Here is a 144,179-nt window from a genome sequence, read left to right on the forward strand (position 1 = left end):
GCTTCACCGATGTAGAGAAGAAGTATTCTGAATGTGAGAAAGCTCTACTGTCAACTGTTTGGGCTCTTCAACATTTTCGGAGTTATATCCAAGGAGAAAAACTCATTGTAGAGACTTGTCATCAACCCATTAGTTTCTTGGGCAGTGACAAGATCAAAACTGGTCGTGTCTCCAATAGCCTAATAGTCTCATGGACTTTGGCTCTCCAAGGATGGCCATTACAGGTAAAGTATGCACTGAAACATCGTAACACAGTAGCCCAAGGGATAGCAGAATTGCATGATTGTACAGAACAAGATTCTCTTACAGGTATACCGGAACCTGATGTTCCACCAGAAGAGGAGAAACCCCATCGTCATCATCTTTACGATGAACAGCTATGTGCCAATATACCTCAGGTCTACGTAGATGGCTGTGCCTTTCACCAGACCTCGACCCATAATTTGGTCGCAGGAGTAGGTGTAGTGTGGAATGTCGACACACCTATGGAAACCTTGAAGTATAGATTGGGTGCTAAAACCAACCAATACGCAGAGATTGTAGCAGCCTTGGTCGCTGTACAGTCTGCGGTACAAAAGGGGATCCCAGAACTGATTATCTGTACAGATTCTGATTATGTGCGTCAAAACTTTGTGTCTCACTTACCCGTGTGGAAAAAGAAGGACATGTTAAATTCCAAAGGAAAGCCTGTCCATCATGGCGACTTGATTCTAGCCTTAGATCAATTGGTACGAGACAATGACATGAACATCTACTGGAAGAAAGTGAAAGGTCATGCTAAGGTTAATAGTTCTGACAAGATCGGAAATGACCTTGCGGATCAACTGGCCAAAGAAGGTGCTTTGTCAGGTGAACTATGGCAATGCCCTGAAGAGTTGTTCTCGATGGTACATGCTATTACTCGACGCCAAGCGAAACAGGTAGTTGAAACACCTGTAGTGCAGTGGGGTAATGATGTCCCTTCCTTTGATCTTGTAACCGCTCAGAAGACCGATCTTATCCTGGGAAAGTTCTATAACTTCATACAGAATCCACAGGATCATCCATTGTCTGAAGACGATCGGAAGGATGAAGAACTCAGGATACTCTACACCTCCAGAGAGAAATTTTCAATTCATCAGAACCTGCTCACTCGGACGAGTAAGCATGGTATTGTGCAGTGGGTTGTACCCCGTGCATATCGAGGAATCATGTTGCAACATGCCCATGATGAACCTTGTGCTGGACATAGAGGTGAAGAAGTTACCTATGAGACACTGAAGCAAGTGGCCTACTGGCCTCATATGCGGCAAGATGTGCAGTTATATACGAGAGGTTGCTTGACTTGTTGCCAATTTCAACCCTCTACACCACTTCACCGAGCACCCTTGAGAAAGAAGGGTTTGGTCATGCCCTGGTCCGACATCCAGATTGACTGAATTGGCCCAGTGGTCCGTTCCTCCCGAGGTAATAAGTATATGTTGACTGTCACTTGTTTGTTTACAAAGTGGATTGAGTGCTTGCCTGCACCCAATTGTACGGCATAGACTACCGCTACCTTGTTACTGAATCATGTGTTCAGTAGGTGGGGTTTGCCCATGAGAGTGGACTCAGACCAAGGATCACATTTCACTGCGGATGTGATGCGACACATGTGGAAGATGCTCGGAGTGATCTCTAGACCACTTAACAGAGACGTAACGTGTTTATAATACTGCTAAGTGAACCATAAATCCTTCTACATTTCTCATGCACAAGTGAGCCCTGAACCTGTGATCTTTGGGTTAGAATGCAGTCACTTTCAAGGAGGAGATGTTCTTCCCCTTAGAGAAGCATAATGGCTAAAGAAGGAAAGAGTTTCTGTGTGATGATACTCTGAGGAAAATGGATTGGCTGCACTTGATAAGTTCCTGCTAATAGCAGGCTGGGAAGAAGGAAAGAACACCATAGTGGTAAATAATAACGGAGGCAGTTCAGGTTAACACAGAGAAGTGATTGCAGAACAGATAGTGTTAATGTGTGGGGGAAGAGAGGAGAAGCTGAATCAGCTCAGAATAAATCATGATTTATTTTATGGGAATACTCAATCTTGCCTTTTCGCACCTCCCTTTGCTGAAAAAGCCCTGGAGCCCAGGAACAGCCCAGCTGGTATAACCAGTTCATATAACTGAGAAAAAGGAAAGAAAATTCACAGTTATACAAGTGGTATATTATTTTCATGTATTGTATTTTAAAAAGAAATTACTAAAAAGATAAAGAAACAAATTAATGTTATAAAATCAGTGGGAAGTAAAATTATATCAGCCAATATTCAGTTGGAGGTAGTCTGTTGCCAACTGTATCATGGATTTTCAGTTCTAAGCCATGACTGGGTAACTAGCATTGAATATCTGGTTATAGGTTGGCCACTAAAGTTTATGGCCCATATTCTCTAAACGGCACCTTAACTTAGTTACCGGTGCCTAATAAAATAATGCCAGAATCACACCTCCAGAGGTGCCTGCCGGGGCTTAATGCCACTATAGGCGTGGCTAACACCAGAAGTGGCAGAGGCATGATTCATGTCAAAGGTAGGTGCCGGAAATGTAGAAACATAGAAACATAGAAATAGACGGCAGATAAGGGCCACGGCCCATCTAGTCTGCCCACCCTAATGACCCTCCCCTACCTTTCTCTGTGAATAGATCCCAAGTGTCTATCCCATTTGGCCTTAAAATCAGGCACGCTGCTGGCCTCAATCACCTGTAGTGGAAGACTGTTCCAGCGATCAACCACTCTTTCAGTGAAAAAGAATTTCCTGGTGTCACCTCGCAGTTTCCCGCCCCTGATTTTCCACGGATGCCCTCTTGTTGTCGTGGGACCCTTGAAAAAGAAGATATCTTCCTCCGCCTCGATGCGGCCCGTAAGATACTTGAACATCTCGATCATGTCTCCCCTCTCTCTGCGCTCCTCGAGCGAGTATAGCTGTAATTTGTCAAGCCGTTCTTCGTATGGAAGATCCTTGAGTCCCGAGACCATCCGGGTGGCCATTCTCTGCACCGACTCCAGTCTCAGCACATCCTTGCGATAATGTGGCCTCCAAAATTGCACACAGTATTCCAGGTGGGGCCTCACCATGGATCTATACAATGGCATAATGACTTCCTCCTTACGGCTGACGAAACCCCTTCGTATGCAACCCATGATTTGTCTTGCCTTGGATGAAGCCTGCTCCACTTGATTGGCAGACTTCATGTCCTCACTGACGATTACCCCCAAGTCTCGTTCTGCTACCGTTTTTGCTAGGATCTCGCCATTAAGGGTATAAGACTTGCATGGATTTTGGCTGCCCAGGTGCATAATTTTGCATTTTTTGGCATTGAAGTATTGATGCCCCTGTATAAGACTTTGGAAGGACCTCATTTAGAATATTGTGTACAATTCTAGAGGCCGCATCTTCAAAAAGATATAAAAAGGATGGAGTCGGTCCAGAGGAAGGCTACTAAAATGGTGCGTGGTCTTTGTCATAAGGCATCCGGGCATATGGGGAGAGACTTAAAGATCTCAATCTCTATACTTTGGAGGAAAGGCGGGAGAGGGGAGATATGACTGAGACGTATGATATGATAGAGATGTGATGTAAATGTGCATGAGTCGAGTCTCATTTGAAAGGACGCTCTGGAATGAGAGGGCAATGGATGAAGTTAAGAAATGATAGGCTCAGGAGTAATCTAAGGAAATACGTTTTTTACTGAAAGGTGGTAGATGCATGAAACAGTCTCTCAGAAGAGGTGGTGGAGACAGAGACTGTGTCTGAATTCAAGAAAGCCTGGGATAGGCACATGGAATCTCTAAGAGCAGGGGTAGGGAACTCCGGTCCTCGAGAGCCGTATTCTGTAAGGTTTGTTAGTGGCCACCACAATATATGGTTGGTGGGGTCACTTGAGAGGCGCCCTTACAAACGCCAGGTCCCAGGTTCAGTTCCCTCACAGATGATTCACCAGGAGTAGAATCAAATACGAAACACAGCCAGAGGTGGTTGCATAAAGAATATATTATAGAAATAGGCTTACAGAAAAGTAGTATTCATAGGCATTACAACAATTAAGCATTACAATTAAGTAGAGAGCAAAGCAGTTTCCCTGCCTTACATAGTTCAGAGGCAAAGAGACCGAGAGTTTGAAGTTCTAGGGAGAACCAGAGAAAGAGAGATAGAGAGAAAGGGAGATGGGGTGATAGTCTAAGTTTCGGGTTCCAGAGATCGGCCAGAGAGAGAGAGAAAGAAAGAAAGAAAGAAGAAGAGAGCCAAGACCCAAGAGAAGAGAAGAGGGGTGATGCTGTGAGGGGGCTTTTATAGCTTGGAATCTTATTCTGAATATAGAAACTATTGAGCTTCAATAGAAGTTAAATCTCCCCCTCCTTAGTAAACTTGTGCTAGACAGCTGAAGAATAGGCTATGGTCAAATGTAATTTCCAGTATGCCTCTGACAATAGTTTCGGATTAACTTTAGTTATCTGTGCACCTGGACCCATTGTCCTAAGCACCCTCTTAATCAGACAGTAACACCTTTTAGCTAATCATGATTTAATCAGGGCTACTTAAAACCATCTTTTTGGGCGATATGAAACAGTGTGCCTTCACTCAGGGTCTATGTGCATTCACATGCCAGTCAGATTGATATAATTTCCCATAGGCCTTTGCTGACATCAGTTATGCCAACTGAAAATGCTGAATGCCAGCAATAGCTATGCTGACGTATTCCAATCGGGTTTTCAGGATTTCCCTAATGAATATGCATTGAAAGCAGTGTATGCAAATAGATCTCATGCATATTAATTGGGGAAATCCTGAAAACTCGACTGGAATACTGCTCTCGAGGACTGGAGTTCCCTACCCGTGTCTTAGAGAGAGGAAGAGATAATGTTGCTGTGGATAGGCAGACTGGATGGGCTATTTGGCCTTTATCTGCCATCATGTTTCTATGATTCTAGGTGTGTGCTACTGTGTTTCCCGCCTTGAATAAAGGCGACCTATAAATAATAAACATAAGTGGTTATCTTATGCAGTCAAGGGCTGAATATCAGCTCTTAACCGCATAAGTGCCAACTCTGTCCCCAGAACACCACAAATTAGTTAACTTAGTGTTTGGCTGAGAACCTTTCAGCAGTGCCTCATAAGGGACTAACTGTAACATAGTAACATAGTAGATGACGGCAGATAAAGACCCGAATGGTCCATCCAGTCTGCCCAACCTGTTCAATTTAAATTTTTTTTTTTTTTCTTCTTAGCTATTTCTGGGCGAGAATCCAAAGCTTTACCCGGTACTGTGCTTGGGTTCCAACTGCCGAAATCTCTGTTAAGACTTACTCCAGCCCATCTACACCCTCCCAGCCATTGAAGCCCTCCCCTGCCCATCCTCCTCCAAACGGCCATGCACAGACACAGACCGTACAAGTCTGCCCAGTAACTGGCCTAGTTCAATCTTTAATATTATTTTCTGATTCTAAATCTTCTATATTCATCCCACGCTTCTTTGAACTCAGTCACAGTTTTACTCTCCACCACCTCTCTCGGGAGCGCATTCCAGGCATCCACCACCCTCTCCGTAAAGTAGAATTTCCTAACATTGCCCCTGAATCTACCACCCCTCAGCCTCAAATTATGTCCTCTGGTTTTACCATTTTCCTTTCTCTGGAAAAGATTTTGTTCTACGTTAATACCCTTTAAGTATTTGAACGTCTGAATCATATCTCCCCTGTCTCTCCTTTCCTCTAGGGTATACATATTCAGGGCTTCCAGTCTCTCCTCATACGTCTTCTGGCGCAAGCCTCCTATCATTTTCGTCGCCCTCCTCTGGACCGCCTCAAGTCTTCTTACGTCTTTCGCCAGATACCATCTCCAAAACTGAACACAATACTCCAAGTGGGGCCTCACCAATAACCTGTACAGGGGCATCAACACCTTCTTCCTTCTACTGACTACGCCTCTCTTTATACAGCCCAGAATCCTTCTGGCAGCAGCCACTGCCTTGTCACACTGTTTTTTCGCCTTTAGATCTTCGGACACTATCACCCCAAGGTCCCTCTCCCCGTCCGTGCATGTCAGCTTCTCTCCTCCCAGCATATACGGTTCCTTCCTATTATTAATCCCCAAATGCATTACTCTGCATTTCTTTGCATTGAATTTTAGTTGCCAGGTATTAGACCATTCCTCTAACTTTTGCAGATCCTTTTTCATATTTTCCACTCCCTCTTCGGTGTCTACTCTGTTACAAATCTTGGTATCATCTGCAAAAAGGCACACTTTTCCTTCTAACCCTTCAGTAATGTCACTTACATACATATTGAACAGGATTGGCCCCAGCACCGAACCCTGAGGGACTCCACTAGTCACCTTTCCTTCCTTCGAGCGACTTCCATTAACCACCACCCTCTGGCGTCTGTCCGACATCCAGTTTCTGACCCAGTTCACCACTTTGGGTCCTAACTTCAGCCCTTCAAGTTTGTTCAACAGCCTCCTATGAGGAACTGTATCAAAGGCTTTGCTGAAATCCAAGTAAATTACATCTAGCATATGTCTTCAATCCAGCTCTCTGGTCACCCAATCAAAAAATTAAATCAGGTTCGTTTGGCACGATTTACCTTTTGTAAAGCCATGTTGCCTCGGATCCTGTAACCCATTAGATTCAAGGAAATACACTATCCTTTCTTTCAGCAACACTTCCATTATTTTTCCAACAACTGAATATTCAGTAGTGCTAACCAGTTGAGTTCTGCTGAATTTTGGTGGTTATGTGGCCCTAGGCAATTTAAGCTGGCTGGAACCTCTCTTGCTCCCTTAAATGGCTTTCAATATTGGCCAGATTTATGCTAGAATGATTAAATTATGTGCACTGCATCACAGGTCCTAGGCCAGTGATGGCAGATATGAGACTTCACCATGACATCTCTCTCGTTCTCTTCCTTTCTTCTGTTTATTTATATTATACTGAGTCCATCCATAAGGAATATTTATTAGTCAAAATTTTTTGAAGGAGCAAGTGAATGCGATCCTGCTTGAATCATAAACACACGATGCTGTGAAAACAGGAAAAGAAAACATAATTAACATTCTTGGCTTTTGTTCCTCATGAATGCAGGTTCTGTCCAGACACTGCCAGGAAGCTGACTCAAAATTATGCGAGGGCACCATAAAATTAATTTCCATAGTGGCTATAATGATTTACATTAATTGCCTACTTTCAGATGTTAATTGTCTCTTTTGTTTTGTGGATTTTTGTATTCATACTATAATGGCTATTTTAATTGGCCATAGGATGGCAATATTTAAACAAGACATTTTGCACAAGTAAATGGCTTTGAAAATGGTCCTCATAAAGTAATTTTAGAATATGCATGGCAGTTTTAAAAAATCTTTTAAACTTTTGTAATGATTAGACGCCTTTTTACACTGAAAGTATAATTATAATTATGGGAAGGGAGGTGGTTTATAGTTATATTATAGGTTCTATCAATATTTATGAATACAATTCATGTATGTTATTTTTAATTATAATATTGTGAAAAGGGTGGGTGGGGTAGGGAGATATTTTTATGTATTTATGATGATATATGGAAATTTTCAAGTAATGTATATGATTCAATTGATATAATATGGTGTACTTGATGTAAGATGAAAAAATGAATAAAGATTTGGAAAAAAAAATCTTTTAAACTTTTTTTAAAATAAATACATGTTCTTATGGTATGTGTACTTGGATATCGTTTAAAGTGCATAGGCACTTTACAATCAAGCACTTTAAGATTTTATCTGCTATGACTCTCTGCCTTCTGTTGAGTATCATCAGTAATGCAGTTTGTATGTTCACACTTTATATGCTATTTTAGTTTCTAAAAGTTTAGATATATATATTCCTTTGGGTACTCTTAAGATATCACAAGTTGTATATTATTTATTTATTTGCTTGCTTACTTATTCATTCATTCAATTTATTATATGTGAAATGGTGTGGTGGCCATGTTAGTCCACTTTCCAAGGTAGTATAAAGAAATAAGGCGATACCTTTTTTATTGGACTAAATCAGCACATTTTATGATGAGCTTCCGAAGGTAACCCTTCTTCTTCAGATGAAAAATAAGCAAATGTTGATAAATATCAGTTTACGTATATAAGGAAAACATGAAAGCATTTCAGGGATAGGAAAAGGGAGGGGTGGGTGGGTGCAGTGGCGTACTAAGGGGGGGGGCGGGAGGGGCGGTCCGCCCCGGGTGCCAGCCATGAGGGGGTGTTCCCGGCCTTGCCGTTCATTCCCCCCCACCCCCGAAGGACCGCTCGCCCCACTGACCTTCCTGCACCACCTGTGAAGCAGCCCGCAGCAGGATCGCGACTTCAGCGATACCTGAGCTGCTTGGGCGCTGCTTCCTGCGCCGCGGTCCCGCCCCTCCTCTGACGTCAGAGGAGGGGCGGGAACGTGGCGCAGGAAGCAGCGCTTAAGCAGCGCAGAGATCGCTGACGTCGGGATCCTGCTGCGGCTGCTTCATAGGTGGTGCAGGAAGGTCAGTGGGGCGAGCGGTCCTTCGGGGGTGGTGGTGGGGGGGACTGAACGGCAAGGCCGGGAGCATAGGTAGTGCTGCTTCATAGTGGTGCGGGGATGCCAGGGGCGAGCGGTCCTTCGGGGTGGGGCGGGCGGGCAGGCAGGCAGGCTTTCAAGGAGGAGGGGGGTGACAGACAGGCAGGAAGGCCTTCAAGGGGGGACAGGCCTTCAAGGGGGGGGGCAGGCAGGCCTTCAAGGGGGGGACAGGCCTTTGGGGGGGTGTGCAGACCTTCAAGGGGGAGGGACAGGCCTTCAAGGGGGGGCAGGCAGGCCTTCAAGGGGGGGACAGGTCTACAAGGGGGGAGGACAGGCCTTCGGGGGGGGTGCAGACCTTCAAGGGGGGGGACAGGCCTTCAAGGGGGGGACAGGCAGGCAGGCCTTCAAGGGGGGGACAGGCCTACAAGGGGGGACAGGCCTTCAAGGGGGGTGCAGGCCTTCAAGGGGGGACAGGCCTTTGGGGGGACCCTGGTTTAGAAGTACACGGAGGGAAGGGGGTGTTCAAAGAGACGTGCATATGCCAAACTTTGGGGGGGAGGAAGAAATAATGGGTCTGAAAATAGAGGAGAGGGAGAGAGATGATGGACCATGGGATTTAGGGAGGGAAGGAACAGAAAGGGAGAGAAATTGGACACAAGGGATGGTGTGGAGGAGGGATAGAGATACTGGATAGGAGGGTAATTGGGAAAAGAAAGGGAGAGATGGTGGACTCGGGTGGTGGGGAAGGAGGGAGAGATGCCGGATGAAAGGGTAGTTAAGAAAAGGTGGATCTGTGGAGGGAGATGAAAAAAAGGAAAGATACCAGACTTCCTGGGGAGGGAAGGGAAATGGAAAGGGAGGACAGAGTTGGCAGATGGATGGTTAGCATGCAGAAAGAATAAAGAAGGAGACCCCAAGTTATCAGAAGAAAACCAGAGCCTTGGACCAACAAGATTTGAAATATAACCAGACAACAAAAGGTAGAAAAATTAATTTTATTTTCTGTTTTGTGATTATAATATGTCAGATTTGAAATGTGTATCCTGCCAGAGCTGGTGTTGGACTGAAAACGTGAGCTAGGATTTAACAGAGAGAGGAAAAGTCCTTTTTGTTTCTTTATTTTATTTACACCACAGCGCCAGTGTGATTAGGAGAAGCCAAAGGGGGTGAAAAAGCTATAAAACCCACCAGGAGTTTTGAAAAAAATCACCCAACTGGGCAGGAAAATCGAATTGAAAAAACCAATTCAATAGGCTGAATCGAATCAAAATTTTTTTTCCTGAATCTGGCAGCATTAGTTTGCGCTACTGTCTTAGACTTTAGGACCTGGGATTGGGGAGAGATGGCATCCTCAGTACTTTATAATGCAAGTGAAACGAGGATTTGGTCAGACTTTTGAAGGGTCTGCAGAAAAAAAATATTGTATAGGCCGGGGACATGAGACAGCAGGAAATGGGAACTTTTCTTCCTTCTATTTTTGTGAATGGAAAGGCTGAGGATGTCAGAGAGTTCAGTTAAAATATGTGCTTTATAAGAAAATATAATAATGTGTTTTATAAAGTTTATAGCATAGCTGGCCTACCCAGTGAGGTGTTCCTAGTGGTGGTGGTGGCAGCGTGTCAATGTGTTGAGAGGAAGAGGTGGTCTGGGAAATTCTGCTGTGCAAACTCCGGGCCCATTTCCACCCCCCAGTTAGTCCACTCCACTCAACTGGTTCACACACTGAGTGGGTCTTTGGGTGTTGTTTTGGGATCTCTTCCAGTGGTTTATCAATATCTCCTTCTGGTCCAAGGAAGGAAACTTTGTTATCCTTAGCATTGACCTACAGAATATATTTGTAACAGCGCTGCTTGTGTGGCATTAGGCTATGTAGTGATCGAAAGAAAAAAACAGACCTTTGCACATTTTTGCACTATATGGTGGGTGTATGAGGAGATTCACATTTCCTGCACAGCTAAGTCCATGTGAAGTTACCTTGTGCTGTATTTGACATCTAGCAAGGTCTCTGTTTGAAAGGAAAGATCTAAACTTAAAAATGAAGTGGCCAGAAGTTATGGTAAAAGCAGATAGTGTAGCTGGTTTTAAGAAAGATCTGGACAAATTCCTGGAGGAAAAGTCCATAATCTGTTATTAAGACATGGGGGAAGTGTCTGCTTGTCCTGGATCGGTAGCATGGAATGTTGCTACTCTTTGGGTTTTGACCAGGTATTAGTGTCCTGGATTGGCTACCATGAGAATGGGCTACTGGGCATGATGGACCATTGGTCTGACCCAGTTAGGCTATTCTTATGTTATGTTCTCATCTGTAGGGGCCTTTGTTTTCACTTCTTATTTTAATGTATTTTTTTTCTGGGAACTTATCAGTGTTTTTTATAATGGGAACAAAAATGGAAGAGAATTAATGTGTGTGGGATGAGGGGGTAACTAATTTCTTCAGCTAAATAATTCAATCCACCTCAACCAGACATAGGAGAACTCACGCACCATTCACACACCCTCCAACCAAAAACGTCAAAAGAAAAAAACTGTTCGACAACCTCCTAGCCATTCGAGCTGCAACACTCGACCCCCAACTCTACAACCTATTGACCTCGACCACAGACTACAAAACCATCAAAAAAGAAATAAAAACCCTTCTATTCAAAAAACACATAAAACCGAACTAACACAATCAGAACTGTCCCAAGCATCACCTGCAACTACTCCATATGTACTTCTGATGTCATGACAATTCAGACATAATTTATGTTATGTTATGTTTGGAATATAAGAAAATTTTCACTGCCTGTTTCTATTCTGACCATTTATTCCGTTTCATGGTCATTACAAAAAAATATTTTTTTACATGGGGGGGTGTCAAAAAATGATGGGCCCCGGGTGCCACATACCCTAGGTACGCCACTGGGTAGGTGGCAGGAGGCAGAAAGATGGCAGAGCAGTTAAATGTCTTTATAATAATAATAATAACAGTTTATATACCGCAATACCATTAAGTTCTATGCGGTTTACAATAGATTAAGCGAGGTACAAATTGATTGAATTTAAGAGGGGGGAAGAGGAGAGTTAATAGGACCGGAAATGCGTTGTTGAGGAGAAAGAGATTAATAGGACAGAGGAATCACTATGGAGGAGAAAGAAGATGAGTGGGTTAGTTGTCTAGATACTTTAGGAACAGTTGAGTTTTTAGATGTTTTCTGAATTCCTCATAAGTAGTGGGCGAAAGCAGTTGATCTAGGTCTTTACCCCACAATGCTGCTTGATGTGAAAGAAGGTGTTCATGGTGTTTTTTCAGTTTACAACCTCTAACTGGGGGGGAAACGAAGTAGGAATGAGAGCTTCTCTTGTGTCTGTTGGCAGAGAAGGAGAAAAGGTCAATTATGTATTTAGGGGCAAGTCCGTTTAGCGCTTTAAAGCAGAAGCAGGCGAATTTAAACTTTATGCATGCTTCCATAGATAGCCAATGTAACTGCCGGTAGTAGGGTGATACATGATCGAATTTCTTTAGTTGGAAGATTATAGTGGGAAAGTAAGCCCAGATCTCTGTTAAGTCCTATCTGGTATATGTCAAAATATCTTATCATTTTGATTTCAAATATTTTACGTTCTCACTACCCTCAGGCTCACCAACATCACAACTTCACCAGTAAACTAAGCATGACTCGAGCAGGGACCCAGGGTTCGGCACAAGCTGGGATCAGCTGACAAGCAGGAAACACACCATCTACCAGGAAATCAAGCTGCTTAGTTTACTGGTGAAGTTGTGATGTTGGTGAGCCTTGCAAACACAGCTCCTGAAGACGCTAGGTGGCGAAACACAGTCTTGTGTTGAGCTGAATGCTTTATGAATTGAAGAACAGGACTATCGTGAGGACAGAGAGGCCTGCCGATTGTGTTTAAGAAACTGTGATTTTCATGTGCTAGACTGTTGTGCAATTCTCAGTTTGAAGCCTCTCTGACTAGATGATCATGGACTAATGAACTCATGAACTAACCAAGATCCAGTTTTGGATAAAAGTAATCACAATGACTGTAGTATGTGTGTGAAAATTGGGAAGTGAGTGTGAGTGATGGGGATTGGGTTCACTGACTAAATTATTCTGATATTTATTAATAAATTAAGTATTGATAAGTTGTAAAAGTACTGTAATGAAATGAACTGTGGGAGATAAGATTAAAATTGAATTGATTTCAGATAATACTTGTTTGTATTAAATATGTAATAGCTGGTTTTAAGAATTTGAGTTAATGAATATGCATGAAACAGATTTGCATTGTGAATAACCCCGGGACAGGTTTGGGAAGTCCTGCTTTTTTAAATAACCAAATTACCTAGAATAATTTGTCATTTGCATGTCATGGGTGTGGAGAGAAGTTGTTTTTCAATAATTGAAAACATTTTCTTCCCTCATACAGTTAAAGGAATGTTTTCTTTGACACGCGGCTCTACCCTCTCCTGACTCAGGAAGACAATTCCCTTCCTGGAGTAGCTAGAATCATAAATCCTGTTTTGTTTGTTTTACTGGGAAAGCCATGTGCTGTAGGAGTTATGAATGCGCACACCATAGGAATGTCTCCTTCATAACTCTTGCATTGTGATCAGTTACTTTTATATTTTGCATGATGATTACCGTACATGTGTGACGAAGTTGCTTTCAGCACTGCAGGAAAGATTCATGGGTTAGAATGAACAACAAACACAATACAAATCAACAATACTGTATAGTATAAACAGTAGTCTTCAAGATAAGACTCATGAACAAACATGTCACCAAAATTAATTTGTATTGTTTATTTATTTTATGGAAAAGGCATCCCCACCCTGGCTTCCTGTTTGTATGTCTTATCTTTTTAGATTGTAAGCTCTTTCGAGCAGGGACTGTCTCCTTTGTGACTCTGTACAGCGCAGCATACGTCTGGTAGCACTCTAGAAATAATTAATAGTCATAGTAATAGCATCTAAATCAAGGGGAGCAAATATATGACTTGGGAGCTTGGATCAGTGGCGTAGTAAGAGTGAGTGGCACCCAGGGAGGGGGCGCGTCTCCCCCGCCTTGCCACGCACATGCCCCCTTCCCTTTCCCCGTACCTTTCTAACTTCTCCAGGGTGAGCAGCATGTCCATGTCGGTACTGACTCTTCCTTTGACGTCACTTCTTAGGCACGGGTCCTGGATGCAACGTCGGAGAGAGCGCCGATGCTGACGTGAGCAGTAACCTCATGCCCGGAAAGTAAAAAAGTTTCGGGGAATGCAAGGGGCGCATACGTGTGGCAAGGAGAGGAGGGGGAGGAGGAGAAAGAGGAAGACCACGCCCGGGACAGACTGCCCCCCCCCAGCACCACCCTTACTATACCACTGGTTTGGATTAGCTTAAGGACACCATTAAGTAGTGAAGTTATCAACCTGGACTACTATTAAGGCATGTTATTGTAAACCCAAGTTATTAGTAACTAGGTCTCATTGTAGAGTAGAGTAGATTAGAATGGGTACAAGTTGATCGATTTTTCACTCCGTCAAAAATTACAAAGACGGTCCTCTTTGAGACAGTCAAAAGGGCTGGGGGGGCGAGGAGGGCTTAGCAAGATGGCGACGAGTAGCTGGAGTTAAGCACTCACGGAGGCGTTGGAGCTGTTGGTTCTTATTTCCACGATGGTAAAACGCAAGTCTAAGCTCTGGGTTTTCCCAGATGAATCTTCGGCAACAGCTGCGGGCCCAATGGATGTTTTCCTCCAGCACAGGGCTGGAACGAGTCATCCGGAGTTTTCTTCGGCTGGGAGAGACGCGCCGGCTGAAGCGTCAGTTCTCTCCCTCGAAGCAACATCGCTGTCTCCGGAGGAGCGGAGTCCTCTGAGTCACCCGGGGGCGTTAGACCAGCAGATGGAGGTCGGAGCATCCCAGGGTGTTCCCTCACCAGCACAAACGAGTTCGGGAGACGTCTCAGCAAGCGGAGAAGGGAAGCCAAACCAGTCATCTGTGCACCCGGAGAAATTGGAACGGCAAATTCCTCAAGATTTCCTGAAACTGAACATATCTCCAGCTGAGGCTTTAGGTAACTTATCTGTAACAGAGGGTCTGGGGTTTGAACTAACACCTATGCAGAGGCCCAAAGTTTTCACTAAAGAAACATTATGGGAAGCAATATCTACTTTACAACTCTCTTTAGGATCTCAAATGCAGCAACTTACTACACAATATACTACTGTTGTTTCTGAAAATTTGGAACTGAAAAATAGACTATCTAGTATGGAAACAAAAGTGGAGGGTCATGAGACCAGAATAAAATCTGTGGAATCCCACGCCTCGGTGTGGGTTAGGGACAATGGAAATCTTAATTTTAAGGTTGAAATGTTGGAAAACATGATCAGAAGAAGTAATCTTCGGATTATAAATTTTCCAAAATTACCACTTATTTCTCCACAAGATATATTTAAGAAATACCTGAAAGAGACTTTGAAAGTTCCCGAAACCTTTTATCCAACTCTCACTAAAATATATTATTTACCAACTAGATCATCATCTGTTCAGAAACCAGACCAGCAGAATTTGTCTGCTGATAGTTTGGACCTGACAAATTTCTTTGAGAGGTCAGATAATGAGCCACCGGCAACTGCAACGCTGCTAGTACAGTTCGCTATAGATTCTGACAGAAAATGGATGCTTAAGTTGTTTTTCAAGTTTAAAGATATACCATTTATGACTAAAACAGTGAGAATGTATCCTGATGTGTCAAGGACGACCCAAAAGAGAAGAAAACAGTTTCTCATTTTGAGACCAAGGGTCCTACAGTTGGGTGCTACATTCATACTCAGATACCCATGTAAATGTGTGATGGTCTATCAGTGGAATAGACATGTTTATTTTGAACCTCAGCAGCTGATAAAATTTATCTCTGCGAAAAAGCAAACTTAATATTCTTGAGAGAATTGCTGTTCCAATCTGCTTAGTTTAATTAGGTTCTTATCCCCACTTAACGTTATCTTTATTTTTTTAGTAATGTTTGATTGAGAATTCAGCGTATGTAGCTTTCTCCCCTCTTATCGAGGTCTAATTATTCAATCCAGTATACTTAGAATTGTAATTTTCCTATTGTATTTTTGTTCTGCCTTCTTTTATCATCTAAATTTACCTTTTTTTTATTATCTTGTTAAGTATTGTTGAGACTGGCATTGGAATATTTCTTTAATTGACTTTTTATTATGTCAAATTATAAAATTAAATAAAGAATTAAAAAAAAAAAAAAATTACAAAGACTAGGGGACACTCGATGAAGTTACAGAGAAATACTTTTAAAACCAATAGGAGAAAATTTTTTCACTCAGAGAATAGTTAAGCTCTAGAAACACATTGCCAGAGGATGTGGTAAGAGTGGATAGCTTGGACAAGTTCCTGGAGGAATAGTCCATAGTCTGTTATCGAGAAAGACATGGGGGAAGCCACGTTTCAGTAGTATGGAATATTGCTACTCCTTGGGTTTTGGCCAGGTACTAGTGACCTGGATTGGTCACCATGATAACGGGCTACTGGGCTTGATGGACCATTGGTCTGACTCAGTAAGGCTATTCTTATGATTCTTATGTTCGTATGTATAAAATGGGACCTGTGCTAAAACAGTATCAGTTAGTGGGAAAATAACACATCTTAACAATAGCCCATACTGACAACTTCTCCTCAAGATATGTAATTTAACTACTAACTTTTGCTATTTTAGGACAGGTCCCATCTTATGCAATGAGACTTTGTTACTAATAACTGGGGTTAACAATAAAATAGTGAAGGAATAAAAGGAACCAAATCTCCCACCAGAGCAGCCAAATAAACACAAAGAGTGGAGTCTCAGCAGTGCCCTATATGTCATGTCTGTCTGTCCAAGTTAAATTATAAGCTCTTCTGAGCAGGGACCATCTATAAATGTCAAAATGTACAGCGATGCGTACGCCTTTCATCACTATATAAGTGATAAGTAGTAGTACTTCTACCGGGAAGTGAAGGAAACTGAAAGTCACAACTTAGTAATAAAAAAGGAGTCTTTATTGATGCAAATCAACCTGACGTCTCCACCGAGCCTACATCAAGGGTAAATTAGTCAAGAACACCGCTAGACTTCTCCCTACCAACTTCAGAAAAATAAACATACCAGCAACAGTGTTTTCAATCAAGAACTCACCCAACCACTCTCTCAGCATGTGCAGTTTAAGGTCAGGGTCCACCCTTCAGAAATGTATTAACTGCTTCAGTAGAAACTGTATTTACGGTAGCTTGGGATTCCGCAGTTCTTTTCTGGGATAGGGCTGGGAGGTACAGAACACAGCAGAGTCAGTACTTGCCCTTTTTAGTTACCAGTTGCCTTCAAAATACATCAACTGGACTGGACTTAAAATTGTCTGGTAAGGAAATAAAGCCTACTTCCTCTACCACCTTAACATTGGTGCATACACGTTTACACCTCCTCCTTCGCTCCTATTTTTCTGAAATTGTTAGGGAGAAGTCTAGTGATGCTCTTGACTAATTGGCCCCTGATGTAGGCTCGGTGGAGCCAAAACATGGGCCTTGTCAAGTCAGATTTATTTGCATCAATAAAGTTTCATTTTTTATTAATACATTATGACTTTCAGTTTCCTTCACTTCCCTGGTTGAAGTACTGTTGAGACTCCACTCTTTGTGTTTCTTCTTTGTTAACAATAAAATAACATCTTAACCGTAGCCCACATCAATAGCTTCCCCACCCCCCACAATGCGTTGACACTCATTTTACAGAAAATCAATTACTTTTGACTACTGTAAATATTCAATTTTAAGTTGAGAAATTTGTGCTGAAAATGCTTGTGAAAAACTGGGGTCATCTTACCTATGGGTAACACCCAAAGAGGTAAGAAAATTAATCCCTCCTCACACCCTTATTGGCACCAGTCGCAGTTCAGCATCTCAACCCTTACACCCTCCTCTCCCCCTCCCCCCCCCACCGTGTACCTTCAAATCTCTCTTCCATACAGCACTGGCACTGCAGTGGTATACTTAGGCTGAAGTGGCGGTGCTGTATGGAAGAGAGATTTGAAGATACACTGGGGAAAACCCACTGAGAAAAAGGCATGCTTAAGGATGCAACAGAGAAGGGAGTTTTGGTCTATATGTGCGGAGGGGGCATTAGAGAAAGCATGCTGGATCTGATAGGGAGGGTCAAATTTGGCCTCAGCTTATACTGGGGTTTTCTACTTTTAGTCCCAAAACTGCTCTCAACTTATACACAGGATCTACTTATAGAAGAGCATATATGATAGTCAGTTTTGTTAATTGTTTAAGCATGTGTCTTGTAAGCTATTGAAGATTTGTTGGTTGAAGTTTCAGAGACATTATACAAATATGGATTTTTTTTTTTAATATGATCAATATATTCTTGATTGCCTATATTGAATAGCTTGAATAGGTGATAGCATTGTGTTTCAGAGGTCTTTTTTCTTCATAAAAAATCTTTTGTTTCTTTTGTGTGATAACTGAATATTATTAACTAGTCTTTAAGCCCATTACATTAACAGGTGCTAGAATAGATGTGTGCAGTGGCGTACCTAGGGTATGTGGCACTCGGGGCCCATCATTTTTTGACCCCACCCCCATGTAAAAAATATTTTTTGTAATAACCATGAAATGGTATAAATGGTCAGAATAGAAACAGGGAGTGAAATTATTCTTTTATTGAACCTCATATATGTAACCATTATTCCAAACATAACATAACATAAATTATATCTGAATTGTCATGACATGAGAAGTACATATGGAGTAGTTGCAGGTGATGCTTGGGACAGTTCTGATTGTGTTAGTTCGGTTTTATGTGTTTTTTGAATAGAAGGGTTTTTATTTCTTTTTGAAGGTTTTGTAGTCTGTGGTTGAGGTCAATAGGTTGTAGAGTTGGGGGTTGAGTGTTGCAGCTCGAATGGCTAGGAGGTTGTCGAACAGTTTTTTTCTTTTGACGTTTTTGGTTGGAGGGTGTGTAAATGGTGCGTGAGTTCTCCTATGTCTGGTTGAGGTGGATTGAATTATTTAGCTGAAGAAATTAGTTACCCCCTCATCTCACACACATTAATTCTCTTCCATTTTTGTTCCCATTCTAAAAAACACTGATAAGTTCCCAGAAAAAAAATACATTAAAATAAGAAGTGAAAACAAAGGCCCCTACAGATGAGAACATAACATAAGAATAGCCTAACTGGTCAGACCAATGGTCCATTATGCCCAGTAGCCCATTCTCATGGTAGCCAATCCAGGTCACTAGTACCTGGTCAAAACCCAAAGAGTAGCAGCATTCCATGCTACCGATCCAGGGCAGGCAGACACTTCCCCATGTCTTAATAACAGACTATGGACTTTTCCTCCAGGAATTTGTCCAAATCTTTCTTAAAACCAGCTAAGCTATCTGCTTTTACCATAACTTCTGGCCACTTCATTTTTAAGCTTAGATCTTTCCTTCCAAACAGAGACCTTGCTAGATGTCAAATACGGACTTAGCTGTGCAGGAAATGTGAATCTCCTCATACACCCACCTATAGTGCAAAAATGTGCAAAGGTCTGGTTTTTTCTTTCGATCACTACATAGCCTAATGCCACACAAGCAGCACTGTTACAAAAGGTCAATGCTAAGGTTAACAAAGTTTCCTTCCTTGGACCACAAGGAGATACTGACAAACCACTGGAAGAAATCCCTAAACAACTACCTAGGCACAATTCCCAAAGACCCACTCAGTGTGTGAACCAGTTGAGTGGAGTGGACTAACTGGGGGGTGGAAATGGGCCTGGAGTTTGCTCAGGAGAATTTCCCAGACCACCTCTTCCTCTCAACACATTGACACACTGCCGCCACCACCACCACCACCACCACCACTAGGAACACCTCACCGGGTAGGCCAGCAATGCTTATAAACTTTATAAAACACATTATTATATTTTTTTATAAAGCACAAATTTTAACTGAACTCTCTGACATCCTCAGCCTTTCCATTCACAAAAATAGAAGGAAGAAAAGTTCCCATTTCCTGCTGTCTCATGTCCCCGGTCTATACAATATTTTTCTTCTGCAGACCCTTCAAAAGTCTGACCAAATCCTCGTTTCACTTGCATTATAAAGTACTGAGGATGCCATCTCCCCCCAATCCCAGTAGCGCAAACTGCCCGATTCAGGAAGAAAAATTTTGATTCAGCCTATTTAATTGATTTTTCGATTCAATTTTCCTGCCCAGTTGGGTGATTTTTTTCAAAAATCCTGGTGGGTTTTATAGTTTTTTCACCCCCTTTGGCTTCTCCTAACCACACTGGCGCTGTGGTGTAAATAAAATAAAGAAACAAAAAGGACTTTTCCTCTCTCTGTTAAATCCTAGCTCACGTTTGCGGTCTAACACCAGCTCTGGCAGGATACACATTTCAAATCTGACATATTGTAATCACAGAAAATAAAATTAATTTTTCTACCTTTTGTTGTCTGGTTATTTTTCAAATCTTGTTGGTCCCAGGCTCTGGTTGTCTTCTGATAACTTGCTTGCCAGGGTCTCCTTCTTTCTTCCTGCTAACCATCCATCTACCATCTCTGTCCTCCTTTCCATTTCCCTTCCCTCCCCAGGAAGTCTGGTATCTTTCCTTTTTTTCATCTCCCTCCACAGATCCACCTTTTCTTAACTACCCTTTCATCCGGCATCTCTCCCTCCTTCCCCACCACCCCAGGGCCCACCATCTCTCCCTTTCTTTTCCCAATTACCCTCCTATCCAGTATCTCTATCTCTCCCCCACACCATCCCTTGTGTCCAATTTCTCTCCCTTTCTGTTCCTTCCCTCTCTAAATCCCATGGTCCATCATCTCTCTCCCTCTCCTCTATTTTCAGACCCATTATTTCTTCTCCCCCAAAGTCTGGCATATGCACGTCTCTTTGAACACCCCCTTCCCTCTGTGTACTTCTACACCAGGGTCCCCCCCAAAGGCCTGTCCCCCCCCTTAAAGGTCTGCATCTCACCCCTGAAGGCCTGTCCCCCCTTTGAAGGCCTGTCCCACCCCCTTGTAGGCCTGTCCCCCCCTTAAAGGCCTGCCTGCCTGTCCCCCCTTGAAGGCCTGCCTGCCTGTCCCCCCCCCGAAAGCCTGTCTCCCCCCATGAAGAGTTGTCCCCCCCTTTAAGGCCCGCATCTCCCCCTGAAGGCCTGTCCCATCCCTTGAAGGCCTGCACCCCCCTTAAAGGCCTGCACGCCCCCCGAAGGCCTGCACCCCCTTGAAGGCCTGTCCCCCCCCTTGAAGGCCTGTCCCACCCCCTTGTAGGCCTGTCCCTTCCTTAAAGGCCTGCCTGCCTGTCCCCCCCCCGAAAGCCTGTCTCCCCCCATGAAGGCTTGTCCCCCCCTTTAAGGCCTGCATCTCCCCCTGAAGGCCTGCCTGCCTGCCCCACCCCGAAGGACCGCTCGCCCCCCCCCCCCACCGACGTCCGGTTCTTCCCCTCTGGCCTCCCCGCACCATTTAGAATAGGGAAGCAGCCTGCAGCAAGATCGCGATGTCAGCGATCTTGAGCTGCTTGTGCTGTCCTCTGCCGCGGACCCGCCCCCCTCCTCTGACATCAGTGGAGGGGGGCGGGACCACGGCGGAGGACAGCACGAAGCAGCGCAAGATCGTTGACATCGCAATCTTGCTGCAGGCTGCTTCGCTACTCTAAATGGTGCGGGGAGGCCAGAGGGGAAGAACCAGACGTCGGGGGGGAACGGACGCCAGAGCACCCCCTCAGGGCTTGCACCCGGGGCAGACTCCCCCCCTTAGTACGCCAGGTGAATGTGTGTGTCTCTTTCTCTCTCTGTCCTTGGTCACTGTCAGTCTATCTTTCTTTCTGTCTCTCTCTTTCCTCGGCTGTCCACCACCACCTCTTGCCTGCTCCCCCTGTCCAACAGTAGCCTTTCTACCTTCCTTTTACCTTCCCCCTATCCAGCAACACCCCTTCACTGCTCCCCCTGTCCAGCAGCAGCCCTTCTCCCTTCTTTTTACCTCCCCCGCTGTCCAGCAGCACCCCTTCCCTGCTCCCCCTGTCCAGCAGTACCCCTTCTCCTTTCCCTGCTTCCCCTGTCCAGCATCTGCTAGCCCGGGCAACCCCCAGCACACCCCTCCCCCTAAAGCAGCCCCCTTTCCCCCTCCCACTTCTTACCAGCATGGGACACCTCGCAGCCGTTGCTGAGACAAACCGCCACTTCTTACCAGCATGGGACACCTCGCAGTCGTTGCTGAGACAAACTGCCACTCAATCCACTGCACGCGCTGCAAATGGAATGTGGCCACGGAGGCACACATCATGGCGGCAGGGATCACAGCCTCCTAAGTGTGCATTTGCACTTAGGGTTTTATTATAGAGGATTAGCTGTTTGAATTGATTTGATTTATTAAAACTTGATTATCACTTTTCCTCAAAAAAGATAACAAGGAAATATACAGATTCAATCAAATAAGAAAAGCATAAAAGTACTGTACTCCAAATTTAAGAGTAAAAGAAAGAAAAGAAAAATAAGGGAAAGTAAAGGCACAGTTAGGAAGAAGAGATTATTGAGCTAGGGATTGAAATTCTTCATAGACTTTACCAATTTAACTTGAGGTGTGATTTTCTTATTTTGATCTCTCTTTTTGTTTTGGATTTATGGTTAAGCTACATAAACTCCCATTAGATCATAAGGAAAACCATTGATCTCGGCATCCTGTCTCTGACAATAACTGTGATGTGCAATCCAAACACACTTCTGGTATGATTCAAGCCTTGAGTCTAAGATTTTAGTCACAATCACAAACAATGAGATAACTATCCAAGTTACTGTGAGGAAAAATTCTCTGTATGCATATGTAGATTGTAACATAACATAGTAGATGATGGCAGATAAAGACCTGAATGGTCCGTCCAGTCTGCCGAACCTGATTTAATTTAAATTTTTTCTTCTTAGCTATTTCTGGGCAAGAATCCAAAGCTCTTCCCAGTACTGTGCTTGGGTTCCAACTACCGAAATCTCCGTTAAAACCTACTCCATCCCATCTAAACCCTCCCAGCCATTGAAGCTCTCTCCAGCCCATCCTCCCCCAAATGGCCATATACAGACACAGACTGTGCAAGTCTGCCCAGTACTGGCCTTAGTTCAATATTTAATATTATTTTCTGATTCTAGATCCTCTGTGTTCATCCCACGCTTCTTTGAACTCAGTCACCGTTTTCCTCTCCACCACCTCTCTCGGGAGCGCATTCCAAGCATCCATCACCCTCTCCGTAAAGTAGAATTTCCTAACATTGCTCTTGAATCTACCACCCCTCAACCTCAAATTATGTCCTCTGGTTTTACCATATTCCTTCCTCTGGAAAAGATTTTGTTCTACGTTAATACCCTTCAAGTATTTGAATGTCTGAATCATATCTCCCCTGTCCCTCCTTTCCTCAAGGGTATGGTAATTGCATAAATCTTTTTCCATTTAGAAAGCATATACCAGTAAAAACAGGCTTTTATTATAAGGTGAATATTATACATGTGGAAAAAGTAAGGGCATCAGAAGAATGCTGCTACCTTTTTTTAACCTGTATATATGTGTTCTTGAGGTTGTAGTTTGAGTAAAGCTGGGGTAGACTTCCAATGTGTGCATAATCTTTGAAAAATATATGTGCACATGCATGGAGTATACACACATCTACTCCTTCACAGCAGGTGAATAGACCTTGCACATTTGAAGAAATTTGGGGGAAGCATTTGTGCGCTATTCAGGGTCTTTTTTTTATATATATAATTTATATTCTGCATATCCTACAATTGTATGCAGATTACAAATTATTCAGGTACTCAAGCATTATTCCCTAACTGTCCTGGCAGGCTCCCACTCTATCTAATTTACCCGGGGCAATGGAGATTAAGAGACTTGCCCAGGGTCACAAGGAGCAGTGCAGGATTTGAACCTATAACCTCAGGGTGCCAAGGCTGTAGCTCTAACCACTGCACCACACACTCCCACATTGTAGGAGCTTATTATATAAAGACACTAGCTGATGCCCCGGCGTTGCACGGGTATTTAATTATAGCAATAACACTGTAAATGGATTCAAATAAAGATACTTTATAGTGGTGAATGAAATTATTTTTTTACAGCTTTATAAAAAGTACAATATTCAAATTATAATGTGAAATATTTGACAAAATGAATACAATACAACTAACACAAAACTTGATTATAAACAACATTTTTAGTTTCACCTCCAGGAGCAAGAACATATAAATTCTTGGGTGAACCCACCCTTGAGCAAGCAACATAGAGTTGACCATGGGAAAAACAGGGGGATCTTAAATCCACTCCACAGTATGTAATAGTCTGTCCCTGTGATTTGTTGATTGTGATAGAGAATGCAAGTATCACTGGAATTTGCAATCTCTTAAACTGAAAAGGAAGATGTGTTGCAAGTTTCGTTCAAATCGGGCAAGCCGTTTTTGCATTGGCAGCTTTTTACAATTTTTCCATTGACATGAATGGGTGAAATCTGATTTTCTGTTTGTAGCTCCGCCCATGTGTGCAGTTGGGCCGCGAGACCCCCAGAACATATCACCCCAGGTAGTGAGGGATCTGCATATCAAGTTTAGTTCAAATCGGGCAAGCCGTTTTTGCGTTGGCAGCTTTTTACATTTTTGCCATTGACATGAATGGGTGAAATCTGATTTTCTGTTTGTAGCTCCGCCCACGTGTGCAGGTGGGCCACGAGACCCCCAGAACATATCACCCCAGGTAGTGAGGGATCTGCATATCAAGTTTCGTTCAAATCGGGCAAGCCGTTTTTGCGTTGGCAGCTTTTTACATTTTTTCCATTGACATGAATGGGTGAAATCTGATTTTCTGTTTGTAGCTCCGCCCACGTGTGCAAGTGGGCCGCGAGACCCCCAGAACATATCACCCCAGGTAGTGAGGGATCTGCATACCAAGTTTTGTTCAAATCGGTCAAGCCATTTTTGCGTGATCGCGGCACATACACACACACATACATACCTCCGATTTTATATATATAGATTATTATAGGAGCTTATTACATAAAGACTTGTAGGTGTGTTGTCTTTATGACATAAATATAAAATTAGCCAACCGTAAGATCTAAGTTTATAGCAGTATAGACTTTGTAACTCTATAAATAGTATGGAAACAATTCTATAACTGGGCACCTGTTGTTAGGTAGCCCAATGGTACATGGTCAAACTCTATTCTATAATAGCGTCTGGGTAAACAGATTCTATTATAGAATACCAGCATAACTTATCATCAATGTTCCAACATGTATGTGTATAAGGGTGTCCAATATACACAACTGGGAAGAATTTCAGAAAAAAGGGTTGTTCCCAAAAATTCTAAATAGGCAAACAACTAGTAAAGGAACAAGCTACTTTAGATACCTTTTTAAACGAGTAAAGGTGCTCAGAATCCAAGATGGAGAAAAAACTTCAATTTGGGGTACAAACCCCTAAAAGGCGTTTTTTATAGAATCAATCATTGCACCATTTTGAGTAAAAAGGTAATAGAGAGTGCTTGTTGAAAAACACTCTGGAGTTAAATGTCCTTAAATGTCCAATCCTATATAATAAAAGGCTAACTCGCGCATGAGCAGTTCTATTTGCGTGTTCCGTGCGCTGTAGGTCTGTGGCCGAAGGAGTGCGCATGCGCGCGAATACGTCACCACCCGATCGCCTCCACAAGCCGGACCGCAGCCATACGACGTTCTCCGTTTCTCCTGTCGCCGCCGCCGATCTCCATTTCGCCTTTGCCGCCCACCCCCTTCTCTTCCCGCGGGCCCGAATGGCGATTCCAGCAGCGTGTACATCAGTCTCCACACGCTGCTTCTGGCCCTTCTGCCCTGATTTGCTCTGCCGCGTCTCTGATGATGTCATCAGGGACGTGCCAGAGTAAATCAGGGCAGAAGGGCCCGAAGCAGCGTGTGGAGACTGATAAAAGCGCTGCTGGAATCACCACCTTTGTAGTCCGGCCCGCGGGAAGGGGAAGGGACAGGGGGGGGTAGAGGAAACGCTAATGCTGCTGCACAGGGAACTGGTGGGGGGGGGAGGGAAATGGAGGGGAAGGGAATGCTGCTTTGGACGGACAGACAGACAGACAGAGAGGAAGGGAAACACAAAGAAAATAAGAAATACACAGGGGCAGGTGCTCAGGGAACTGGTGTGGGGGATGGAATGCTGCTTTGGATAGGCAGAGAGAGGAAGGGAAAGAAAATAAGAAAGGCACAGGGAACTGGTGTGGGGGGGAGGGGGATAGAATGCTGGACAGACAGAGAGAGGAAGGGAAACACAAATAAAATAAGAAAGACACAGGGGCAGGTGCACAGGGAACTGGTGTGGGGGGAGGGGGATGGAATGCTGCTTTGGACAGACAGACAGAGGGAGGAAGGGAGACAGAAAGGAAAGAAGAAAGACACAGGGTCAGGGAGATACACAGAAAGACAGACAGGCAAAGGGGGCCAGGGACAGAGACAGACAGAAAGGACAGCGGGAGCCGCATCAGGAGGGGTGCGGGATGCGGCAGTGGGAACTTTTCCAATGGGTGCAACTGGGCAGCTGTCGGGAACCTCTGATCAGGGGCAGAGCAAGGTAAGAGTATCATAGGGATAAGAAGGAGGAGGGAGGATAAAAAAGGAAGGGATGCCTACTGCTGGACAGGGGGAGAAGGAAAGAGATGCTGATGGACAGGGGAGGTGAAGAAAAAATAACGGAGGACTAATGTTGGACAGGGGGAGAAGGAAAGAGGTGCTGCTGGACAGGGGGGAGGTAAAACAAAGGGAGAAGGGCTGCTGCTGCATAAGGAGAGCAGTGAAGGGGTGGTGGTGGACACAGTGGAGGTAAAAGGAAGGGAAAATGGACAGGGGGAGCAGGCAAGGGGTGGTGATGGACAGCCAAGGAAAAAGAAAGGCAGAAAGAAAGAAAGCGGCTAAGGAGAGAGAGAGAAAAAAAGACAGACACACACACATATGTTCTAGCACCCGTTAATGTAACGGGCTTAAAGACTAGTAAAGTGAATATTCTCCAACTACTATATGAATTCAAAGAGTTTAAGTTCAAAAAAATAATAAGAACTTATCTAAGTGGGTTCAGATAGCGTTGACCCGGCGTAGAACCTCGCCGGGTCAACGCTATCTGAACCCACTTAGATAAGTTCTTATTATTTTTTTGAACTTAAACTCTTTGAATTCATATAGTAGTTGGAGAATATTCACTTTATTGGACATTTAAGGACATTTAACTCCAGAGTGTTTTTCAACAAGCACTCTCTATTACCTTTTTACTCAAAATGGTGCAATGATTGATTCTATAAAAAACGCCTTTTAGGGGTTTGTACCCCAAATTGAAGTTTTTTCTCCATCTTGGATTCTGAGCACCTTTACTCGTTTAAAAAGGTATCTAAAGTAGCTTGTTCCTTTACTAGTTGTTTGCCTGTGTATAAGGGTGTGCATAACTTTAGTTACCTGTGTTAATGGAAGCCCCACCCATTTCTCTCCCATGTCAACACCCCCCTTTGCATTTATGCACCTCACTCTCCCTTACAGAATAGCAGTTCATTGCATTGCTTTGCCACTTACATGTGTGCAAATGCATGACCTGGCATTTCTTAGCATTACATCTTAGCTACAAGGTCCTTCCTCATGCTTTCCATACCATCAGGGATGTCTGCTCAATTGCAGATTTTGATATCATCCTCAAAGAGGCAAATCTTTCCAGTCAGCCCTTCAGCAATATTGCTTACAAAAATGTTAGTGACACTATTCAGCCTTTATCCAGATAGTCTATAGCAGTGGTATTCAATCCAGTCCTCAGGGACCACCTTGCCAGTCGGGTTTTCAAAATCTCTGTCATCCATATTCATTGTGGATATCCTGAAAACCTGACTGGCCAGGTGGTTTCTGAGGACTGGGTTGAATACCACTGGTCTATAGTAACATCTAATCTGCGCAACAAGATAAATTTATAGCATAAGGTATGATGTGATGCTACATATGATTTATCCTTGCCATTTTCAGGGCACAGACTGAAGTCTGCCTGGCACTAGTCTTGTTCTCCAACTACTAAAGCTGTCATCGAACCCCCTAATCCAGCCCATCTAAATCTCTCCAGCCATAATTGGGGCAAACACCATAGAAATCTGCCCAGCACTGGCCTATCTGTCCAGTCATGAATAGGGCACAGATCGTGAAAATCTGCCCAGCACTGGCTTCTCAATTACTGATGTTACCATCTAATCACTTCTAAGCCTCTCAATATGTCAATCCTGTTCATAGTTCAAGAATTTTATTAAGGCTGGGGAGGGCTTTGACAGCTGGGATGGTTTAGATGGGCTGGAGTAAGCTTTGATGGAGACTCCAGTAGATGGAACCTAAGCACATTACCAGGCAGAGCTCTGAGTTTCTGGCCCAAAAATATCTAAGAAAAAGGACAATTTAAATTAAATCATTAATTTATAGAATGTGTATGGTTGGGCAGACTGGATGGACCATTCGGGTCTTTATCTGTTGTTTACTATGTTTATATTACAATCTTAACAGTAAGCTTGCACAATTTTATGTAATGCCCCCTACCTGCCAGGGCTGCCCTTTGGGCTAGCTCCATCAGTCCCTTCTATAAGTGGCATCTGGTACCTCTACTTGAGGTAGAAGGGTTTTAGCGGGTGAGATATCTCTCCCTTCTCCCCAGGAAAATTCCAACAATCATTTCTGTGAATTTAACCTCTTAGAATTTTCCAGTCCTCTGTGACCTGCGCTACCCTGACAGGATTCACAGATTATACATGAGTGAGCTCAAAAATCACTGGGTGGGAGATATATTATTAATTGGGCTGGGTAAGTTATAGGTAGCTGCTGATATCTACTCTTTTTAATTCCAACCTTGCAGTCACTAGGAGTAATTAAGGAATCTCCCTTTTAAAACTTACTTTCTCTTGGCAGTTCTGATATTAAGAGGAGCTAAGGTCAGAGATTGAACTGAGGGAAAATGTAGGGTTGCCAGATTTCCTCATAAAGGGAAAGGGCAAAAAGACAGCAGATGAATAGAACAATTATGCTGTTATATATATTTTTTTATTGACAAACTCATTACAATGTAAGTCATAATAAAGAGAGACAATTGATAAATAATTTATTTTATTCTAGAAAGGGGACATAAAGGAATGACAGCTTAACAAAGAAGACATTCCTGTAAAGAAAAATCATAAAACATTCCTGGCTAATGGAAAGAAGGCTATGAAAATATTCTGTAGATTTCTATTAGCCTTATTCTGTTGGGATTGTCATGGCCCTTACCCACTTATGAGAGCCGTGCTCATTTGCAACGCTAGAATATTCCTTCTATCGATTTGGATCAGTTTTTCTTTCAGTATCACTGACTTTCTTAACTATCATGCCCTTTCTTTTTTTATACAGACCACCTATCGCTTGTATTAGCCTTTCTCTCTTGTGCCACTGAAGAGGCCTATATCAACTTTATTCTCTTATGATAAAGTCCCAATAGCACTTTTGTGATATTGTGTCAGATCTCTATAGTCTAATGCCAACCTAATGGGCTATCTGGAAGCCTCTTACATTGTTATAAGAGACATTGGTGCTTATTTTCAAAGCATATGCAACTTTGTAAGTCATGGGGGGAGCCACTGCTTGCCCTGGATCGGTAGCATGGAATATTGCTATTCCTTGGGTTTTGGCCAGGTACTAGTAACCTAGATTGGTCACTGTGAGAATGGGCTACTGGGCTTGATGGACCATGGGTCTGACCCAGTAAGGCTATTCTTATGAAAATGAGCCTCCACATGAGGTAAGCCTATAAAGAAGGTGCCAAGATTATGGTGACAGGAATGCACATAAATGATCAGACTACCATCATATATATATACTTATGTCTGCACAATATGCAACATTCCAGCTATATGCTAATCTATATGATGCAGGGGTGTAGCCAGAAAGTGGTTGGGGGGGGTGGCCTGAGATTAGACTGGGTGGGTCAAGCGTTTTCTCTGGTTAATGGTTAAGGGGCTGGATGAGTTGTCGTACAGTGAGAGATTAGAGAACCTGGGCCTCTTCTCCCTTGAAAAGAGGAGACTGAGAGGGGACATGATCGAAACATTCAAGGTAATAGACTTAGTAGATAAAGACAGGTTGTTCACCCTCTCCAAGGTAGAGAGAACGAGAGGGCACTCTCTAAAGTTAAAAGGGGATAGATTCTGTACAAACGTAAGGAAGTTCTTCTTCACCCAGAGAGTGGTAGAAATCTGGAATGCTCTTCCGGAGGCTGTTATAGGGTAAAACACCCTCCAGGGATTCAAGAATGTACGCAGGTAAGGCTAGACTCAATTAGGGCACTGGTCTTTGACCTAAGGGCTGCCGCATGAGCGGACAGCTGGGCACAATAGACCACTGGTCTGACCCAGCAGCGGCAATTCTTATGTTCTTACCATCTTCTCCCTTCTCCACTGCCACTGTTACTGCACCCCCTCCCGCTGCCACCATTTCTGCCCCCTGCTTCTGCTACTGCTGCCACCACCACCATTATCAACCCCCCCCATCCGCCCGATCATACCTTTGCTAACATCCAGCACTTCTGTGAATGCTCATTTCATATGAGCTGAGCATGCGTAGAAGTGCCACATTAACTGCATCCTGCTGACTGTGCTGCTCAAGCAGCGCGGGCTGGGATCTGGCAGAAAACCTCTTCAGCTAGTGGGGCTTAAGCACCTCCACCAGCCAAGTACTGGCTGCTATAATGATGGAGAGGGCCTGAACCTGACTTGAGGAGGCCCAGGCTCCTGAGATCCCCCATGGCTATGCCACTGATCTAATGGCACCTAAATGTAATTAATTAAAAAGGTAATATGTATAAGTTAAATAACTTATTTAACTTAAACATATTACCTTTTCTAATTAACTTTTTGGAGAATGCTCTTACTATTTTTTTGTTTTATTATTTTTATTCATTTAACATGATCATGTTTTATCTATGGATGTATGTTCTATAGCTGTTTTTATTATCATCAATTTTTTCTATTAAATTCATTTATCCATCATTTGTTCCTAAAATCCACACCATTTATATCTGATGCAATTTTGACACATTCATTTTTTCAATTAGCTTATCAAGTTTTCATGCCATTATTTTCTATCAGCAATTTATAGAATGTTCCATGAGTCATGAAGTATATTAGCCCAAGTAAATACATGCTGATATTTTGTTCACTTTTTAATTATGGGAGTCATAATCTTTATTTATTTTTAATGGTCTTTCCATGTTTGAAAAGACTCATTGTTAAAAGCATTCTACATCAATTGATGGTCTTTCTGCTCTTAATTTATCACCTGTGTCTTTTCTTTACTTCATATATTTTTAATCATTTATATTATATATGCACCAATTTTTTGTTTTATTCACATTTTTGTTGTAATATGTAATTGCTTAAATGTTATTAGTTTCAATGTTAATATGTTTTTTCAGTTTACAACTGTCCCCTGAGGAAGGCGATGGTACGAAACTCAGATCCTAGTCGGGACTTTGTCTTTTGGAATTTTGCTTGTTTTAAACTTTGATACAAACTGCAAATAAAGGATTTCTGACCGTTCTGACATCTCCAATGCCTCTTCTTGTTTGCCTGTGCTAAAATAGCATAAGTTAGTTGTAATATAAAATGTGTTAATGATAGCCCGTTTGATAACTGCACCTCTAAATCCCATTTTGAAAAGCTGAGATACATGTATAAAACTGACTGCCATGGTAAAAGAATAACACAGCTTGTGAACAATCTTATAAGCAGCATTTTTGTTCTGCCCGGGACAATGGCTGCCAACTTACAACCCAATTCTACCAAAGGGGTTGGCACCTGGCATTAAAAGATGTGGTCAAAGTTACTCCCCCAGGTGTAAATTCCCTCTTGTGTTCCCTCCCATCAAGTCTCCTTCCACTGAGTTGACTTAAGACCCCACAAAACATTTAGGGCCCTCCCTAGAGGCTCACCCCTCCCACACACACAATATTCCACTACCCCATCCGAACCCTTAACTGGCAGTAACCTTTCCCCTAGTCTCCCACCATCCTGCTGATACCCCCTCCCCCCACCCCCCGGCCTATCTTATAGTAAATCCTTGGTTTCTAGTGGTAAAGGCAGGAGCAATCCCTATTTATTTCTACCATTGCTGGTGCTTTTCTTCAAAATGTGCCCAGCAACTCCCAATGGTAATCTCACCACTAGGAGTCATATATATCATTTTTATGATTATAATCAAATTGTTTTATTATGCCTTAGTAGACTGAGATATTAAGGTTACCAGACGTCTGGGAAAACCTGGACATGTCCTCTTTTTAGACATGTCCGGAGCGACATGTCCGGAGGGATTTCCAAAACCTGGCAGCTTGTCCTGGTTTTGGAAGGCTACAAGCTTGGGGTTGCATCTGGAGGGCCTCTGCACATGCGCGGAAGTCAATGTGATGATGTCACACACATGCATACGTGTGTGACATCATCAAGCCCATGTCCATGCATGTGGAAAGATCCTCCAGCTCGGGGAAGGAGACAAGAAGTTCATGTGGGGATGAGGCTGATATGGAACAGGTGGGGCTGGGGGTGAAATGGGGCGGGCTTAGGTGTCCTCTTTTTTTTTTAAAGAGGAAATCTGGTAATCCTACGTGATATGCTTAAAGGACCAACAAGAGCAAAGAAATTGACCCTGGAGAATCCACAGAGAAAAAGTCCAAGTGAAACCAAAAAAAACACTGGAGACGATGTTCCTGAATTGGACTTTATTTAATATATATATATATATATATATATATATATATAAATCAACTTAGCAATCCACATAAAATCCTTAAGGACCTAGTCCGCTGGGAACGTTGGATCCAACACAGTCCGTGTTTTGACAGTAGAGCCTTCCTCATGGGTCTTAAAAACGATGGTGTAACAATATAATGATATGTATAAAATAGAAACAATTTGTGTTGGTGAATCATGTGGAATCATGCAGCAGTGTGGTATAATACACCAATGCAGTGGATATGCAAGTGACTGGTGATATATAAGACGTAAAAGGATAATTGAGCTGTGAAAGAGTGTGTACATAAGTGGTGGAGTGAAGCTGTGAAAGATGGTGGCCATTGTTACAGCATAGTTTTTAGGACCCTCGAGGAAGACTCTACTTTTGAAACATGGACCGTGTTGGGTCCAATGTTCCCAGCAGACTAGGTCCTTAAGGATTTTATGTGGATTGCTATGTTGATTTTTTTTTTTTAAATAAAGTCCAATTCAGGAATATCGTCTCTCCACAGTGTTTTTTTGGTTTCTCTAATGGACCAACAAAACAGATGCTGCAGAAGATGAACTTTCAAACCTACATAGTGAGGATTTAGGGTTTTTGGTTGCTTCATATTTTTCTCTTTTCATAAACTAACATGTCTCTGGGAGCATCACCATATTCTTTCTCTCTAAATTGCACCAAATTGTTCTTTTTGTCACAATGTAGCATTGACTATCTCAGGTTGTTCTCGCTTCATTTTGTAGCATTGTCACAGTCTTCTCTTATCATATTATAGTGTTGTTTCTCATAATGTGACAGTCTTTTGTCTTGGTTGACAGTTCTAAAGTCATAATGGAGCACTCTTTTCTTGGTTGAATTTCATCATTCTTTTTCATTTCAATAATTTTTATTGGCATTTAAAGAAGAAATCATACATATGTAAATACAATATAATATAGATCATTTGTATGAACAAAAGATAAAAACAAACAAAACAAACAAAAAATAAACTAAAAATTAGATTAACCTTTAAAATTATTAATGATCATTAATACTTTCATAAATATATCAAAAAGGACAGTATGGATGTACACCGTAATCAAGCACATTGTTTCATTATGCTTTGACACAGTGCAACACTGGCCCTATGATGATCTCTCACAGTTTTATTCTCATATTGGAAGGTGCTTGATTTGTTTTGCTCTGATAAAAGATCATTGGTCTAAATTTGTTGAAATGATCATCTCCCCTTGACCACATCACTTGTTCTTCCACATTCTAAATTCCTGGGGGGAAAAAAGTCATGTTCAAAGTGAATAATGCTTCCTTAACATTAAGTTTAGTGAAAACTTGGATATGAAAGACACCTATTAGCTGTCCTTTCTCTTGAAGGGCATGATAATTCAAAGGATGTATGCTCCATTGAGAATCAGGCTCCTAAATTGAAAATTTAGTAGGGCTGAATCCTTCAGTTTTTACTGAAAATTTCACCAATAGGTCAACACTGAGCTGGTAGCAATGAGTGGTCTTTTTAAAAATACTGTCCACTGCTGACTAACTTAGACCGAGATATTTTATTCTGGGCCATCTCCAGGCAATGAGAAAAGTTATTTATGTTGTATAATATTGAGTGCTATACCAGCATACCTAACTGGGCAAAGTTAAGACTGCCTTCTCTGTGGTCTAACTTGCCTGGAGAGGTACACAGGCACCAGCATTGAATATTGGCTCCCGGATAACTTCCAGGTCTTCCCCGACTCCACTCCCAGGCCTCCTTGACATTTCCCAGAGAGTGCTGAAGTGTTCACAGCTGATATTCAGTGCCACAGCCCGGATAAATATTGCTGAATATTGGTAGACAGCAGTGGCATAGAAGGGGGGTGAGGGGGTGGTCCCCCCAGGTGCCATGTTGGTGAGGGTGCCAGCACCCCTTCTCCTCTCCCCCCCAGCCTCTTCCTACTCCTCTCCTCGCCACGTGTGCACCCCCTTCCCACCCCCCGTACCTCTTGTTGATGTTGTTGCTCGTGGTGGTCATAAATGTGCTCCTGCAACCCCATCGACTCTCCTGCTGATGTCACTTCCGGGTGCTGTGCATAGGAAGTGACATCAGAGGGATAGCCAACAGGATTACAAGGAGCACATGGTTGACTGCCATGAGCAACAACTTTAACTAGAGGTACAGGGGAAGGGGGCACACAAGGCAGGGGGTCGTGGAAGGAGCGGGGGGTGGAGACAAGGGTGGGGGAGGGGCACCTCTCACCCTTGCTGTGCCACTGGTGGCCAGCCAGTTCAAGATGCTTTAAGGGAGCAGGGGCGTCTCCTACCCGCTTAAACCATGCTGAATATCTACCTATAAACTCCTCAATTTAGGAGCATAAAAGCAGGTGGGGGGAGTGGAGGGCAACAGGAGTGGATGTAGGGTAGGGGAAAAAAGTTAGGGGTTCAGCACTGATTTTCAGCATTTTGGAGCAGATTCTGTATATTGCAACCAAAGTTGCACGTGCAAATCTATGCGCATATGAACATTGAAATCACCTAAAATAAAATAGTATTTTCACACACTCGCTAATTCTGTTACTGTTTGTAAAACATTCTCCCACTACAACACTGAAAAGGCCGGTGGATAGTAAAACAATGCAATATACGTACATTGAACACTCACCTTCCTTTTTCAACAACATTAACTCCTTATAAGGAAATTTCATAGTACATGATTTAATTAAGGGCCATTTACTTAATATGACCACTCCCCCCCTCCCAGCTCTACCCGTAGGCCTGTATACACATAATAATCCTGGGAAAGCCCTTGAAGTAAATAACTTTCCTCCCCACCGCCAACCATGTTTCAGTTAAATCACTCTGAGTTGCCCAACCTCCAACATTCAGTGGCACTACACCAGGGAGTGCTGCTAAGTATCATCTCTGATCACCTGTTTAGAAAGTGGGCAGTCAAGGACAGTGCAGGTTCATCGACTTACAACCTATTCAAGTTATGATTGTTTGACTTTACGATGCGTTTACTACAGTTTCCCCCGCCAGCTGTTAGCAGCCCCAGTTTCCTGTACTCCCAAGTCTTGCTATGCAGCAGTAATAATATAAAGAGGAGGAGGCGCCACAACGAATGTTCACCACAAAGGGATTGTGCTGTGCTTGACTTAGAAAGTAAGAAAATGTTCATAAAATATTACTTTAAGATTATTACAATATCATTACCCAGTCTAATACAGTATTCTTACCTTAGTCTAACATAGGCCGACTTACGTCCCGATCAACTTATGACCTGTCAGTCGGAACCAATTACGGTCGTAAGTCGACGAGTACCTGTATAAGGAGCAGCACTAGAGAGGAACCGGCAGTTATGCAGGAGCTGGCAAAATTCAATGAATATCGGCCAGGTCCAGGACTCACATATGTTTTTCCTGATCAACCTTGCAACTTCCCCTTCAACCTCCCCCATGCTCAGCATATCCCTCAATCACCCCTTCCAGCTACCCCATGTCCACCATTGCCTCTCACATCCCTCTCTGTGCTGTAGTCTTCAGGTCTGAAGCAGAAACAGAAAACAGCAACATGAGGCCTCACATGCTCAGTGTCTTTCAGACCTGCCCCCTCTGACATGATGTGTTAGTACAGAGGGGTGGTAGGAAACGCGTAGCACATGCATAGATTCTGAGGCCCCCACATTGCTATTTTCTGTCTGCTGCATGTTCAGACTTTGTTGGGTTTTTTTTTAGCAAGGACTTCTTAGGCATACCATCACTACCTGTTTTGCATATTTGGATATTTTCAGCCCCTGCATTCTGCCAAAGTCTCCACCACCTAATGTTTTCAGTCCCTCATATTCTGCACTTTGCTAGATTCTCTTCTGTATTTTCAATGTCTTACTTCCATGCTTTTAAGAAGCCGCTAAACAAGCTAACATCTAGCCTCCAGCATAATCAGCAATGGACCTTCAGAAAAAACTGAGAACCAAGAGCCCATGAAGATTAGAATATGACCATTACTGTGATAGTTAAAATTCTAAGTGATTTGATTCAAATAAAATGAACAGGAGAAACCATGCAACATAGTGAGAGCAGAGACAGAATATGCCTTACCTGGATTACTAGTAGGAGCACTGCCCATCATCCACACTGTCTGGCACAGTTGTGGCCTGTTTAGCATAGTAGAGCTCGAATGTGTTGTCAGAGATCCATTTCTCAAACTCTTTCACTGAGGAGTAAATGCCAAGGCTGCCGAACTTACAGATGTCTCCAAAGCTGCTGATACCAGCTAAGAACCAGGTCCCATTCTCATTGCAGACCAACGGATTACCAGGCTCCATCTTTCCAAGACAATAAAAGTGGTGGGCATTAGCATATATAACCATGCATAGAATGTTATTAAATATACATTAGCTCACTGGTTTTCAAACTTTTATTCTTGGAACTTGGTGCAGGATAAACACATTCAAGGTCCCCTGTTCTTTATCTTACAGGGTTCACTATCATTCCATCTCAGATGTTCCTATAAGCCTTGTGTGCATCCAGGACAGGATTAATTCTTCGGTGGGCCTTAGGCACCCATATACATAGGGTCCCTTGGCCTCACCCCTCCATATCCCTGACCCTCCCTGCCTCTGCCCCTGCTCTCCATGTCCCCCCTCCCACGTCCAAGTAGCACCTCATCCTTTCTCCTTCATTATTCAGTGCATGCCAAACTTGCAGTCTTCAAAAGGCCATGAGCAGCAGTTCTTACATGCAACTGGTGGCTGACCCAGAAGCCTTCCCTCTGATGCAAAATTCCAACATCAGAGGAAAGGCTTTCTGATCAGCCATGGACAGCATGTAGGAACTGCTGCCCACGGCCTTTTGAAGACTGCGAATTTGGCTGCACTGAATAATGAAGAAGGCAGTACTTGAATGTCTGGAGCTGGGCCCAGAGGCAGGTACACTGACATCATCAGAGGGGGCATCTTACCGGGCCCTCATGAACTCTTCAGGCTCGAAGAATGTGCCTACTTGGCCTACCCTTTAATCCTGCCCTGTGTCGATCTGAAGACAGTTTAAGCCATGTGCACCTGCTTTCCCATTATGACAAACACAGAAGTGGGTGCAAACTTCCTGAGCACTGAAAGGCAAGACTGACACAATGATGCCTCATACTTAATATGACCATTTATTTTTTTCATCAAAACGAGACATCTATTAATTGTCAGTCCTGCCTCCAATTCCGCCCTAGCCCTGCCCCAATCCCACCCCCGATTTCTTCCATTCATTTTTCATGTACACATAATATCTTATTAATTCATAATGATAACCATAAATTTTTTTTAAAACCCACAAAGCATACTATACGCAGAAAAAATGTTCTATAGATTAAGGTTGATTAGATCACTAGCTACTTTTCTTGATGAATCATCGTTCAATATTTTAATACATTCACCAGTCATATCAAAAATTGACTATTGCAATGCCCTGTACAAGGGATCTACCTTAAAAGAAATGCGTAGACTGCAAATTCTCCAAAATACCACAATAAAAATAATTATGAAAAGAAAAAAATTTGATCATATAACTCTCCTTTTAAAGGAAAAGCATTGGTTAGCTGTACATCATAGAATCACATATAAAATAGCATTTCTCACACATAAAAATATTAGTAAACAAAGCTCCTGCATTCTTAGAAAGATTTCTAATACCATATATCCCCACTAAATCTTTAAGATCTGAAGATAAATCTTTGCTAGTAGTCCCCTCATTAAAATACATTTATTCAAGGAGGGATGTGATTTTTTTTGTTACAGCCCCTCAAATTTGGAATTCACTCCCGATCAACATAAGAGAAGAAAAATTACTCAGTAAGTTTAAAAGTCTCCTAAAAAGTAGGTTTTTTAAGGATGCTTTTTAACTGATTCATTTAAGTTTTAGATTTTATATTGGACTAGGAACACCATCAAGTGAAAATTAAGCGGGTAACATTCCCCAATCTCTTGTTTCTTTACCTACCCCTTTTTATTTGTTCTTAAATTGTACTTAAGCCACTTTTTTTCTCCTCCCTTTTTCAAATGTATTATTTTATTACAACTAGTACTAATTGTCTTGTTTTTTTATTTTTATCTTAACCTAATTTTTAACTAAATGTAAATCGCATTGGATTTGGATTTTGCGATCAAATCAAACATTTTAAATAAACTTGAAAAATAAATAAACTTGAAACTATATTTAGGGGGGTTTCAAAGATGTCAAGGCAGATGACTTTAAAATATGAAATGTCACCTCAGTAACTATAGAAAAATAGACAAATATAGTGCAAAATATACACAGCAGATATAAATTCTTAAAACTGAAATTTTGATCACTTAATCTATATATATAAAATCGGAGGTATGTATGTGTGTATGTATGTATGTATGTGTGTGTGTGTATGTGCCGCGATCACGCAAAAACGGCTTGACCGATTTGAACGAAACTTGGTATGCAGATCCCTCACTACCTGGGATGATATGTTCTGGGGGTCTCGCGGCCCACCTGCACACGTGGGCGGAGCTACAAACAGAAAATCAGATTTCACCCATTCATGTCAATGGAAAAAATGTAAAAAGCTGCCATTCTCACAGTAATTCAAAAACGGCTTGACCGATTTGAACGAAACTTGGTATGCAGATCCCTCACTACCTGGGGTGATATGTTCTGGGGGTCTCGCGGCCCACCTGCACACGTGGGCGGAGCTACAAACAGAAAATCAGATTTCACCCATTCATGTCAATGGAAAAAATGTAAAAAGCTGCCATTCTCACTGTAATTCAAAAACGGCTTGACCGATTTGAACGAAACTTGGTATGCAGATCCCTCACTACCTGGGGTGATATGTTCTGGGGGTCTCGCAGCCCACCTGCACACGTGGGCGGAGCTACAAACAGAAAATCAGATTTCACCCATTCATGTCAATGGAAAAAAATGTAAAAAGCTGCCATTCTCACTGTAATTCAAAAACGGCTTGACCGATTTGAACGAAACTTGGTATGCAGATCCCTCACTACCTGGGGTGATATGTTCTGGGGGTCTCGCGGCCCACCTGCACACGTGGGCGGAGCTACAAACAGAAAATCAGATTTCACCCATGTCAATGGAAAAAATGTAAAAAGCTGCCATTCTCACAGTAATTCAAAAACGGCTTGACCGATTTGAACGAAACTTGGTATGCAGATCCCTCACTACCTGGGGTGATATGTTCTGGGGGTCTCGCGGCCCACCTGCACATGTGGGCGGAGCTACAAACCGAAAATCAGATTTCACCCATTCATGTCAATGGAAAAATGTAAAAAGCTGCCATTCTCACTGTAATTCCAACTACCTGGGGTGATATGTTCTGGGGGTCTCACGGCCCACCTGCACACGTGGGCGGAGCTACAAACAGAACATCAGATTTCACCCATTCATGTCAATGGAAAAAATGTAAAAAGCTGCCATTCTCACAGTAATTCAAAAACGGCTTGACCGATTTGAACGAAACTTGGTATGCAGATCCCTCACTACCTGGAGTGATATGTTCTGGGGGTCTCTCGGCCCACAAATCTATGTTGCTTGCTCAAGGGTTGGTTCACCCAAGAATTTATATGTTCTTGCTCCTGGAGGTGAAACTAAACATGTTGTTTATAATCAAGTTTTGTGTTAGTTGTATTGTATTCATTTTGTCAAATATTTCACATTATAATTTGAATATTGTACTTTTTATAAAGCTGTAAAAAAATGATTTCATTCACCACTATAAAGTATCTTTATTTGAATCCATTTACAGTGTTATTGCTATAATTAAATACCCGTGCAACGCCGGGGCATCAGCTAGTTGAAAATAAAATAATTTTTCCTACCTTTGCTGTCAGGTGAGTTCATGAGTCTCTGGTTGTGTTTCCTTCTGACTGTGCATCCTTTCTTTCATTTCTTTCTTTCTTTCTGCACTCAGGCCTAACAATTGTCCCTTTCTATTCCCTCCCTCCTTCCTATATCCTTAGTGCCCCCAGTGCCTTCTTCCTATGTCCTTAATGCCCCTTCTTGTGTCCTTAGTGCTCTCAGTGCCTCCTTCCCATGTCCTTATTGCCCCTTTCCATGTCCTTTGCTCCAAGTGCCTCCTTCCTATGTCCTTAGTGCCCTCAGTGCCTCTTTCCTATGTCCCCCTCACTGCCTTCCAGCCTTTGTCCCACCCCATCCCCTGAAGCCAGCCAGCCTGCAAGCCTGCCTACCTCTTTCCCTCCCTGCTGTGCAAAAAAAAAAGCCTTCCTCCTTCCCTCCCTCCAGCGCCCGATTCAATCCCCCCCCCCCGGTCTGCCACCACTGATTGTCAGCTTCTCTCCTTACCTCCCTCCAGCGCCGATTCAAACCCATCACCACTGCTATTGCCACCCAGAAGCCTTCTTCCCGACGTCAATTCTGATTTTGCAGAGGAAGTTCCAGGTCAGCCAATCACTGCCTGGCTGGCCTGGAATGTCCTCTCTGATGTCAGAATTGATGTTGGGAAAAAGGCTTCTGGGCGGCAATTAGCAGCAGCATCGGGGGGGGGAGTTTGTTGAATTGGTGCTGGAGAGAGTTAAGGAGGAGGCAGCGGCGGCAGACTGGGGGGGAGGTTTGAATCGGGCGCTGGAGGGAGGCTTTTTTTGCGCAGCAGGAAGGGAGAGGAAGCGATCACCTGTCCCATTGTCCCTGCGCACAGTTTCGGGACGCTGTCCCTGAAAACGGGACATTTTGGCGTCCTGAAGCTATGTGTGGGGACAACGGAACAGGGGATCTAAAAACGGGACAGTCCCGTTCAAAATGGGACATAGGGTCATCTTACTCATACTGCATTTTTTGGAAACCTAGCAGAAGATTCAGAAGGGGGAGAAACCATGACCCAGTCACTGGTAAATTGTAATCTATTAATAAGTCATAACCCCAAGAAGAAAAACCATTGTATTATCATAGTGTGAGTATGTATTAGTGTATGGTAACATGCATTAGGTATGTCTTATCACATATCAATATGTACCAGGTATGCATTAATTTAAAATAGTTCAAGTGGAGGAAGATTTTAGAAAGGACATATAGAGGGTATTTCAAATGTCCAGATCTGCACATGTACTGCAGAAGTAGTGATTTTGAAAAGCATATGAGGAAAAAAATGTGGAAACTTTCCCCCCCCCCCCACTACCACCAACCACCACCACCACCACACTCATGTGGGAGTAGGCATAGCTCCAGTCAACAGTAGTTTATTATTAGTTATCTAGATACCGCCTGTTCCCCAGAACACTTTCCAAACCTTGATCCCTCCAAAGCATTCACTCATCCCACTGGCACCCCTGAAGCATCCAATCCCCTTTCCCACAACATGAGGAATCCTCCTAATCCCCCTCACAAAAGAACACTCCTTTAGTCACCCTTTAGCTTTACTGGGGTCTCTGGCATCTAGTGAAAGCAAGAGTCATGCCCATTAGCTCCTGCTCCAGTTCCAGATCTTGAAATAGCCACCATGATATCTAGCAGTAACCTTGCATTGCTTCTGTTCCCAATAGACATCAGAGATCCAATTAAGGCTGGGGATGGGGATCAAGGGATGGGGGGGTGATCTTCCATGGGAACCTTAGGGAGGTAAGAAATCTGCCAGAATGGCTTTAGGGGGTGATTTTCTGCCACACAGGTTGGGGGTCAGGGGATCTTCATTCTAGGAATAGATTATACAGTATGCTTCAGGGACTTGGAGGGGAGGAGTAGATCTTTTGGAGGGGGATTTGTTTGCTGATGGGGTTAAGGGGGTAAAGGTGCCTTGTTTGGCTTCAGGAGTCCATATCTCAGCCTTTACATCTGCCCTTTAAGTAGGCACATATAAATGTACACCTGGGGATTTTCTAAAATAAGGACCATAAACACATATTTGCATAAACCCAACAAATTAGCATAGTTAAGATATGCACTATCATATATTTTCAAATATGTGTTCTTTATTATAGCGTAAACTGGATGTCTTAATAGGATCATCAGGCATCCGGATTTACCCGGACATGTCATCTTTTTAGAGGATTGTCCAGGTGTCTGGATGGTTTCCTGGACTGGAGGGAGTTTATCTAGGTTTTGGACTCACTCTTTCTAGTCCAGCCCCCACCCCGGAGTCAGTTCTGGCTCTCATAAGTCTCCCCTATCCCTAGTACCTTCTTCAGCACTGCAATTTAAAATCTTCAGGCAGCCGGCAGCATTAGCAACATGATCCTTCTGACGTCGGCCTGCCCTGGAAGCCTTCACTCTGCAGCACTTTTGTTCCCACATATGTTGGACGCATTACAGTAAAGACTTCCAGGGCAGGCCAACAGCAGAAGGATCACATTGCTAATGCTGCTATCTGACGGCTGCCCAAAGTTTTTAAATTGCAGTGCCAAAGAAGGTACTAGGGATAGGGGAGACTCACAAGAGCCAGATCCATCTCCAGGGTGGCCCAGGTGGGGGGGGGGGGGATGGAGAGAGAGAGGCTAATAGTAGTAGAGGCTGTGCTGGGATGTTGGGGCAGTATAGGGGGAGACTAGCGGGAAGCAGGGGCGAGGTGAGGCAGGGCATGGGCAGAGCATAGGCGGGCTGGGGGTGAGGCATGGGTGGGGCAGGGTGGAGTCAATCATCCTCTCTTTTGACTTAACAAATATGGTAACCCTAACATATATTGATTAACATATATTCAGTATTTATTAGTAGATATTATCTCATATTGAATGTCTATGCAAGGTCATTTCATAATAGGATGCCTATGTGAAATATCCCCAAAGTGCCTATTTTCTAAAGTAACCTTTTCATTGATCCCCAGAAGTACACAATTTCTCTCACACACAGTGGCGTACCAAGGGGGGGGGGGGGTCGGGGGGATGGTCCGCCCCGGGTGCACGCTCCAAGGGGGTGCACAGCTGGCTGGATCCGTAACCTCCCGTGCTGCTTCAAACGGCACTTCAGCACGGCTGTCATACTTAGAGCAGAATTGGCAGCCGCACTGAAGTGAAGAAGGTCGCGCGATGACTGGGAAGAGGTAAGTGACGTCGGGGGGGGGGGGGGGACCGGCAGCCGAAGTCATTGCGGGATCTTGCCGTAACTAACTGACCCCTCCGACGTCACTTACCTCTTCAATCGGAGCAGAAGCAGTCATCGCGGGATCTTTGGAACAGAGAAAGAAAGGAGGTCAGGGTGGCATGAAAGGGTGTGGAGGGTGACAAAGGGGGGTCAGGGTGGTATGGAATCATGCTGAAGGGTGACAAAGGGGGGTCAGGGTGGTAGGGAATCATGCTGAAGGTTGACAAAGGGGGGGTCAGGGAGGTATGGAATCATGGTGGAGGGTGACAAAGAGGGGGTCAGGGAGGTATGGAATCATGTTGAAGGGTGACAAAGGGGGGTCAGAGTGGTATGAAATCATGGTGAAAGGTGACAAAGGGGGTCAGGGTGGTATGGAAGCGTGGTGGAGGGAGATAAAAGGGCAAATGCTGATGGAATTGCAGGGAAAGAGACATAAAGGGGAACGATACTGCATGGAATTGGGTTGTAGGGAGAGAAGGGGCAGATGATGGAAGTGGGGAGAAGAGGGCAGATGGGGCAAATGATGGAAGGAGGGGGGAACAGAGAGAAGAGGGCAGATAATGGAAGTGGGGGGAAAGAGAGAGAAGGGGCAGTTGATGGAAGTGGGGAGAAGGGGCAGATGATGGAAGTAGGGAGAGAGAAGAGGGCAGATGATGGAAGGGGGAGAGAGAAGGGGCAGATGATGGAAGTGGAGAGAAGGAGAGAGAAGAGGGCAGATGATGGAAGTGGAGGAAAGAGAGAGAAGGGGCAGATGATGGAAGGAGGGGATAAATAAAAGGAGGGCACATGATGGGGGAAAAGGATTGAGTTAGGGAAATACTGGAGGGGGTGAGGGAAAGAAGTGGCGAGCTGTAGGTAGACAGTAAAAAAGGAAATTGATGAGAGGGTAGTAAGAACATAATCTAGATGGATGCAGAAAATAAATTGAAAAGGAAAATGAGGGAAGAAAGGGATTGCAGAAGAGAGGTATGGGAGAGGAGACAGATGCCAGATCAATGGGGTGAAAGGAGAGATGGAAGGGGGAGGCATATAGTTTATGGAAGGGGCATCGAAGGAGAGAAGATGCCATATAGGGGCAGAGAGATGGCAGACAGCAGATGGAAGGAAGAGAGTAACAAGAAGATGAGGATCAGAGTATTCTGCCACAGGCTCCGTCCCGTTCGCTTCGGTCTGTAGAACAATTAGATCTGTCCATTCCATCTGTAAGAGAGCTGAGGCTTATATCTTCCAGGGATAGTACTTTCCATTGTATTGGACCTAGCCGCACATGCGCACTTCATACTCCGTGCCTCCGTATACTCAGTAGAAGAACCGCTGAGCAGGAAGGAACTGCTGAGCAGAGAAGCGTCTCAGAGAGGAACCGCTGAGCAGGGAAGCGTTTCAGCACAGTGGCAGCAGTCCTGATCCACCAACCCCCCATTTCTTACCCAAAGCAGCAGTGGCAGCGCAGTAAACAGGCTGTTCGCGGCAAGCCCTGGCTGGGCCTTTCCTCTGCTGCATCACTTCGGATGCGGTAGAAGAAAGGCCCTGTCGGGGCTGGCTGTGAACAGCCTGTTTATAGCGCTGCCACTGCTGCTTTGGGTAAGGAATGGGGAGTTGGCGGGTCAGAACTGCTGCCACTGCTACTGCTTTGGGGTACAGAGGGAAGGAGGAGGGGTTGGTAGGTCAGGACCACTGCTGTCGCCTCGAGTAAGTAATGGGGGTCCAGGAGGACAGACCCACACAGAGGAAGGGAGGGCAGACCTGTGTGGGGAGGTGGACCAGGTGTGTGTGTGTGGAGGGTCCATCAGGATTAAGGGCTGGGGAGGGGCAGCCTGCCCAAAGATTCAGTGCAGTGGCCAGGGAGGAGGTAGGTGGGGGGAGGGGGGGTTAAATTGGTGCAGGCTCTGGTGTTGGGGTGCGGTTGGATGAAGAGGGTTAAAGTAATGGGGACGGGCAGGGGAGAGATGAGAGAGAAATTGGTCCTAGGGTGGGGTAAAAAAGAAAGAGAAGCTGGGTGGGGGTGGAATATAGGGACAGGAAGAATGGCCTTGGAGGCAATGGAAGGAAGGATAGATAGGAATGGAGCTGGGACTGAAAAGGTGATAAATGCAGTAGAGGATCAATGAGGGCCAAAAGGGTACAGAGGACTAAGGAAATGGTGATGGATAGCGCCAGGAGCCAATAAAAGAAAGAAAGAAAGAAAGACTGTGCAGGGAGAGAGACAGAAAGAAAGAAAGACGGGGGCAGGGAGACAGAAAGAAAGAAATTCTACACATCTATTCTAGCACCTGTTAATGTAACGGGCTTAAACATTAGTAAATAAATCAACCAAAGCAAACCTATGGGCTTTGGGGCAGTTACCGCAGTGGCAGTCACTAACATGGCTTTGTAAAAGGAAGGGGGGGGGGATTTTGTTAAACATTTTATATCAATGTATTTTCTGATGTCTATTTTTATGCACAGTTGGCTCTTGATGCAGGCAAGATACCGAAACACAATTCATGTAGGGTTCTCTTCAATAAATATTTTAACCATCTTTGGGTTTGTAGAATCCTCTCTCTGTGGCACACTCCACTGTTTTGTGTTCTAGCACTGGAGATTGTTTTAGGAGCCATTTTACTAAAGCTTAGCATGCACTGAATTCTAAGAAACCCATAGGTATAAAATGGGCTTCTTAGCATTTAGTGCATGCTAATTCTGTTAGCATGTGTTAAGCTTTAGTAAAAGGGCCCCTTAGAGATTTGAGTTTGAGCTATAGACCCAATGTTTCCTGATTAAATCAAGAGAATTTTCAAGTATTCAAGGAACTTCACTATCAAAGCCTCCTCACCTCGCAGGTGCTCCCTTCACTGCCATTGGCAGCACAGACCAACTGAGATGATATGGAAATATCCTCATTCATGGAGCTGGTGTGGTAGGTACAGTTACATTTTTGGGGTCCAATGAGGTCCACTTCCACTTCATACAGTGTCCCAGGTTCTGTTAATACAAGGGAGAATATCTCACACACTCATATATATATTGGCATTGGGAGATGAGAAATGTGTCTGATCATAATTGATCAGTTATAAGATAATAAATATGGATTCATGAATCGGAATCCTTAATTTTATACCTTAAACTGCTCCTATCTGTCAGATAGAGTCACTAATTTATAGGTAAATATTGCATTGTAGTTCCTTCCAGTTTAAAACACACTTGGACAGACAGAAAAAAATAATTGAGTACCTGAATAAATTCATGTAAACCGTTCTGAGCTCCTTTGGGAGAATGGTGTAGAAAACTGAATAAATTAATATTTATACACCATAATTGGCATTTGTTTATATGCTGGTCACAGTGCTTAAATTATGGAAGTATATTCAGCGCTTCTATCTGAGTAGCAGGTGATGCTGAATATACATAGAAACATAGAAATAGACGGCAGATAAGGACCATGGCCCATCTAGTCTGCCCACCCCAATGACCCTCCCCTACATGTAGCGAAGTCAGTGCCAGTGGTGATACTGAGAGGCATTTGTGATATGAGGTCCAAATCTGAATTTGGATGTTTTGCGGAAGTTGCAAAAAAAATCCAGTACCAAACATATCCATTTTCAAAACTGTAAAATGTCTGTCTTTTTGAAAATGGCCATTTTTCAGATGTGCATCTCTCTTTTTGAACCATTTTTGAAAAACATGTCTAAAAGAAAAACACAGTAGAAAACAAACCTAAATACTGCTAATAACCAGCAATGCACATCAGTGTAGTTAGCCCAACAAATTTGAAGGACTATGGCCTCAGAATCGGAGCCTACGCACAGCAGTGTGAATCACAGACTGAGAATGATCTACGTAGTGAAATTGCTCCTGCTCCAATCATTGGCCAACACGCATTCATTTTTTTAGGAAATTTTTCAAAAGCATTTAAATGAAGCTATAAATCTAACCTCTACAGGGTTACATTGTGTAAGTGCAAGCCAGAGTATGAAAAACATAGACCAGAAAAAGACTTAGCTTTGTAGCTGACTTGTCTTTACAGGAAAATACAGTCACTAGTGTTTGTTTGCAAACTACACAATGCACTTACACAATGTAACCCTGTAGAGTTTGGATTTATAGCTTCATTTAAATGCTTTTGAAAAATTTCCTAAAAAAATTAATGCGTGTTGGCCAATGATTGGAGCAGGAGCAATTTCACTACGCAGATCATTCTCAGTCTGTGATTCACACTGCTGTGCGTAGGCTCCGATTCTGAGGCCATAGTCCTTCAAATTTGTTGGGCTAACTACACTGATGTGCATTGCTGGTTATTAGCAGTATTTAGGTTTGTTTTCTACTATATTTTTATATACTGCTGGGGTGATTAGTTTTAGGTTAAAAGAAAAACACACAATACCAGCCACTGGGTGAAGGAGGGGGGCCAGCATTTTTAGTAGACTGGCCACACAGACATCCCAGCAGAGCAGTGGGGACCTGGGCAAATCACTTAACGCTTCATTGTCCAAGGAAAAAAAAAACCTGTCTAAAATATGTAAACTGCTTTGATTTTAACTACACAGAAAAGTCCCATCCCCTTTACTCTTTACCTTTTTGGCACTTACTTGTTATTAAACAGGTCTAGTCTCAACGTCCAAACTGTGCCCTGGATATATTGTTAAATGTTTGATTATGGCAGAAAAACAGCCAATTCATAAGTCCACCCTAGTCCTGCCCACACAACACCTCTAACACGTCCCCTTGAGATTTAGACAAACTGCAGATGAACACACACATTTTAATTTGTGACAACTAAAGTCAAAAATTGTTAGCATTCAATTATTGACTACTACTTGACTTATTAGACTACATCTTAGGATTGTGCTCATATTTCAGTGCTCACATTTGAGTGACTTTTACAGAACCTGGGGGTAAATATCTGAGACTTGCCCTTCACTTTTAAATTACTATACATTTTCACTCTAGCAGGAACGCTGTGATTGTAATACTGTCAGTTCTAATACCAAGCAAAACATAAGAACACCAGAAGTACAACATTATTGGATAACAAAGGAGCCTGAGAGAGAAGATTTGCAAGCAGTGAGAAGAAATAAGTGAGTAGATAGATAGATATAACAGGAGCTTTATGGCTACCTCCAGTCTTCCGGCCAGTGACCCAGCATTTGGTTCCATACTGGAAGCGATGGTCATGAAATGGGAGGCAGATTGGCTGTATGTAGTCACTGAACGTAACTGGATTGGACAGCTGCACCATGGCAATGTCAAATCCTTCTGCCTTGGTGATGTAAGCCCCGTGGAGTATTATCTTCTGCACCTTCATCCCTTCACTGCTACTCCCATTTTCAAGTCGCACCGTCCAGTCAGGTGGATTGTCAGATGCATTCTCCCTGATAAAGAAGAAACAAATAACTGGCATGGAGGAGTAATGGACTGACAATCAGAGAAGCCCAGTTCAAACCAGGGACATAGCCAGAAGTGGACTGAGGTGGCTAGGTATTCTCTCCCTTCTACCACCCGCTGCTGACTCAGTCACCATTGCTACTGAAACTACAATATTGAGGCATACCTTTGTTATCAGGGATACCAAGCTCAGCCAACCAACGAGGTCTCCTCAAGTTCTACCTGGGCTGCCAGAGCAGTGCTCAAGTCAGCAGTGCACATCAGTCACCAATGTTGACACTTCAATCACTGAACTAAGTGTGCCTGCTGAGTTAAGTGCTGCTCGGGACAGTGTAACACGCACTGCCTTCATCTGTATGCAGATCTGTTTCATTCATATTCCTGGAAACCTGATTAGCTGGGTGTGTCTGAAGGACTACGCTAAGAATCACTTTCTTTATGCAGTCTGAAAACTAGCAGTAGAAATGTGCACAGGGGAAATATTTTCAGCCCGTTTTTTGGTTCATTTGTCTATGAAAGAGGAACAGGACTTGGGTGTGATTGTATGTGATGATTTTAAGGTGGCCAAACAGGTTGAAAAGGTGACGGCAAAAGCTAGAAGAATGCTATGGTGCAGAGGGAGAAGTATGGCCAGAAGGAAAAAGGAGGTATTGATGTCCCTGTATAAGACTCTAGTGAGACCTCATTTAGAATGTTGTATACAATTCTGGAGGCCACACCTTCAAAAATATATAACAAAGGATGGAATCGGTTCAGAGGACTGCTACTAAAATGGTGCTTGGTCTTTGTCTTAAGGTGTATGGGGACAGACTTAAAGATCTCAATCTGTATACTTTAGAGGAATGGCAGGAAAGGGGAGATATGATAGAGGCATTTAAATACAAGTCTCTCATTTGAAAGGAAGCTGCGGAGTGAGGTGGCAAAAAATGAAATTAAGAGGTGAAAGGCTCAGGAGTAATCTAAGAAAATACAGGTTGGTGGATGTGTGCAATAGTCTCCCAGAAGTGATGGTGGAGACAAAGATTATGTCTGAATTCAAGAAAGCATGAGAAAGGCACATGGGATCTCTTAGGTAGAGGAGGAGCAGACTGGATGGGCCATTTGGCCTTTTATCTGCTGTTATGTTTCTATTTAAGTCTACTTCCTCATTTTGAACATCTTTTTGGTTCATTCCATGTATTTATTCTAGTAAAATCAATTTAACATATATTAATTGACTTAACATGTGTTAATAGCATGCACTATATTTTTTAAGTAGCCCTAACTTTCTGGCAGTTTCACTGAAAGAGTTTCCATGCTCTTTCAACATACCAATGGTTTGCTTTTACTTAGCTTTATTGTAGAGTTTTCATATGTTCCATCATGCCATTGGTCTCAAATTCTACTCATTGAGGGCTGCAAACTAATTGGGTTTCCAGAATATTCATAATGAATATGTATGAGCATAGTTGCATAAAATGGATATAATACAAATCTATCATGCATATACATTAGGATATCCTGAAGGGGCCCACAAGGATAAAAGTTTCATGCACTTGCATTAGACCAGTGTTTCTCAACCTGTGGTATGCGTACCCTAGGGAATACGTAGGCTGCCTGTTGGGAGTACCCAAGCTGACCGCCACCACCCACCAGCTCCATCTTTTAAAGATACTTTGTTCTGAGTCATATTCTTTTGAGCAACTGTTGGCCTTCCCCCAGTTTCTAGTTAAAAAGCTACTCTATCTCCTTTTTAAATATTGATGCCACCAACCTAGCTCCAAAGGTGGAATCCATCCTTGTGGAATAGGTTCCCCAAAATTCCACCCAGTTCCTAACAAACCCAAAACCCTCCATCTTGCACCATCGCCTTATCCATACATTGAGACTTCGGAGCTCTCCATGTCTCTTGGTTCCTGCTCAAGGAATGGGGAGCATTTCTGAAAATGCTACCCTGGGGGTTTGGGATTTTAGTTTCCTACCTAAGAGACTAAATTTGGCTTCCAGAACTTCCCTACAACATTTCTCTCTATCATTGTACCACATGTACCAAGACAGCAGGCTGCTCCCCAACACTGTCTAAAATCTTATTTAGGCGATATATGAAGTCTGACACCTTCATACCGGGTGACCAAGAAATCCTCGTGTTTACCAGCCACCCAGCTACCTATATGCCTAATGATTGAGTCTCCCACTATAATGGTTATCTTAACCCTTCCCTTTTGGACAGAAGCCCTTGGAGATGCAACCTCGGTGCAAGAGGATATTGCATCCCCTGGTGGGCAGGTCCTGGCTACAGGATTATTTCTTAATTCACCAGGGTATGCTCTCCTTTAAGAAGACCTCCCTCTTCCAAGCATCACAAGGACTGCCAGACTGAAGGTAGGACCTCTATAACATCCCTTTGTGTCTCCTCTATGTATCTCTCTGTCTCTTTCATTTCTTCCGTCTGCTACTCTAGCCTCAAGAGATCAGTCTTGTTCCCAGAGTGCTAGGAACTCTTTGCACCGAGTACACACAAACAACGTCTTACCAATTGGGAGATAATCAAATATGTGACACTCAGTGGAAAAGACAGGATAGCCCTCATCTCTCTGCTGGACTTCTGCCTGCATCTTATTATTGGTGATTTTTTTGCTAAGTTACTATGAGATTGCGAATATGTACACTAAGGTCCTCTAAGATTGCTAGTTATATGTTAGGCTTTGCTAATATTTAGTTTTTATTATTATTTTATTGTAGATTCTTCTCTAAGGATTTAAAGAACTTTAGAGAACACATCAAAAGCAGAACTTTCTGCCCATCTCTTTCTTGAGGAAATGCCCTCACAGCCAAAGAAAAAGTCCGCAGCCTAGAAGTGACTCTCGACTCAAATCTGTCGCTCTCAGACCATGTATTAAAATTAGTGTCTTCATCCTTCTAGTACCTCCACCAACTAAAGTGCATCCGTACTTATTTTTCATAAAGTAATTTTGCCCAGCTACTATAGGCGTTTGCATTGTACCACCTAGATTATTGCAATGTTCTACTAGTGGGCCTACCAGCAAAAACACTCTACCGTCTCCAAGGAGTGCAAAACGCCGCAATCTGACTCCTAAAAAACCTGGGCTTGCACTAACTTCCATGCACTGGCTGCCTATCCAAAAATGATACGCTTTTAAAGCCTTGGTATTAGTCTTCAAGACTTTCCACAAGATGACACCAAACTACATAGCATCAAAACTACAAATTTCTCAAAGCCTTCTCCTTCCAAATGCTAAATCCACAAACAACTCAAGAAAAAGGCCACCAACTTGATATTGCAGCCTTCATGACCCACCAACCATCCTTAACAGAAATTCATACATCTAACGGAACATGGTCCAAATCCATCTGGTCAGACCACTATACCTACACTTTCAACATCAACTGGACCAAAAACAATAAAAAAACTATAACAAAACTCAATAAAGTAACATACACCTCACGCAAACACATCGAACCCTCCATATTCTGGTCTAAAATAGATGAAACTATTCTAGAAAACAACCCCGAGGACTTCATCTTACATTGGGAAAGACTTTGCTCCAAAACCCTTGATGATTTAGCCCCACTGCAAACCAAATCCAGACCCAGCAGGAGATCATATAAATGGTTCGACTCCGAATTGCTACAACTCAAAAGACAATGTAGACGACTAGAGAGAAAATGGAGAAAATCGAACTCAGATCATACAAAATCCGCCTGGAAAAAAATCAACAAGCAATACAAATCACAATTAAAGGACAAGAGAAAAGCAAACTACACCAACCTAATAGGCATTGAAACCCAAGACACCAAAAAACTATTCCAAATTCTAAAAACCCTAACCGACACCAAACCCTACCTAACCACTAACAATACTACCCCCCCCCAGCCACTCTATTAGCAGAACACTTCCAAAATAAAATTACCAATGCAAGAGCTACCCTCAATGACACCTCTACCCATCCTAACGAATTCACAATTCTCCCCATAGATAGAGATTCTACTGCAGCAGATAGAATATGGTCTCAATTCCCCAACATACAATGGTCCGAATTCAACAAATACTACAAAAAATACAGCCATGCATCCTGTGACCTCAACAACTGTCCACCATATCTCCTAAAAACATCCAGCACAAAATTCCGCGCTCTTCTTCTAAACTGGATACAAATCTCGCTAATAAATGGCCACTACCCTACCAACCTCAGCGAAATCATCATCACCCCGATCCTCAAAGACCCCAAAGGACCGATAGACCAAACAGCCAACTACAGACCCATTGCCTCTATTCCACTCTACGTCAAAATAATAGAAGGACTAGTTGCCAAATTCCTCCTCTTCTTCTAAACTGGATACAAATCTCGCTAATAAATGGCCACTACCCTACCAATCTCAGCGAAATCATCATCACCCCGATCCTAAAAGACCCCAAAGGACCGATAGACCAAACAGCCAACTACAGACCCATTGCCTCTATTCCACTCTATGTCAAAATAATAGAAGGACTAGTTGCCAAATTCCAAAAACCATAACATACTCCATCCCACACAATCCGGCTTCAGAAACAACTTCAACACGTAAACACTACCAATTTTTTTTTTTTGTAAGTTCTTGTTGTAATACATCTTGAATAATTATTTTGTAATCCGCCTTGAACTGCAAGGTAATGGCGGAATAGAAATCCCTAATGTAATGTAATGTAATGTATGTCTCCAACCAATCACTGAGATCTCAAACAGAAAAACGGCTGATCTTGCCACCTGGCCACTCACTCACGTCTAAGACAGCCAGAAGATGCTCTTATTCTCACTACATACCTAGATTATGGCACATCATCCCCCCCTCCCCCCCCCCCCCTCCGTTAGATTACTAGACAGTCTTTGGAACTTCAGGAAAGCCGTGTAAACCTTCCTCATTACAAACCCAGCTCCTTAACAACCCGCATTTACACCCCTGATGGAAGATCTTAAAGACACCACTTAATTACACCAAACGGACTCTCACTAAAACTCACATGCCACCGCAAATAAAACCAGAATTACTACTACATTCTCCAACAGCAAAGATGCTCCCACATGCTATGAAAAGCTATTTTACCTCCATGTTATATCAACACTGAAAACACTACAATTTTATTCACCTTATGTCCACTAAGTCTGTATATTTTAAGCCTGTATGTTATATCTACACTGTAAATGCTGTAATCTAAACTCCCTTTGTCTACACTGTGAATTCTGTAAAGCAGGGGTGTCCAACCTGTGGCCCAAGGGCCACATGCGGCCCCATGAAGTATTTTGTGTGGCCCCGGTCGAGGGCGATGCAGTGTTTTCCTCTGCTGCCCCCGGGTGTTTACCATCTTGCTGGCTCCCTCCCCTGTCTTGCTGCCGCGTTTGCGCATTTGTGCGGCCCCAGAAAAATGTTTTGGGCCAATGGGGCCCAGGGAAGCCAAAAGGTTGGACACCCCTGCTGTAAAGTGTGTATTCCTCAACAAAGCTTGTCCTACCCATACTATGAATGTAGCCTTGTAACCCATTCTGGGCTCCTTTGGGAGGACGGGCTAAATAAATGACTAAATAAATAAATTAAATAAATAAATTTCAGTGTATAGCAAACTGTGTGCCATGGCACTGAGATTTCATGTGTGCTGCGACACACTGGGGATGGATGAGGGGAGGCATCGGTGCTGACTGACTGCCTGCCTACAGGACGTGCCTCTCATGGTGATTGGCACGTCCTGTATGCAATCAGCCAGCACCAGTGCCTCTCCTCTCTGGCCCTCTTTCCTGCTGGCACACCTCATTGGCGGCTTAGGGCCCATCTGGAAGGCCTTCACACATGCGCAGATGTCGCTGTCCGCACACTTCCGGATGCCTCAAGCCGCAGTCACTATGTTTAGTGTGCCATGGCTCGTCAAAGTTTGCGGGACACTGCTATATTTCTAAGAGCTACATTACTTGCTTATTAAAGATACATTAATTTCTTTTGTAACCTTCTAATTGGTTCAAGGGCCTATAAATCAGAGATCAGGTCAAGGGAAGGTGGATGTTCGGGTGGGAGGGAGGGAATTAAAGTCTAAACTGAGGCTTCCTGTGCCTATTAGCTGTGCTTTAGTTTATACTAATACTATAACGATTTTAAAATAGTCACTTTAAATGCTAGCTTATGAACTGTAACAGAGACTTCCTATGCTAAGAAAAATCTATCCCTTAAACTCCCTTGCTAGTACTTAAAATAAAATAAAGTCTCTGAGCTTACCTATTTAATTTTAAGTCTCCCTTCACCAAATGTGCAAGCAATTTCCTAGCAAAATCTTACCAGTGAAGATCTCACTGGAAGTCCTCTCATAGCACTTCACAGCACAGTTTCCTTACACTGAATGGTTGATATTTAAAGCTATTCAACTAATCAGAAATGGCTCCTGGCTGGTTAGAGTGCCTGCTCAGGGCTAACTGGTCATTTTCATTGGTACTTAACTGTTTAGTGCCATTGAAAATGACTTGTTAGCACTTAAAGCAAAAACAGCTATTTTATGGGCATTCTGAGGGTAGAGTAGGTAGTTGGCTTGTTAAGATCCGATATTCAATACTTAACCAGCCAAGGTCACCTCATAAATAGGACCATAAAGTCAGCCTATCTTTATACAGTGCACCATATTGATTTACATGGTAAATATTGCACTTAACTGGCTATTGTATAGTTGGCACTGGTAAACCAGAAATTCAATGTTGAAGTCCAAATGTGGCCTGGCATTGAACCTCCGGGTATAACACCGGCAGAGATCAGAATTTATTATTACTCTCTAATTTTATTATACAACAATTTGCATTTGTAGAGAATTATGATGTCACAGACATTGTACTAGGGCATTACTGGATGAATCCAGTAGTGGAATCCTGACCCTTACCCAACGAAGCAGTTGGCAGCTGTGATGATCCATCTCTCTGAAATCAGAGCCCCCCCACAGGTGTGGGTATTATCGAAATTCAGGCTGACCTGCCATGGCCATTTTTCTAGCTGGAACCCAGACTTTGGGTTTGAAATTTTGGGAATTCCACAACCTGAAAGGGAAAGAAGTAAGTGATCTCTATAGACATGATATCACTATAATTCATTTGGTGGAAGAGAAAAATCCATAATATAGATCAAAATTGTGTAAATACTTCAAGCTGCAACCCCCTTACATCCATGTAATTTTTAGGCCCCTTCTCCATCAAGTTAGATTACATTCTATGCATTGTCATCGGATCAGGGGGGGCCACAGGGGCCATAGCTTCCCCAAAAATTGGCAATCGGAAGTATGGCTCTCCCAACTCTTCCACCTACCACCTCCCCACCAATGTAATTTAAAAACTTTGGGCAGCCGGAAGCACAATGAAGTGAGCCTCCCACTGTCTGCCTGCTCCGAAAGTGTTATTTCTGCAGTGTCGAGCCTATTCGGGAAGAGGAAGTGTTACAGAAAGAACACTTTCAAGACAGGACAACGGCAGGAGGCTGGCTTCGTTGAGCTGCTGGCTGTTCTAAGATTTTAAATTACAGTGGCGGGGAGGTGGGAGTTTGGAGAGTTTGAAAATGGGGAGAAGTCATAACACAGGATCCAGCTGAGGGGGAGGCTGGGGTTGGGAATGATGTTGCATGGGCTGTGGAGGTAAGGGTGTTGGGAAAGCAAGAAGGATAGATATTGCACAGACTGAGAGGGGCTTGGGAAGGACAGATGATGCACGGGCTAGGGTTAGCAAGGGAGGGAAAGAGAGATGCATGGGTGGAGTAGTGGGAAGGGAGGGAAAGAGAGATGCTGCTGGTGGGTGAAGGAAAAGAGAATTAGTGGAGTGGGAGGGAAAGAGAGATGATATTCATGGAGAAAGGAAGAAAGAGGGAGAATTGTTGGACATGATAGTGGTGGAGAGGAGGGAGAAATGTTACACTGGGAGGGAGGAGAGATGACTCAAAGAAGGGAGAGATGACAGATTCCCGAGAAGGGTGATGGAAGGAGGGAAGAGAGAGATGCCAGACCACGTAATGGAAGGGAAGGAGGGGAGAGATATGCCAGACAGCAGGAAGGGAAGGAGAGAGATACCAGACCATGGAAAGGAGAGAAGGAGAGAGAGAGAGATGCCAGACTATGGGAAAGGAGAGAGATTCCAGGCTATGGGAAGGAGAGGAGAAAGAAGCCAGACTAGAGGAGGGGGGAAGGGGGAAGACAGAGATGTCTGACCATGGGAGAGGAAGAGAGGGATGAGATGGTGAACAGGGATGGAGGGAAGACAGAGGGAGGAGATGGTGCACAGCAATGGGTGTGGCAGGGAAGAGATAAGAAGAAATGGATAGATAGGAATAGGGGAGAAGAAAGGGATAGGAGATGGTACACATGGATAGATGAGAAGGGAAGACATGGAAAAGTAGCTAGATTTTGAGAAGAAAGCAGAAAAATGGATGAAAGTTGAATGTTAAAAGTTAATGCTAAAGATGGATGTAGGGCAGAAAGTAAAAAAGGAGAGAAAACCAGCAAATGGATAAGAAGGTCCTGGTATACAGTTAAGAGCACAGACAGAAGGAAGTGCAACCAGAGATGGGAAAAGATGATTAGAAAATAAAATCACCAGACAACAGAGGCAGAGGAAATTATTTTATTTTCAATTTAGTGATTGAAATGTGTCAGTTTTAAGAATTTATATCCGCCGTCTATATTTTGCACTATTCAGGAAGAAATTAATTTCTATTTCTCTGGTGTTGTACTGCATGTAGAGTTTGCAATCTTAGGGATTCTTTTGTGTACATTAGTACTGTACTTTTAGTTTGTAGTCCTGTATTTGCATAGGGGTTATCCGTGTTCTGCATGTGTGACCAAGGACAGGTGTTCCGGTAGGAATGAATGTTGAGAAGCATAGTGTGCTTTGTGCAGTTTAATTTTGTGGTTAATCATTATATGTTAGATTACATTGTGTGTATATATGAAAAATGAATGGCAAAAATTGTATTACAATTAGTACTATTATGGGGGAGGGATCTGGGGCAGAACTTTTGGGCCCCCCCAAACAAAAAAGTGTTCAGCTGCTTATGATTTCATCTATCTATCTAAATGATACTTCACATACACTAATTGGATTTATCAAAGATTTCTGATCTGCCAGAATGAGCTCATTAACCAGAGATTCCAAATTGTGCAGCCCCTAAATTTGAAATAATTTCTCATCTAAGGGGACTGCAAATCATGCTTTGTTTATAATCTCACCTCTGTTTAATTACAGCTCAGGTCCTGCTTTTTATGGGCTTTATTTTCACCTAGCAACTTTTTAAAGTCAAAGGAAGCACAGGCTGTGAAATGACAAAGCACCATTTCTGGCTCTAGCAGCCCCTCCTCCACTAAGAAGAAGCCAGAAAGGACACATAAGTGCAGCCTCCATTGTCACAATGCTGGTACCTCCTCTTTCACTGTACTGCAGAGCTTTGCTAATTGCCGATTGGCCTGTAGCAACTTGCGATCTCCCTTACAGGTCCATTTGTGCACACACCCCTCATCTTTGTGAGAGATTTACATAGCAATTAGGTGCTAATATATAGATGGTAGTTTTTCTCAAGTACCTAATTTCATTTTAGTTTGATACATTGTAAACCGCTTAGGTCAGTCAAATGCAGGAGCGGTATATCAAATCTTAAATAAACATAAACTTATAAACATATATAGGTTGGCAGATATACTACTTCCTTGCACTGGCAAAATGAAGCGGCGGTGAACAACTAGAGCTACAGGGAAGGGAAGGGGGGGTGCGCGGCAGGGGAAATCGGGGAAGGAGTGGGGGGTGCGAGACAAGGGGGGCACCACCGCCACAAGTGCTTCTTACCCTTGCTATGCCACTAGTCCTACCCTTCTCTATCATCTCCAGTCTGTGACATCATTTCCCCAAAGTCCCTCTCCCACTGCCAATCCACAACACACCTGGATTCTTGACACTGATAAGGTCATCACACTTTCCATCATCAACCATTTCAGGCACCTGCTCAGTCTGCTGGGCAAAGGAGACCTCTGAATCCACCTGAGCATGGATCCACTCTGCATAGCTTGTCACATTAGTCAGAAGGACTGGGCTATTGGGGAGATGGCAGTCAATGGAAAAACTGATCAGTCCAGCCTGAAACCAAATTCCAGCCTCATTACAAACCACTGGACCACCAGAGTCACCCTGGGAGGGGGGGGGGGAGAGAACACAAGAAGAAATCATTGACACGGAGGAAATTGTCAAAGGGATTTAACAGAACTCCGGTAGTGTTTGTAAAATACCAAGTGGAGCATTGATTTTTTTTCTATTTTAGTGACCAATGCTCAACACTAATAGCATGCATATTATTGTATATGTGCACTATTAGTGCTGAGCATTGGTCTTTAAAGGGCTGGGAACATTTCTGGTGCATACCTACAAGAGCTTCACATGCCTAACTCCTAAAGTTACTGTTCAATCCCAGTCGTCAATGGCTGTTCTACTGTTTTAACCTCAGAACTATCCACACATCACTTGAATCCACTTTTTCTAAGGTACTCTTACTCTCTTCGTTACTTTCTCCTTCCTCTTTACATGTGGGTTGGATGATAGTGGCTATGAGTGGATCCCTGACGAAACTAAGGTGAAACATGTCGGGTCCAACTGCTTAGTCTACTGAAATGTAAAGAAACAGTCAACTATTACCAAGATAAGTAAAACTATAAAACTAACATTTTAAAAGTAAGAGGTTTAAATAAAAGGAAGTAAATTGTTAAAATGGGGCCCAGACTGGTGAGGAGCTAATACATGGATCTCCCCGTAGAATGACACCTAGAGTGGGATGGAGGAGTGGTGTTTCTGAGGTCCTGTGGCTAAGCATTGTATGTACTATCTAAAGGAAAAAGGAGAAAGTAACGAAGAGTGTAACGGTACCTTAGAAAAAGTGGATTCAAGTAACTCCTAAAGTTAGGCATGTGAAGAGTAATCCTACAACAGGGTAAGGTAGAACCTCTGGTCATGAATGCTTCCGAAGATGAACAAATCGGTTCCAAACCCCAAAATTTGCCAAACTTTTGCACCTGGTCACGACCACACAATCAGGTGCAGAACCATCATAGCCCTGGCCATTTTCCCCTTCCGTTTCGTAAGCGCCAATGTTTTCCCATTTTGTGTTGTTTGTGAATATGTACGTCCTTCACGCCAGAAGTCAACTCATGGGAGATTAATTTTCTTGGTTGTTTACAGTAAATTTTTCTATAGTTAAGGATTTTTCAAACTTAGATTTTTTTTTCTGTGCTTAAAACTTTTTTTAAAAAAATGTTTACAGCAAATGGTTCATAGGGGTCTAGTACGGACTCATGCAATGTTAGTTTTCTCTGCTTTTGAAGGTTTTCTCAGTGTTTTTCAAGGCTTTTACATTTAGTTTACTACAGTATTACACTGTGCATTCTATGGTATAATTAACTATTTTAGTGCTTAAAAATCTTTAAAAAACAATATTTACATACAGTTTGTAGGGTCTGGAATGGACAAATCGTATTTACATACAATCCAATGGGGAAATTAATAATAATAATAATAACTTTTTTTTTTTTTTTTGTATACCGCAGTACCAGAATAGTTCAAAGCGGTTTACATGACAAGAGACTGTACATCGACAGCGAAGTTACAAATAAGTCAATCAATCAATATAGCTTAGCAAGTCAGGAGCAGGCAAGAAGGAGATAGCGAGGTTATAAACAAGTTCAGGTCATGACCAAAACTGGTCGTGACCAGGGCAGGATTAATTCTTTGAGGGCCCCTAGGCACACAAGTATACTGGGCCCCCCAGCCTTACCCTGCCCATATCCCGCCCCCATTTATTTACCTGTTTTCTTATTTACTTCTTTATTTCCACTTGTATTTCTTTTATTATCAAATTCAAAACAAACAACAAAGATTACCAGTGCCAGTGTACAGTTTTAGTTCTATACAAGCCCCAAACAAATCCCCCCTTCCTTTCCTTCCTACCTACTTGCCCAGGACTTTAACTCAGAACCCTTTCTGTTCCCCTCATGGTCTGGCATCTCTCTCCTTCCATCCCCCTGTGGTTTTTATCATCTCTCTCTTCTCATTTCCTCCACTTAGATCTGATATCTCTGTCTCCTTCCCCGTTCTTTGGCATCTGTCTCTCCTCTCTCTTCCCTTTCTTTTTTTTCTCTGGTCTTCCTTCTCTATTTTCTGCCTCCGTCTAAATTAAATTCTCTCTTACTATTCAGTTCTTAGTTTCCCTCTTTTCACTGTGTCTACTACTGCTGCCCGATTCGGCTTCCCAATTCGGACCCTCTCCCCTCACCCCCTAAAGCAGGAGCGGCAGGAGATTCGTGTGGAGGCGAGGCTGGGGGCAGAATGAGGTGGAGCTGGAGGCAGAATAGTGCTGGGCTGCGGGGCGGAATGGGGTAGGGCCAGGTGTCCTCTTTTTTTAAAAAAAAGAGAAAATCTGTCTACTATAGGGCAAAGATAAATCAAAATCAAGTATATGCATTTTTAGGATTACCAAATTTTCCCCAAGGGAAATCTGGACCCATGGCCATGCCCCCAGGCTCGCCCACATCCCGCCCCTAGCCCCACCCCCATCCCCATCCCCCTTAACCTGTTCATGCATTGGGACGGCATCTGTGGATGCGACGCAATGACGTTGCATATGTGCGCCTGTGCATTTGCAGTTGTCACCCCGACGTGAGAAACTTTTCAAAACCCAGACAAAGTGCTGGGTTTTGAAAATCCATCCAGACCCCCGGACATGTCCTCAAAAATCACGTGCATAGCAGGGAATGTGCAGCTCAGAGGGGAGGGGGGAATACATCTTAAGTTTGAAATTCATAAGTAAAATGTTGGTAGTTAGCAATATTGTTGATTTAATCATATATTAATAATGAATCTGACTATGATTCAGCCATAATAATAAACCTTTCTTTGGTATATTGACATGGTTCCAGGGCAAGTTACACACTTACATACAAGACGTATCAACGACAAATATCACTATAACCATAAAACAACCCAGACTGTAGAATCCCTCCTCAGTTAACCAATTTCAGACCCTGTATTTCATCTGGCAGGACAGGTGTCTTTTGAGTAATTCAGTATAATTCTGCTGTTGACGAATATACGCAGGAAGGTTGTTCCATTCTTTTGGACCGATACAATGGAAAACACTATCCCTGAATGACGAGAGCCTCAGATCCTGCACAGATGGAATCAGCAAATCAAAATGGTCAGTAGACCGCAGCAATCGAGGCAACTCACATGACAGGATACTCTGGATCAGGTATTTGGGAGCTAACTTCTCTAGGCATATGAAAATATTTACCAGTAACTTATAGCATATCCTGTCCCTTACTTTCAACCGGTACAGACTTATATATACTCTGTAACATGCTCACATCTTCCCAGTCTAAACAGACATCTAACCACCGAATTCTGGATGACCTGATGCGCACATAAACCTGACCCTGGCACTCCCAGGAACACCAGACTACAATAATCAAAAGCAGATAATAATATCGTCTGCAGCACCATCCTAAACCAAGGAGCCAGATAAGGCCTAAGTCCTTTCGCTAATCAAAGATGAAAATACATCTTCAGAACTACTGCTAACACCTGCCCTCTCAGGGTAAGTCCTGAGTCCACAAACACACCAAGATACTTCACTTCCCGCTCACCAACACTCTCCCCCCTCCAACAACTCAATTGCCGCCAGGACAACAGGGTCATAAGATCTCTTGACACACAACCCCTTCGTCTTCTGAATGCTCAATTTCAACCTATTGACTGTAGGCATGACAAAGCCCCATCAAAATCCCCATCAATTGGGGGAAAAAATTGGATGCTATCAGCGTACAGTTGGTAGGATACACCAAGATCTGCAAGCAATCTACATAGCAGTACAAGATACAAATTAAATAAAGGCACCCCTATTTCACCTCCTTACAACTCGACAGCTTACCTCCCATCAGAACTTCCTGCTTTCTCCCACTCAAAAAAGATTCGAACCAAGCCAGGACCAACCCACAAATCCCACATTCCATCAGTCTTTTCAACAATATCACATGGTCCACAGTGTCAAATGCTGCCGAGATGTCAAGAAACACAACCAAGAATTGTTTTTCCTCATCCAAACCCACTCTCAGTTCGTCAAGCATGGACACCAACAGGGTTTCTGTACTATGATATTTTCTAAATGCATATTGATGGTGTAGTTAGAGCTACAGCCTCAGCACTCTGAGGTGGTGGGTTCAAATCCCGCATTGCTGTTTGTGACCCTGGGCAAATCATTCAATCCTCCATTGCCCCAGGTACATTAGATAGACTGTGAGCCTACCAGGACAGATAGGGAAAATGCCTGAGTACCTGATTGTAAACCACTTATATAACTTTGATAGGTGGTATATAAATACCTAAAATAAAAATAAAAAAGGTATTGTGATACTAGCTATAAGATTGCATGATATTTTCTGCCTATATGTGGTTTGGCATGGTGGCAAGTTGCTGAATGCCTTGTTTATGATACTAACATTTAATCAAGAAGGATTGTAATGTGTAAACTGCACAGTGTGGTGGGTACAGCTCTGGTTGCTTTGGTGGGCAGAGTGGATGAACCATGCAGGTCTTTATCTACCATCATTTACTATCCCCCTGATATTCAGACTGTGGAGGATAGCCTGCAATCTCCTGTGGTTCACAACGATACTGGAATCCGCCCTGTCCACTAATCGGCATTGAATTTCTGGTCTATTTTTGACCAGCCAAGAAATAGTGACTTGCTGGCTAAATCTTATTGGCCAAAGATAGACCACCTTTTTAGGTGGCTCTATCTGGCCGTCAAACTTAGCTAAAGAGCCACTGAATATTGGTGGTGACCGACTATCTCACACGACATAGCCAGTCATTGGTCAATCCACTAAGCCAGATGTTCAGTGAGAGATAGCAGCCTATTTTCTGTTGAATACTGATGGTAGCCAGCTAAATAGCACTGAATATCAGGCCCTGTTACTATAAATGCATATATGCTAATTTTTTTAATATTTACCCATCCAATACACATGTAGATGATTTTATTTAATAAAATTGCCCCTTTACCTTCTTTGAGTATCAGCCCCTAGAACCTTATATATATTTTTGCAATCAACTGCTCATAACTCACAGCAACTAACACAAATGTTGTTCCTGAAAGATTCTCTTGATTTAAAAATTAGAGTCAGCAGAGCACAATGTATCTGTAGCAAAGGCTCTCCCAAAAAATTGTATCCTAAAGATTCCAGTCTCTTCGGATCTTTCCTGATCTCTTCTAGGCTCAGGCAGCTTTTCTCCTCTGAAATAGGTAATTTTAGGTTCTTTCTACCAAGTACAAAAACTTATTTTGTACTTCTCTGTTAGAATGGCTGAGAGCTGACTGCCAATTCTCTGTTGCTTCTGTTCTCCTTTTCTTCAGAACTATGGCACATGCCTGCTCTTGGTTTTCTTTCTCCCAGACTACCACTTCCTCTTACTTCCTGCAATCTCTATATGTCCCACTACTGCTGTATTTCCATGTGCAGTAGGCACATTACTCTTGGGAATACTGAAACACACCAAGTTTCTCTGCAATATAGAAGGGACTAAGCTCAGGCACTGATATTTCAAAATGATTATGAATGCCAAGCACAACACAAATTACTACTCCCAGTGTACAATGAAGGACCTTGCTTAATATTGGCACCCACTGAACTGGCTCCTATGGTATGGCTAGGGATCTTATGATAACTCGCATTTTGTGATTATTGTGGTATTGACAGATGACAGCAAAGCTCTGCTAAACACCTAAAAATAATCAACATAATTCATATTAATTATAGTATGCCCAGTGGTTAGAGCACCAGACAAAAACCATGTGAATGGTCCTTAAGATGACTATAGAATGAACTGAGAAAGACAACGTTGGATTCTTGTACTCACCCAGCAGGGCCCTTTAGTTCCATCCATGTTGTTTCCACAAATGACGCCCCATTGTGCAGGAGAAGCCAGCTCAGCCTGCTCATATGAATTGTAAATGCAGTTGCAAGTTTTCCTTCCAATGAGTGTTAGATCAACCTTTTGCAGGAAGCGAGAGGAAGAGGAAGGGGAAGCTGTAAACATAGGACAAGGAAACCATCAGGCCTTGGGTCTTTGCTGCACTGATTTATAACAACTTTCTTTTTTTATTATTTATTTATTTGTTTTATCAATAAATTTTACAAGTATCCACTTGTTCTTGACATATAGAGAATAAGGCATTTAAACAAAAAAAGCAAAGGGAATTAACAATATCCCAATATACAAGCAAATTATTTCTCTTCCTAAGACCACAAAACAAAGCACTAGGGGGAATACAAAATGATAAGGAGATTGTCAATAATAAGTATATGACATTAAGGAATAAGCTTAATGGAATACAACACCATCTATTTTACTTTGAATTATCCCTGAATTTCCTGGGCCAGCTTCTTAGTATCCAAAAAGGCCTTAAGTTGCTCAGGAATAAAGAAGACATATTTTGTACCAACATATTTAACTAAACATATACATGGGTAACTTAGCAAAAAAGTAGCCCCCCAATGCTTTAACTTCTTGTGTCATATTCAGGAATAATTCCCTGTGTTCTTGGGTGGATTTAGTCACATCAGGAAAGACCCATATTCTTTGCCCATAAAATAGAGCCTGAGAAATCCGAAAAAAAACATTTGCATTACAGAGTTTAGGTCTTATTCAAATACAAATGAGACAAGAAGAGTAAGGCGAGACTGAATTTCTAAAGATTTTTCCAGCAAAAACAGCAACAATTTGTCTATTTTCAGCTTCAGGGGTTTTTTTCAACTTCTTTTTTTCAGGAAGATAATAAATACGATTTATGGTCATCATGGCTTCAGATGGTAATGTTAAAATTTCAGACAAATATGTTTTAAACATGTCACGTGGTGTCAGCCCTGTTGCTTTAGGAAAATTGAGGAACTGAAGATTTAACCTTCTGTTAAAATTCTCAATCTGTTCAATTTTTCTTTCAGTAAAAATTTTGTCCTTAGCCATGTTCCAAGGTAATTATTGAAGAGAGGATACTTCTTTGTTAATCAAGTCAAATTTATCAGTTGTTTCTTTTTTTATAAGTTCTACAGATTTTGTTAAATCGTCAATTTTACTCACAACCGTTGAAAACTCAGCAAATGATTTGATTACAGCAGCTTCCAGCCTTTGTACCATACACCAGATGCTGTCCAGGGTAACCACAGCGGAAGGACTCCTCTCTCCCACTCCCTGGGTGACTCAACCTTTGGCGACAGGCATCAGCTCGGCTCTCTCTGCACGTGTCTACAACAACCCTTCCGGGGCTGGAGACACCATGGCATCACTGAATTCTGACACTGGGCGTGGTGGAGGCAGGATGAACGGAGGAGACAAAGATATCTCGGGCCCAAAAGTTTCGGAGACTCCTTCCTCCGAAACCAAAGCAAGCTGCTCCACTCTGATTGCCGATGGGGTGCTTGTTGTGAAGCGGTCCATCTTCAGCTGTCCAGGCGTGAAGAGATTTGCCCGGACAGAAGCCTTCCTTTTCATATGGGGCATAATAGAAACAGAAGTATAGAACGCTGAACTCGTCAAGCAGTTCTATAGAAGAAAAAACGGTCGGGTAAGGATGGGATGCTCATAGCAGCAACTGACCCGCCGCCATCCTATAACAATTTTCATGCAGAAACAAGATAATGCATTTATCTGGGTGATTTCAACTTTACTATGGAAATGAGGTTCATTTAAACAACACTTATTGAAAGAGGGTGGGGTTCATTCATGAGCCCCTATCAGTTGTTCACAAGGGATTCACTAGGTCTAATATGCACAGGCAACATATCAAGATGGGCATGGAATTCTTTTCTGTTTTTTTCATTATTTATTTTAGTTTTGTCATATACATAACAAAATTTTCAGGTACAGTACATCATAATAGGAAATTTTAACCTTAGAAAATACATAAAAAATAGTTACTGATCTAGTCCACATCATTAGGGCTATCTGATGCATTTAACTCAACAAAAGAAAAGGAAACAAATCATTAGAGTGTCACAGGCTACTATTGGCTCTCATTTTAAATGTCACTTATTTTCATCAACCACAGGTTCCTATTCAGTTAACGTTAAAGGTGACATCTCAAAATCCTGGCGGCCCACTTGCGGGGTCCCTCAGGGTTCTCCACCTTAAATAAACAATTCATATATACATAACGCTCTTACTCAAGTCAGCAGAAATCCTGTCATCAAATGGATATCTCTATTATCAAAATTTATATGAAACAGCACATCCGTAATCACTATTTACACAGAATGGAAAAACTCTCAGAAAAATCATGTATGTTTTTCAGCCAGAAATCCATTCACCAGCAGCTGATACAGAATGAATAAATTCTCAGACAAATCCGAAAACTTCACTTCAGCCAAAAATTCCTTTTATCAGCAGCTGACACAGAATAAATAAATTCTCAGGCAAATTCCAAAACTTTACTTCAGCCAAAAATCCGTTCACCAGCAGCTGATACAGAATAAATAAATTCTCAGGCAAATCCCAAAACTTTACTTCAGGCAGACATCTTTTCACCTGTAGCTGACACAGAAATCACACATGACATTTCAAAAAAACTTCTCCAGAAATCGAATGACAAAATTCTTAATCAACCAAACCATCAAGCAAAACCTTTAACTTTGGATCATGAAAATCTTACAAGTACTTCCAACAACCAAATTTAACTTCAACCACTAAAAAACTTCTATCAATCTTAAATCAACATCAAATTTCTTCCTTAAGAATAAAAACCAGCAATAGTTACCTTAATAAAAGCTTCACAAAGTCAAAACACCTCCATACAGTTCCAAGATACCCTCCCAACTGTCAAATCTGACAGTTAGAATGTTCAAATAGCTGATGATGATCTCTACACTAGGACAGCAAACCTGTGCAGGAAATCAGCAACAGAATACCAAAACTGCACCAATACAGAAAATATACAAACCAAACTTCTCAAAATAGGGAAAACCCCACAGGTCTTACATTCCAGATTTTCTTTGCTTTAAATACACTTTAAATTTATTATTATTTTTTTAAACCCTGTTTTTCTCACTCAGGTAACTTTTAAATTTTTAACCCTGGTTACACTAGGCCCAAAATTGGACAGTCTTCTTCCAACTGTAACTTTGGAGTCCGGTGGGGTCTCCCTGCAGATCCAGTTCTCTTCCAAGATATTGTAAGTTCTCATAGACTCTTCTCTTACCTTTAAGGATCAAATAAACTCTCTTATCAAGAAATGCTTTTTTAGCCTTCAAATGTTGAGAAAGATCAGAAACCTTTTCCACCAACAACACTTCTCTGTTCTGGTCCAATCTATCATATTATCCTGGCTAGATTACTGTAATGCTATCTATCTCGGCATAACAAAGACCTGCCTTTAAAGACTCCAACTGATACAAAACACCGCTGCAAAATTAATTTTTTGAAAAAGTAAATTTGACCATGTGTCTCCTTTGCTTTTAAACCTTCATTGGCTTCCGGTCTATCTCAGGATTCACTTTAAATGTGCATGTATTACTTTTAAAATTTTATATGGTATCTTCAGCCCTCTTGTCCCTTTATTATGGAATGCTTATAGATTCTCCTATGCAAGAAGCACCCAACAATTCAAACTCTCCCTTCCTTCAGTGAAAGGAATCAAAGGAGCCAAGAATTTCAGTCATTCCTTGGTTTTCAAATTTTCTCAACTATGGGGTCCTGGTCCTTTTCAACTTTATCGTAAATCTTTAAAAACTATTTTATTTGCCAAACACTTTGGAAACTAGTCATATTAATATTTTCTGATTGTTACTTTTTTAAGTATTTTTTTAGTTACTGTTAATCGAGTCAAGCTCCTGGCTGAAGACCCGGTATATAAAGCTAAGTTTTAGTTTAATTTAGGTACCGTTATTGAAATTTTCTCAGGTAAATAATTTGTCTTTTAAAAAATTCTCCAACTGAGTTGGATCTACAAAAATGTATTTATCATTTTCATAAGAAATCAAGCATTTACATGGAAATTTAAGGAAGAAACCCGCTCCTATTGCCAAAGCCTGAGGCTTAAGGTTTAGGAACTGTTTCCTCCGAAATTGCATCTGCCTAGCAACATCAGGAAATATTCTTATCTGTTGGCCACAAAACAAAGCCTGCTTTTTTCCAAAATAAAGTTTTAAAATATTTTGTTTCTCCAATTCCGTCTTACAAATTACCAACAAAGTGGCCCATTTAGGTATTATATCCTTTGAAGACTCCAAGAATTGGGAAATTTCAAGACTATCTGGAGTTACTAATTGCTCAATCTCTCCTTCTACAACGATTACCTTGGAACTCCTGGGGATGTAATAAAGATTATCTGGCAAAAATAACTCCACTTGGGCATATTAATAAAACATCCCTCAAATACATCCTCAGGAGTTCCAAGGGGGTCAGATAATGGTTAATAGGAAAATTCAAAAGCCTAAGATTTTTTGATCTCATAAAATTCTCCATTTTTTCTAATTGAACATGCATTAATGTACTATCTTTTATATTGGATATCATTGTTTTTTGCAAAGTACTAACAGATGACTCTATTTTATCCAATTTTTTCCCCATCGTTACTAATTGTTCTTCATGTTCATTTACTTTCATAGTTGTATCGGAAGAGAATTGACACTTCTTAGCAACAGTACTTTGTTGTGAGGTTTCAATTCGATTAACAACTAACCAGACATCTTGCAAGATGATAGGCTTATCTTAAGATGGTAAATAAGAATTAAACTCTGAGTGTATCTGGACCAGTATTAGTCCAGGTGCTGACAGTTTCCAATTCAGATTTAGAAGAAGACATTTTTGATTCCAAATCAGATAGATCTAAGGGCGAGATTACAGCCTCAACTTTAGAGGCAGAGTCTAGCCCTACAGTCAAGGCTGGAGATAACGATCCATGGGTCCAACGCCCAAGGCAGATGGAACTATCTTTGCCTTTCTTTTCCCCATGTTGACAATCATCGATGATCCCCTGCTCCCTGCTCCTCAGGACTCCGAAGGAGCTCAAAAGGGGCATGTCATGCCCCTTGAGCCACACCCCTTCAGACTCGCGGCCGCAGGCCAAGTACCGCAGCTGGCAGGTTTTAAATAGGGCCATAGAAAGACCCCTTCAGGATGCCGGTAACTTTGGCTGGCTGGCCAAGGAGGGTGCCTGTGACCCGCTCTCTCCAACTCCTGCACCATTCTTTTTAATGAGGCTGATGATGCCCTGTGTCTTTCACTAGCCTGATAAAAATTGCTTTCTAAGTTCATCTTGATATCTTGCCTTTGCATATTACACCTTATAAAAGCAAGAAGGAAGCTCTCTCGAGAGAGCAATACAAGATGAGACCTATGGTGTAGCCAGACAATCAATTTTGGGCAGACCTGAGTCCAAAATGGGTGGGCACAAAGTTTTCTCTGTTCCGATCCCCCAAGCTCTGTCAGCTGAAGACTCTCTGAAGGTTGCCAGAACTCCCTTTTACCAAGCATGGCAAGCAGCAGCAATGTTCCTAAGCCACTGATGTCGGCACCCCATCTTTTTCACTATAAATGTAGTGGTTAGAGCAGCCAATACTAATTACTGTTACTACATCCTCTGGAATTTGTTCCATGTACAGTGTTCCCTTGTGAATTCATAGTTCGCGAATCGTGGACTCACTAATTCGCGGTATTCTCCGACTGCCTTTTCCTGTACTTAATTCAGGCTACACCAATTAGGAGCATATTGCGAGTGATTTTGCACCCACCGGCACCCCATCTGCTATCTCCTGCCTCAGCACCCTAGCTGCCTTTTTCTGCCTATCCAGCCTATAAAAACCATATTCGCGGTTTTTCAAAATTCACTGGGGTTTGCCAACTTTCTGAGATAGGTATTAATTCCACAGTCTTAGACTGGTTTTCAAAATTCTTACAATCTCATTCATATACTGGCACCATGTCATCCTCTTGGAAGCCTTTATGTAGAGTCCCACAGGGATCACCTTTATCGTCTATTCTTTTCAACATTTACATTACTACTTTGAAGCTTTTCCGTTTATCCCCCTGCAAAACACTATTTATGTATGCAGACAACATCTTTGTTGTCCTTGAGATAGAACTGAATCTCAGTAGCCTCGTTTGAAATATAATGAATGTATAACGAAACTTCAGTCTTGGGCCTTTACTGTACAAATGAAACTGAACGAGTCCAAAACAAAGTTACTTTGGCTTGGCCCAAAATTAGAGCAGTTACCTTCGTTCATTCTGTTGCCTTCAGGATCTTCACTGAAAATTGAATTCTCAAGTAAAGTTTTGTCTGTCATTATAGATTCAACACTTTCATTCAACACCATCTTTATTCTTTGGTTTAAAAAAAAATGTTTTTTTAGTCTCCATATTGTTGAGGAAAGTGAGATCCTGTTTCCATCAACATTTTGCTGTCCTTGTTCAATCAATCATCTTTTCAGGGCTGGATTATTGTAACTCGGTCTATTTAAGCTTGACCAAGAAAAACTTTCAAAGACTTCAACTGATCCAGAATACTGCGGCTAGGCTGATCTTTGCAAAAAGTAAATTTGATCACGTCTTTCCACTTCTGCAAAAACTTCATTGGCTTCCAATAATTTCCAGGGTTTATTTAAAATGTGCCTGCTTAACATTTAAGATCTTGCATGGCATCCTTCCTCCTATAATTCCCCTGTCTTGGATTTCTTTAAGATCTGACATTACCAGATCTACTCAAAAATTTAAATTGTCCTTTCCTATGTCGAAAGGTGTTACCTACATTGACAAATTAGGGAAGTCTCTACTTTTCAAAATTACTGAGTTGTGGAATAATTTTCCTATTCAACTGCGCGATCTGGGCTCTTTCTAACCATTTTGAAAGCATCTGAAAACAAATGCTAGGAAGTTCTTCTTTACCCAACGTGTGGTGGACACCTGGAATGCGCTTCCAGAGGACGTAATAGGGCAGAGTACAGTACTGGGGTTCAAGAAAGGATTGGACAAATTCCTACTGGAAATGGGGATAGAGGGGTATAGATAGAAGATTACTGCACAGGTCCTGGACCTGTTGGACCACCGCGTGAGCGGACTGCTGGGCACGATGGACCTCGGGTCTGACCCAGCAGAGGCATTTCTTATGTTCTTATGTTCATATTATATCTGTTCTCTTTTCTAATTTCTTGTAAACTGTGCCGATGCTCAGGTGAGGGAGGGAATAGAAAGGATAATTGTTGAGTATGGGTGTGAATCAGAGGGAAAGTTTCATTATTCTTTGATATACCGTTTATCAACAGGTACCTAAACGGTTTACAATGGAAAACTAGCTAAAAAAATGTAAAATTAAAATGTATCAAATACAAGTATGCTAAAAAAAGAAAATAATAATATGAGAGGAAAACGTAACAAATGGACATACTGATGGAGGGACGTGGAAAGTAAATAAATACATTGAGATAGAAAATAAAAATAAAGGGAGGATAAAGGGAGAGGGGGAAAGTACAATGGGGTAGGGTTCACTTCAAAGGAAGCATTTTTGACGATGTCCATGGACGCGGATTCTATTTTAAGGGGTTCAGGTCAGAGGTTGTACATGGGAAAATGAAGAAAGATAGTTGAGCATAGGATGGGAGAGAATTGTTGGACATGGTGGTGGGAGAGGATTGAGGTAGAGAGAGATGAAAGATGAGAGATGAGAGGGAGAAATGTTGGATGTGGTGGTGGAGAGGGAACAGTGGGACAGATGGAAAGGGATGCAAGAGGGAGGAATGTTGGGTATGGTGGTGGAGGGAATGGAGGAAGAGATGTGCATGGTGCTGGAGAGAGGTGGTAGAAGGAGAAATGTTGGTTATAGGGCTGGTGGGCACTGGGCAGGGGTGAAAGATGCTGCACACAGTCTGGGGTTTAAGAGAGGGAGAAATGTTGGATGTGTCAGTAGAGGGAATTGTAGAGATGCGCCCTGGATCTCTCTCTCCCCACTCCCTGTGCAGTAAGGGAGAGCATGAGAGAGAGATGGTGGACAGTGAGAGAGAGGGAGACGATGCATATGGGGGTGTAGGAGAGAAGGAGAAATGCTGTGCAGAGGTGGGGAGGGGGAAAAGAGTATGCTTTGTGTAGTTTAATTTTGTGGTTACCATTATGTACTATTAATAAGATTATATTGTGTGTATGTGTATGAAAAATGAAATGAAGAAATGGCATTTTCAATTAGTACTATTATTATAGAGGTGGGATCTGAGGCGGATCTTGGGCAGGTCTGGGGCAGGGTCTAGGGTAGAGCTTTTGGGCTCCTCCAAACAAAAAAGTGTTCCACTGCCTATGATGAGATTAACATATGTTATCCCATATGAGGAGATAGAAAGGTTAAGAAGTGAGGGGCATTGCAGGATATCTTTTGTGCATTGGATCTGTGACATGTTACCTTAAACGGCAGGGTTACAACCTACATGAAGCAACTGTTACAACCTGAAAATAATGGTATGACTGCCTCAGGCTCCCAAAGCAATATTTAGGCTGCCTGCACATATCAGTGGTTATAACTGGTGCATCAGAACATTGGTGTAAACTATATAGAAGGTCATTGGTAAACCTAGGGTTACCATATGTTTCTCCAGGAAACCCCAGACACATAACCCTGCCCTGTTCTGAATCCAGCATCACTCCATTCCTTCCAAGCCCCACCCATTTCCGCATCCGGCCCCCAGAAAGCCTCCTCTCTTTTTCTGGACGAGCTCCAGTCGCGTCTGGAGGGCCCTGAGCATGTGTGGATGTGTGTGATCCCATTCACACATGCTCAGAGGCCCTCCAGGTATGGCCAGAGCTCGTCGGGGCTTTCCAAAATCCAGACAAATGCCGGGTTTTGGAAAGTCCATTCAGGAGCCCGGACAGTCCTCTGAAAGAAGACATATCCAAGTTTTCCCAGGTTTCCTGAAACAATTGGTGGGAGAGCCGACAAGAGGAAACGTCACCTTGGACTTGGTCCTAAACAGCATTACGGGGCCTGCAAAGGAAGTAGAAGTCACGGTCCCGCTGGGGACGAGCGATCACAACATGATCAACTTCAAACTCGATGTCGGGAAGGGGAAAGGTACTAAAACCTCAACCACGTCTTTAAACTTTAAAAGGGGCTTGATTGAGGGTGTGGCAAGCCTACCCCCTTACACTTTTGGGTAAAATTGTGCTTTATAATATGCTGGTGATTCCCCAATGGGTTTATGTACTGCAAATGTTGCCCTTGCTGTTGCGCTGGGGTCATCTATTCTTAATGCAGAGGTCTTTACTTACTTATTTGTGGGGAGGTAAGCAATCTCGTCTTCCCTTGGCCACATTGTTTTTGCCTAGCAACCAGGGGGTATGGGGTTATTACATGTGAGCCGATTCAATTTGGTTTGCCAATTTAGACATCTGAATGACTGGTTTTGTATGACAACTTATTTCTCTGCGAAAACTGTGTAATGTATGGCGTTCTTTCCCTATCATTATAGCTATTTACTCCATGTTCAACGATTGCCAGAGCGTTCTCCTTCTTTTGGAGATATATTTTTGTTTCCAGCCAGAAAAACTTGGAAATGTCTTTGTAAATTGTTACAGCTTAGCCCGTATGTGATTCCGTGCCTGCCTATACGGGGTAACGGTGATTTTCTCCCTGGGATGGGCCGGGGGTCCTTTTTACACTGGACTTCTAAAGGATTATTGTATTTGTCCCAGGTGTTACAGCCTGATGGCAAGCTTCAAGAGTTTCAACAACTGTGGGAGTCCTTTCATTTTGGACTCCACAACTGGTATTCTTATAGACAATTACAACATTATATCCTTTCACTGCCTCGTACTGCCTTGTTGGACAGGATACAGGAGAAACTATCGGACTCTCATTGTTTGACTGCCCAGGTTATCACTCCTCTCCGGTTTCATCATCGGTTTCTGCAAGAATTGGCAGGAGACTTGGACTATTCAGCGGTGGCAGCTCGGTGGACTGAAGATATGCAGGTCCCGATATCAGCGGAGGTTATAAAACGTAGTTTGAAACTGGGCCCTAGAGTACTGAAATCTGCAGTAGAATCGGAAAGGTTCTACAAGTTTGTGTTGCGGGCCTTCTTTGCACCGGTCCGAGCGTATCGGGCGCACCTCTGCTCTTCGAACTGTTGCCCTCGCTGTGGGGCACCCCGAGCTACTTTGGGCCATATGTTTTGGTCCTGTCCTGGCATAAAGGCTTATTGGTGAAGGCTGGGCAATCAGATTGCCTTGATGTGGAACTGTTCCTGGAGGCCCGTTGATACCTTTCTCTTTTCTTTGAAATTATCCTTGTTCCTGGTGAAAAGGGTAAGCACGACATTTGTACAAAAATCGATACTTATGGGCATTAAGTCTATATTACAATGCTGGCTATCATCCCAGACTCCTACCCTGATACATTGGCGGTCGCTGATGATACAGAGAGCTGGGTTTGAACGTCAAGCTCTTCCCAATTTAAACTTTAAACGAGGCATTTTGTTTCTCCAGTGTTGGTTACCGTTTGCAGCGACATTGAGTCCACGTGCCAGAAGTAGACTGCTGAATTGATGCACATCACTCCTTGTTTGGACTGGGTTGAGTGACTGTTCCCTGGATGGGAGGGTGGTGGGAAGGGAGGGGGGATTTTTTGTGGATGTTCTTGTATGCTGTTTTGGTGCTGTGTTGTATTGGTATTCTTCTTGAAATAATAAAAATGATTTGACATAAACTTTAAAAGGGATACGATAGCATGGGAGCCATGGTGAAACAACGGATCAAGAAAAAAAATGGGCAAAGTCAAAACGGTAGAACAGGCATGGTCCCTTCTGAAAAATACTATCACGGAAGCACAAAGCCTCTACATTCCGCGGATGTTCAAAGCAAAGAAAACCAAAGGCAAAAAAGAACCGGCGTGGCTTACTAAAGAGGTGAAGGAAACCATAAAAGAAAAGAAGGACTCCTTTAAAGCATGGAAACGCACGAAAACAACCGAAACTTGGAACAAACACAAGGATGATCAGAAGAAGTGTAACAGGGCGGTGAGGGATGCCAAAAAGGGCTATGAGGAGAAAATAGCACAGGAGGCCAAAATCTTCAAGCCCTTCTTCAGGTACGTGAAAGGGAGAAAACCCAAAAAGGAGGCAGTAGGACCGCTAGATGACCAGGGAAGGAAAGGGTACATCAAGGAAGACAAACAAATCGCAGACAGACTAAATTCCTTCTTTGCATCTGTCTTTACAAAGGAAGACACTGCAACAATTCAGAAGCAGTGAAAGTGTTCAAAGGAGTAACAGAGGACAGCCTTACCACAGTAGAAGTGGATTTGGACCAGATTTACCGCCAAATTGACAAACTCAAAAGTGACAAATCTCCTGGACTGGACGGAATTCATCTGAAAGTATTGAAAGAGCTAAAAGTGGAAATCGGAGCACTATTGCAAAATCTTGCCAACCTGTCAATCAAAACAAGACAGATACCGGATGACTGGAAGATGGCGAATGTCACGCCAATATTTAAAAAATGATCAAGAGGAGTACCGGGCAACTATAGACCTGTGAGTCTCACGTCGGTCCTTGGGAAGATGGTTGAGGCGCTGATCAAGGATAACATAACCCGGCATTTAGACACACACGACCTGATGAGAGCCAGCCAACATGGATTCAGGAAAGGGAAGTCATGTTTGACGAACCTACTTCAATTTTTTGAGACAGTGAACAGACAAATTGATAATGGTGGATATTATATACTTGGATTTTCAGAAAGCGTTCAACAAGGTTCCACATGTAAGACTCCTCAGGAAACTGCAAGGCCATGGAATAGAAGGAGATATACTAAGATGGATAGGCAAATGGCTGGAGAACAGAAGGCAGAGAGTGGGCATAAATGGGAAGTTCTCAGACTGAGAGAATGTGACTAGCAGAGTGCCCCAGGGCTCGGTACTTGGGCCCATCTTATTTAATATTTTCATCAACGACCTAGAGGATGGAACATCCAGTGAGATCATCAAGTTTGCAGATGACACAAAGCTATGCCAGGCCATCAAATCGCAGAAGGAAAGTGAGGAACTCCAGAGTGACTTGAGTCGATTGGAGAATTGGGCAGATAAATGGCATATGAAGTTTAATGTGGAAAAATGCAAAGTTATGCACTTAGGCAGAAAAAATAAGGAACACAAGTATAGTATGTCAGGTGCAAATTTGGAAAAAAATGAACAGGAAAAGGACCTGGGCGTATTAATCGATAGGACTCTGAAGTCGTCGGCGCAATGCGCAACAGCAGCAAAGAATGCAAATAGAATGCTAGGCATGATAAAGACGGGAATCACGAGTAGATCGGAGAAAGTAATAATGCCGCTTTATAGAGCGATGGTCAGACCACACTTGGAATATTGCGTCCAACATTGGTCTCCATACCTCAAGAAGGATATAAAAATGCTCAAAAGGATGCAGAGATGAGCAACAAAGCTAATAAAGGGCATGGAGAACTTGGAATACGAGGAACAACTTAAGAGACTGCGATTGTTCTCCCTTGAGAAGAGGAGACTGCGAGGGGATATGAAGGAAACTTTTAAAATACTGAAAGGAATCGACAAAATAGAGAAGGAAAAAACATTATTTATAATGTCCAATGTGACACGGACAAGAGGACATGGACTGAAGCTAAGGGGGGACAAGTAGAGAATGACACGGGGAAAAATTCTGTCCCCCATCACCGCCCCATCCATAGACCACCATCCTCTGCACCGTTCCGTCCCTGCTGTCCCTTTCACCGCCCCGTCCCCGTCTCTGCCATCCCCTTCACAGCCCCGCTGTCTCTTTCACCGCCCCGGCCCCATCCCCGTCTTCAGCGTCTTCTCCTCTCCATCCCCCCACCCCCAGCACCCTTCATGCAGTCCAGCAGCTCCCTCCCGCCGCCAGCCGTGCATTTCCCTCCTTTTCCCTTACCTTTTCTTCTTAAAATGGCGATTTCTATAAGGCTACGAGCTGTATTACAGCTGGAGTCTTGAAGTCGCGTCGGGTTGCCTGCTAGAAGTTTCCTCTGATGCAACCGGAAACAGGAAGTTGCGTCAGAGGAGACTTTTACCAGCAGTCAACGCAACGCAACTTCAAGGCTCCGGCTGTAATACAGCTCCTAGCCTTATAGAATCGCCATTTTAAGAAGAAAAGGTAAGGGAAAAGGAGGGAGGGAGATACATGGACGGAAGGCGGGTGAGAGTGGGCTGCCGGTTCGAACGCTTGGTCACCGCGCGTTCAAGATTGTTCACCGCCCCATGCTACCATTCACCGCTCCACGGGGCGGTGAATGGCCTTGTCCTTGAACTTGCGGTGACCATTTTTTTTGGTCACCGTTTTGGCGGGTTACCCGCGGCTAAACGCGGCTAGCTGCGGGTAACCGCCACCGTGTCATTCTCTAGGGACAAGTTCAGGACAAATATCAGGAAGTTCTGCTTCATGCAACGAGTGGTGGACACCTGGAATGCTCTCCCAGAAGAGGTAATTGCAGAATCCACCGTTCTAGGATTTAAGGGTAAGTTAGATGTACATCTCCTTATGAGAGGCATAAAGTGACATGGGTAAGGGTAAGCTAGATGCACTTCTCCTTATGAGAAGCTTAGAGTGATATGGGGACTAAAACTATGCCAGGGTACACCTGGCGGGGCCTCCACGTGTGCAGATCACCAAACTTGATGGACCTAGGGTCTGTTCCGGAGATAGCACTTCTTATGTTCTTATGTAACAGCCTCACTAATTTTGGTGGCTGTGGGGGACTATTGAAAAACTTTGAAATAAGACAATAAAAGAAACCTGGGAAGTGGATTAAACTCTAGTCTTTTAAAATATAAAGCTAAAAATTGCAAGGCCTGAAATGGCCTACCAGTGAAGGCCAGCCCTTTCAACAGATTTTGGGCATGCTTGAGAGAGATAGAGGAGGGCAGTAGGAGGAAAAGTAGAGAATTATGTCAAAAAGGCATTGGTATTGGAAAGAAGCTAGTGTTGGATTATATGTAAACATTTAAATGCTCTGCTACTCAAAGTGGAAGAATCTAAATCAGGTAAACACGATACATGGACAGACACGATACACAGAACACTTAATACAATAGCAGCATGGATGAAAGACCACAAACTAAAACTAAATCTGGACAAAACAAACTTCATCCTACTCGAAAATAACAAAATCCCAACCGTAACAAGCCTCGTCATAAACTCTACAACATACCACTTCCAACCCACTTTAAAACTCCTGGGAATGCTAATAGACAGAGGCTGTACAATGCAGCCACAAATCAACAAAACAATAAAAAAAATCATTCGCAGTCATGAGAAACTTGAGGCAAGTCAGAAAATTCTTCAACAGAAAACAATTCCAACTCTTGGTACAATCCCTAATCCTAGGTCTAATAGACTACTGCAACATACTATATCTCCCATGTACAGCAACCATAATAAAACAACTACAAACAATACAAAACAGAGTCCTAAGACTGATCTACTCATTGAAGAAATTCAACCACATCACAGAGGCATACTACGACTCACATTGGCTCCCAATACAAGCGAGAATACACTTCAAATTTTACTTCCTACTATTTAAAGCAATAAACGGAGACAGCCCAGCCTATTGGAACAATCGACTAGTTCAATCCACCTCAACCAGACATAGGAGAACCCATGCACCATTCACACACCCTCCAACCAAAAACATCAAAAGAAAAAAACTGTACGACAACCTCCTAGCCACTCGAGCTGCAACACTTGACCCACAACTCTACAGCCTATTGACCACGACCACAGACTACAAAACCTTCAAGAAAGAAATAAAAACCCTTCTATTCAAAAAACACATAAAACCGAACTAACACAATCAGGAATGTCCAAAGCATTACCTGCAACTACTACATATGTACCTCCAATATCATGTCAACTCAGATATAATCCTTAGCAACTCAAAGAAATGTACAAATTACTCCCTAAATACTTCTAATCTCCGGACAATCCATTTGTAATTCGCCTTGAACCGCAAGGTAATGGAGGAATAGAAATCCCTAATGTAATGTAAACTTAGGGCTACCAGATGTGAGGGAGAGTGTGGTACAGTGGTTAAAGCTACAGACTCAGCACCCTGAGGTTGTGGGTTCAAACTCACGCTACTCCTTGTGACTCTGGGCAAGTCACTTAATCATCCCATTGCCCCAGATACATTAGATAGATTGTGAGCCCACCAGGACAGACAGGAAAAAATGCTTTGAGTACATGAATAAATTCATGTAAAACCATTCTGAGCTCCCCTGGGAGAACAGTATAGAAAATAAAATAGATAAATGTCCATAAAAACTCGAACATGTCCTCTTTATAGAGGACTATCCGGGTGCCAGGAGAGATTTCCAAAACCCAGCAGTTTGTCTGGGTTTTGAAAGTCCCCAAAGTCTGTAGGGTGTCTGCACATGCGCAGATGTTGACAATCTCAGAGAGGGGCTGGGGCAGAATGGGGCAGGACCAAATGTCCTCTTTTTTAATAGAGGAAATCTGGTAACCCTAGGTAGACTGGAAGGGCCATTTTGGTCTTTATCTGGTGACAATTATTATATTACCTCCCTCCTCCTCATTCTTCAAACCGGTAGCCCAGCATTGGCTCCTCAAGCGAAAGCGGTGTTCTGAGTAAGGCAGACAGATAGGCTGGATGGCTCTCGAGAACTGGACAGGCACGAGTAGTTTCAGCAGTGCCATATCATCGCCATTGATGAAGTTGGTGTACTTCTTATGTATGATGATCTGTGACAAATCTCTTTTGATTGCTGGTGGCTGAGGATTCTGATCTAGCTCAGTGAACCCCATGTGTGCCGTCCATAAGGCAGGATCTTTCATGGTCGCATTCCTGGCAAAATGTCAATAGCACTAATCAGGAACAGTGCATCAGACAGTAAATGTGTTTTGACATAGGCTAATTTGCCCTGATAAACATTTATAAAAGACATTCAGTAACAAGTGATTATTGGCAGTAATTCAACTGAGATCACTGACTTCAGTCTATTGTGCATATATGACTTCACCTGGTATTGTTTACATGTGCAGCAGTTCCATGACTTCCAGTTTTCAACTGTTCATTGAAAAGCACTTTGTAAACCCACTGCACAATGCCAAAGAAATGCCATGCTATCCTGAGCACACAAGCAGCATATATCTTAGGTAGGATGGTAACCGCGGCTTTGAGTGGATGCTAGAAAGGAAGTTTGCCATGATTCCACAGCATAGTGAAATTCTATGATAATCAATGGAATCATGTCAGATTGGGAGCCTTGTGTATACATAATGACTTTCCTATTGTTGGATGACAGGACATATCTCAAGCTTTGAATCTCATTCTCAAACTATAGTTAAGTCATTTGCTAAGTGATTATACCCAGATATCTACAAGGGGAAGAGAGGCACTTACCCATCAAAGCAATGTGCAGCTGTCAGGACATATATATTAGATATCAAGGATCCTCCACATATGGGTTTTTTTTGGAAACATAAGGTGACATGCCAGGGAGCTTCTCCAGGCATGACATTATCGCCTCCATAGATTCGATTACTACGCTGTTGTCTTCCACAAACTGGAATGAGATAGAAAAGTTTAAACAAACTAAAGAAAAAAAAAGCCTTAGTTGGTGTTTAGTAATTAGGGTTTGGGTTAGAGTTTGAGAGGAGTTGTAGCACTATCTCTCTTACGCTTTTTCTTCAGATAAGAATAAGAGAAAATGCATCTGCCATCTAATAGTAGCTCTTCAGATTAACCAAAAGGAAACAAACTAGCTAAACTGTTATTTTAGCTACAGTTTAGACTGCCTGCCACAAGAGGGGGCTTGAGGTATGTTCTGCCCTGTTTAAAGCACTTACCGACAACACATACAGTACATACATTCAAAGCTTGACAAATCCTGGGGGGGGGGACAGGTGAGATTGTTCTGTGCCTTAAGTAGGCCTGGGGAGGGACAGCTTATTTACCTGGACAGGTAGATTTTGGTGAAATGAGCAAACATGAAATAAAAAATTCAGCCATTACACTTTCTCACATTGAACCAGGATTCACTAGTTAGAAAAACCTGTTGATAGGGCCTAATCCAAGAGCAGGTGAGAATGTGGTATTAGTGGCTATACATAAATATATGAAACTAGAAAATATTGGATAAGCCAGAATATAATAATCAGAGAGGCAAAATCAAAAAATGGGAATCTAACATATTGATTTCACACATGTGCTATGTGCTTGAAGGAACAAGAAGGCAGATTGGGACATTAGTGTGATTGATAAGCACCATAGCAAATTTACCCCAGATGGCAAAGCTTAAGTCTTATAAGATTTATTTGTTCTGAAGTGTGTCCAGCCTGGACTAGGCTGCTCCTCAGAGAAGTTATAGGCAGACAGGAGTTGGCCTCTCACCTGATTGCCTACATTCCAAGGGGCCCTGATTTTGCAGTGAGAAAGACAAATTGAATACATACAATGTGTATCATTGTATGTATAAATCCAGAATTAAGTTTTAGTAAGTCAGTAAGTCATTAAAACTACACAATAGGAATTTACTTATGTAGCTATAGGTAACAAGTGTATATTTTACAAGAATATATTTTACTTTGATTTCATATATGTGAAATCTGAAGAAATTCTGAGAGGACTACATCTGGGATTTAACCTCTGACCTTAAGCAACTTTTTCTACTCTGTGAAACTCTGATGGGAGGGGGGGTTAATCCCTCTGTCTCTCCTCTAGTTTTAGTTAGACAAAGGGACATGAATTTCTCAGCACAGAGATGATGGTATTTAAAAGCTGTATGTGCACATTAGTCTTCGTGAGTACATTACAATATCTGTCTATGTATTTCTTCTTTATAAAACATGTAAGCTTAATATGAGAATGTAACTTTTTAGGTATAAGAATGTAATTTTTAGGAATGCTTTTGTGACATGCCCATATGAAGGTATAGAAGCAAGCCTTATATGGAAGCAAATAATTTGGACCAGTTAGATTGTAGCGAAGGAATGTCATCATTTAGGATATATATGGATGTGTAACTGGTAAAATGCTGGAATTTGTTACTAGCAAGGCCAGCTTTTGGCTTCTGTAATAATTATCATGATACAACCAACCTTATGATAAATCATTTCCGATAAGGAATAAATAATAATTTGCTTTTGGAAAACATTTGCATCATTTCATTATTCTGGTGCATTTTTACACACCTAGAGCGAAAGATAGCAGCTTAATTGACAACTGCTGCTTAAAGAGTGTGCTTGTGTCCAATTACCCTGCTTACATGGCGCCTAGAAATGGCATCCTGGTGCCTGGGATTTCATACTCCAAGAGATTTTTTTTTTTTCCTTCTGCAGCGCCAACCCAAACTTCTCTCTGTCCTGCATGGTAATTTGTCTCTGCATATACTTGAGCCATGTATAATGAGACCATACATCCCGTTTTGAATGGGACCGTCCTGTTTTTAGATCCCCTGTCCCATTGTCCCACTGGAACTTCTCTCTTTTGCAATAGGGTCATTGCGGTGATTGACCTGTACCACAAGTCACATAACTTGACCTGTGCTTCACTAATTTGGGGACCAGGCATTCTGACCCAGAAATTTTAACTGAAGCCTGTTGCAGTTGTCATTTGATCAACTGGGTAAACAGCCTTCATCTACCAGTGTCAATGTATCATATCCCCAGTGAGAATGTGTACTGGGGAGTTAACTTTGCCCTCTAAAGCAGTGTTCTTCAACCGCCGGTCCGCTATTTCTGGGCAAGAATCCAAGGATCAAACCGGTACTTAGGTTCCAACTACTGAAGTCTCCGTCAAAGCTCACTCTCCCCAGCCTATCCTCAACCAAAAGGCCATATACAGACACAGACCATGCAAGTCTGCCCAGTACTGGCCTTAGTTCATTAATATTTACTATTATTTGTTATTCTAGATCCTCTGTGTTCATCCCAATCTTTTTTGAACTCTGTCACCGTTTTCCTCTCCCCCACTTCTATCGGGAGTGCATTCCAGGCATCCACCACCCTCTCTGTAAAGAAAAAATTCCTTAAATTGCTCTTGAGTCTACCACCCCTCAACCTCAAATTATGTCCTCTGGTTTTACCATTTTCCTTTCTCTGGAACAGATTTTATTCTATGTTAATACCTTTCAAGTATTTGAACGTCTGAATCAAATCTCTTTGAAAAGAAAAGTTTTAAGATTGGTTTTGAAATTGTTTAAATCAGTTTCTTGCCGAAGTGTTAGGGGGAAGGGCATTCCAAAGTGTGGGCGCAACTACTGAGTAAATATTTTATCACGTTGTATCATAAAATAGCTGTCTAATTGAGGGAATATTCAAGAGATGTTGATTAGAGGATCTCAGTGACCTTGAGGATTCATAAGGGATTAAAAGCCTGTCAATGAACATGGGAGAGTGATTGAGTTGAACTTTGAACACTAGTAAGAGAGTTTTAAACGAGATTCTGTGTGTGATAGGCAACCAATAGGCTTTTTTAAGAAGAGGAGAGACATGGTAAAAAAATTTTAGCCTTGAGGAAGATTTTAATAGCAGTATTTTGAATTATCTGTAGTCTCCTGATCTGTTTTTGGGTGGTTCCTTGATAGAGGGAATTGCAGTAGTCTAAACTGGAAATGATCAAGGAATGAATTAGAATATTGAGAGCTTTTGGGTCTAGAAGGGTTGAAATAGAGCAGATCATCTTTAATTTGAAGAAACATTTTTGCACTATGAAGCTAATTTGAGCTTTAAAAGAGAGAGAATTATCAAGAATTACTCCTAGAAGTTTTATGATCTGTACCAATTGGATTGGGTTTCATTTTCTTTAGTTGGAAAGAGCGTGGCCTTTGTTTTAGCAATACTGAGGGCAAGTAAATTTTGAGATAATCAGTTATTAATGAGAGTAAGTTTATGGTTGATTTCCTGAATTTGTGCAGAATTGTCTAGTTGAATGGGATGAATGAGCTGAATATCATCCGCGTACGCAAAGATAGTAAAGCCAATAGATTGAGCAATAGCAATAGCATTAAGACCATCTTTATTGCCTCTAATCTGCCCCACCAAGACAAATACAATGGGGACCAACATACTGAAAGTGCATCAACCAAAGTAAGTAACAGCATTTATTTCACCAGCCCCGCACTAAAAAACTCTAGCGCTGTTTAGTACATGGAGCCCTTTGTTTTTTATGCTAAGTGTGAGATTCATAGGATTTACCGTAGATCCTGAGCCCCACTGGCCCACACCATTAGTAGGCAAAGCAATTATATTGCTCTGATTTAGGAAAGAGAAGGCCATTTCACATGTACTGTATATCTTAGAAAATCATAGCAAAACAAAACAAGAAAACAACATAAACAAAAGTTTCTTACCCATCTCGGTTGCTCCATGATCCAGGCCTGTGAAGGCAAAAGGAAAGGATAGTGACATGCACTTACTTAGCTGAATCATGCTAACCATACTCTAAGGGAATATTCAGTGGCACTTAACCAGCTAGCACTATTGAATATTTCCTCTGTCATGTCATTATGCAGGTAGTACTAGCAGTGACGTAGCGAGGGTAGGAGGCACCCAGGGTGGTGGTGTCCCCCATGCCCTATTCTCCACCCCACACTCCTTCTAAGCCCCCTGCCCTTTCTGAGCCCCCCACACCACACTCATGCTCCCCCTCCCCCTCTTTAAATCTTCGCCAGCGGGAGCAGCTTCTCTAGCCTGCGGCTCGCACCAGCATTGGCTTTCCCTCTGACATCACTTCCTGTCCTTGCAACCTGGAAGTCATTTCAGAGAGGAAGCAGGCCGGGGTGAGCAGCAGGCCGGAAAAGTTGCTCATGCTGGTGAAGATTTAAAGAAGTATAAGGAGGAGGGATGGAGAATGTGGCGTGGGGGGGCAGAGAGGTGCCAGCACCCTCACCAAGATGGCACCCAGAGTGTTCCCCCCACACCCCCCCTTACTACGCCACTGAGTACTAGGGTAGTCCTGGAGCAAAGTTAGGAAAATGCTAGCCCATATCTAGGAACTGGCAATAATCAACTGGTGTATAAAAATATTTTTAAGTTTATAAAATTTTAAAAGAGAGCATCAGAGATTAATAGAATGAATCCAGGTCAGAAGGACTTTCTTTGGGAATACTCATTTAGTATGTCCAGGCCTACAATTCCTTAGAAGGGTCTGGATATACCAAGTTACAGTATAGTAGAAAGTTATAGAAGTATATAGAAGTATAGAAAGTTATAGGAAGATACTTTTAAAACCAATAGGAGGACATATTTTTTACTCAGATAACACTGGCCAACACTCTTTTGGTGCCTCAAATGTTAGACCTGTTTCTGGGTACGCAGCGCTGTACAGAGTCACAAAGGAGACAGTCCCAATTTGTCTCTCTTGGCTGTTTAGATTGTAAGCTCTTTCGAGCAGGGACTGTTTTCTTCTTCTTTGACTCTTTGCAGCGCTGCATGCATCTGATAGCGCTATAGAAATGGAAAATCTACTGTCTAGGGTTATGGATTGAAGCTACATCAAAAAGGTGGGTTTTCAGTCTGCTTTTAAACAAGGAAAGGTAAAAGGCGTGGCAAATAAACTCAGATAGTTTATTCCAAGCATAAGGGGCAGCTAGATGAAAGGAATGACGTCTAGAATTGGCAGTGGAGGAGAAGGGTACAGCTAAGAGTTGCTGATCTGAGGAATGGAGTTTTCTGGGAGATATTTAAGGAGATCGAAGAGAGGAGAGATACTGAGGGGCAGTAGAATGAACACACTTATAGGTAAGGTTAGTACTCATATTAGGAGTTTGAACTGTATACAAAGGTGGATAGGGAGCCAGTGAAGTGATTTAAAGAGAGGGGTAACATGAGTGTAGCGAGATTGGTGAAGATGAGTCGTGCAGCAGAGTTTTGAACAGTGGGAGACCAGTTAGAAGTAGATTGCAGTAATCTAAGCGTGAGGTTAAGACAGCGTCTCTCAAACGTTCTTGAGCTGGGGCACACTAAAGGTAGTGGCCACGGCTTGAGGCATCTGGAAGTGCGTGGACGTATCCGTCATGACATCATCATGTTGACGTTCGCGTATGCGCAGAGGCCCTCCAGACAAGCCCTGAGATGCCATTATAGGGTGCCAGCAGAGAAGAAGGCCGGAGAGAAGGAGAAGCGCTGATGCCGGCTGAGTGTCTCAACTACTTCAAGCCAAGTATCCCCTAAGTCTAACAAATATCAACTGAGTACCCCCAACCACAGACCTCCCAAGCTCCGCCATAGACCCACCCAAGCTCTGCCCTACATCCCACCCCCTTTACTAATTGTAATGTAATTTTTCCCATTCATTTTTCATTTACACACAATATACATAGCAGATATAAATTCTCAAAACTGACACATTTCAATCACTATATTGAAAATAAAATCATTTTCCCTACCTTTGTTGTCTGGTGACTTTATTTTTCTGTGCTTTTAACTATGTTTCCAGGGCCTTCTTATCCATTGACTGTTTTTCTCTCCGTCTTCACTTTCTGCCCTGCATCCATCTTTAGCGTTAACTTAACATTCAATTTTTCTGCTTTCTTCTGACATCTCTCTCCTACCTTCCCCCCCTCCAGTGTAACATTTCTTTTTCCCTTCCTCCTTTCTGGCCCCTGCAGTCCATCTCCCTTCCCTTCCTCCTTTCTGGCCCTCCTCCCTGTCCATTTTTCCCTCCTTTTCACCAGTCCAACATTTTTTTCTCTCTTCCTCCTGCATGCTTCTTCTCCTCTAGTCCTCCTTCCCTTCCCCAACCAACATCTCTCTCTCTTTCCCTCCATGAGTCCAACTTTTCACTCTCTGCCCTCTCTCCCTTCCCCTGAGTGTGACATAGCTCCTTCCCTTCTTTTTGCCCCCCCCATCCATCTCGCTCTCTCCATGAGTCCAACACTTTCTGTCTCCTGCACGTTTACTATCTCTTTGCCTCTTCCCTCGAGTGACATCCCTCCTTCTCACACCCCAACCCAACATACTCTCTCCCCATGCACCATTTCTCCCTCTCCTCCACCCCATATCCATTTCTCTCTCTCTCTCATCACTCTCACTCCTCCTGCAAAAATTTTCCTTCCTTCCCCCAACTCCACTCACAACTAATATGCTCTCTACCCATCTACCATCTCACCCTCCCCTCTAGTATGTAGCATCTTTCCTTTCCCTCCCCTTCTGCCAGGTCCAGCATCACCTCTTCTCCCTTCCCTTTCCCTGCCCCCTGTCTAGCAGCACATCTCCCTCTCCCCATGTCCAGCAATACCCCTTCTTTCTTCCATCCTCCCCATTCCCCCTGCCCAGCAGTACCTCTTATCACTTTCCCTCCTCCCCTGTCCAGCAATGCGCCTCCTTTCTCTAACTGCAGCTCACTGTGTGCTTTTAACTTCACCACACAGCTGCCACTAGCATTAGTTTAGCCGTGGTTTCATCAGGCAGCCTTGGGACCTTTGCTAGGCTGGCCTACCTCTGACAAAAGAGGAAGTTGAATCATTGAAGTGGGCCAGCCTGATGAAACCGCGGCTAAACTAATGCTAGCGGTAGCTGTGTAGCAAAGTTAAAAGCACACAGTGAGCTGCCGCTGCTGGTCTGAGGGTGGGGAGAGAAGACGAGGAAGGCAGGAATCCTGAGAGATATGCAACGGCAGCAGGAAGTTGCTAGACATGCAGTGCCAGCACCGTACCATGTGTTGAGAACCTCTGGCCCTACAGGATGTGCAAGTCAGCTAGCGCCAGTGCTTCTCTTCCTCCCCAGTATACCGCGGCACACTTCAAATCTCAGGAGGCACACAGTTTGTGATAAGCTGGGTTAAGAGAATGTGGACAAGGGTTTGGGTAGTGTGCTCAGAGAGGAAGGGGTGAATTTTGGTAATGTAGAGATAGAAGTGACAGGCCTTAGCAGTTTGTTGGAAGTGCATAGAAAATGAATGGTTGGAATCGAAGATGACTCCAATGTTGCAGGCAGAGGAGACTGGAACGATGACAGTATTATTTACAGAGATGGAGAATGGAGGGAGAGGAACAGAGGGTTTAGGAGAAAAGAGGAGCAGCTCAGTCTTGGACATATTTAGTTTCAGATGACAGCAGGACAACTAGGTAGCAATGTCAGCCAAACAAGCTGAGACTTTTTCTTGGACTCTAGGTGAAATTTCGAGTGTAGAGAGGTAGATCTGGAAGTCATCAGTATATAGGTAATACTTGAAGCCAAGGGAGGAAGTGTAGAGAGAGAAAAGAAGAGGTCCTAAGACAGAACCCTGGGGCACGCCAACTAGCAGGATAGCAGCAGAGGAGGACCCACCAATGCATACACTAAATGTGCAATGGGAGAGGTAGGAGGCAGGAGAGGACAGATTCATGGAATCCATGCAAGGACAGTATATCAAGAAGTAATCAGTGATTAACAGTGTCATAGGCAGCACACAGGTCAAGAAGGATTAGGATCGAGTAAAGGCCCTTAGATCTGACCAGGAACGGACCACTGCAGACTTTAGTGAGGGCAGTCTCTCTTAAGTGTAAGGGTCGGAAGCCTGATTGTAGAGGATCAAGAGTCTATCAAGATGAAAGGAATTTAAGGCAGCGACGGAGGACAGCACACTTGAGTAGCATGGATATAAATGGAAGAAGGGAGACAGGGTGATAGTTGGATGGGCAGGTGAGGTCTAGCGAGGGGTTTTTGAAGAGCAACTTAACCACCACATGTTGAAGGCATCAGGGACAGTTGAGGGTATGGCAGATGGAAGGTATAACAGTATATGAGATGGGGGTCAAGTAGAGGGGTGGGAATAGAGCCTGAGGGCATGTTGTAGGCTTGGCTGAGAACACAAATTGTGCAGTTTCTTCTTCTGTAATTTCATGGAAGGAAGAAAAGTTGATGGTAGGTGAAGGAGGGTCAAAAGGGTGGGACCAGGCAAGGGAAGGATGTGTGGATGCATCCTGAGTTGTTTGGGTAAAGGAAGAAGGGATAATGTGAGCCTGAATGTCAGGAATGTGGTAGGTGAGAAAGGGGAGAAGGATGTGACTGTGCTGAATTCAAGGGCGATCTTGTGATCCTTGTCATGGAAGTATTCAGCCTTCATGTGAGGAGAGAGAGATGGAGGGGTCAGGGTGGGGGCACTTTGAGGAGGGAGTTCAGCATGGCAAAGAGATGGTGTGGGTTGGAAAAAAAGGAGTTACTTAGTTGGATGTAGTAGTCTTGCTTGACCAGTGTAAGAGCAAAATTAAAAGAAGTCAGTATAAATTTAAAGTGAAGGAAATCATCATGTGTACAAGATTTGAGCTAAAGGAGCAGGAATGTAAGTAGTGAACTAGGAGTGAGCAAAAGTTGAGGTTGGTATACCTGACAGTGCAGGGAACAGGGGGAGCAAAGGTGTCCAGAGTAGAGGAGAGAATGGAATTGTACGACGAGACTTAGACTTAGATAACATAGTGGAGGCAAGAAGAGGTGAAACAGTGGTTGAGAATGTGGAAGGATTAAGGGCTTGAATATTTCAAAACCTATTGGTGGTGATTGAGCATGGCTGAGGAGGAGGGTGATTATATGTGAAGGTTATCAGATGATGATCAGAGATGGGGGAGCAATGAGGTAGAAAGGTTAGCGAGAGAGAGAGCAGTTGGAGAAGAAGACAAGATCAAGGTGGAGCACAGCTGGAGGTCGAATGAAGAGGTTAAGGCAAGAATCTTAGAGGTTTAAGTGACAGAGAGTTTGTCAACATGAATGTTAAAATCCCCAAGAAGGAGTGAGGGAGAAGATGAATCGAGGAAGCCAGAAAGCCAGGAGTCAAATTTGATGAGAAAGGAGGAAGGGGACTTGTTAGGGGAATGATAAATGGCCGCTATTCAGAGAGGTAGAGGATTCAATAGGCAGACAGAGTAGACTTCAAATAAGGAAAGGCTGTGGGATTGAGTTGGGAGAAGTGGTTGGGATCTGCAAGAAGGAGAGAAAAGCCTAACTCCTCCATCTTGACATGTACGGCATTCTGTATAGGAGAAGTGGTAGCCACCGTGAGAGAAAGCAGCAGCTGCAGTTAAGTCCTCAGGGCCAATCCATGTCTCAGTTAGAGCAATCAGGTGGAGGGACTGAGAAATAAAGAGGTCATGAATGTAGGGCAGTTTGTTGGAGGCAGAGTGAGCATTCCATAAGGCACATGAGAAAGGGAGAGAGGAGGACTGAAGGAGAGGAGTAAGTATAAGGTTAGGGCAGTTGCACACGTTGGGAAGCAGATGGTATGGAGGACCAGGGTTGCGATTGACATCCGTAGTGGTGAGCAGAAGAAGAAGTAGGAGAGTGCACCGAAGCAAAGGGGAATAATGACAGCAATGACGAAGACAGGAAGTGCTCAAAGAGAAAGGAGATGGATGAATGGAAGAAAGAGAATATTTGAGCTTGAGAGCGGAGAATAAGGTAAATGACACGATGGATGGTGAAGAAATAGAAAAAGCAGAAAGATACTGAGGACTTGTGGTGTGAAACTGTGACTGAGTTCAAAGAAGCGTGGAATGAACACAGAGCATCTAGAATCAAAAAATAATATTAAAAATTGAACTAAGGCCAGTACTGGACAGACTTGCACGGTCTGTGTCTGTATATGGCCATTTGGTGGAAGATGGGCTGGGGAGGGCTTCAATGGCTGGGAGGGTGTAGATGGGCTGGAGTAGGTTTTAATGGAGATTTCGGCAGTAGGAACCCAAGCACAGTACCGGGTAGAGCTTTGGATTCTTGCCCAGAAAAAGCTAAGAAGAAAAAAAAAAAATTTAAATTGAATCAAGTTGGGCAGACTGGATGGACCATTCGGATCTTTATCTGTCGTCATCTACTATGTTGCTATGAAGAGGGAAAGGAAGTAAAATTGGGGAGAGTGAGAATGAGAAAGTGATTTGGAACCATAAAGAGATGAATAGAGAAAGAAAATAGAAATGTACAAGAAGTAGAATAGGGAGGTGCACGAAGGAGTGTGAACAAGGAACACATTCCTTTGTTGCACGATGCATCACATGCTAGCAGCTTGCGCCACCTAGAAAGGGTTTAGCTTAAAAAGATAGCAGGGCTAGTGAGGTTACCTGAGTGCTTGCTTGGAAGGGGCTAGAGCCAGCCAGCCAGAAGCAGCAGCGGGGGACAGGCTAAAGATAGGCAACAAGAGATGGGGATGGAGAGGTGAATTTGCAGTCCTTCCAGTTACTGGAGGACAGAGGCGGCCATTCAGGGCAGAGGCCCAGTTTGAAAGGGTACAAAACTTACATTGGGAACCCACTAGGGATAGAAAATGTACCTCTGTATAAGGTGTACAGTTAAATGATTGCACCCAAATTTTCCACCCATGTGAATACCTACCCTACAACTGTATGCTAATAGCACATAGACAGAATATGGGTCATTTATGCAAGTATGCATGCATTTATGTATGCATATAAGTAACCCTAATTCTATAACCATACATTTTACTGGTGCTTAAATATGGAAGTACACTTTATGGAGCTGCCCTATCAGTGATAATGTAGAACCATTAAACACAAGTTATATGATTAGGTCTAACGCTAAACATATAAGCACCAGCGTGGCCACTGGACATAGTTAATGGATAGCAACACTGAATATCTGAATAAGATTAAATGCTGAAGCTTATCCTCCTTTTGCACAATTAATTAATTAATTTAATTTGATTTATATCCCATCCTCCCTGAGGAGCCCAGAACGGTTATGGTAACATACATAACAGCAAACAAGACACATAACAATTAACAACAGGAAACAGAAGACTAAGGCAATAGGGTACTGTGAGGTGCGTATAGTTCAAATTGTTCTGGATTAGCAGACACTTGGAGCCTGACCATGCACAGGGAGAGAGTCAGTTGGACATCTATTAAGAATACAGTGATTTGAGAGTAATGGTCTGAATGCTAGCTTTTCCTGAGGAGTCAGATGAAGAGGTAGGTTTTTATTGCTTTCCTAAAGCTCAAAAGTCCATCAAGGGATTTGATGTTAGGAGGCAGCTGATTCCACCACACTGACCCCACCACACTGACCCCATCAGTAGTAAAGACTACTACAGTACTACTAATCATTTCTATAGTGCTACTAGACATAGTCAGAACTCTGCACATCATACAGAGGTATTTTCTCTAGGGAGCACTCGATGAAGTTACAGGGAAATACTGTACTTTTAAAACCAATAAGAGGAATTTTTTTTCACTTAGAAAATAATTAAGTTCTGGAACGCATTGCCAGAGGTTGTAGTAAGAGTGGATAGCGTAGCTGGTTTTAAGAAAGGTTGGGACAATTTCCATAGTCTGTTATTGAGGAAGTCATGGGGGAAATCACTACTTGCCCTGGATCGGTAGCATGGAATATTGCTATTCCTTGGGTTTTGGCCAGGTACTAGTGACCTGGATTGGCCACCGTGAGAACAGGCTACTGGGCTTGATGGGCCATTGGTCTGACCCAGTAAGGCTGTTCTTATGTTCTTATCCCTAGAGGGCTCACAATGTAAGTTCTGTACCTGGGGCAATATAGTAACATAGTAGACTAGTCTTTAAGCCCGTTACATTAACGGGTGCTAGAATATATGTCTGTCTGTCTTTCTTTATTTCTGTCTCTTTCTGCTGCTGTCTTTCTTTCTTTCTGTCTCTCTCCCTGCCCCTGTCTCTTTCTTCTTTTCTTTCTGTCTCCCTCCCTCCCACTATCTGTCTTTCTTTCTATCAGTCTCTCTCCCTGCCCCCTATGCAGCAGCATTTCTCTCCCCCCACCTCCACTTCCCTGTGCAGTAGCCACATCAGCATCCCCTCCCCCACCCCCTCCATTTCCCTGTTCAGCAGCATTTCCCTCCCACCCCACTTCCCTGTGCAGCAAAAAAACATTCTGAACCAAATTCTCCCTGCCAGGCTCTACACCCAACCCCACACTCCTTGCCAAGCTCTGCACCCTGTCCCCCCCTCCCTGCCAGACTCTGTACCCTGTCCCCCCTCCGGTGATCTAATGGTAGGCTGGGACAGGGCATAGGGCAGGCACGCCTAGTGGCTGGCAGGCAGGAAGGCAGGTAGGGCCCTTGGAAAGGCAATCTATTTAACCTGGCAGGAAAGGCGCTTTGTCCATATTACAATAAAGGTGAAAGTAAAGCAGCATAATATATTTTGCAAGCGCAATAATTCTCTTATAGCACCCTGTCACCATATCCTGAAAAAGGCAAAATAATCTGATCTGTCCCTTATCCAATCTCGGCAGTTGATAACGTTTCTAGTACTTATTCCAATCATTATTGTACAAATCAGTCTTCCCCCACAGAGAACAATACAACTTTTCAATAACTGTGACTTCAAACACTTGCTTATACAATTTACGGAGACCCTCCCCCCCAGTCTGTCTTTACTCTCATACACTCTAGCCCTCTGGATACTTGGTGACGCTCCGGCCAACCCCCGGTGAGCACCGTAGTAGCCCGGTTTGGAGGAAGTACTGCAGCGGCATGGAGAGGAAAAACACCGGCACTGGAAGTACTGCAGTGGCATGGAGAGGAAAAACACCGGCATCACCACCAATCACAGCCCAATCCTTCCTTTTCCGTCTGAAAACACGATCACCGGCCGACAGCGCTTAGCCGCACCGTGGGAGAGCCGGGGAAGGAAGGCCGCCGCAGCCTTGCGCCTCCCCCCCAGCTCTGTAAATATATCTTAAGTGTGAGAGAGGGGGCTTAAAAGCTGGGGAGTAGAAAAGAAACGGAGGTGTGGCCGAAAGTATAAGATACTCTCCCTCTACAGATGTGAAGATGGGGGCTGGAAAGCTGTAGCTTTCCCGATGTCCTATTTGCCGGCTCCGGATGACAAAGTTCATTTTTTAGTTCAAAGCCGACACTGCGGCTCCTCTCTCGATCCCCACCTGGTGTTGTTCGAGAGAGGAGCTGCTTTGAGCTAAAAAAATGAACTTTGTCAGGTACTGTAATTGCAAGTGTTCAAGCCCGCTGCGAGAGAGAGATGTGTGGTAAGCGCGCATGCGCACTCCTACCAGCCACAGCCTGACAGATCAGATCTCAGGGAACACGCGGTAGGAGTGCGTATGTGTGCTTAGCATTTTATTATTATAGATGACGGCAGACAAAGACCCGAATGATCCATCCAATCTGCCCAACCTGATTCAATTTAAATTTTTTCTTCTTAGCTATTTCTGGGCAAGAATCCAAAGCTCTACCCGGTACTGTGCTTGGGTTCCTACTGCCGAAATCTCCATTAAAACCTACTCCAGCCCATCTAAACCCTCCCAGCCATTGAAGCCCTCCCCAGCCCATCCTCCACCAAATGGCCATATACAGACACTGACCGTGCAAGTCTGCCCAGAACTGGCCTTAGTTCAATTTTTAATATTATTTTCTGATTCTAGTTCCTCTGTGTTCATCCCACGCTTCTTTGAACTCAGTCACAGTTTTACAATGGAGGTTATTGGACTGGTTCAAGGTCACAAGAAACTGCAGTGGGAATTGAACTGAGTTCACCAGGATCAAAGCCTACTGTGCTAACCATTATGCTATTCCTCCAATCTAAAAATAATGCACTTTTTCACTGTTGATAGTTCTCATGCACAAGTGAGCGCTGAACCTGTGGCTTTTGGGTTAGAATGCAGTCATTTTCCAGGAGGAGATATTCTTCCCTTTAAAGAGGCACATGATGACTCCTTGTTGAGAGCTAAAGAAGGAGGCTCTTTTTGATGGTACCCTAAAAAAACAGATTGGCTGCACACATTAGCATAATAAGGGGGGGGCAGTCTGCCCCAGGCCTGGTCTTTGTAAGAGACACAGGCACCTGTCCTCTCCATTCCCTCCCCACCCCCGGCTTCTTCCTGACCCCCCTGCTGTGCACATGTGCCCCTTCCCGCATTACGAACTTGCTGCCCGCGTTGGTATCACCTCTCTCTGATGTCACTTCCGAGCTTCACACCTAGGAAGTGATGTCAGCAAGTTCGTGCTGTTGCTCGCGCCTGGAAAATTAAAACGGCATGGGGGAAGGGAAGGGAGCATGGGCCGGGAGGATGGGGTTCAGGAAAGAGCGGAGTGGAAAAGAGGGTGGGGGAGAGGCGTCACTCATCCTTGCTACGCTACTGGCTGCACATGATGAGTCTCTGATAATAGCAGGCTGAAAAGAAGAAAAGAGCGCCTCTTCGCCCTTGAAAAGAGAAGACTCAGAGGGGACGTTATCGAAACATTCAAGATAATGAAGGGAATAGTCTTAATAGATAAAGATAAGTTGTTCACCCTCTCCAAGGTAGAGAGAACGAGAGGGCACTCTCTAAAGTTAAAAGGAGATAGAATCCGTACAAACGTAAGGAAGTTCTTCTTCACCCAGAGAAAGGTAGAAAACTGAAATACTCTTCCGGAGGCTGATATAGGGGAAACACCCTCCAGGGATTCAAGACAAAGTTAGACAAGTTCCTGCTAAACCAGAATGTACGCAGGTAAGGCTAGTCTCAGTTAGGGCACTGGTCTTTGACTTAAGGGCCGCCATGGGAGTGGACTACTGGGCACGATGGACCACTGGTCTGACCCAGCAGTGGCAATTCTTATGTTCTTAGTGGAAAGTAATAACAGAGGCAGTTCAAGCTACCATCAGTATTTACAGGTGACTAACAGAAAAGATATTGCAGAACATGGTATTAGTTAATATATGGGGGAAGAGAGGAGAAGCTGAATCAACCCAGAATAAATCATTAATTATGATTTACTTTATGGGTATACTCAACCTTGCCTCATCGCACCTCCCTGTACAGAAACAGCCCTGGAGCCCAGGAACACCCAGGAACAGCCCTGCTGGTAAAACCAGATCAAATAACAGACAAGGAAAAAAAATCATAGTGTAAGTCAGTGGGAAATTAAATTATAGATGCTAGAATGATTAAATTATATGCACTGCATCACAGTGCCCAAGGCCAGTGATGGCAAAAACGAGACTCTTCCTTCCCTCTGTTTGTTTATATTACACAATGGATTCCAAAGTATATTCATTAGTCAAAATTTCTAAGCACTGTCTGTGGTATTTCTGGGTAATGTTCTTGAAGGAGCAAGGGAGTCCAGTCCTGCTTGAATCACAAGTGCATGATACTATGAAAACAGGAATAGAAAAAATAATTATCATTCTTGGCTTGTGTTCCTTATGAATGCAAATTCCATCTGGACACTGCCAGGAAGCTGACACAGAATTAAGCAAGGACACCGTAAAATTAATGCGTATACTGGCTGTAGTAATTTATATTAGGGGCCAGATTCAGTAAATAGTGCCCAAATTAAAGTGCTGTTAAACTCTGCACTAAGGCCCGGATTGAGTAAACAGCACCGTTATCAGTGGCCACCTTAGAAACTGCCGCCAATTGCGTGCCAATCAGGCAATGGTGCTATATGAGGAATCTAGAATCCAGCTATGTGAGAGGAAGGCGCTGGAAAGGTAGGCCAGGGTTTTAAAGTACTATATTTCCAGCACCTACATTTCACGAGAATCAGGCCTATGGAGGTGCCTTATGATGCTTAACACTACTTCCAGAATTAACCACGCCTACAGTGATATTAGGCATTGCAAGGCACCTCCATAGGCGGGATAACGACGGCCTTTATGGAGGTGCCCTACCGCTGCCTAACTTCCAGCGCCATGTTTAAAATTTGGCCATAAGTGCCATAAAAAATTTTTTAACAGCAGTTTATTGTGAGTCTGTTGAAACCTGTTCCACGGTGAAATCCTGGGTGTGCCATGAGATGCCGGCGACGAGGAAAGGCACCGCTGCTGGCATTGGCTGACTACATATAGGGACGTGCCTCTTACAGTAAGAGGCATGTACTGTAGGCAGTCAGCTGGCACCGGCGCCTCTGCTCCTCTATGCACATCTCCTGTTGCAGTGTCCCTCCCCACTGGTGGCTCAGGTCCCCGTCTCGAGAGTCTTTGCACGTACGCAGACATCAACATGATGACATCATGCACGTACGTGCCATCATTGCATCAATGTCTGCGCATAGCCATATGTCCTCTAGCCACAGCACAGGGTTTAGTGTGCCACGGCATCCAGAAATTTGCAAGACACTGGAACAGTGTGTCAGCAGATCCACACATAAATCTTAATTGGTGCCAATTAATTCCAGTAATTTATTGTTAGCACGCCTAATTGACTAATTAGTTTCTATGTGCATCTGGGATCCATACCCAAATTTGAGTGGCCGAATTTTGGTGACATATATAGAATCAGGGGGTAAGTGCATATAACAGATGTTAATCATCTTTGCTTTGTGAATTTTTTTTTTCTTACTATAATGGCTGTTTTAACTAGCCATATGAGAGCAATATTTAGATAAGCAATTATGTGATAGTAAGTGGTATTGAAAATGGTCCTCATAATGCAATTATTTAATGGAAAATACAGGCTGTGGAGGCACATATGCTGTGCCTCTTTAGTGAATGCATCTTTATAAAATAGATTTCCAAAAGCTCCCACATAAACTTACATTTTCTCTAGGACAGGTGTGTCTGTGCATCTATGCACCAGTATGAATAGCTGAATGTTACAGATGTGCTGAAGTAAAAATGGTTTGTTTTCTTTTTAGATTTGGGGAAAATTTTCCCAGTTGGGGGGATTTTTGAGTTTTTGCAGACATTTGTTTTAATAAAACTGTGTAAAATGCATTAGAACTTTTCGATGTGCAATAGGTTTACGTGCCTTGAATTGATTTTGCATGCACTTGATTTGTTAAGGCCTGCTAAAAAAAATGCACATCCATAGTGCGTGTGTGTGTCTTTGTAATATTCGCATAAAGACTGATCCTGCCCCTGCTCTGTTTTTTCTCCATCTTCGGGAATGCCTATAGGTACTGTACATCAGATAAAAGTATGTGCTGTGAATTCTGTGTAATCCCAAGGCAACTGTTCTACACTGTCAAGTTTCTTATAAAATATGCTTGTGGGATAGTTTTATAAAAGTACGCCTATGGAAATTTCTAAAATGAGCCTATTTTATGCCTGTTTGATAAAGGCTCTCTTTAAAGCCCATCCAATAGCTGAAATGAATGAGTGGGAATAAAATCACACTAAGGGGCTCATTTTCAAAACAGAAGAATGTCCAAAAAGTGGCATAAAGGGGCAGATAGACCTTTCTTTTTTGCCAAAACGTCCAAATCACTATTTTCAAAACTCATTTTTCAGACAGTTTTCTATGCAGTTCATATACAGGGTGCTTAAATCACAAGGGGACGTTTTGGGCAGGACTAGGGCAGACTTATGATTTTAATGTTTTTCTGCAACAAATTTGTCCCCGTCCCATTCCTGTAAGCCAGGGGTAGGGAACTCTGGTCCTCAAGAGCTGTATTCCAGTCGGGTTTTCAGGATTTCCTCAATGAATATGAATTGAAAGCAGTGCATGCAAATAGATCTCCTGCATATTCATTGGGGAAATCCTGAAAACCCGACTGGAATACGGCTCTCGAGGACCGGAGTCCCCTACCCCTGCTGTAAGCTCTGCTTTAACCTCACAAGCCTCGAACACTTATGATTTTAAAGTGTTTGAGGCTTGTGCAGATGAGGATGGAGCTTGCAGGCATGAGGCAGTGACAGGACAGGAATATGAGTTCCCGCGGGGACAGGGAAAAATTTGTCCCTGTGTCATTCTCTATCCAGGACCATACCTCACTCTAACTAGTACACTTGTGGTAGAACATGTGAGCTCTCCAAAACCCAACAAAAACCTACTGTACTTACATATAGGTGTCAACTTCAGGCATAAAGGCTATTGTTGTGGTGTACAGTTGGGTACAGTAGGTTTTTGGTGGGATTTGAAGGGCTCCCTATACAATGTAAGGGAATAATGGTGAGATGTGTACCTGGGACTTTTTATGTGAAGTCTATTGCAGTATCCCTTAAGTTGCTCTGGGATGTCTGTGTGGCCAGTCTACTAAGAATGCTGGCTCTCCATACATCCTAAAGGCTTGATTTTGTGCAATTTTCCATAGGACATTTTTTTTTGTGGTCTTAAAAGATAGACTCACTGAGCTCAAAAACATCTAGCAAATAGCCATTTTTCAAAACAAAAAGTTGAATTTTTTCTGGTTTGAAAATGACCATTTTCTCTACTGGATTTTTGGATGTTTTTCCCAAACGTCCAAAATCAAATTAATTTTATTTATTTATTTATTTAAAATTTTTATCAACCGCTTATTCCTATTCCATATTGAAAATGCCCCTCCACATCTATAATATTTTAAACAATAAAAAAAAAAAATAGTTCAGGGAGCCTGTCCCCAGTCGTGTTTGTAGGCTTGGTAAAGAACACAGGAAGCAGAGTTGTGTAATGGCTGAAAGCAGTGTGCAGTTAGGGCTCCTTTTACTAAGGTGCGCTAGCGTTTTTAGTGCATGCACAAGATTAGTGCACGCTATAGCACGTGCTGGCTGAAAAATTACCACCTGCTTAAAAGGAGGCGGTAGCGGCTAGCGCGCGTGGCAATTTAGCACGTGCTATTCTGCATGTTAAGGCCCTAATGCACCTTTGTAAAAGGAGCCCGTGTGTTTAGCGATGCCAGCATACATAGGGTTGCATATCCCATTGGGAAATTAAAAAGGCATGGGAGACTATGCAGGGTCAGAAAATCTATGAAACGGTGGAGAGAGTGAAGGCGACTTGAAAAAACAAAATTTGAGCTGAAGCTGAATATCCCCTGTCACCAGCTATTATATAGTTAGCAGTCCCTGCTAACCAGATAAGCACATTTGAATATTGGCCCCTATGTATATAAGAAATTCTTAGGACTCTGGCGTTTCAAGCAAGAATAATGAATTCATGTTTGAAAGCTCTTATCTCTCCAGCCCTCACTTATCATCAATTCTGGAAAGATCTTAAAACTTATCTATTTAAACAATATAATATTTAATTGATTTTAAAATTATCATGATAAGCGGATTTCTTATTATTTTTATGGCATAATGTTTACAGTTTTCTTATCCATTTTAGTATAAATAATTTGTATTGTACATATTTTACTTTGAATAAGTTAGGGTCGCATTTTGTTAGTCAATATCTTTTATTGAATTGTGCTACTTTCTTTTATAAGACACTAGCTGATCACCCGGCGTTGCCCGGATATAAATTCCCTTCAGGAACATTCACTTGAGGAATAACATCACACAAATTTTCAGTTTCGGCTTCACCACACCACACCACAGCGGCACTTCCTTATATACTGTTGACTGTGACATCATTCTGACTGTGTGACATCATTCCCCAAGCTTCACACCATTGGTCAAAGCAATATCTGTCTTTTTCGATGAGTCTTTACATGTCATCCCCTTCCCACCCCCACAGTATTTTTTCCCAGATAGCAATTGATATGTATACCAAGTTTTGTTGAAACTGTCCATGCGTTTCGGAGTTATGCTGGAACATACATACATACATCCGATTTTATATATATATATAGCTGATGCCCCGGCGTTGCACGGGTATTTAATTATAGCAATAACACTGTAAATGGATTCAAATAAAGATACTTTATAGTGGTGAATGAATGCAAGTCTCACTGGAATTAGCAATCTCTTAAACTGAAAAGGAAGATCTGTTGGAATAAGTGGCATCCAAAAGTTTCAGTATTGATTTAAACAACTCAATATGTGGAAACTCAGGTTGAAAAGAAACTCCATGCAGTTTTTTCCCGGTTCAGAATGGAACCTGTGTGCCTAGTTCAGCATATGTGAGTACTCATGTAATGTAATAACATTATGAACTGGGGTGCATGAAGGAAACAGTTACAAACACAGTTAGAACATACAAACTCTATATGTATGGTGTCCGTGGTAGAATAGAAAAGATGTCTCTAGTGGTTATAGTGTCATATAAAGTGTTTTATAGTTGGAATTACTGTGAGAATGGCAGCTTTTTACATCCTTTCCATTGACATGAATGGGTGAAATAAGATTTTCTGTTTGTAGCTCCGCCCACGTGTGCAGGTGGGCCGCGAGACCCCCAGAACATATCACCCCAGGTAGTGAGGGATCTGCATACCAAGTTTCGTTCAAATCGGTCAAGCCGTTTTTGAATTACAGTGAGAATGGTAGCTTTTTACATTTTTTCCATTGACATGAATGGGTGAAATCAGATGTTCTGTTTGTAGCTCCGCCCACGTGTGCAGGTGGGCCGCGAGACCCCCAGAACATATCACCCCAGGTAGTTGGAATTACTGTGAGAATGGCAGCTTTTTACATTTTTTCCATTGACATGAATGGGTGAAATCTGATTTTCGGTTTGTAGCTCCGCCCACATGTGCAAGTGGGCCGCGAGACCCCCAGAACATATCACCCCAGGTAGTGAGGGATCTGCATACCAAGTTTCGTTCAAATCGGTCAAGCCGTTTTTGCGTGATCGCGGCACATACACACATACATACACACATACATACCTCCGATTTTATATATATAGATAGATTGTTATTTGGATCTGTATTTTAATTACTTTATAGTAATTATAATTACTATTGTGTAAACCGCCAAGAACTGATGGTTTGGCGGTATATAAAAATAAACTATTATTATTATTATTATATGTAGTACTTTATTTAGTTCTTGTGAATATCACAACTCCATTCAAGTTACACCCCTGGAATGCCTAAATGAAAAAGTAGATGCTATGTTGCTATACCTGTGCTACTGTATATTCACGTGTACATCTAAACAAATTTATAATAGCCTTTTCCACATTTAAGACATGCATTACTCATGAAAAAAATGCTTTATAAAATTACCCCTGTAATGCTGGACTTGTATTAAACTGGATTCCAGATGTCAAGGATGATAATGGGATTTGCCCAAGATCACAAAGCCAATGCCAGAGCCAGAGAATGAAAATGAAAGACCAGGAAAATAAAGGAATAGATGTATCATGTCCCCCCACCCCCACAAACACACAAATGTGCACATAGCACATATACCCCAAACTTGGAAATTATAAAGAAAACGTTTGTTATGTTATGTGATGAAGATGTTTTACTAAGATGTATGTGGTATTATGAATGTTAAGTTATTGTTTTAATAATGAATGTACTGATGTAATCCGCTTTGTATAAAGGCCGAATATAAGTAATAGACTATAAACTATGGCCCCCCTTTAATCAAGCCTTGTTAGGGTTGTTTATCACCGACTGCTACAGTAAAATCTCCAGCGCTCATAGGAATTCTATGAGCATTTGAGCTTTTACCACAGTGGCCAGCGATAAAAAACTCTAATGCGGTTTGATAAATGGAGGCCTATATAAACTATAAACTTTTCCCAAGTTTTTACCTATAGAATAAGTTGCAAGACCTGTGTTTTATCATTCTTTTATAATATGAGTGTAGATTTTAGATTACAAGAAAAAAATAGAAAGAAAATATCCCTCAGACACAGCTAAGACAGTTCCAGAGCTGTAAATTGTTTCAGGGAAAAAATAGTACTTTTCTCAGACCAGTTTGAAGCAGAGGTTGGATTTTGGGAAAGCAAAATAATGACTCACCTGCTATGAGCAGTAAGAGGTATACCTGAAGCTCCTTCATCCTCCCTGGGTGTGTGTATTCCTGAAACTCACACCTGCATGGTTTATATACACTACTCCCTCTGAGACTCCTACTTGCTGCCGTCATACCTTCCACACATCGTGACTGGCCAATTTTTCATTAGCACAAAGGAAGGATGCTTGATTTCCAACTATTTTCAAAGCCAGCATCACATCTTTTTTTTTTCTGTCGGTTATCTAATGTATCCTAAAGGCATTACAAGCTGGGCTGACTGAACATTTGCAGTTTACTCATGAGTATGAAGACCTATTGCTCACTTTTCCTCTTTAATTTCCTCCCCTCACCCCCCTTTCCATTTTAAGGCTGTCTCGATCTTCAAATATCATTCTCTGCTGGCTTCATTCACACTCTTCCCTTCATTACAATCCACATTACATTACAGTCTTATTTAAAAAGACATAATTGAGATATACTGTATGTAATTGGGGGACCTTTTACTAAAGCTTAGGCGTGCTAATAGATATTAATGTGCACTAAATGCTGTGTGTCCTATATATACAGAATGTATATATATGTTTAGATATACATTCTGTATATATACTGTATATAATCTAAGATAATAATACCCTTAGCGCACATGTGCACTTCAATTTTTATGGCTCCGTGCATCCGTTGCTCTGTGGTCGGCAGAGAAATGTTGCAGAGTGTGGCACGTGTGCGGCACGTGCACACATTGGGAGCCGACATCAGGGAGAGAAGGAGGCGGCAGCGGTGGCGACCGAACTACGGAGCTAGGGGAGGGAAGGCCACAACTACTGCCGCTCCGTGGTCGCACAGCCCTCTCCTCTGCCTCCACTCTCCCCTCTAGGTGAATTTCCGGGTCGAGGATGAGGATTTGTTGGAGGCTGGTGGCGCTGCCGCAGATGGGGTGGGATGGGATGGGGGGGTGGTCAAAGGAAGGGGAGCGAGGCGCAGGCAGGGAACAGGAGAGAGGGAAGGAACGAGACAGACAAGACAGCGGCCAAGGAGAGAGAGAGAAAATGAGATAGAAAGACAGACAGCGGCCAAAGAGAGAGAGAGACAGAAAGACACACAGGCAGCGGCCAAGGAAAGAGAGAGAGAGAAAGAGAAAGAAAGGCACATAAACAGCGGCCAAGGAAAGAGAGAAAGAAAAAGACAGAAACATACATAGACAGCAGCCAAGGAGAGAAAGAGATAGAAAGACAGACAGACACACAGACAGCGGCCAAGGAGATAGAAAGACAGACAGCGGCCAACGAGAGAGAAAGAGACAGCAAGACAGACAGACACACAGCGGCCAATGAGAGAGACAGAAAGGCACATAAACAGTGGCCAAGGAGAAAGAGAGAGAAAGAGACAGAAACATACACAGACAGCGGCCAAGGAGAGAGAGAGAGAAAGAGAGAGACAGAAAGACAGACACACAGCGGCCAATGAGAGAGAGAAAGAGACAGAAAGGCACATAAACAGCGGCCAAGGAGAAAGAGAGAGAAAAAGACAGAAACATACATAGACAGCAGCCAAGGAGAGAAAGAGATAGAAAGACACACAGACAGTGGCCAAGGAGATAAAGAGATAGACAGCAGCCAATGAGAGAGAGAGAGAAAGAGACAGAAAGGCGCATAAACAGTGGCCAAGGAGAAAGAGCAAGAAAGAGGCAGAAACATACACAGACAGCGGCCAAGGAGAGAGAGAGAGAGAGAAAGAGACAGAAAGACAGACACACAGCGGCCAATGAGAGCGAGAAAGAGACAGAAAGGCACATAAACAGCGGCCAAGGAGAAAGAGAGAGAAAAAGACAGAAACATACATAGACAGCAGCCAAGGAGAGAAAGAGATAGAAAGACACACAGACAGTGGCCAAGGAGATAAAGAGATAGACAGCAGCCAATGAGAGAGAGAGAGAAAGAGACAGAAAGGCGCATAAACAGTGGCCAAGGAGAAAGAGCAAGAAAGAGGCAGAAACATACACAGACAGCGGCCAAGGAGAGAGAGAGAAAGAGACAGAAAGACAGACACACAGCGGCCAATGAGAGCGAGAAAGAGACAGAAAGGCACATAAACAGCGGCCAAGGAGAAAGAGAGAGAAAGAGACAGAAACATACACAGAGAGCGGCCAAGGAGAGAGAGAGAGGGAAAGAAAGAGACAGACAGACACACAGCTGCCAACGAGAAAGAGAGAAAGAGACAGAAAGACAGACAGACACATAGACAGCGGCCAAGGAGAGAGACAGACAGACAGCGACCAAGGAGAGAGAGAGAGACAGAAAGACAGACAGACACACAGAAAGACAGACAGTGGCCAAGGAGAGAGGGAGAGACAGAAAGACAGGCAGACAGAAGCCAAGGAGAGAGAGAGAGAAAGAGTCAGAAAGACAGACACACATAGAGAGTGACAGAGGGAGACACACAGAAAGACAGCGGCCAAGGAGAGAGGGAAAGAAAGAAAGACAGGCAGACAGCGGCCAAGGAGAGAGACAGAAAGACACACAGACAGTGGTCAAGGAGAGACACAGAAAGAAAGAAAGACAGACAGACAGCAGCCAAAGAGAGAGAGAGACAGACAGAAAGAAAGGCAGCGGCCAATGAGAGAGACAGACAAAGAAAGACAGACAGACACATCTATTCTAGCACCCGTTAATGTAACGGGCTTAAAGACTAGTGTATATATATATATATATATATATATATATATATATATATATATATATATATATACTAATGTTTGTTAGGGTCCCTTAATGTATTGAAAACATTATTTGTGTCTTTCCTTGTGGTGACAAAAAATAATTATCATCATCACTGTGCTCCTTCAAAAAATAATAACTTATTATATAGACATTTTTCCAAACAAATTTGCTAATGAATATGTCCACTTATAGATCTGAAGTTTCATGACATAATACTTCCAGTTTCTTCCATAACACTTTAAACATCTTCAAAACTTCAACTAATGAATGGTATGTGGTCAGTACTGGGAGTGCTGTCCCAACCAAATAGCAACCTGACATTGATGTGTCTGTACATGATTTCTTCTTAAATCCTAAAGAGAAGCACAGTTAGAGATTCATTCTAAATTAATATGGTTTGTGACTACCAGTGAAATATAATATTGGCAAAAGAAGTCAAATTTTAAGGCCATCCTTTCATTAATACTCTATATTTTTGTTGTTTTACAATGAAATAAGCAGTGCTTTGAGTGATGTCCTGATTATCAGGCAATGATATCATTAATGTTCAAAATATTGTCACCATGTGGGGGCCATTTTAAAAAGGATGCCCAAGAAAGAACATCACAAATGGATGTCCAACTCACAAGAAACAGAGAGTGGAATATGCTTTGTTTTATGAAAGAGTCATTGCCGAAAAGCATAAGTCTATAAGCTCCTACCTCAAAATATGGAGTCCAGTCAACTCTTTTTTTTTTTTATTCAAATTTTACATTTTAAACAAGCACTTCAACTTGAATATGGATTAGAATTAAAATACAAGAAACCATGGATGGTATTCCCATCCAAAGAAATATTGAAAGTAAAACATAGTATTCATTATTTCGTCCACAATGATCCAAGACCTAATAAAAAAAAAAAAAAAGGAAATTACACAAATCATTTATCAGGACATAATAGAAGTAAGAGAGACCACTTCCGGTTGTCGGTTCGCTAAGCTGTATGAATCACCGTTGGTCCTATGGCTACTGCCCTCCCCTTCCTTGGCCACAATAAATTGTAACAACTATTTGGGTTCAAAAAATAGAAAAGATTTTCCTTCAAATGAGATGCAACACTTAGGGCTCCTTTTACGAAGGTGTGCTAGCATTTCTAGCACACGCACCGGATTAGCACGCGCTATAGTGCATGCTAGCCGAAAAACTACCGCCTGCTCAAGAGGAGGCGGTAGCGGCTAGCGCACGTGGCATTTTAGCGCACACTATTCTGGGTGTTAAGGCCCTAACGTGCCTTCGTAATAGGAGCCCTTAGCGTAAAAGGAGCCCTTAATACAAAGGAAGCATCCAGAGTGATAACTCTAGGTCTATAAACCAAAAAGTCTTTCCTTCGCTTCTGTGTCTCATGAGATATATGAAGAAATATACGAATTGTTGAGCCCAAAAAAGTTTCATTCATATGTCGGAAATAAGTTGGAAACATCAGATCCCTGTCAAACTCTAAGGCAAATGAAACGATAAGCATAGTCCTCTCAGTTATTACTTCAAGAGAACTTTCCAGAAAATTTGTTAAGTTTAATCCACTTGCTTCTGGTCCTACTGGGTCCGTAGGAGTAGAGCTTTCCCGTTTCTTCTCCAAGGTAATATATTGCACTCTGACAACAGGGGTAAGCTTTCTTCTGGTAAGAAAAGAACTTCTTTTAAGTATTTCTGTGACTGAGTTCAAAGAAGCGTGAGATGAACACAGAGTATCTAGAATCAGAAAATAATATTCAATATTGAACTAAGGCCAGTACTGGGCAGACTTGCACGGTCTGTGTCTGTATATGGCCGTTTGGTGGAGGATGAGCTAGGGAGGGCTTCAGTGGCTGGGAGGGTGTAGATGGGCTGGAGTAAGTCTTAACAGAGATTTCCAGACCAGAGATCACTGGGGACTTAGGAAAATTCAAAAACCTCAAATTATTCCTCTTCTGTTTATATGCCATAAATTCCAATTTTCTATGAATAAAAGATCGCTCTTTGATTGTTTCCAGTTCCCGTGATTCAAGTGAATTGATCTGGTCTTCATGTTGCTGTATTTTTTTTACCTTGCTCTCTTAATTTAAGCTCATGTTCCTTTACCTGAGAGCTGACAGTACCACTGTCCAAATGTAACATTGATACTGCCTTTTTTTTTTTTTTTAAATACACTATAAATTTTTATTGAAAATTTTTGTAGAGTACAAACATACATTCCAAACTGAACAACAGTACAAAGTCAACAGCAGACAACACAAGAACCTCCATGTTAATCCTTCACGGAGGCCTTAAAGACCCAGACCCCCCTCCCTCCCAAAGGACCCACCCTACCCAAAGCAAACCCTGATACTTCCTTTTTAAGGTTGGAGTCCATTGTTGCAATGGCTTCCCACAGAATGTCTAAACTGACTGTTACAGGTTTGATTATCTCTCCAAATTGTTGGTTAATAGGAGCAGAAATTAAGTTCTTACCATCTTCTGTGGATGGTGCAGTGGGAGTCTCACCTCCCAACAACTCTGCTTCCATTGCTCCTCCAAGATTCTCCAGCTGTCCCTCTCTCCAGGTCTGCAGGAGTACCTCTCCTTCCACAAAGTTCCCACTCCCAGGCTGAAGAGGAGCCTGTATTTCGATCAGGCTAAGAGAAGCCCGATCCATGCTGAGGTTCACCGAGGACTTTGGTGTTTCTTCTGAAGCCAGTAGAGTCCCTCTCTAATGACGCGCAAATCCCACGTCCAACGTTGTCTGTATCAGATTACCAGAGCTCACGGCTGCCGGAGGATTCAGCCGCGTAACTCCCTTCCTCTTCCCCATTAGTCGGCAAAGAATACAAGTGGCAAAAGCTGTGAAAAGAGTACCGGAGACTAAGCAGGAGCAAAGGAGCTCTCTGCCCTGCTTCTCCGAAAGAAAATTCGGCCGCTGCTGCTGTCAGAAGAGGGAGAGTCAGAGGACGCTGACAAGGAGCTCACCGCCAGACTTCTGACTCAATCGCCATCTTGGATTGAGTCCAGTCAACTCATATTGTAATACAGACTGATGTCATTCAGTTACTGTGCTAGTCTATAGTTACCAATATTTGAACGTATATATCATATTATGGCTCATCTTTCATTCCTATGGGGTATGGCTTCGGTGTCTCCTGGTGCTTTGAATACTGTGCACAATGTTGGCTGCAGATTGTGCAGACACTCTCCTGTTAGATAGGCATGGTTCAATCTTCTGTATCGTACTGTTTGTCAACATTTTGAGATTCCTTATTTTGTGCAGCTTATTTGTATCTTGCCTTGTTAACATTTCCTGTTCCTGCTGTATATTAAAATCAATAAAATCTTTGAACTGAAAAAAGAAAACAGAGAGTGGGATTAAATGGTCAATATTCTTAATGAAGAAGGGTAAATAGTGGGCTTTGGTGGAGCAGACTTGCCACAAGAACAGCAGTGTGTATGAAAGACACATGGGCCTGATCCAGCACAGCACTGGGAAAGATAAGTGTTTATCATAACAGTATTAGTAAAATTATATACTGGCACACAATGCGGACGCAGTCCAATTACATTAGCGGGAAGCGATTTTATGGTTGCTCCTGACACAGCTGTTCTTTAGGAGTTTAGAGTAGGGCTCCCAGCGCATGTGGATGGAAATTTATTGGAATATTTGAAAACTATTTATTATTGAAAAAACATTTATTACTGAAGGTAGGAATACTTGGAGGAGGGGGGGTTTATGCCAATCAGGTAACTCTAATAGTAGCCTGAATGCTTATAAAATTAGCAGCAGGCACGAGTTTGAGGCTTTTTCTCCCCCTTTACAAGATTCCTGAAGCATAGTAGTAGCTTTTTGAGTTTTAAGTCCACAGTGCATTGTTGAGCCTTAGGAAGAGGTTTAAAATTATGTTATTGTAAAGGAGTAAAAAGTGAAATCTTTTTTTTTGAGAACAGGATTTGCACTAAGGGTATTTGAGTTTTTTAAATAGTGGGATTCCCCAGGGGTCAGTTCTGGGACCACTGCTTTGTAACATATTTATCAATGATCTAGAGATGGGAATAACTACTGAGATAATTAACCTCCCTTTTACAAAACCTTGATAGCAGTTTTTAGCGCAGGGAGCCACGCTGAATGCTCTGCGCTGCTCCAGGCGCTCATAGGAACTCTATGAGCATCAGGAGCAGCGCAGAGCATTCAGCATGGCTCCCTGCACTAAAAAACACTATCACGGTTTAGTAAAAGGGGGGAGTAAATTTGATGATGACACAAAGTTGTTAAATTGCAAGAGAATTGTGAAAAATTGCAAGAGGAAGTCTTGAGGAGTCTATATCAATGAAAGAACTGTAAACAATGTTGAAGTCCCTTAGAGTTAGATCTGCTCCAGGTGGTGATGGATTCACTGTAGAGTTTTACAAATCATTTCAAATTACCCTATTACCTCATCTATTAAATTTATATCAGGCTCAACTGACTAAAGGTTGTGTTACAGGTACTATGGCAGAATCTTTAACTATAGTTTTACCGAAACCAAATAAAGACCGTACGTTGGTTTCAAATTACAGGCCTATTTCTTTGATCAATGTAGATGGAAAACTTTTGGCTAAGGTATTGGCTTTGCGCTTGGCCAAGGCTCTCCCTTATATTATTGGTATGCACCAAACGGGTTTTGTTGCTCAGAGACATTCATCAAATAATACCAGACTGGCCTTTCGCATGTTAAATCTAACAAAAACTATGAAAGATCCAGCCTTCTCTATATCCTTGAATGCAGAGAAGGCCTTTGATCGTGTGGAATGGACCTTCATGTATCAGGCAATGGATTGGTTTGGTATTGGTTCTGGATTTATACAAATGATTCGAACCTTGTATAGTTCCACTTATGCAAGATTATACATTAATAATAATTTTTCTGAACGTTTTTGTCTTAAAAGAGGAGTTAGACAAGGGTGTCCGTTATCTCCTTTTTGACATTGTATTGGAACCCTTGTTATTGGCTATTCAGCAGGCAGAGGAGATAAGAACATAAGAAATGCCTCCGCTGGGTCAGACCTGAGGTCCATCGCGCCCAGCAGTCCGCTCACGCGGCGGCACCAACAGGTCCAGGACCTGTGCAGTAAATTTCTATCTATACCCCTCTATCCCCTTTTCCAGCAGGAATTTGTCCAATCCTTTCTTAAACCCCAGTACCGTACTCTGCCCTATAACGTCCTCTGGAATTGCATTCCAAGTGTCCACCACACGTTGTGTAAAGAAGAACTTCCTAGCATTTGTTTTGAATTTGCCCCCTTTCAACTTTTCCGAATGCCCTCTTGTTTTTTTATTTTCTGAAAGTTTGAAGAATCTGTCCCTCTCTACTCTCTCAATGCTCTTCATGATCTTGTAAGTCTCTATCATATCCCCTCTTAATCTTCTCTTTTCCAGGGAAAAGAGTCCCAGTTTATCCAATCTCTCAGCATATGAAAGGCTTTCCATCCCCTTAATCAGGTCGGGAATACAAGGTCTATGCTTATGCAGATGGCATATTGCTTCATTTGAGGAATCCTGAAACCACCATTCCGCATTTACTAAATCTGATTGATTGATAGATTTGGAAAATTCTCTGGTTACAAAATAAACGAACAAATCAGAGGTTCTTCCACTAAATGTATATAGAAACATAGAAACATAGAAATAGACGGCAGATAAGGGCCCACGGCAAAAGGATTATTTGATATACTGTATTCCCTTTTCTCTGGAAGGAAGAGAGTATAAAATATTTAGGTATATGGATAAAAGTACAATAGAAGAAACTATGAAAGTAAATGAAAAATCTTTATTGATGAAGGTCACAGAAATATGTGAGCATTGGAACCCATTACATCTGATGACACCAAACTGCGGTTAAGATAGGGACCATCATTGCATCTTTACAGTCCCTGACCCAACCAATAAGCATACACTAAGTAAAAGATAACCACTTATCTGAAATCACTGGAAGGTTGGGTACTCCATCTACCGCAGCTGTGATCACTAAATTAATGGTTATACGGTCTGAGCACTTTACATTCACATTTATAATAACTGATAATTTTTATAAGAGCTGTGATTGTTTTATTGTGCCTTGTGATTCTTCATCACAGATTCAAACTAGTTATCTCCCTATTTTGTTGTTGCAGTTGAAGCAGGCCATTCAGGTCGGTAATCGGTATAGTTTGCCGCTCTTATACTTTCAGTTGGACTTCCTGGGACATCAGGCTGCTCAGTGGTATAAATTAATATCTGGATTTTTAAATAAGAAACCAAAGACTGGTCTTAGGGACATTTGGAGCATTGAGATCAAGCATCAAATTACTGCTTCTCAATGGCCACATATTTGGGCTTGGAGGATGAGATGTACAGTGTCAGCATCTATGAGACAAACTTGGTTTTTTCTGTTACATAGAGTATTTTGGACCCCGGTTCGTTTACAGAAGTTAGATAGCTCTAAATCTAATAGATGCTGGCACTGTCATCTTGATGCTGGGATATTAGATCATTTTTATTCTATTGTCCATTAATACTTGCTTTTTGGAAATCAATATGGGGGTCAAATAAATAATTTGTTAGATAATCCAGTGGCATTATCCTATGATACCGTATTGTTTGGCATGTCAATGAGGGCAAAAAGCCAAATATCCTCTAATAACAATAAGCTTTTACTCATTATGACAGGGGTTGCCATACAACAGATTACAAATAATTGAAAAAATTGGGATAGGCTTTTGGTGGAACTCTTTGTGTCACATTTTCAAAATGGAAAGGATAATTGCCGTGCAGCAAGGAAATTTTAAGAAATTTCAGGTTATTTGGGAGCCATTAACAAGATACTGTAAAGTTTGAAAGTATTGCATAGAATAAACATTAATTCCCTTTTATTTATACACGTCTAGGGAAGGTGGGAATATTTTATGATTTCTCCTGCTTATGATTAATTGTTGATATAAGGGAGGGAAGATATTTGATGAGAGCTATAATTTGATGATATAATAAGTAATGTTAAAATATAAAATGATTGTATTTTGTGTTATACTTATTGTGAGTTTAAATAATGAATAAAGATTAAAAAAAAAAAAAAAGAAAAATTGCAAGAGGACCTACCTTGGGAGACTGGAAGACTAGGCGTCAAAATGGAAGATGATGTTTAATGTGAGCAAGTGCATAGTGATGCATGTGGGAAAGAGGAGCTCAAACTATAGCTATGGGATGCTAGGTTCTGTGTTAGGAGTCACTACCCAGGAAAAGGATCTAGGTGTCATTGTTGAGGATACGTTGAAACCCTCAGTTCAATGTGTGGTGGCTGCTAGAAAAGCAAATAGAATGTACAAGGTACCACACGAAAGACTGCTTAAAAAGCTGTGGAAACACGGGGTGCAAGGGGAGGTCCACCGATGGATCAAAAACTGGCTGGCGGACAGGAAACAGAGGGTTGGAGTAAAGGGCCATTACTCAGACTGGCATTGGGTCACGAGCGGAGTTTCGCAGGGGTCGGTGCTAGGACCGCTCCTGTTCAATATATTTATTAATGACCTGGAGGCGGGAACAAATTGCGAAGTTGTTAAATTTGCGGATGACACCAAACTCTACCGCAGGGTTGAAACCATGGAAGACTGCGAAGATCTGCAAAGGGACCTAACGACGCTAGAAAAATGGGCCAAAAAATGGCAAATGAACTTTAACATAGGGAAATGCAAGGTCATGCATGTAGGGAAAATGAACCCGATGTTCAGCTAAAAAAGGGGGGGATCACGGCTAGGGATAAGTAACCTTGAAAGAGACCTGGGAGTGATGGTAGACACATCTTTGAAGGCGTCAGCACAGTGCGCCACAGCCTCAAGAAAAGCAAACAGAATGTTGGGTATCATTAAGAAGGGTATCACGACCAGGACAAAGGAGGTCATCCTGCCACTGTATCGTGCAATGGTGCGACCGCATCTGGAGTACTGTGTCCAGTACTGGTCGCCGTACCTCAAGAAGGACATGGCGGTACTTGAGGGAGTCCAGAGAAGAGCAACTAAACTGATAAGGGGTATGGAAAACCTCTCATATACTGACAGACTGAAAAAGCTGGGGCTGTTCTCCCTGGAAAAGCGGAGACTTAGAGGAGACATAATAGAAACCTTCAAGATCCTGAAGGGTATAGAAAAGGTAGACAGGGACATATTTTTTAGATTATGGGGAGCCACAAGTACAAGGGGGCACTCGGAGAAATTAAAAGGGGACAGGTTTAGAACAAATGCCAGAAAGTTCTTTTTTACCCAGAGGGTGGTGGATACATGGAACGCGCTTCCGGAGGCTGTGATAGGCCAGAGCACGTTACAAGGCTTCAAAGAAGGTTTGGATAGGTTCCTAGAGGATAAAGGAATTGAGGGGTACAGATAGGAGTAGCGGTAGGTTATAGGGATAGTCTGGGACCACTGCTCAGGCAATGGGCTTGATGGGCTGCCACGGAAGCGGACCGCTGGGCGAGATGGACCTCTGGTCTGCCTCAGCGAAGGCATCTTCTTATGTTCTTATGTTCTTAATATTAGGAATGATCAGGAAAGGAATAGAAAACAAAGATGAAAATGTTATAATGCCCCTGTATCGCTCTATGGCCACACCTCGAATACTGTGAGCAGTTCTGGACACCATATCTCAAAAAAGATATGACGGAATTAGAAAAGATACAGAGAAGATTGACCAAAATGATAAAAGGGATGGAATGATTTCCCTATGAGAAAGGGTTAAAGTGGCTAGGACACTACAGCCTGGAAAAGAGATGGCTCAGGTCATCAATATGGATTTTATGACTCGTATCAAATCTATACAATATGTCTCTGCTCCAACTCATAAAGGAGGTCATACCTTTGACCTTATTCTTTCTAATAAAAGCCAGCTTTTTAAATTAATATTATCACTATCCAGCCACATCCATGGACAGACCATAGTTTGATTCTTTTTAGTCTCAGAACTCTAGTCACACCAACTTTGCAGTTTCCACAACAACTCTCTTTCAGAGACATTAAAAATATTACCCTTTGGCACTCCTAAACCAATCTGTATTAAATCAAGATATCTTCATTGCCATCCCCTTAGATCAGACATGTCAAACTCTGGCCCGCAGGCTAAATCTGGCCCGCGGGGTGTTCATAATTGGCCCACCAGACATTTTAAACTTTATAGTAAATCTGGCCCACCGGCACGAAACACTGCTGCTGCCGACGCTGCTGCTCTTCATTCACGTCTGCCTTCACCCTGGGGTGGTGGAGAAGGAGGGAGAGATGCTGGATGAAAGAGTAGTTGAGAAATGGACAGATGGTAGATCTGGGGATGGTAGGGGTCCATTGCTGCTGCAGCGGATATGGACATGAAAAAAAGGAAAGATACCAGACCTCCGGGGGAGGGAAGGGAAACGGAAGGGGAGGACAGAAATGGAAGATGGATGGTTAGCATGGAGAAAGAAGAAAACAACAAATGGGCAGGAGACCCTGGCAAGCGTGTTATCAGAAGACAACAAGAGCCTGGAACCAACAAAATGTAGAAAAAAATAATTTTATTTTCTGTTTTGTGATTATAATATTTATTTTGTTGACACCAGAGAACTAGTGTGGGGTTGGAGACGTTGTAACCCTATACTTCTACTAAGACTAAGCCTTAGTCACTTAGGGACCCTTTTATTAAGATGCGCATTTAGCACGCGCTATATCGGTTAGCGTACCTTAATTAAATGACCCCCAATTACCTTAATTAAAAATTCAGCCCACAGCTTAGCCTTTTTTTCAGATTTTGGCCCCTTATGTGATTGAGTTTGACACCCCTGCCTTAGATGAACAATCAAATTTATGGAACACTCTTAGAAAATGCTTTAGATACTTTAGTACCTTTACAGTATCCTCATAAATCAGGCTTTCTTAGAATAAAAACCCCATGGAATACCAAACTACTTAGTTTTCTACATCAAATTTTCCAAAACGAATGCTATTGGTGCCTTGGCTGCACCATCCACCCCAACTTTATGATCCAATCTTCCTTATCCTCCTCTTGCTTTGATATTCCTAATTCCCCAATCCAATCCCCATCCTGATACTCTCTGTTCCAATCCCCCACTCTGACCTCCCCTCCAAACTCCCTGATCCCCAATACCGCTTCCAATTTTTCCAAGATCATGATCTCCACAAACCCCTCCCCTGAAACAAAGCCTTTTCCATTTCTTCCCAATCCAACCCTCTTCCTAGCCCTTGGGATCCACTCCAGACCCCTCACCCACCCCAGAGGCAGTGATTAAGTAAAAATGGGTGGAAGCAGTTCCCCTCCATTCCTATCTCATCTGACTGAGTTCCAAAATGGCAGTAATGACACCTAGTGGAATTCTCACAGTACTACCTCTAGGAACCAACCTTCCAAATAAGGAAAATAGACTGACCCCTAGTGGTAGTACTATGAAAATACTGCTAGGAGTCATCAGTGCCATTTTTGAACCCAGAACCAGATGAGATGGGAGCAGAGAAGGACTGACCCTACCTCTTACCACTGTACTACCATGGCTTATCTCCAGAGATGGATTGCAGCCCAGTATATCTAGATGGATGGGTTGAGGAAAGTGAAAGGGTGTTTGCTTAAAGAGAAGGAATTAGAAAGGGGTTGAAAGGTATCAGGAATGGGGATCAGAGTGGGAGAAGATCAGATCAGGGGAGCATCAACATGAGGGTATTAAAAAAAGAGAGATATGGGGATTAAAAGTGAGAATTGGAGTTAGAGATTAGATCATAAAAGGGATAGGAGTAGGAAGGTGGGGGGGATAACAAAGGGGGGGGATTGCCAGGTATGCTAGTATATAGTAGCTATGCTATCTGCAGTCACAACAACTATCAAGCTGTATCGGTGCACATGCTAGCTGCCACAGTCTGCCATTCCTCTGACCTACCCATGTCATGGACAGTTTCCATCCCTACCTGCCTTAATAAGCATGTGCATTAGCATGCACCAACTGCAGTAACAGGTAGCATGTACTAATGCATGTGTTAGTTGATTAAAGCATATTAGTAAAAGGGCCTCTAAAGGGAATAACTACAAGAACACAACTTAAATACTATAAAACTTTGGTGGCACCAACACTCTTCAGTAGGGCCAGAACACAGATGCTAGCAGAACTCGGGGAGCAAAAATGAAATTCTGTGTGTAACAGATAATATGGGATTAGGAATGAAGGTACAAGAAAAGAATTAAATATATCATTTCTAAATGAGAAATTCTGCCCTACAGAAAAATGAAATCCCACCAGACCTAGGGAAAGACAAACCGACAGTGATCAATAATGAAGCTTAACCTATGATAAATAGTATCAATGATCGATTTAGTAGTGACATAATATTGCGATGTCTGGAGTAGACTCATACACTTCTCATTTAATTAAACTGGTGAATGAGTGTTTTCTGAAATCACTAGTGCTAATTTTAAACTCTTCATTTGAAGAAGGGATTATGCCATAAGACTTGAACAAGATTTATAAAACCACTTGTGGAGAATCCCTCTTTGGATCCTGCTTTATTAGAGAGCTACTTGCCTATTTACATAAGCTAGTAGAGAAGAGAGCAAATTTGCTTCAGGAACATGGAGATAAATTCAACAATTTTACTATGTACCAGTCTGATCTTCAGACAATTGATAGCATAGAAACAGCATGGTTGATAATTGTTGATTAGAATTAAGACAGGGGCTAATTCTGTTCCTCTTTTACTCAACTTCAGGGTAACATTTAGCATGGTTAGCTATGATATTCTGCTACACGGTGGTGTAGTAAAGGGTGGAGTGGGGGCGGTCCACCCTGGGCACCGTCTTGGCAGGGGTGTTGGCACCTGTCCTCCTCTCTTGCCTCCCTATGCTCCTTTCCTGTCCGTCTCCCCCCCCCCCCTGTACTACTGCACACACCTTTTCCCTTCCCTTCCCCTATACTTCTTTAATGTTTGGGACATGAGAAGCAACCCCAATGTGCTGCTCATGCCAGCATCAGCTCTTCCTCTGATGTCATTTCCTGGACCTGCGCCTAGAAAGTGACATCAGAAGAAGAGCTGATGCTGGTGCGAGCACCAGGGTTGTTGCTCGTGCCTCGAACATTAAAGAGTTACGGATAGGGAAAGGGGCGTGGTGCGCCCAGCAGGAGGGGGTGGGGAAGGAGTGGGTGGGGGTGAAGAGGGCGGGGAGGGGCACCACCCCTCCCCCCAGGCATGTCTCATCCTTGCTACGCCACTGCTGCTACACAAGTGAAGGGGCATTTTCGATAGGACGTCTGTGTCTGAGTTTGGACATTTTGAGAAAAACATTCAGAAATCTAGTAGAGAAAATGTCCATTCTCAAAACATCAAGACATCTATCTTTTTTGAAAATGAGCCCCATAGACAGCAAAAGGTGTGTTAGTTCTGACTGTCAGTTGATGGAATCTTTTTTGGTTTGGAGATTTCAGTTTGTAAATTTCAACAATAACCCAACATCTTTGTGTGACACTCTTTGCAGGGTCAACTTACATTCTCAGATATCTCTACTTGTATTTAATTTATATTTTTTCCAGTCACTACTATTTATAAGGAATGTAGAATTAGCCACTATCTATTCACCACCGACATACAGTACAAGCAAATATTGAGAAATTGTTTTAAATCAACTAAATTATTTTTTTTAACAGCAGTAGTTTATTGGTTACACAAGTAAAAAAAAAATTAAAAAAGTAACCTAAATCCATAAAAAATGAACCTATCCTGGATAAGGAAGGATACATTTCTCTGTCCAAAGAGCTTTTTTTAAATGGGAGCTATTATAAATATGGTGCACACTGATGCAATTTGTACTGTCTCCAAACATTCATTTAGGCCATAGATACCAGCCTTGGTTAAGAAATACTCTTCACCATTTTCAAATAGGTCACTGTTCTTGGATCAATCTAATTTGCATCTATGATATATGCGGTAATTCCAGTTTTATGTAGACTTTGGATATTGTGGCCACCAGCTTAACCCTGAACAGGGCTTTGTTGCAATTCTGATGGCTACACTAAACAGCACCTAAGCGTGTGACCCGGCCTGGAGTCACCCTGCAGGATCGGGATTTCAAAAGTGAAAAATAATACCACAAATAAAGTTCCAACACAGGGACAGTTTATATAAATAGTACTCTTTACTTAATCCTTCCAAACAGGTAAGTAATACTTTCATCGATTCAACATTCCAGACAGAAGTCCAGTAAAGAAAAGAAAAAAAAACACAAAACTGTCAAAATGGCAGAGTAATTGAAGCAGGGCTAATTAACTCCAACTTTCCTTTTTCTTCCTGCTTCTTAAGTCTCCCCTATTGCTGAGACCTGGGCTCAGTAAAGAGCTCACTCTGACTGCTACCAAGCAGTCTTTTTCCTTATTCAAAAACAGCTACAGTCCAGCTTTCAAGTTTTACTTAGATTGCAGTCCATAACAAAAAATAAGAAAGCCTCTGGCAATTAATAATCAAGGTTGCCAGGAAGAAGAGAGAGAGTAGTAGGTTTTGCAAAAATACAGTCTTTCAAACAGACTTTCACATTCCCTCCCAGGTGGAAGCAAAACCTCTCCCTCAAATACTCTCTCTAAACTTTCACAGCAAAAATCAGCATTCAAAAACAAAAGAACAGCACACAAACAGTTTCCAAAACTCACTCACTGTTTGTGGCTCAGAGTCCAGTTCACCTGCATTGGTTCAGGTAGGTTAGCATTCTCACCAGCACAAGACTCTTGGAAGTCCATAAGTTCCTCAGAATGAGTCCAACCCTCTGGTTGTTCAACCTCATCCAGCTCCATAGGTTGGGGCTCTCTGTCCCTGCTTGGCTCGTCAGGGTCCCTAGGGAGGCAAAGCCTAAGCTTCCTCCCTAACCGGCTTCTTTCCCTGTTGTCAGGGGCAGGCTTATATACTCTGGGGAAATTCCCTGTTGTATCAGCCCTGGCAGTATTCCAAGGGCCTCTTGGGCTCCCCCGGTGGTCCAGGAAATTATTTAATTCAGATCCAATCTGTTCTCTACCAATTCCTACCCGGGATTTTGGTTTCACCTCTTTTCCCTTTATCTTGACTGAGACCTGCGCTGGAAGAATTCCTGGCTGGTCACATACCCCCACCCTTAAATGGTGCTTATCCCTATAAGCCTGGGGCTGTGTCGTATTTTCCGTAATGCGAGATAGGGTATCAACATTAGTGTTTAAATGCCCGGGCCGATGGACTACCACGAATCTAAAGGTCTGTAACGCTAAGTACCACCTTGTAAGACGGGCGTTATTATTTCTCATGGTCCCTAGCCACTTCAATGCGGCATGAACTGCAAGGTATAGGCGGAATAGAAATCCGTAATGTAATGTAATGTAATGTAATGATCGGTGACCAAGGTAAATTGTCGCTCCCCTAGATAATGGTCTAAAGTTTGCATGGCCCACTTCGCTGCTAAACACTCCAATTCAACTACCGCATAATTCTTCTCATTTGGGTGTAACTTCCTACTCAAGTACAGAATTGGGTGCTCTATTCCTTGGTTTTCCTGGCTGAGTATGGCTCCTAAACCGCAGCCAGAGGCATCCGTCTGAAGGATTAAAGGCTTGTTGTAGTCAATGGCCGCAAGGACCGGTCGACTACACAAGCTATCCTTCAGATCATGGAAAGCCTCCACACTGTCGACCCCCCATTGCAGAGTATCGGGGACATCTTTTTTCAACATATTTGTAAGCGGAGTAGCTCTAGTGGCAAAATTGGGAATGAACCTTCTATAATATCCCATTAAACCTAGAAACCCCCGCATTTGTTTCTTAGTGTTAGGTTGGGGATATTCTTGGATGCACTTCACCTTATCGACTAGGGGTTTGATCTGGCCTCCACCCACTGTGTACCCTAAATATTTTACCTCCCTCTGACCCAGGAAACACTTTTTGGGGTTTACAGTAAACCCTGCCTTCCTTAGTGACTCCAATACCGCAGCAACATGTTCAAGATGCTGTGGCCATGCGGAGGAATATATTACAATATCATCAAGATACGCCTCCGCGTAGGCGTGATGCCCCCGCAGGACCTCGTTCACTGCCCTCTGGCAAGTAGCAGCTGCCCCATGCAGTCCAAACGGCATACGGGTAAACTGATACAATCCATAGGGAGTGCTAAAGGCCGTTTTAGGTTTAGCCCTATCGGTCAAGGGGATTTGCCAATATCCCTTGGTCAAGTCAATGGTAGTCAGATATTGAGCCTGGCCTAAACGATCCAACAACTCATCCACACGAGGCATTGGGAAGGCGTCAAATTGTGATACTTCGTTTACTTGACGAAAATCTATACAGAAACGAGGGGTCCCATCAGCCTTTGGCACGATAACTATGGGGCTACTCCAGGGGCTCTGCGAGGGCTCAATGACCCCTAGCTCTAACATTTCTTGTACTAACTCGTTAACCAGCCTCTTTTTCTCCTCCGACAGGCGATAGGGGTGGACTCTGACGACCTTGCCCGGAATGGTTATAATGTCATGAGTTATTCCCCGGGTGCGCCCTGGAATGGAAGAGAAGACATCAGAGAATCGGTTAATGAGGGTCTGTACCTGTTGAGTTTGTGCAGTAGACAATTCCACCCCTATGTTTACCTTTTCTGGCTGTCCCAAGTCCGCTATTTGGGGACCTAACTCATCCTCTTGGTACCTCTGGGCCACTAGAGCTAAGGTCTCTCTATCTCTCCAAGGTTTTAACAAATTCACATGATAGGTTTGTATGTGTTCTTTCTCGTCCTTAACTCTATAATTTACAGGGCCTAATTTTTCCACAATCGTGGACGGTCCTTTCCAATGTGCCAAAAATTTATGAGGATCCGAGGGCACTAAAATCAAGACCCTGTCTCCCACATAAAACTGACGCTCCTTGGCTTTCCTATCATAATATACTTTTTGTTTCCTTTGAGCCCACTCAAGATTTTCTTTCCCCACTTTAGCAGCATTAGCCAGATTCTGCTTCAGTCGGGACAGATAAGAGATCACATTCATGTCTGTTTCCTCCGGGGGGTCCCAACCCTCTTTTACCACATCAAGTAGACCCCTGGGAGCTCGCCCATATAGCATCTCAAAAGGACTAACTCCCAAGGAGTCCTGCACTTTTTCCCGGGCAGCGAACAAAGCAAATGGGATAAAGAGGTCCCAATCCCTGATGTTGTTTTCTAATCCTTTTTTGAGCAAATGTTTCAGAGACTGGTTGAACCGTTCGACCATTCCATTGGCCTGGGGGTGATAAGCCGACGTCCTAATATGCCTAACCCCAAGGTCTTTCCAAAACCCTTCCATCTCCTTAGATAGGAAGTTACTTCCCCGGTCAGATAATACCTCCCTCGGGAAGCCTATGGTGCAAAATAACCCCATTAGTTCTCGCATCAACACCTTAGATGATGTTTTCCGTAGGGGAAAAGCCCATGGAAACCGGGTGGCAACGTCCATTACAACAAAGATGAAATTGTATCCCCTAGGAGTCCTCTCTAGTGGCCCTATAATATCCATAGCGAGCCTCATGAGAGGTTCCTCCACTACCGGGATAGGAATAAGAGGGGCACGCTCTGGTTTACTTAAGGTCAACCTCTGACAGGTGGGGCAGGACCTACAAAACTCTTCTATCTCCTTCCCCCAACCTGGCCAGAAGAACCTGCGTTGTACCTGTATCTGGGTAGCCTGAACCCCTTTATGACCGGCTAATGAGGAATCATGGGCGGTTTGTAGGATGGCTCTCCTGAACCCCTTTGGGACCACCAACTGTTGCCTCTTCTCCCCTGAGCCCTTGGCACCCTCATCTTCCCTATAGAGGAGTCCTCTTATAACACGCAAACCGGTACGACCGGATTGTCGTCCGGTAGCCTGATGCCATAATTCCTGTAAGGAAGGGTCGGTTTTTTGTTCACTTCCAAACGTGGGAAAGGTATTAATAATTTCTTGTGGGAGGCTAGGGAACTCCTTCCTCTGTTCAGCCTGCCTAAGCCCTTGTGCTCTCTGCTGCTGTAGTCTCCTTTTCTGTGCCCTGGAGGCTCTTGCCTGCTTCTGAGTAGGCCTTTCCACCACTCCTTCCTGGAAAGGGAATACATCTCCCAGCTCTGCCCCAGGAACTGCCGTGGGTAAACCCTGAGACCGCGTATTTACAAACCCCTGTTTGATACTCAGGTACTCATTCAACCCAGGCCAGTCCTGACCCAAAATCAAGTCATACGGGGCCTCTGGGACTAAAGCAGCTACTACTTGGTACACTCTATCCTGGTGCAAAACAGTAGTTGGCCTAAGTGGGTAATGTACACTATCACCGTGTATGCACTTGATTCCTACCTTCCCAGCACTAGAGGAACCTTTCTCCTCAGGGAATACCTTTTTCCAGAACTCTACAGACATCATCGACTGATCGGCCCCCGTGTCAATCAGTGCTACCGTATCTTGTCCCCCTACGGAGACTGTCGTAGTGCATGCGGTCTTTAGACCTTGTCTGGGAATACTTATTTCAGTTCCCTTAGCATTGCACTTGATTCCTCTGCTAGACAAGTTTACCGCCTCACAAGAACTCTGCATATGTCCTGTCCGCCCACAACTATAACATTTGGTAGCACCTTTCCTAGTGTGAGGCCTACATACAGGGGTAGATGGCCCTTTGCATGGGAATTTCCTATTCCCCTTTTTGCTTGAATTCCCAGGGCTCTGCCTAGGTGTGTGTTCCTGCACTCGGCTCGGGCTTCCTCTTAAGAATTCGCTAGCATCAAAAAAGGCTTCCCCAATTCCCGGGATTGACCCTAGCGTCTCAGAACCAAGTGAATTATCGGGAGCATTCATGAGCGCCAATTCACCCCTATTAAAATATGACAGTGTGTTAAGGCCTACCGGAGCTGGATCGGTCTCCCTAGGTAAGGTTGGATGAGCAGGAAGTGCTGTAGGCCGCTGTAGTAGCTGAGCAAAGGTTTTCGTTTGCTCTTGCATGATCATCCTTAACTGACTATATCGCAGCAACATGGCGTCCTGGCGAGCTTGCCAACGCGCCTCGTTGGTTCTCAAAATGCCTTCAAGTTCCTCGGTCTGTCTCTGGTCCTCCTCGGCCAGCACCGCCAGAAACTGCGCTTGCTCCATAATCCGGACCTGAAAGGAAAACAAAAAGAAAAGGAACCCAAGTGTGGCCGCTTGGTAACCGTGTTCCTCCCCTTTACCAGACCCCCCAGCCTAGGTACTCTTACCGATAGCACTGGTGAGTCTGCGCCTTTGGTGTTTAGGCCTCCTTGGCCTCCAGTCGTTCTCCGCACGGCTTGCCCCTCTGGAACTCGGGTCCCGAACTGGAACTGACTCTGGAACTCCGGTCCACTGTAACTGGGTCTGGGTCGTCCAGGCTCTGGAACCTTGGTCCGACTCTTTCTCCCTCCGCACTCGAACTCCAACTGCTTCCTCACAGCTCTCCTCCAAAGGATATGCTGTAACCTTATCCGCACTTCCGGCTGAAGACTCCTCCTCCAGGCGGATATCAGGAAACTCCAGATAAAGTACTTTGAAAAGATATATTTCTTAAACAAATATTTAGTCCAAAGTTCACTTGATCCAATCAAAAAAAAAAACCAGAAAGCTAAGTATGCCTTCTCTAGCACAAGTCCAAAAACAATGAAAAAGCAAAAGGAAAAACGTTTTTTTTTTTTTTTGTTTTTTTTTTTTCCAAATGCAGTTCCAACAAGTGTCCTGCAGGAGGTGCAATATCCCACTCCTGATACCAATTATGTGGCCACCAGCTTAACCCTGAACAGGGCTTTGTTGCAATTCTGATGGCTACACTAAACAGCACCTAAGCGTGTGACCCGGCCTGGAGTCACCCTGCAGGATCGGGATTTCAAAAGTGAAAAATAATACCACAAATAAAGTTCCAACACAGGGACAGTTTATATAAATAGTACTCTTTACTTAATCCTTCCAAACAGGTAAGTAATACTTTCATCGATTCAACATTCCAGACAGAAGTCCAGTAAAGAAAAGAAAAAAAAACACAAAACTGTCAAAATGGCAGAGTAATTGAAGCAGGGCTAATTAACTCCAACTTTCCTTTTTCTTCCTGCTTCTTAAGTCTCCCCTATTGCTGAGACCTGGGCTCAGTAAAGAGCTCACTCTGACTGCTACCAAGCAGTCTTTTTCCTTATTCAAAAACAGCTACAGTCCAGCTTTCAAGTTTTACTTAGATTGCAGTCCATAACAAAAAATAAGAAAGCCTCTGGCAATTAATAATCAAGGTTGCCAGGAAGAAGAGAGAGAGTAGTAGGTTTTGCAAAAATACAGTCTTTCAAACAGACTTTCACATTCCCTCCCAGGTGGAAGCAAAACCTCTCCCTCAAATACTCTCTCTAAACTTTCACAGCAAAAATCAGCATTCAAAAACAAAAGAACAGCACACAAACAGTTTCCAAAACTCACTCACTGTTTGTGGCTCAGAGTCCAGTTCACCTGCATTGGTTCAGGTAGGTTAGCATTCTCACCAGCACAAGACTCTTGGAAGTCCATAAGTTCCTCAGAATGAGTCCAACCCTCTGGTTGTTCAACCTCATCCAGCTCCATAGGTTGGGGCTCTCTGTCCCTGCTTGGCTCGTCAGGGTCCCTAGGGAGGCAAAGCCTAAGCTTCCTCCCTAACCGGCTTCTTTCCCTGTTGTCAGGGGCAGGCTTATATACTCTGGGGAAATGCCCTGTTGTATCAGCCCTGGCAGTATTCCAAGGGCCTCTTGGGCTCCCCCGGTGGTCCAGGAAATTATTTAATTCAGATCCAATCTGTTCTCTACCAATTCCTACCCGGGATTTTGGTTTCACCTCTTTTCCCTTTATCTTGACTGAGACCTGCGCTGGAAGAATTCCTGGCTGGTCACAATATGAAACTATTAAAGATGATGCAATTAATTCAGAAGTCAGCAGCATGCCTACTATTGACAAGTATCACTTAAAAAAAACACAAAAGGGTATCAAATGAAGTATAGATAAAAGAAAACAAAATGAAGCACGTCAAGTTCAAGTTTCAAGTTTATCATATTTTGATTTACCACCTATTTAAAATCTAAGCGGTTTATATAAAAATATTACAAAAATATAAAATTAGGGGACACTTACACGGATTATTAAAACCATTAACAGACACCACTGGACACAAAACGGAAAACGGTAAAAGGATACATCATATGTAAATAAAAAGGACATAGGAAAGGAACAAACCAGGAGGGTGAGAAAGAGAGACGAGGAAGAAAAGAAAAGAATAAAGCCTGAAGAAATTAACTCTAGGAGTAATGTGATTAGGTTTCAAAAGCATCTTTGAGCAGGGAAAGTTTTAAGACCTGATTTAAACTTTGAGACACAATGTTCTATTTTTTTTTTTTTTAATAGATTTACATAAGAACATTAGAATTGCTGCTGCTGGGTCAGACCAGTGGTTCATCTTGCCCAGCAGTCCGCTCATGCGGCGGCCCCCAGGTCAAAGACCAGTAGTCTAAATGAATCAAGCCTCACCTGCATATGTTCCAGTTTAGCAGGAACTTGTCCAACTTTGTCTTGAGTCCCTGGATAGATTTTTAACACAGTATACTACTTCAAGGGTGCTTCGATCCATTCAGCAATATCTTCTTACAATACCCTCCATGCGCCAAATAGTATACTATACCACCTGAAAAGCTCTCTTTTCAGCTGTAGCACCTACATTGTGGAATTCCTCCCCATCAACCTTCATCAATGTAGTGACACTGCTCCTCTCAAAGGAGAAACTTCCAAATGGTATGATTTGTTGCGTCAAGGGCAACCTGTGTCCATGCCACAATTGATGAGTGCTTAGAATACTGACTAGAGAATGACATGGTAACAAAATTCATCACCGTTCCCGTCCCCGCGGATAACCGCGGGAAATAATCCCATGTCATTTTCTAGTGTCTATTTCAACCTCAGTCCTTCTACACCAGCATTCTTCAAAGCAAAGCTTGTGGGTCAATGGTTGTGGCCATTCATACTCTAATTCTTCCCTCTCTCCTTAAAGATACATTTTCTTCCAGGTATGCAAATTTGGTCTCCCTCATTTAATAAAGAACAAGCAGTGCACTGGTTACACTGATGGTGAAATCGTTTGTTCCAGTAAATAAAGTTTTTGACATTGACCCCTATGAACCCGGAAGTATGAATTCCAGCGCCATTCTGAGCCATGTGTGGAGCAGAAAAGAATGTGATTGCCCTGACACAGCCGTTATTTGGCAAAACAAGAGCCTTGTTGGTGCCATCCAATTCCTTGTCTTTCGTCAGCTTGAGAAGTGCTATAGCAGGAAGATCTACTCGCTGCTGTTGTTGCCATCGTCAGAAGATAAGTGAACTGTTTTGTTCTTTTTATGGGTCCCTGTGCACAGAGTGGTGGCTTTGGTCCCATTTTGAAAAGTTACATTTTGAAACGTGTGGAGTTTTTTTGCCTATGATACAGAGCAGGACTGGCTTAAGAACTCATTGGGTTGCCGTCTGTATATTGTTGATAAGTAGAGGCTTTCTCTCCACCTATTATAAATGTACTTTCATGGGGTATCTCCACCACTAGGCTAATAACAATTTTTTGCTGATTATATTTATATTTTGTTATTGCGATTTGGATTTTTGAGACATTTAAATGCCTACATAATGTAAATACGCATGAGTCGAGTCTCTTTCATTTGTGCTATTTGTAACATTGAGCCTGATTCTCAATTAATTTCAAATTTTATCCCAGTCAGGTTCTTCTTGACAAATAAGTCAGTCAATATTTGATTGGTGCATTTCTCTGTTCAGACCTCATCTGTACACTGTACATCTAGCCTGAGATAACTTGGCTACACGACTACATTAAGGATAAAGTAAGGCTGATGGTACAGAATTACAGACTGTGACAAACCCACAGCAGGCTCTGACTTTGTTCCAGGGATTAGGGAAAGGAATGCACGGTCCCTGGTCAGAAGAGCTGACCAAGTAAATAGTAAGGAGTTAGAGTGGGCTGCCTATCCCTCAAATCCTGAATCAGCTAATGAAAGGCAGCACTATAGTGTTCCACAGCAGTATGTGCCTTTCAGGTTTAAAAGCAGTAGAAAACCTGGTAAGGTTCATGAGGACAGGAAATGGAGACATATTCCTTTAAGGAAAGCTCAGTCCTGGTTACCCAGTAGGGGTAATCAGGCTCACTGCCTGGATGAGCTGGAGCCAAGCCTTTTTCCCAGGAGAGAAGGGCGGGGGTTACCTCCATTTAAACTCAGTGCTCTGAGAGCAAAGGAGGGGGGAGAACTGGCAAGACAAACAGCAGGAGAATAGACCTGAGGAAAGGTCAGAAGCCAAGCCGGAGGTGGAAGGGAAGAATCATTCCCCTCACACAGGCAAGTGTCATGATGTAGAAATGACTGAGGACTTGCCAGGCTTGAGCTCGGACCCTGTACCTATTTCCATAGAAGAATTAATGGATATCTCTAACCCTTTTGGAGAAATGCATGCTGACCCAGAAGGTATGGATACCAGTCTTTAATAGTATCTGTAAGCTGTCCAGGGAAGCATTGCCTAGCTAGCATTAAGTGTGTTTTGTGGCTTGCACGGAAGGAACGGAGTACAGCTGATTCTAATTAAGAAGCAAGAAGGAGATAAGGGTTTCTCGGTCAGAACGGAGCTCCAAGAGTTGAAAACTTGGAAGGGGAGAGCAGGAGAGTCGGCGTGTGTGAAAGCTTAAAAATTTTTTTTAAAGTCCATCTACAGATGGTCTGCACATGCGTTGGAATCACAGACCTGCGGTCTGTGCCTGCAGATATCCGATTGCCCCCACCTGCATAATTTTGTTTCCTGAATTCGTCAGATCTGCCCAGATCAGGCCCGATCGGGCAGGTTGGTGAATCTGGCCGTTTGTTCTCTTTCCCTGTTTCAAGGAAGAACTGAGTCAACTTTCTTTGTCTATGAACTCTCATATGTTTAAGGGAAGCAATGAGATAATAACTTCCATAAGATACTCTTACCTGAAGGACCAGACTGGAACAAGTATAGCCAAACCAGGAAAGGAAGTGTATGTATTTGAACTGTGGAAAGAATAATTCTTGTACAGAAAGTTTGCTTTCATTTTTTTTTTAAATGCAACAAATTCTTATGTTCTCTGAAAGACTGTTTTTGTTTTGGAAAGTCCAATCCTGGCTTGTTTGAAAAACCAACAATAAAAATCTGATTTTGTTTAAAGAACTACTCTGGCCTGTGTTTCCATGTTTCTACCAATGGCATTCTGACTGGGTGAAACAGTGCATGAGTCCTACTTTCTTGAAGAGAGCCTTTCCTCTTCCTAGGGAAGCCACGCCAAGGCCTCGGAAAAGACACCGTGCAGGCTACCTACAAGCTAGGCAGGGCTTGCGGTGTGACAAGACTCAGGCTGGTTACACTAGCTCCTATTAGCTGGAGTGGATTACATAGCTGATGCCCTCTATGACATCAGAGTCATGAGCAAATTTTTGGCTTATCCAATCTCAGCCCGCAAATTGCTCTGGATCAGGCAGTGAGCAAGAGATTACACTTCTAAGGTTACTCTCAGCAGAGACAAATGTTCGAAAAGGGACTGGACAATCTCATGACCAGCATGGAAGATTATCAGCTGGTATCTCTACCTCACAGCAGATCACGAACCTAGAGGCTCTGGACAGTCTAATTTTAGTGGCTCCAGGCCCTTTCAGCAGTACTCAGGAGGAGCCTCTTCTCAGAGATCCCTCCAGGGATCCAGACAAAGATTCTCAGGTCCCAGGTGGAGCCAATCCTCCAGTTCTCGTTCGGTTATAGCCTCCAAGAAAGCACAATGATGCCAGGTGCAGAGTGGTTCCCCTGAAGATAGGGGTATAGCTTTTAGACTATGCAGAGTCCTGGGTGCAGATCTCATCAGACTGTTGGGTACTAGAAATCAAAGCGGATACAAGTTTGAATTCACCCCGCCCATAATGGACTGGTTTGTGGACTCCCTGGCAGGGCAACCAGAGAAAGTTCAGAGGCTGTTAGATATTCAGGCCATTGAGGCTATACCACCCGAGGATTTGAGCTTGGGCAAATACTCCATATATAGTACATTGTCATGACCACGAAAGACTCATCCTATTGGAGATGCATTCTGGATTTTACGCATGTCATCGCAGCACTGAAAGTTTCACGTTTTCACATAGAGACAGTACGATCAGTCATAGTGGTGATGGCATCTTGGGAATTTCTGGCCTCTCTGGATTTGACAGAGGCCTACCTGATCTGTTATTAGTAATCTGTAACTTCTCATTAAAATTGTCTGTAGTACCCGAAGATTGGAGGGTGGCCAATGTTACGCCAATTTTTAAACAGGATTCCTGGGTAGATCCGGGGAATTACAGACCAGAAAGCCTGACCTCTGTGCTGGGCAAAATTGTGGAAACAATTATTAAAAATAAAATTGTGGAACATGTAGACCAGTGGTTCCCAAACCTGTCCTGGGGGACCCCCAGCCAGTCAGGTTTTTAAGATATCCCTAATGAATATGCATGAGAGAGATTTGCATACCTGTCACTTCCATTATATGCAAATCTCTCTTATGCATATTCATTAGGGATATCTTAAAAACCTGACTGGCTGGGGGTCCCCCAGGACAGGTTTAGGAACCACTGATGTAGACAAACATGATTTAATGAGACAGTCAGCATAGGTTCAGCCAAGGGAGGTCTTGCCTCACCAATTTGCTTGACTTCTTTGAAGGTGTGAATAAACATGTGGATAAAGGTGAGCCAGTTGATGCAGTGTATCTAGATTTCCAGAAAGCTTTTAACAAAGTTCCTCATGAGAGGCTCCTGAGAAAATTAAAGAGTCATGGGCTAGGACACAGTTCTTCAACCGCCGGTCCGCGGACCGGTGTCGGTCCGCAAAAAAATGTTGCCGGTCCGCAAAAAATGTTGCCGGTCCGCAAAGGATTCGGGTCCCCAGCCACAGCAAAAAGTGCCGGCGTCAGCTGACGTGCAACTTCCTGTTGCCGTCGCTATGCCGACACTCCTGCCTTCCACCTCCTACTCCTGCCGCGTATGTCTCCGCACCCCCAGACAAGCAGGGGCAGCTTTGTGTGCTTTTAACTTCGGCACACAGCTATCCCTAAGCAGTATTTTAGCCGCGGTTTCATGAGGCAGCCTCGGGGCCTTTGATAGGCCGGCCCACATCGCATCATCAATGCGGGCCGGCCTACCAAAGGCCCTGAGGCTGCTTCATGAAACCGCGGCTAAAATACTGCTTAGGGGCAGCTGTGTGCCGAAGTTAAAAGCACACAAAGCTGCCGCTAGCCTACATAGAGGAAACATTTGCTGGAGAGGGAAGGAGGGAAGGGAGTAGGGGTGCTCCTGGACAAGGGAGGGGAAAGGGCTACTGCTGACAGGGGAGAAGGGAAAGGGAAGGGACGAGAGTTACTGTTGGATAAGAAGAGGAGGAAAGGGAGAAGGGGTGCTCCTGGACAAGGGAGGGGAAAGGGCTACTGCTGACAGGGGAGAAGGGAAAGGGAAGGGACGAGAGTTACTGTTGGATAAGAGGAGGAGGAAAGGGAGAAGGGGTGCTCCTGGACAAGGGAGGGGAAGGGGCTACTGCTGACAGGGGAGAAGGGAAAGGGAAGGGACGAGAGTTACTGTTGGATAAGAGGAGGAGGAAAGGGAGAAGGGGTACTCCTGGACAAGGGAGGGGATGGGGCTACTGCTGACAGGGGAGAAGGGGAAGGGATGAGAATTACTGTTGGATAAGAGGAGGAGGAGGAAAGGTACTCCTGGACAAGGGAGGGGAAGGGGCTACTGCTGGCAGGGGAGAAGGGGAAGGGATGATAATTACTGTTGGTTAAGGGGAGGAAGAAAGGGAGAAGGTACTGCTGGACAGGGGAGGAGGAACATTTGAAGGAAACAGCTGGCAGGGAGATTAGAGGAGGGGAAGGAGTCAGGATGGAATGGAGAGATCAGATGAGGGAAAGGGGAGAGACAGAGGAATGACAAAGTAGAAAGAGATTGATGCTGGGAAGGGGGATCAGATGAAAAATAAGGAAAGAGGGACAAAGATGCTAGATCTGGTGTAGGAGAGAGGGGCATAGAAAGAACGCAGATACCATATGGAAGGGGGAGGGGTAGAGGGCAGACAGTGGATGGAAAAGGCAGATGCTGGACTGAAGAGACAGAGGGCAGACGGATAGAAGAGAGTGAAAAGAAGATGAAAGCAGAAACCAGAGACGACAAAAGGTAGAAAAAAATAATTTTATTTCTATCTTGTGATTAGAATATATCAGATTTAAAATATGTATCCTGCTAGAGCTGATGTTTGACATAACTGGGGAGTGCAAAGCCCAGGCAGTGCGTCTTTAGCTTCCAGCTGGCTTAGGGCTCTCTCTGACCAGGAGGCAGTTGCCCTAGTTCCACTCCCCTAACACCATTCCTGCCATGTGTGACTGTGGTATTCTGTTAGCATGATATTTGTGTAGCATTCTGTAATAATTTGGCTTATTCAGTTTTCTTGATAGTAGAGGGGATATATGTGAAGGGGAGGGGAGACGGGGGTTTTGTTGATCCTTGCCCTGTATTATTTATATTTATAAAATGACAATTGTACAGAATATTGTTTCTTTTTATACTTTAATAAAATATGTTCAATATAAAATCATAACTATTTGAGGCTTGTGCGGATGGGATCAGATGGTTAATGGGACCGAGCTCGCGGGGATGGGGCTTTTAAAAATTTCAGTCTTATTAGTTTGCCGGTCCACGAAATAATTATTTTATTTCCGCCGGTCCATAGGTGTAAAAAGGTTGAAGAACACTGGGCTAGGAGGCAATGTTGAATTGTGAATTAAGAATTGGTTATCGGACCGAAAGCAAAGAGTAGGTTAAATGTCCATTTTTCTCAATGGATGTGGTGTGTTATTTTACTTATTTATAAATGATCTGGAAATTGGAACTATGAATGAGGTGATTAAATTTGCAGATGACACTAAACTGTTCAAAGTTGTTAAAGTGCATGCGGACTGTGAAAAACTGCAGGAAGACCTTAGGAAATTGGAAGACTGGGCATCCAAATGGCAGATCAAATTTAATGTGGACAAATAAAAAGTGATGCACATTGGGAAGAATAATCCAAATCATAGTTACTGGATGCTAGGGTCCACCTTGGGGGTCAGTGCTCAAGAAAAAGATCTGGGTGTTATTGTAGACAATACACTGAAACATTCTGTCCAATGTGAAGTGGCAAAAAAGCAAACAAGATTCTAGGAATTATTAGAAAAGGGATGTTAAAAAGACTAAGAATGTTATAATGCCTCTTCATCGCTCAGTGGTGCAACCTCACCTTGAGTATTGCATTCAGTTCTGGGCAGTTCTGGTCTCCTTATCTCAAAAAAGATATAGCAGCACTAGAAAAGGTTCAAAGAACAGCGACAAAGATGATAAAGGGGATGGAACTCCTTTTGTATGAGGAAAGACTAAAGAGGAAAAGAGATGGCTGAGGGGAGATATGATTGAAGTCTACAAAATCCTGAGTGGTGTAGAACGGGGGTACAAGTGGATCGATTTTTTTGACTGCATCAAGATTTACAAAGACTAAGGGAAACTTGATGAAGTTACAGAGTAATACTTTTAAAACTAATGGTAAGAAATATTTTTTCAGTCAGAGTATAGTTAAACTCTGGAATGTGATGCCAGAGGTTGTGGTAAAAGTAGCTAATGTAGCTGGTTTTAAAAAAGGTTTATGAGCTTAGGTGGGTTGGGGATTGTGGTGTTTTTAGAGTTATTTGCCACGGTGTTGTACATTTTGTGTTCTTGTCCTCTGTAAATCAATAAAAATGATTTAAATATAAAAAAAGGTTTAGACAAGTTCCTGGAGGAAAAGTCCCTAAACTGCTGTGGAAACAGACATGGGAGAAGCCACTACTTGCCCTGAATCGGTGGCACATAATGTTGCTACTATTTGGGGTTATGCCAGGTATTTGTGACTTGGATTGGCCTCCGTGAAGAAGGGATACTGGGCTAGATGGACCATTGGTCTGACCCAGTAAGGCTATTCTTATGTTCTTATTCCCTTATTTTTGGACCACAGAAAGTTCCTCAGATTTCATGTACTGGAAAACCATTACTAGTTCTCAGCCATTCCCTTTGGGCTGGCAACAGCACCTTGCACGTTTACCAAGGTGGTGATGGTTGCAACTGCCCATCTACGCAATACGGGCTTGCAGATTCTTTCATACCTGGATGACTGTCTGATCAGATCTCCGTTGTTCCCAGAAGAAGAACTATTACTAATAATATTGAATGTCCATTGTAACTTCCAGGATAACTGACCCAACTTCTTGTAATGCAATCCGACCTTGAACTGAATAGGTAAAGGTGTAGTAGAAAACTTGATTAACATAACATATAACATAATCATTTCTATAGCGCTACTAGATATATTCAGCATTGTATATCAAAACACAGGAGACGGCCCCTACTCAAAAGAGCTTACAATCTAGTCAAGATAGACAAACTAGAACATAAGGTACATCAATACACTGTGCTCAGGTGGGGTAATTACAGAAGGAATGATAAGACAGATATTGGTGCTTGGCGAAGGCACAGACGATTGACAGATCACAGGGCCAGGAGCAAGGGCAGACCTCTCCAATCGGAGGATCACCCATTTGCGCCCGCCACAGCTCTCAATATCCAGCCGCACCAACCAACCACCACTACTGAATACGGACAACTTTTTGACCTCTTCAACAGATTCATCTCACAGTAACTTGCCGAACAGAGGGCGCAGAGTCACAGCCCAGCGCCGAACGCAGAACAAATACTGCGGCCACTGACAACATGTAGGCAGGAGACAGAGACAGCTGCATTTCACTCACCAGCCACAGACAACTACACCTCTGACCACAGTGAATGCTACCAATACGGGGCAGCCCATGCACATCAGCACCCCTAGGGACCCCCCAGACCCAGAGCCCACAGCTGGGACAACCCAGTAAGACACACTTGCAGAAGACCTCACCTATCCAAATTTCCTCCAGAAGGTAGCTACCAAATTAGCACTCACTCTTATACAGGAGCCAGAGGCAACAAACGAAGTTCCAGGACTGCTGAAATACCTAAAGGTGCCAAAAGCCACAGCAGCACTACCAGCTCACCAAATGCTACTAGACTGCCGGGACAAGATCTGGAAAACCTCACTGTCGGGCCCCGCCGTGTCCAGAAGTTTAGACCAAAAATACCAGATCAGTGAGGCACTAGGTTTTGACAAACCACAGCTTCTGCACCAATCCATCATAGTAGAATCTGCCCTTAAGAAAGCTAAGAGCAACTGCCCTCATGCCAACGACCCTCCGGGCAAGGAACACAGGACCCTGGACACCACTGCCAAAAAGGTTTACCATAGCTCCATGCTAAACGTAAAAATTGACACTTACCTGTTCCACCTTATCCTGTACAATGATGCCCTCCAGAGGAAAGCAGAGGAAACCCTAGACACGCTACACCCAGAAGGGAAAGCCTGCATAGCTCCCATACTACAGGATATGGAAGAATGTGGAAAACATTTGATAAAAGCAACCTTCGATGCATTTGAAACATCTGCCTGCACTGCTGGAGTGGCCATAGCAACCAGACGCCTGGCATGGCTATGGGCCTCGGGCCTACGTGAAGACACCCATGAGCGCATTGCAGACGTACCTTGCTCAGGGGAAAACTTATTCGGAGACAAAGTGAGAGAAGCAGTGGACACAATGAAAAAACATTGTATAACTCTCCAGACCCTCTCCTCAAATGGCTTTGTATAAACCCCAGCAGCAAGACAGCATAGCACCAACCAGTATCGTCGACAGAACAACACTGTAAGGTGATATGACAACCAGACAAGATGGCTGTCCCACAGACGGAAAGTACAACCCTACCAGCGCCCCTTTTCAGCAAAGACAGCGCAAGAGGGAGCAAAAACAGCAAAAGCCAGCTATTTCCACCACAAAAGCGGGTCCTAGCTTTTGACTCCTTAACAACACCCCCCCCCCCCCCATCCCAGTCGGGGGCCACCTCGCTACATTCCACAAAGCCTTGGAGAACATAACTGTGGAAAAATGGGTGCTAGAAATCATAAAAAAGGGACACCATATCAGATTTCACAGATACCCACCACACAACCCACCAAAAAGAAACTCCAGGGAACCAAAGCCAGAGCTCATCCTCCTCAAAGCTCTCCTCCAAGCAAGAGCAATAGAGCCAGTACCCAAGACACAACATAATCAAGGGTTCTACTCCCACTACTGTCTCATCCCCAAGAAGAGGGGAGGGTTCAGACCCATCCTAGACCTACGGGGCCTAAACAAGTACATCGTCAAGGAGAAATTTTGCATGCACTCCTTCGGAACAATCCAACCATTAATTTACAAAGACGACTGGCTGGCTTCACTGGACCTCCAAGATGTGTATTCACACATCTCTTTGCACCTCTCCCAAAGAAAATTCCTGCGGTCCCGGACCCTAACTCAGCACTTCCAATACCAGGTCCTACCCTTTGGACTCTCTTCTGCACCAAGAGTCTTCACAAAATGTATCGCTGTAGCAGCAGCCCACCTCCGCAAGAGCGCAATATGCGTGTTTTCTTACCTGGACAACTGGCTGGTGGTGGGCCCTTCAGCCTGGGAAACAGCAATAGCAGTCAATACAATATCACTCCTGCAATCCCTAGGGTTCCTTGTAAACACCAAAAAATCCAAACTACAGCCAACCAAATCGTTAGAATTCATCGGGGCAAGGATCTACACATCCCTGAATTCAGCTTTCCTGCCCCACACAAGGGGCGAAGCAATACAAAAACTGATTCAGCACATATCAGAGACACATACAGTCACAGCAAGGACACTACTACGCCTCTTGGGCCATCAAGCAGTCTCTATACATGTCCTGCTCGCCAAGCTCCACATGCGAATTCTCCAGTGGTACCTCAGAAAAAATTGGAACCAACACACACAACCTCTGTCTCACAGAATCACGATGGACCAAAAAAATCTGCAGCAACCTCAAGTTGTATACAAAACAGCAGAATCTGTACAAGGGCAAGCCCTTCCAGCAGTCATCACGGATGCCTCAAAGCAGGGGTGGGGAGCCCATCTCCTCCATCTGAGGACACCATCCAAGGCCAAACATCATATCAATCCTTTGGAACTCAGGGCAATCGGGAATGCCCTACAAGCTTTCGCTCCCCTGGATCTCCAACAAGACCTTATTGATCCAGACAGACAACCAGGTGGCAATGTTCTATATCAACAAGAAGGGAGACACGGGCTCCCTCCCCCTCTGCAGGGAGGCCCACAAGATCTGGTCTTTTGCTTTGTCGATCAACATTCTCATCCATGCCAACTACCTCCCGGGCCTCAACAACACCCTGGCAAACAGCCTCAGCAGAAAGATGGACCCCCACAAATGGTCCCTCTACCAGGAGGTAGCCCAAGATCTTTTTCACAAGTGGGGCCGCTCAGCAATAGACCTCTTTGCCACAGAGGACAATAAGTGCCCCTAATTCTGCTTCAAAAGACCAGCACAATACAGCCAAACCAGGGATGCTTTCACCATACACAGGGGGAAACACCTGCTCTACGCCTTTCCCCCCATACCACTCATCCAGAGAGTGCTCCAGAAGATCAGACAGGAGACAACCACATTGATCTTCATTGCACCCTACTGGCCAAGGCAAGTGTGGTTCCCCTTCCTACAATGACTGTCAGCACGGCCGCCAATCAGCCTACTGATCCATCCCAGGATACTAAGGGAGCTCAGAGAGGTTCTGGCGAGTCCTATTAAAGACTTGTTCAACAAATCTCTGGAGACGGGAATGATTCCTGGGGATTGGAGGAGAGCGGATGTGGTCCCTATTCATAAAAGTGGTCACAGGGATGAAGCAGGAAACTACAGGCCGGTGAGCCTCACTTCAGTTGTTGGAAAAATAATGGAAGTGTTGCTGAAAGAAAGGATAGTGTATTTCCTTGAATCTAATGGGTTACAGGATCCGAGGCAACATGGCTTTACAAAAGGTAAATCGTGCCAAACGAACCTGATTGAATTTTTTGATTGGGTGACCAGAGAGCTGGATCGAGGACATATGCTAGATGTAATTTACTTGGATTTCAGCAAAGCCTTTGATACAGTTCCTCATAGGAGGCTGTTGAACAAACTTGAAGGGCTGAAGTTAGGACCCAAAGTGGTGAACTGGGTCAGAAACTGGCTGTCGGACAGACGCCAGAGGGTGGTGGTTAATGGAAGTCGCTCGAAGGAAGGAAAGATGACTAGTGGAGTCCGTGAGGGTTCGGTGCTGGGGCCAATCCTGTTCAATATGTATGTAAGAGACATTGCTGAAGGGTTAGAAGGAAAAGTGTGCCTTTTTGCAGATGATACCAAGATTTGTAACAGAGTAGACACCGAAGAGGGAGTGGAAAATATGAAAAAGGATCTGCAAAAGTTAGAGGAATGGTCTAATGCCTGGCAACTAAAATTCAATGCAAAGAAATGCAGAGTAATGCATTTGGGGATTAATAATAGGAAGGAACCGTATATGCTGGGAGGAGAGAAGCTGATATGCACGGATGGGGAGAGGGACCTTGGGGTGATAGTGTCCGAAGATCTAAAGGCGAAAAAACAGTGTGACAAGGCAGTGGCTGCTGCCAGAAGGATTCTGGGCTGTATAAAGAGAGGCGTAGTCAGTAGAAGGAAGAAGGTGTTGATGCCCCTGTACAGGTCATTGGTGAGGCCCCACTTGGAGTATTGTGTTCAGTTTTGGAGACCATATCTGGCGAAAGACGTAAGAAGACTTGAGGCGGTCCAGAGGAGGGTGACGAAAATGATAGGAGGCTTGCGCCAGAAGACGTATGAGGAGAGACTGGAAGCCCTGAATATGTATACCCTAGAGGAAAGGAGAGACAGGGGAGATATGATTCAGACGTTCAAATACGTAAAGGGTATTAACATAGAACAAAATCTTTTCCAGAGAAAGGAAAATGGTAAAACCAGAGGACATAATTTGAGGTTGAGGGGTGGTAGATTCAGGGGCAATGTTAGGAAATTCTACTTTACGGAGAGGGTGGTGGATGCCTGGAATGCGCTCCCGAGAGAGGTGGTGGAGAGTAAAACTGTGACTGAGTTCAAAGAAGCGTGGGATGAACACAGAAGATTTAGAATCAGAAAATAATATTAAAGATTGAACTAGGCCAGTTACTGGGCAGACTTGTATGGTCTGCGTCTATGGTCCAGACAAAATCAACCCAAATAATCACCAACAAAGCACCTGCTCCCTGGTACACTAATGACCTCTGATCCATAAAACGATCCCTGAGAAAAGCAGAAAGGATCTGGGCCAAACACCAGAACAATGAAACCAAAACCCACTGGAAAAGCATATCCACCACATACAAAGCTGCCATTCTAGAAGCAAAAAAGACCTACTACTCTCGTCTCCTACAACAAGCCCCTTCTAGATCTAAACAACTGTTCACCCTCACCAACCATCTCTTCACCAACGCCCAAAGGAATAATCAAACCAACCAAACAGAACTCGATAGCGAAACTCTCTCGGACTTCTTCCAGTCCAAAGTACAAAACATCCGAGCTAACCTCGACGCCAACACCAAACCCACTCCTACTCAGCTCCAGCCAATTCCATATACCCCCCCCTTCCGCCACTCTCTCCCAATTTCATCTAACTACTCATGCGGAGGTCCTTGAAACCCTGAGAGAACTCAAACCCTCCAACACCATCCTCGATCCCTGCCCGTCCAGCCTCCTGCTGTCCGCCGGAGACGCCATGGCAGAATCCATCCTCCCCATCATTAACACCTCTCTAACTACTGGAACTGTCCCCCTCAGCTGGAAATCAGCTATTATCAAGCCCACTCTCAAAAAACCCTCCCTTGATCCTAATGAACCTGGCAACTATCGCCCAGTCTCCAACCTCCCAATTGTCTCCAAACTCCTTGAACGAATTGTGCTCCACCGTCTACACCCTTTCATTGAAGAACAAGCTGCCCTATCCCCAGCCCAATCCGGCTTCCGTAAAGGCCACAGCACAGAATCAGTACTCCTTGATATCATCGACGACAGCTGGTCAATACTCGACAAAGGCAGTGACGCCCTACTAGTCCTACTTGACCTTAGCGCTGCCTTCGACACAGTTGACCACCACCTCCTCACATCTAGACTCCACGACCTCGGAATCAAAGACACAGCCCTCCAATGGATCACCTCCTTCCTCCACCAAAGGACCCAAACTGTCCTACTAGGGACACATAAATCTAACCCTAAGCCTATCAAATATGGTGTTCCTCAAGGCGCCCTTCTATCCCCCCTCCTATTCAACCTCTACATCAAACCCGTCATCGATATAGCGCAAAAATATAACATCAAAATCCACTCTTATGCAGATGACATCCAGCTGCTCTTCCCCTTAGGCGAAAACCGGCCATCCCAAATTGCTAACCTCGAACTCTGCCTCACTGACATGAAAACTTGGATGTCAAACAACAAGCTTCAACTTAACGCCTCCAAAACCGAACTCCTATGGATCAGAAACAAAAACACCAAATACCTACGACCTACACTAACATGGGATTCCGCTCTACTAACGGCAGCAGATCAAGTTCGCAGCCTGGGAGTAACCCTAGACGGACATCTATCCCTATCTGCCCACATATCCCAAGTAGTCTCCACCTCCTTCTACTACCTTCGCCAACTGAAAAGGATCAAACCCTACATCTCCACACCAGACCTCGCCCAACTCCTATACGCATATGTCCTCTCCAGAATGGATTATTGTAACTCCCTATTTAATGGACTAACCAAAAATAATATCAAACGCCTCCAACGGGTCCAAAATGCAGCCATCCGCCTTCTACACAACCTCAACTACCACTATCCCATCTCCCCGGCACTCCATGCTGAACACTGGCTCCCAATTAGCCAACGCTGTATTTTCAAAGCCCTGGCAATTGCCCACAAGAGAATCCATTCCACCACCCCCTCCTACATAAAATCCAAGCTTCCCATCTACAACCCCACTCGCACCCTCCGCTCAAAGTCAGAGATATGCCTATGCACCCCCCCCCCCCCGGAAGATCCCTGCTCACAGAAACTGCCCACAAACGATCCTACAGCCACTTCATTCCACACCTCTGGAACCAACTCCCCCCCCAACTCAGACAACAGAACTCATTATTAACATTCCGTAAATCGGTAAAGACCCTCCTCTTCAACTAAAGATCTCCTCTGTCTTCTCCCCCCTTACGCCCCACCCCTCCTCTCTCCTATCACCTCCCCAAACTCCAGTATAATCCTCTCTTACTCTCTCCACTGACAAATTGTACCTAAACACATATAACTTTCCTTAAACTAAACTACTGTATTTCCCCCTTCTCTCATTCTGCTGTATTCTCCCTGTATTAAATTCTCCCCACAATCCATAAGTCCAATCACTAAACCTGTTGTTTTACTTATATATCCAGTTACTCTCCACTGTGTATGTTCATTTGTAGACCGTTCTGAGCTACTGGGAGGACGGGATAAAAATCCAAATAAATAAATAAATAAATGTATGGCCATTTGGAGGAGGATGGGCAGGGGAGGGCTTCAATGGCTGGGAGGGTGTAGATGGGCTGGAGTAAGTCTTAACAGAGATTTCGGCAGTTGGAACCCAAGCACAGTACCGGGTAAAGCATTGGATTCTCGCCCAGAAATAGCTAAGAAAAAAAAAAAAATTTAAATTGAATCAGGTTGGGCAGACTGGATGGACCATTCGGGTCTTTATCTGCCGTCATCTACTATGTTACTATGTTACTGCTGCGTCCGGACCTCATTACCCAGGACCAGGGACAAACCCTGCATCCCAGATTGAAAACCCTAGCACTGACAGCGTTGATGTTGAAAGGCTAATTCTGCAACCTTTCCACATGTCAACAGGGGTGACTGAGATACTGCCAGCAGCCAGACGTCCATCAACTAGAAAATCATATGGGCTCAAATGGAAAAGATTCCACATATGGTGTGTTCCACCATCAGCATGGGACCTTGGCAACATCCTCTGCAGATTAACTGCGCACCCTATGAGCCAATGGAAGACGCGCCAAACAAATTCCTCACCTGGAAAACAGTTTTTCTCATCGCCATCACATCAGCAAGATGCATCAGTGAGCTACAGGCCCTGGTTATGTACCCACCATATACACAGATCCTTCATGACCACGCAGTACTGAGAACTCACTAAAGGTAAGTCTCGCCTTTTCACATAAATCAATCAATAGTGCTCCCCTCCTTCTGTCTGGGACCATATGCCAACAGCATGGAGCAAATCCTTCATACCTTGGACTGCACCCGAGCCCTTCAGCTATTCATTCAAGAATGCAGCCATGGTGAAAGGTAGTACAACTATTTGTCTCCTTTGACTCCAATAATCCAGGAACACCAGTGGGGAAACGCACCATATCCAACTGGATCTCAAACTGCATTGCCTCCTGCTACGAACAAGAGGTATTTTCCCTCGAGAGAAAGGCCACAGCACACCAACTAAGAGCCATGGCCGTAACATTGGCAAATCTCAAGAACATGCTACTTCAGGACATTTGCAGAGCAGCTACATGGTCTACCCCACACACCTTCACCAGACATTATTGCCTGGATCACCCACTGCAGACCTCCAATGACTTTGGCCTCAACATACTACGAATGGCTGCCAAAACAGACACAGAGAATGGCTAGACCCTGAGAACAAACACCAGTACCAGAACTAGCTAAACAGGACTATTAGTCTGAATCAGATAGAAGAGATTGTTAGACAGTTATATTCTACCATGTTGGCACAGTTTGCACAAAAAAAAAAAAACCCCAACAAACAAACTTGTTACTAAAACATCATGTTGGTGATATATTTATGTTTCTCTGAATACATGGGAATAAAACTAGATCCGTTATTAAGATATGTATTCTACCATGTTGATAGATTTAAAAACTAGATCCGTTATTAAAATATATGCTCTACCATGTTGGTAGATTTTTTTTTTAAATAAAGGTTGTTGGTCAAGTTCTAAGGACCAAATAAAGTTCCTAATGTTTACAAAGCATAGCCTCTGGTCTCAGTAAGTAGATTTTTGTCTCTGTCCCTCATCAAGGCAATCTGCAGCCTCACCCTACCTCAGCAAGGTAGCGGGGATGCAGAAGGGACCTTTCACTCTCTGCACCCTGCAACTGGAGAATCACCAAAGTGTGGCTGACTTAAGACTACTTATCCATGGAGAAAGCGAAGTTACTTACCTGTAATGGGAGTTCTCCGTGGTCAGCAGGATAAGTCGCCACACAGACCCTCCCTCCTCCCCTATGGGGGATACTGCAAAACTCAAGCTAGGGAAATCATTGGATTAGAGAGGGCCAGCATAGGTATATATAGGGCTACCTGTACATGCTCAGATGAGGATCACAAAAGCCTCACCTGAGCTCTGGGAGAGCAATTTCGAATTGTGAACATTTGATGACATCACCAAAGTTTGGTTGACTTATCCTGCTGTCCACAGAGAACTCCCATTACAGATAAGCAGGGGAGAACACTTTGAAAGAAGCGGTGCTAATGGCTCACCGAGACCAGCTGCAGTATCGGGAGACGGCTCACCCAAACCAGCACCAGTATCGGGAGCCCCTCTCCAGCAGGGCACCTGATCACAGTTACACCCCTCCCCCGATCCAGCAGGGGAGAACACTTTAAAAGAAGCGGTGCTAACGGCTCACCGAGACCAGCAGCAGTATCGGGAGCCCCTCTCCAGCAGCGCACCTGATCACAGTTACACCCCTACCCCGATCCAGCAGGGGAGAACACTTTGAAAGAAGCGGTTCTAACAACTCACCGAGACCAGCAGCAGTATTGGGAGCCCCTCTCCAGCAGAGCACCTGGCCACAGTTCCACCGCATGTAGATCTTCATATTAATATTGAAGAGTGTCAGCTCAGGAGTGGCGTGTGAGCACTGCTCCGCCTCTCCCACGACCTAACAGGGAAAAAAATATTTAATCTCCTCTACCTGCTGGTAATGGGGAGGAGGTTGAGCTGGCTCGACCGACCTGCATGCCGGTCCGATGTAGTCCCTCCGTGGCGGCGTGGGCTGGCTCCCACCTTCATCTGCCTCAGCACGCTGTTGTTGCAGCTTGAATTCAACGGAGCTGGTTCGGGAGGGGGCGAAGCAGTGCTCCCACACTCCTCTCCGCTAGTGGCTGGACATGAACACAAGGAGC

The 144,179-nt window shown here is 43.3% G+C and overlaps 1 protein-coding gene across 1 annotated transcript; it reads right to left on the bottom strand.

Annotated features, from left to right (window-relative positions):
- Positions 1-32,773: 32,773 nt before the first annotated feature.
- On the bottom strand, positions 32,774-103,272 carry LOC117360523 (serine protease 53-like). Its single transcript, XM_033944401.1, has 11 exons — positions 103,233-103,272; positions 85,129-85,155; positions 81,180-81,342; positions 80,338-80,621; positions 64,656-64,825; positions 58,640-58,883; positions 55,610-55,763; positions 48,454-48,707; positions 46,172-46,320; positions 36,397-36,623; positions 32,774-33,585 (listed from the first exon to the last, which is right to left on the bottom strand). The coding sequence occupies exons 1-10, from the start codon at positions 103,270-103,272 to the stop codon at positions 36,405-36,407; spliced, it is 1,704 nt and encodes a 567-aa protein (XP_033800292.1). The 3' UTR covers positions 32,774-33,585; positions 36,397-36,404.
- Positions 103,273-144,179: the final 40,907 nt, after the last annotated feature.

Source organism: Geotrypetes seraphini, chromosome 5, assembly GCF_902459505.1.
Source record: "Geotrypetes seraphini chromosome 5, aGeoSer1.1, whole genome shotgun sequence".
Classification (NCBI taxonomy): Eukaryota; Metazoa; Chordata; class Amphibia; order Gymnophiona; family Dermophiidae; genus Geotrypetes; species Geotrypetes seraphini.

What these genes read in the sequence shown, in the direction of transcription:
- LOC117360523 (XM_033944401.1), bottom strand. Translation starts at nt 103,272, where the DNA reads ATGAAGGAGCTTCAGGTATACCTCTTACTGCTCATAGCAG. An exon ending in GAACTAAAGGGCCCTGCTGG is followed by an intron (nt 58,884 to 64,655) that starts GTGAGTACAAGA and finishes CCCCCCTCCCAG; the next exon opens with GGTGACTCTGGTGGTCCAGT. An exon ending in CACTGGCCGGAAGACTGGAG is followed by an intron (nt 46,321 to 48,453) that starts GTAGCCATAAAG and finishes TTGTATTAACAG; the next exon opens with AACCTGGGACACTGTATGAA.